This window comes from Rhineura floridana, chromosome 16 (genome assembly GCF_030035675.1).
Source record: "Rhineura floridana isolate rRhiFlo1 chromosome 16, rRhiFlo1.hap2, whole genome shotgun sequence".
Taxonomy (NCBI): domain Eukaryota; kingdom Metazoa; phylum Chordata; class Lepidosauria; order Squamata; family Rhineuridae; genus Rhineura; species Rhineura floridana.
Window position 1 is genome coordinate 33,507,495 of NC_084495.1, and position 121,896 is coordinate 33,629,390.

General features: G+C 44.1%; 1 protein-coding gene and 1 pseudogene across 5 annotated transcripts; one reads left to right on the forward strand and one right to left on the reverse strand.

Moving 5' to 3' along the window:
- Positions 1 to 30,843: 30,843 nt before the first annotated feature.
- On the forward strand, positions 30,844 to 121,675 carry ATP11C (ATPase phospholipid transporting 11C). Of its 5 annotated transcripts, none has more exons than XM_061599104.1 (30): positions 54,527 to 54,762; positions 64,201 to 64,320; positions 67,777 to 67,866; positions 71,353 to 71,433; positions 71,606 to 71,713; positions 73,395 to 73,523; positions 76,356 to 76,459; positions 77,986 to 78,036; positions 78,345 to 78,409; positions 80,227 to 80,308; positions 80,583 to 80,733; positions 80,834 to 81,031; positions 84,909 to 85,049; positions 86,782 to 86,939; positions 89,158 to 89,229; positions 89,984 to 90,057; positions 90,244 to 90,347; positions 92,845 to 93,026; positions 94,763 to 95,017; positions 96,816 to 96,990; positions 98,537 to 98,639; positions 98,860 to 99,005; positions 99,302 to 99,361; positions 102,234 to 102,361; positions 106,068 to 106,203; positions 108,395 to 108,460; positions 108,671 to 108,774; positions 109,186 to 109,339; positions 116,811 to 116,915; positions 120,876 to 120,960. In XM_061599104.1, exons 1-29 carry the CDS (start codon positions 54,712 to 54,714, stop codon positions 116,910 to 116,912), a joined length of 3,390 nt encoding a protein of 1,129 aa, XP_061455088.1. In that variant the 5' UTR covers positions 54,527 to 54,711; the 3' UTR covers positions 116,913 to 116,915; positions 120,876 to 120,960. The 5 variants fall into 5 exon arrangements, with proteins under 5 accessions (XP_061455087.1, XP_061455088.1, XP_061455089.1 ...); XM_061599105.1 differs by lacking the exon at positions 116,811 to 116,915 and adding an exon at positions 114,613 to 114,701 and having other exon boundaries at positions 120,876 to 120,955; XM_061599103.1 differs by lacking the exons at positions 54,527 to 54,762; positions 116,811 to 116,915 and adding an exon at positions 30,844 to 31,628 and having other exon boundaries at positions 120,876 to 121,675.
- On the reverse strand, positions 51,098 to 51,206 carry LOC133371582 (5S ribosomal RNA; annotated as a pseudogene).
- Positions 121,676 to 121,896: the final 221 nt, after the last annotated feature.

Sequence of the window (121,896 nt, forward strand, 5' to 3'; positions counted from 1 at the left end):
ATAGTTAGATGACTCCTATTCCAGAGCTACAATTCCAGAGTTTCCTGGGAAGAGGGACTGACTGTTAAACCAGTCTGAGAATTGTAGCTCTGTGAGGGGAAGAGGGCTCTCCTAACAACTCTTAGCATCTGTAACAAACTAACCGTTCCCAGGGTTCTTTGGGAGAAACCATGACTATTTAACGTGGCATGATACTGCTTTAAATGTGTAGTGCAGATGGGACCCTTATTTCAAAGCTCTGACCGTTCATTTCATATTCTCCCCCTTTAAAAAACAAAATATCTGCTACTATCCTCATCTGTATTAGGTCTAGGCCCTGCTAAAGCTATAAGAACCAGACATTATGCCAATGTGCATGTTATTCTGAGCCTACTTGCACATGGAGAAAAGTGAAAGAAGTTGAAAGTTAAACAAGCTGAAGGTCCCTGTTTTTTGGAAGGAGGGGTCAATGAAAGGGAGAACAAAACAAGACGTTCTTTCCACTTAATTTCAATGAAAAGGACAACTACCTTAGATATTGCATTGATAATGTAACAGGGCAGGAAAAAAACCAAAAAAGTCTTTGTCCGAGGGACATAGGTGTCCCGAAAAAACTTTCCCCTCTTTACGAATCTGCTCTGCTCCTCTAATTAATGGTGTGCATTCCAATGCTGCAGTTGCTTAATGCATAATAAGTGGGGGATGTGTGTGTGTGTGTTGGGGGGGACAAACAGGAGAGAGAGAAATCTTCAGTATTTGCAATTGCCCTGTTAGAGTTATGGGAGAGAAAGCTCGCCTTCCCCCTCTCCTTCAAAGCCCCCCCGCCTCCAACCTCCCCAACTTACTGTCTGTTAAAGCAAGCCTTTTGAAAAGAGAATGGCAACCTACAAAAGCTGTCAATCAAAGCTTGCCCTCCAAAGCTGGAGTTCACATGGATTCGAATGACAGCCCCCTCCGTCCCCCCCTTCTCCCCACCCGCAAAGCATCAATCTCTCTCCCCCCACATGCACCCACAGCCCATTGTGCGGGCCGCAGGTGTTAGTTACAGCACCCAAAAGCCGCCTCCCCGCAACTCCGCCTCTGAGAAGCAGGAACAGTGGACAATGTGGCCCTGTGGGAAGGCAGAGAGGGGTGTGGAGGAGGTTAACAGACAGATGGTAGAGGATGCCGGGGAGTAAAGTCATTCCAAAACAATTGCCCTTCTATTTTTAACTTTCTCTGATCGGACCAATTTGAAACAGAACAAAACAAAACCACACCATTGGGGTCACCTGATCACTCCAGCGGCGTCTCGGCCTAGCATCTTTGGGGAAATTAGAAGAAGTTTGATTGTTTTCATGGTCTCCCAAAAAGAGAAATATTAGCAAAAACTATTTATCTCTTTATTTCTTTATTTAAAAGCACTTATAAACCACTTTTTAAAAAAATCTCTAAGAGTGTATAAGATACAAACAATATCATTTTTTTTAAAAAATACAAGATAATACCTGTAATGCTGTAGTATAAAAGCATATAAAAACAAAAACAGGAATTCAGGGGATCCAAACAAATTAAAATGGGAGACATATGGCTCTTTTCATGAAAAAAGAAATATTTATTCAGTAAAATAAACATAATTGGGATGGGGAGATAACGTTTGGCCAAATATGTTGCTTTTAAAGTTGTGCTCTCTCCCTCTGTGTGTGTGTGCGTATGTGCATGCATGTGCATGCATGCGCTAGAATGTGGGGTGGCTGCATCCACTTTCTGACCACACCCATTTTTGGGCTATACCCACCACTGGCTTGTGGTCCCTGGAGGTGTTGCAAGGGGGCAATGAACCCCTGAGCTGAAAAAAAAGTAGCCGCTCTATTTTTGAACATCCTAAAGGCAACAGTCTAACAAGATGTTACAAAGTCTTTCATTTTCCACACACCACTTCCCGGTGGCTCAGTGTAGCATGCAAGTCACATTGGTTTGAAGGGTGGGGGGGAAAGCAATTTGGAAAGTGCCTGTAAACGCAGTGGAGAAAATCTTCTTGGAACGTCTGCTGCTCAAGTCCTCTTGAAAAGGAATAGGAGCTTCCTCAAGGACCCATATTGTATGTTTATAATGGGCCAATGTGCACAGTGCTTTGGGAACAAGAAGAGAGGTCCCTGCCCCAAGGAGTCTAAAATCTAAACAACTGAAAATCTGACATAGAGGAAGCCTTGGAGGAAGGCAATGATGTGAGAGCATCAGGTGGGGTGTCACAAAGTATGTGTCCAGCTCAAACTGCATGCAGTTAGGCCCAACCTGCACTGTATGTTTAAAGCAATATCATACTACTTTCAACAGACATGGCTTCTCCCAAGAATCCTAGAAACTGTAGTTTGTGAAGGGTGCTGAGAGTTGTTTAGAGACCCTCCATTCTCTTCACAGAGTGACAATTCCCACAGTTCCCTGAGAAGAGGGATTTACTGTTAAACTGTGGGAATTGCAGCTCTGTGAACGGACTAGGAGTCTCCTAACAACTCCCAGAGCCCTTAACAAACCCTTAAAAAGAATAAAGCAAATGTTGTTGCTGTGGTTATTACACCATCGTTATTCGTCATAAAATGTGCCTATGGCAACCCAGTCCTCTGGAAATAATAAGCACAATTTTCTTGTAGATAAGGATCATATCAGACAGATGGATCATATAACACCAATCCTGTTTCAGTTATGCTGGCTGCCTGTACACTTCCGAGCCCAGTTCAAAGCGCTGGTTTTGATCTATGCAGCTCTTTACGGCTCAGGACCCCAGTATCATCTGGGCTCTGTTGATATGAACCTACCCAGATTTTTCAATCTTCTTCTGTGGCCCTTCTCCAGGTGGTGACAAGGGAGAGGGGCTTTCCAGTTGTGGCTCTCCATCTGTGGAATGTGCTCCCCAGTGAGGTCCACCTGGCACCTTCATTGACATCTTTCCAGCGCCAGGTAAAGGCTTAATTTTCTCCCCAGACATTTGATTGACTGAGACGATGTTGTCTGTTATTAGTATCCTGCCAAAGCTTTCAGTGGCTACATTGGGTGGTGGTGGTGGTTTTAGTATTTTGTTTTATGGGGAGGGGAGCCTGGCTGGGAGTCCACAGTCTGTGAGTTCAAATCACCGCATTGTGTCTCCTGGGTGTCAAGGGCCAGCTAAAGATCACCCCACAGGGAGTGGCTCACGGGTTACATGCCCTGCCACCTGTGCAGCCGTGGGCAAGCTGCATAGTCCCAAGGAGCCCAGTTGCCCCCCAGCTGGCAGTCGCAGACAAGGAAGGGGCTGGCTTGTGCAGCTGTGGCAAGCTGAGCAGTCCCTAGCCAGCTGGGGAAGACTAGCCTCAGAGGGAGGCAATGGGAAACCCCCTCTGAATACCACTTACCATGAAAACCCTATTCATAGGGTTGCCATAAGGGATCGACTTGAAGGCAGTCCATTTCCATTTCCAACTCTGTAATGAAGACAACATACCAGAGTTATGGGCATGTGAGAAAAAGGGTCGCCATAAGTCAGGATCAATTTGAAGGCAGTCCATTTCCATTCATATTTATTTTAGTTGTTAACAATGTCAAAAGTTGCTTAGAGACCTTCAGGTAACAAGCAACTTTATTATTATTAATAATAATGCTGCTGCTGCTGCTGTCGTCAAAATAAGAAAATGAGCCTCTGTGGACATTCACATGCCTGGCCAACCACCCTCTGTATACAAAATATATATTTCAATAAAATAAATAAATAAAAAAGAAGGGCTGTGGCTCAGTGGCAGAGTATCTGCCTTGCCCGCAGAAGATCTGGGTTCAGTCCTTGGAATGTCCAGGTTGTAAAATGTAAATGTATTGCCTTCAAGTCGATTCCAACTTACGGTGACCCTACAAATAGGGTTTTCATGAGGCTGAGAGGCAGTGACTGGCCCAAGGTCACCCAGCGAGCTTCATGGCTGTGTGGGGATTCAAACCCTGGTCTTCCAGGTCATAGTCCAACACCTTAACCACTACACCATATTGGCCCAGTTTAGGCTGCAAAACTGCCTGCCTGAAACCCTGGAGAGTAGCTCCCAGTCAGCACAGATAGTCCTGAGCTAAATGGACCAACGGTCTGAGTCAGTATACTGCAACTTCCTGCGTTCCTAAGAAGAAAGAAAGGATTCTGCAGTGACCATCATCAGCCCCGATGAGCCCTGGTATGGCCCCCATCAGCACCTACTGCTCTCCTGGGGGCCCTGTGGGTTGTGGGGCCCTGGACTTTGAGCCTGTCCAGCTTTAGACTCATCACTGAGCCACTGCTCCTCCCATGCAATTGCATATATGTATACACCAGAGGCTCTGGCTGGGAGCAGCTGGCAACTAGTTGCACTCCAGATCCCATTAAAAAGCAATGGGGGGGAGTGTTGCCCTGGACTTGCATTAAGATGGTGGAGGTAGAGTGCACCCCCACTGGGTCACTTACAAACGCTTTTAAAGAGCTCAGAGACATTTAACGACAACCCCAACTGCACAAGGCAGGAAGAGCAGATATGGTGAGTTAGAACACGCTTACTGGGGCATCATTGTGACGATAACATCTCTCCGATGGCAGGAAGAAAAAGCAGAAGGGTCCTCTTCCCCTGAAGGGACTTAGCGAGTTCCGCTTTGCTAATCAAAACAACATGTTTTGGGTTTCACCTGAGACCGGCATTTGAGTGTGTGGGTGTGTGTAGGATGTTTGGACTTTGCAGCAAAAGCATCTTGTTTGCACCTTCCTTGGCGATCACTTCCTCCTTATGGTCCATTTCGGATCTGAAGTGAAGGGTGCTGCCAGACTACTGCTACTTTTAGATGGGATTCAATCACATACCAGCAAGTGTCCACAGAAATATTTCGAGGGGGAGGCAAGGTTATTGACTTGTTGCTACAGGTCATTGGCAACCCACTCCATCCACCAATACATTTAGAATTGGCGGGGGGAAGTGCCTCCCCCCACAGACACCCTTTGCATATCAGCAAATTTAGCTTGTGCAATTCAAGTTGATTTGGAGCTCTTGCACAACAAACCCTCACTCACCCTCCAAAAAAAAATCAGACCTTTTGCGATAAGGAAAGTGTTGTAGAAATGCATTGGAAACTGTGGCATATTTCCTTGATGCAACGTTGTCTAACTTTTCTGCAAACAAATCAGAATGAGTCCTCAAACTTCCCTGCAAACATTGTGTAAACAAATCCGGATGATTGCCCGATAAACAAGTGGTCTGGAAGTCATCGTAGACTCACATGGCTCTTTTGGGTAAGTCACAATGGACGGTAACAAATCTAGGGCTGCAGATTAGGCTTGCCACCCAAACATGGCATTCTCGGGCCCTGGCAAGACCCATTGCTGACACCTCTCCTGAGTCCTCCAATCAGCACTGGCCAGGGGACCACCACTGAAATTTCCCATGTGCCACCAGTATAGCATTGTTTCATGGCCCACCACCGATTGGGACACTGATGCTCATCCATGTCGGATAAACCTGCGTCAAGGGAGGGGTATTGAAATAGGAGATATCCATCAGAGGGCATTTTGCTGGCTGTCCTGCCATGGACTGGACATTCAGATCACCTCACATCTCCCCCAAAGTATCTCTTTTCTGTGGTGTCTCTTACATATTCAGCTGTGGTGGTCATCCAAGCATACAGGCATACCAGGTAGAGGAAACTCCTTTTGAAACAGAAAGGTATTTCGAAATCAGTTTGTGATGAGGCAGTGAGTGAGGTTGCTGATGTTTGAAGGGGGAAAAAAGAAATGAAAAATTAACATATCACAGCACGGAGTCCAGTGGCTCCATGTTAGTTACTGGTAACTCAAGGTGCTGGTACTTTAAAAACCTTTACAGCCAAAAAGAATGGCAGGCAGTGTGTAAATGTTCTAAACAAATAAATCAGTTAAACTAATAAGACATTCTGGTACGACCTTCACTCCCAAAGCCACTGATTAAACGGAGAACCTGGATGGTTAATCTGCTAAAATTTGAGTTGATTAATCTACCGAGGGAAAAAAATACAAGTTTGCAGCCCTATATTTTGCAGTTCCCTGTGATCCCCAAATGGCAGTCGAATTTGGGATCCCAGATCCCTGGTTAAGGCATGACAATTTGGGAAGCTCACAACTGCATACGATAAAGTAGGAAGTGGGAAATTGTGTGTGGTGGGACAGAGGAGAACTTTTGTTTGAATGTGGTTTCAACAATGAAACAAAAAAACCCTGATGTCAGCCACTTTGGACATCTCCATTTGCTTTAGCAGTCCCTCCAAAACAAGCCTCCGCTCAGAATAATGATGTTTTGTAGGTGATATAGAGGAGGTTTTCCTTAGGGGCTGGGGTGGTGGTGGTGAATGGGTACTTCTTCATTTGTTCTTAAAGATTGTTTTATTATGTTCATAATATTGAAAAGTTGTTTTTGCTTGCTGTTACATTTGTTGTTATGTTACTGTTTTATTATTTTTTGTTATTAGGAAATTGTTTTGGCAATTGTTTTTGAGATGTATTTCTGTTCACCTTGTTGCAAGCCGCCTTGAGCATAATTTTTTTGTGGCAAGGTGGCATACAAATATAATGATGATTTTGAGGGGAAAATCAGGGTTTAAACAAATTTCAAACAGGTGTGTGTGTGTGAAATATATTTGTTTAAACCAGAGTTTCCTGGAGATGCCAGGGATTGAACCTGGGACCTTCTGCATGCCAAACAGATTTGGTTCCACTGGGCTACTGCCCTTCCTACTGACATCATTGGCCACTCCAAAATGCGAGGGGGTAAATGCGGTGTCAAAAGTGGTCCTACGTCAAGATATTTTGCCTTATTTTCAATCAGCTTGGATTCCAAGCCAGTTTCAAGCAGGTGCCTCTTTGCCACCCCAAACTGTGAAAACTTCACCCTCTGGTGGTCTAGTTCTGCATTTCAACCTTTTGAAATTTCATCCCACTTTGACGGTTCCTGCAGAGCACATCATTTCAATGCTAAGCGTCAAATGAGATGTGAAGTGGGGAAATGTGCACATGGGAATTGCTTGTGTTTTTTTTTTTAAAAAAAGGCACCTACAGGCAGTAGTGTAGTGGCAAATTCAGAAGTGAAGGGTCCCTCCATGATAGTCACAGCCACACCCCTCCCTCTTTTTTTTGCTGCTGAGTTGAGAATGAGATCCACAACAACAGATGTCCCTATGAGCCAAAAAGCATGAAAGTGTTCGCTACTGAAGAGAGCCTTCTCAGTGGCTGACTCACCTCCTTTCACTCTGATTGGCTCCAATCAGCAGGAAAGGACAAGGAAGCATGTTAGAAGACTCTTCTCAGTGGCTAATACAGTCCCCTTTCATGCTGATTGGCTCACAGGATGTTGAAGACATAGGGACCCTGCTGGGACCCTGCTCCCCAAAAAGTAAAGGCTCTAAGACCTCCTGAGTCCCTGTACAACTACACCACTGGCTACAGGACATATTTATATGTCCAGACTGGGAAACCTGTGGCCTTCCAGATGTTGCTGGACTCCACCTCCCAACAGCTCCAGTGGCCAGCATGACCAATGATCACAATCAGGGATAACCAGGGTTGTAGGGTCAGTGGTAGACCTCAGTGGCAATGCATCTTCTTTGCACGCAGAAGGTCCCTAGTTCAATCTCCTGCATCGCCAGGTAGGGCTGGGAATTGCCTGAAACCTTGCAGAGCTGCTGCAAGTCAGTGTAGGCAATGCTGAGCTAGATGGACCAATGATCTGACTCAGCTTCCTATCTGAAAGATGACAGGTTTCCCACCCCTGATGTGTATTTTCCTGTGCGAAGGAAATTGCCTGCAGTGGGGTGCAGCAAATGCATTCAAGAAAACGGCATGGGAAGGAAGCCCCCCCCACACACACACACCATGGTCCCAACTCAATTTAGATCCATTGATATTATTGTTGTTGTTGTTGTTATTATTATTATTATTTAAAAGGTAGATCCTTTCCCCAGATCCCCTATATTACACTGAATTTGGCCCTAGGACTCTCAGCCCATCAACTTGTTCTGGGGCAATTTGTCATCTTGCTTTCAAGTGAACATGTAAACATAGGAAGCTGCCTTGAACTGAGGTCAAACCATTGGGCCATCTGGTATTGTCTGTGCTCAGCGGCAGAGGCTGCCCAGGGTTTCAGACACAGGTCTCTCTGAGCCCTACCTGGTGGTGCTGGAGATTGAACCTGGGACCTTCTGCATGCACAGCAGATGCCTACTGCTGAGCCACAGCCAGTGGCTGCCTGAGCAATTAATTTAGCGCATGCAGGTTCCTGTAAGCCAGTGGTTCTCATTTAAAATTGGAGGCACCTGATCAGACTGGAAGGGGAAATACTCAGGCCCCCGACTAACCAGTCACTCCCGATACAGAGACATAAATCATCATCGGCTTATGTTGCCAGCTCATTATCACACCCCAACATCCCTGGAAATTTGATTGGCTAAAATAGGAACATGGGAAGCCACATTATCCCAAGTCAGACCAGGTAGCTCTGTGATGTCTGCACCAGAGATGGGGGACCCTATGACCCTCCAGATATCGTTGGACTACATCTCCCAGAATCCCTGATTATCACCCATGCTGGCTGGGACTGATGGGGTCTGACGTCCAACAACATCTGGAGGGCCATAGCTTTCCCATCCCTGGCTGCGCTGACTAGCAACGGCTCTCCAAGGTTTCAGGCAAGGAATCTCTCACAGCCCTACCTGGAGATGCTGAGGATTGCACCTGGGACCTTCTGCATGCAAAGCAGATGCTCTAACCACTCAGCTATGGCCTTTCCTTTGTATTTCTTACAGAGTATCCAGCCAATCTCACCTTTATGACGTTATTTAATCAAGCGAGAATGTTATCAGCCCTGTGGAACATCACTGATACTAGGATGGCCTGCAGTTTTTTAGATTGCATTAGTGGGCCCACTTATTTCCACATTCAGTAGTGAATGACCTCAAGCCAGTCAATATCTCTCTGTCTAATCTACCTTGCAAGGCTGTCTGAGAGGAATAAAGGGGTGGGGTGGAGGTGGGGGTGAGGAAATTTATATTTGCCACCTTCATCTCTCTGGTGGACTGGTGGGTGGGGCATCCTCTTTTCTATCTCTCTTTCTGCCATGCTACTCTCTTCCATCGGTATCTCCATAATAATGAGGACTAGAATTTTTTCTTGAAGAGGAAAGCTGGAGTCCCTGATTACCCAGATTCTATGCAAGACACCACAGTGTTGCTGGATTTTCACACAGTTTGAGACAGCTGTTGATGGAAATGCACCCGTAAGGGAGCGCACACGCACGCACACACACACAACTTTCTTTTTTGACATTGCCACATCCCTGGTTGTTTTTTTCCCTCCACTCTTTTATTTATTTTATCTTAAAAAATATATCCCTCCAATAATCTCAAGGCTCAGTGATCAGTCCCTGTTTCATTCACTTTGTGGGGAGTTTTGTAGGTTGGGTTCTTGCAATGATTAGTTAACTTTTTCTTTTTAATAAACCAAACTGATGGGAAGTTCACTCCCAGTTCACTTTGATTCTTGGGAGGTGGTGGTGGTGGGGTTGGGGGGTTGGAACAGAGGTTGATGCAAGCCATTGGTTGTAGGGTGCGTTGATGTGGCATGCGGTGGCAGTGACACAGATGCTCAAGCACATCTGTGGCCAGGTGTGGAAGAAAGACCCTTGGCAATTCAGTCAAGGCACGACACAGCTGTCACATCTGGTGGATGGCGCACAGTATGATACTCCCGGAGTCGTTACTTCCGCCACCCTCTTCGTCCTGGGATCCCTTGCCCTCTAAAGATTCGGCAGAGTAGCACCTGAAGGGGCCGTACAGGCGCTGGAATTCCTCCACTGAGTAGACTCTGCCAGACTCATTGGAATGAATGCTCTCAGAGGAATGGCTTCCGTAAATGTGGCTGATGGACAAGGTACTTTTCTTCTGTTTTGGTGGCAAAGCGCTTCGGGACTTGGGCGCAGGTGCCACTGAGGATGAGGATTGCGGCTGGGATGGGGGCTGGGACGGGGACTGGGACAGGGACAGGGCTGGGGGCTGGGGTGGCGGCAGGGCTGGGATCCACCGAGAGGAAGCCAATTGTTCGGCTTGGGAAGGAGACAGGACGATCCTCGTTTCCACGCAGTGCGTCTGGATGACGCAAGACTTCAGCTCTTTTTTCAGGGTGCTTAAAAAAGGAAGAAGGAAAAGTTACAAGCCCAGCAACAAAGCCTGGACTGATTTTCTCCGTTTTATTTCTTTTGCAAATGTATAAACTGCTTCACAGCCTGAGGCCAGGAAAGGTCAGCAGGGCGAGGTGACAGCACTTAGCTGACCTCCTATCAACTGCATTCCTGCAGCCAGGGCCAGCACCACAGGGCAGACAGGTTGGGCCTTGGCTGAGGACCCCTGAGGTCCATTGGGGCCCCTGAAGGGCCCTTCCTTAGGGGGAAGAGTGGTGTTCCCATTTTGCATTCTGTGGCAGTGTTGACCCTGCTGCGGATTGCAGAGAGGGAGCTCCCACACACCTCCCCCAATACAGACAGTGTGGGCTTCAATAAGCCCACCTCCATGCCCCACCTACCTTTCCCATCAGTGTGAATGCCGTGTGCGCTGTGCACATATGCCTGCCATCACCCGAGATAGTGGTGGGGGTTTCCTAAAAAGGGCTGATGCCCCCGTCACCATCTTGGTTGATTGCAGGCATGCACGCTATGCGCACATGTCATTCACACGACATGAGAGGTAGGTGGGGTGCGGGCGGGCTTACTGAAACCTGCACTATCTGTATTGAGGGAGTACCTAGGAGCTCCCTCTCCACGATCTGCAGCAGGGCTAGTCCGATGCTGCCTGTATGGGGGGGTGTTGGGCTATGGCACTGCAGGCCCAGGGCAGGCTGGTGCCCAAGGGCCCAGTCATGCCTGGTGCTGGCCCTGGCTGCAGCTTACCAGTAGGGAGGGGGGCAAGGTGGTGGTGAGTTCAGTGCACTGCAGAAGTGCTGGATTGACTTTGCCAGTGCATTTACATTGCACTGATCTTGTCACTCTCTCACCCTTCCCTCTCTCACTAACTTGCAGTGATGCAGGTGCTGGGAGGTCAGCTCAGTCTGCTGTCTGCTACTGCCTGAGGCCATCAAAGCAGTGTTCAATAAGATAAAAATAAGATAAAATACAAAAAAAAAAGCAATTAAGACAATTTCTGCACATGCTAAAAACAAGAAAATAATTTCTACGGATGTACAGTCAGCATCCCACAAATGGCTGGGTCACATCTCAGGGAAAGCCCTCTTAAACAGAAATGCCGTCGGTAGGCACCTAAACATGACATTGGGCACCTGTCTGATTTCAGTTGGTAATTGATTCCAGAGGGTTGAAGCTACAGCACTAAAGACTCTGTTTCTAGCACTGTTAGTACTGTCTGTTGCTTATGAAAACAGTATCTCAGCCTAACTTACCTCAGAGGGCTGAGTTCACTGTTCTTCAACCATGGGGGCCTAGATGCTGTTGGACAACAACTCCCATCATCCTTGGACATTGGCTAAGCTGGCTGGGGTTGATGGGAGTTGTAGTCCGACAACGTCTAGGGACCCAATGTTGAAGAACAGCCAGTTAGATAGATGCTAAGCAATTGCATTACTGCAATACTGAAGCATCCACAATATCTTTGCGAGGAAGGAGGATGGGGAGAAAAACTAGAACAAATTGGCCTGGCCTCCAGTGACTCCCTTGACTGCCCCGCCAGGGCCTGTGGTTACCAGCCACCACTGCTGTTCATAGAATCATAGAATAGTAGAGTTGGAAGGGGCCTATAAGGCCATCAAGCCCAACCCCCTGCTCAATGCAGGAATCCAAATCAAAGCATTCACAACAGATGGCTGTCCAGCTACAGATGCCTTCTTGATTGTGCCACAGTGTGCAGATACCCATCTGCATCAACTGGAAAGAGTGGCTAATTCATTCCACGCTCGGGGATGGTCCTCCCACCCCCGAAATAAGGCATGTGCCAATAGTGATACATTTCCAGCACATGCAGAACACTTTTTAAAAAAAAAAATGCTAGTCAACGATGCCTTCCATTATGGAATTTTAAGGAGGTTTTTGCTATCTGTTTTTACTTTACTTCATTGAATTGTAATGAATTTGATTGTATTTGCATTGATTTTACGATTATCCATAAACAGTATGTAAATAACAATACTGTTGTAAACCGCTTCAAGTCGCCTGTGTAACAGGTGGTGTGTAAATCAAATTTAGTAACTTCATAAAATAGTGAATTTCATGGTTTCTGTTCCTCATCTGAGGTCCTGCTCCAGTAGCCTCTGGCAACTGAGGTTGGCTGGCTATCTTCCTGGAGCACAGCCTTCACAAGAGTGGCACTAACCCTTATGGGCATGTCCTTGACATAGAGGTCCACTTAACACCAGAAGTGTATGCTTTCAAAAGCCAGACTAAAACCTGGCTGTTTAAGCAGACCTTTGGGCTTAGCTGGCTTTGTTGAGCCTTGCCTTCTATAAGGACTGGTTTCTGTTTTGTTCAATTTTTTGAGTTCTTGCTGAAATTAGTACATTTACTTGTGCTTAGTGATAGATAGGGCTGGGAGATAACTTTGATTCAATTTGCATTTAAAGCCGAATCTATCAAATATGCACTTTCTGAAAAGATATGAGAATTGAAACACAGCCGTCCTTCAAAATTAGCACTTATCCAAATTTTGCAATGTAGTTTGCCAACCAATGTTAACTAAAATGCATATATTAGGGAAAACTGTGCACAAAAATGAATACCTTCATGAAAGTAACACACAAAATGCATTATATTAGGAGAAATTGATTGCAAAAACGTGTACATTAGTTGAAACTGAAGGCAAAAATGGGTTTGTTAGGAGAGCTTAGAACTAAAATGCTGAAGAATTTTCATAAGGATTTTTTTTTAAAAAAAAACCAAATTGCTGCAGAAATGTAGAGAATTGAATTCAAGATTGGCAAATTGAGAAACAGAGAAAACTGAAATTGACCCATTTCCACAGGCAGTGTCTCTCCAGTGGAAGTTTCTTCCTAACGCTCCCTAGAGATGGTGGGGATTGTACCTGGGTTCTCCTGCACGCAAAGCATGTGCTCCCCCACTGAGCTACAGTCCCTTCCAAACAACACCTCCACATGCTGATGCACGCACAGTTTGTGGTGTGTGCACGTGTGGTGGTAACAGGTCAAACTTACATGTCCTTTGTCATCAGCTTGTAGTGAAGGAAGGTACAGCCAAGAATGAGCATAATCAGGAGCACCAAGAATATGCACATCACGGTGATGAGCAGGTCTTGCTTCAATTTCTGCTTGTCCATGGAGTCTTCTTTGAAAAGAAAGTTTGTTTAAAGGAGAGGTGGTGCTTAATTCAAATCAAGAGCCCTTCGTTAATGGCATCTCCCTATACTTTTATCCACAATGAAGGCAGGGATGGGCATTAGTCTAAAGCAGGTGTGGGAGACGTTTGGCCCTCCAGATATTGCTGACCTACAACTCCCATCAGCCCCAGAAAGCATGGCCAATGGCAAGGGATGATGGGAGGTACAGTTCAACAACATCTTGAAGGCCAAAGATTCTCCAAAAATGGTCTAAAGCACTAGTTCCTGTCCCATCCAGAGCTGGAACCACGAGACGGAGATGCAGGTGCAATTGAATCTTGCTTTATTAGAGTAATGGATACATCTAGGACATTGTGCTTCATATAGAAACCTGCCTTACTCACTAGAAACCCCTAACTACACTCTAGACATGCTCTGCGGTGCGTGAAGGAAGTTGACTCAGCGACTCCCCTCTTTGAGAGGCCAGCTTATGTAGGGAATGTTTTCGATTGTAATCTCTGACTCCTTCGTAAGTCCTGTCTCTGCCCTGTCCGTTTCTCACGGCGGCGGGCACGAGGCGAGGGGGTGTGTGTTTCCAACGGCTTGTCGGAAGACACCTGCTCTTGGGCTGCAGGCTCGAGGTCAGGAGGTGGTGTCACGCTGGAAGCGTCCTGGGAACTGCTTGGCAAGGGAGGAGTTGGTACAACCTCTGGGGCGTCCCCTGACGGGCCCTCAGGAATGACTGGGGGCGGCACACTCTCCTCTACAGAGCTCGCGCCACCCATGGGAATTGGCTGGAGTTCAAGTTCACTGCCCCCCCAAGGCCCCGAGCAGACTCAGCAACTCCTGGGTCTTCCGTGCCTTCTGGCAGCTGAGGCACCTGAAACTCATGCCTCTCCCCTCCCTGCTCCTTCAGGGAGAGCCGAGGCTCAACAGTTCTCAAACTTTTGTCCCTACAGATCGCTTGAAAATGGCTGGTTGTCTTGGTGGACCATTTAATTGCTTGTTGCAGTAATTGTAATGCACTGTGCTAGAGGCTGTATGATCTTTAATATTGTCGGTATTGCTTCTTTTAATTCCTATATTGCATTATAATTTGCATTCCACAGAATTCAAACTGTAACACAAGAAAACACAATATAAGAAATATTGCTTCTTTAATTTCTTATCCAGTATTACTTTGAATTACCATTCCATAGAACTCACACCATAATACAAGAAAAAAAACAATATCGGAAAGAAAAGGAGCAATAAAAATACAATTAAAAATCAATATGAATATTTAGCGCAGGCACGTCACAGACTGCCTGAATGACGTTCATGGACCACTGGTGGTCCAGAGACCACAGTTTGGGAACCCCTGGTCTAAAGATCATTGCCCTTCAACTAGTGAGTCAGGAGCCACCAGCGCAGGGATTGAAAAGCTGTGCTGCTCCTCCAGACGATGCTGGACTATAACATCTCCTTGACCATTAGCCATGCTGGCTACTGCAGTTGCTGTTGGACTCCAGCATGTGGAGGTCCACTCCTTCCCCACCCCTTCAGTAGTGGACCACAGTTGGGGACAGGGGAGACATTAGATGCAGCTTGCACTTAAAGATCGAACCCTGTAAATGTTGTACAGTAATTATGGTAAGGGTCTTTTTTTAGGGTAAATGTGGTAAGTAGAGTGAGTGAGAAGGGGGAGTACATGTGTTGGAATGTTGAGGAATGCTGAGTTGTGATTGTCTGAGCGTCTGGGTGATTGAACGTATAAATGAGAGAATGACAGTTGCTAGTGGGTTGTTGTTGGTTCTGGGTTTTCGGGGGCGGATTTGTGTTTAGGCGGGTAATGAGGCAGGTTTTAGGACTAAGATATATAAAGAGAAAACTATTATATGTAACCACACACATGTTGACTGAACTTAACGTAATCTTGTTTATTCCTTGTGTTAATAAATAAATAGTTTTCGTTTAACAACACGCCTGATCCTTGGCTGGGATATTACAGACCTGAAGAGTGGGTAGAGCAAACACCAATGCAGGGAACAGTATCAATGGTGGCAGCGGTGAAGGGATAGCGTAACAGCAGCAGGTATCCAAAAGCAACCCAGGGCTGTAATCTTTAAAGGCAGAAAGATACAGGGGGGTTGTGGCCTGTAAGTGCACCCAGACACTACGTAGCAATAGGCCAGGAGGAGTCTAAAGCACAGTCTTAGGGCAGTATTGCATTACAGAGTGTCAGGTGGTGGTGCCTAGTAGTGGGATCGTGAGAGACCTGTGCTGGGGCCAGTGTGAAATATCCATTACGAGACCAGACTCTGAGTAGATCTGACAACGTGAACCGTCAACGTGAACACAGCTGCCCTTCCAAATTTGATCTTCTCCAAACTTTGTGATGGAGTTCTCCAACCAAACAACGTTTTTAGAAGAATGCACATTAGGGGAATATGTGCATAAAGATTAATATATTTGTGAAAATGGCATACAGAATTGCAGTATTTTGGCAAAATGTACTTGCAAAAATGTGTGTATTAGCCAAAATGCATCGAAATATGTGCTTATTAAGAGAAATTCACATTCAACTGCTGATCAGTTTCCATAAGGCTTTTTTAAAAAATGCAAATTGCTGCAGAAATGTGGAAAACTGAATTGAAGATGTGTACATTGAGAAAAGGAGAGGAACTGAAACTGGCAAATTGGTCCTAGGTCTGGAAAGGTTGATGGTGGTTGTTCCAGATCTGTTTGAGAGACAGTGGCTTCAGCATTGCCACTAAACGACATTCCAAGCTTTTGGAGGGTGGCAAATCTCCCTTTAACGAGTTTTAACTTCCTGCTATGTTGATACTTTTAGCAACTGACTCAGCTGTTTTATACACCTCTCATCAGGCTGTTGTTTCAATGACTGAATCAACATATTGTATCTGTTTGTTTCTCCTTATCTGTGCCTCTTTTTTCAATCTTGAGCAGGCCCTGCTGGAGGCTGAAAGGAGGTGTAGGAACTTTTCTAAAATAATATAAAATAAAGATAGTATCTTTACATGGGGTTCTCAGTGCATATCCCGCCTCCAAATATCAATTTTTTTGATTGCATCCATATTTCTCTAGCTGATTCAGTAACACTGCAATGTCAGGTGCCCCTGCACTGTTTAAGATTCCCAAGATTCTTTGGGGTGGAGGAAGCCATGACACCTTAAATTGGTGTCAAAATGGAATACGTTTGTAGGGTTAGATACTTGACACCTAAGTGCTACTGTACTTCACTTGAAGAGACCGAAATAAAGCTATCCCTTGAGGTGATGAATATAGTCTACTGGCTGGAGTTCCATTTAAAACTCATGCAACCCCTGTGTTAAAACAGCTGCACTGGTTGCCAATTCATTTCTGGGCCAAATTCAAGATACTCACAATAGTGTTTAAAGGCACTTTAAGTATCTATAGTATGACAAAGTAAAAGTTAATGTGGACTTTAATAATCATTTTATAAGACGTCCTTTGTTGAAAATATGGAATAGATATAAACCAAGGTTTTGTTCCAAAATACCATTATGTGTCTCAAGTCAAGAAGCGTTCTATAGAAGAGAAATGGCCGGAAAAGAGAACTATTAGAAAATGTGCATGGAGAATATATAATGAAACAGAGAGAACAACTAATAAAGGAAGGATATAGTTCTCAATGGTTTGCCTATTTACAATTGTTGGAAAGATATAAAATGGATAAGAAAATGTATGGTTTTGAAATAAGTAAATCTGATTTTGAAATATGTCTGTGTACAAATGATGAATGTATAATTGCAAAAATGTATAAACTTTTGTTAAAAATGGAAATGGAAGAAGAACAAGTAAAAGAGTGTATGATAAAATGGGCAAAAAATTTTGGTTATAACATACAAATAGATCAATGGGAAAATATGTGGAAAAAATGATTGAAATTTACACTATGTTACAATCTTAAAGAAAATTTTTATAAAATGATGTATCGTTGGTACATGACTCCAGAAAAGTTGTCAAAAATGTATAGCAATGTTCCTAATGTTTGTTGGAAATGTAAACACCAAGAAGGATCATTTTATCATATGTGGTGGTTGTGTAAACAGGCGAAATCATTTTGGGCACAGATAGGTAGGATGATGCAAAAAATTCTAAAGATAAATATTCAATTAAAGCCAGAATTTTTTTTATTGGGTTTTATGGATAAACAAATAGAAAAGAAATATGGAAGAATAATATTATATATGATTACGGCAGCAAGATTATTATATGCACAAAAGTGGAAAATGGAATCAACACCAACAACGGAAGAATGGTTATTGAAATTAATGGACTTAGTAGAGATGGATAAATTGACATGCTTACTTAGAGAAAAATCGACAGATACATTTCTTAAGGAATGGAAGCCTCTCTTAGACTTTTTGCTGAAAGATCAAAATGAAATGATGATAATGGGATTTGACGATTAATTAAGATAGCCTATGGAGAAAAGTGATCTTGTATGTATTAAGGGACAGGTTTGATATATATTATATACTTATAGCTGATCTACGACAAATCGGAAGTCAAGATTTTTATTGTACTATTATGTTTTTGTTTTTGACTTTGTTTTGTTTTGTTTTCTGAAACTTTGAATAAAAATCATTTAAAAAAAATAGTGTTTAAAGGCCTAAATTAGTTTTGATTGATTGATTGATTGATTGCATTTATATACCGCCCCATAGCCGAAGCTTTCTGGACGGTTTACAAAATTAAAAACATTAAAAACAAATATAGAAATTTTAAAAAACACATTTTTAAAAAGCCATTTAAAAACACATTCTAAAATGCCTGGAGAAGAGGCCACAAATGTCTGAAAGAGTACTCCTTTCTCTACAGATCGTCTCAAACGGGACCCTCTTGGTAGCTCTGCTGCCCCCAGAAATTCAGGGAGGTGGCAGCCTTTACACTGTGGAATTTCCTCCCCAGAGAGGTGTCTGGCACCTTCGTTGTACAGCTTTTGCCACATACTGAAGACACATCTCTTTTTTGCCTCTAGCCTTTGACAGTTACGGTATCTTGTTTTGTGGGATTCATATTTTTTTCCTGCTGAATTTATTATGTTCTGTTCCATTTCAAATGGTTTTATGTATTTTATCATTCTTAACGAGTTTATATGCTTTTATAACTGTATATATTCCATTGCTGTAACTCTCTCCAGTGGTCAAGGACAGGTAAGAAATCTTGTCAAATATATCAGGAAATAAACAAAACGACTGCATTTGTGCTTCATGGGCACCTTACCTTGACATAAGTGTCGCCTTATAAACATGGAGAACAGTAGCAACGTATTGGAAAAGATGCTCATTGTTTCTTCAGCTGTTGGCTTTCCCCATGCTGATTGCATACTATAGTGATGGGTCTTGGAACTGCGTGACACCCCTAGCATTCTTAACAACATTCTGACAGCATAATCTATTCCTGTGCCAAAGTGGAGCAAGGGACCAAGTGGGCGAGTCTCCATAAGGGCATAATAAGGGTCTTGCTGGATCCATCCAGGCCAATGTTGCTGGACCCAAAGGTTCATCTCGTCTGCTATTCTGCTTCCCAATGGCTAGGGAGATGCCTGCAGGAGGCCCGCAAGCGGCGGCAGATGGTGGCTCCATGTCAGTGGAGCAGTCTGAACTTTCAAGGAGATGTCCATGGTGCTGAAGTGGTGGCTGGTGACTCCATGTCAGTGGGGCATTGGAATCCACTCTGGGTTTTCGTCCAAACTTTCTGTTTGGGGAATAGGGCTCAGCAACTGGGGTAGCTCCTTGAAAGTTTGGACTAACCCCAGAGCAGATTCCACTATTTCACTGGCATGGAGTCACCAGCCACCACTGCCCAGAAGCCAAGGCTTGAAATCTATCACCCATTCCTGTTACTGTTTAGGGAAAGGGCCATAGTGCAGTGGCATTGCCCAAGCTTTGCATGCCAAAGACCCCAGATTCAATCCCCAGCATCTCCAGGCAGGGCTGGGAATGTCCCTTGCCTGAAATCTGAGGAGATGCTGCCAATCAGTCTTATCAAAGTTGAGATGGATGGATCTATGGTATGACCTAGTATAAGGCAGCGTCTACGCAATGGCATAATGGTGCCAAACATGGAAGGCCCATTTAGCCATCGCAGTTGATAGGCACTGAATGATCTCATCTGATCTTTCACAAATTTGCCAAATCCCACTTTTAAAGCCCTTCGCTAGTGACCATCACCATGTGTGTCTGTTGGTGGGTAGGAGTTTAGATTGTTGCAATGCATTGTATGTGGGTCTGCAATTGAAAATTATCTGGCAACTGCGGTTAGTACGGAACATGGCTGCAAGAGTGCTAATTGGGACCAGCATTATCATGATATGACACCAGTACTTTATCATCTTCACTGGCTCCTGGTCCATTTCCAGGTCAAATTCAAAGTGCTGGTTCAGACTTTCAAAGCTTATCATCATCATCATTATTGATCACAAGCTGAATATGAGAGAACAGTGTAATGTGGCTACAAAAGAGGCAAATGCTATTTTAGGCTGTGTTAACAGGAGTATAGTTTCCAAATCTCGTGAAGTACTAGTTCCCTGGTTCTGGACACTGCACTTAAGAAGGATGCAGACAAACTGGAACAGGTTCAGAGGAGGGCAATGAGGATGATCAGGGGAATGGAAACAAGGCCCCATGAGGAGAGACCGAAAGAACTGGGCATGTTTAGCCTTAAGGAGAGAAAAGTGAGGGGAGCTATGATAGCACTCTGCAAGTACTTGAAAGGTTGCCACACAGAGGAGGGCCAGGATTTCTTCTCAGTCATCCCAGAGTGAAGGACATGGAATAATGGGCTCAAGTTACCAATTTCGGCTGAACATCAGGAAAAACTTCCTAACTGGTAGAGCAGTACAACAATGAAACCAATGACCCAGGGAGGTGGTGGGCTTTCCAACACTGGCGGCATTTTGGAGGCAGCTGGACAGCCACCTGCTGTGCCGGGGATGCTTTAACTTGGATTCCTGCATTGAGCAGGGGGTTGGACTTGATGGCCTTATAGGCCCCTTCCAACTCTATGATTCTATGACTCATCATCATCATTATTTAGATTCATTAGTCACTTGATACCCGAAGGTCTCTAAGCAACTTACAATGTTAAAAACAAAAACAAATATCCTATAAAAACAAAACAGTAAAACAACCACCACCACCCTCCAATGCAGCCACAGGAAGCTTTGCAGCATGCTAAGATCAAACAACATCATCTTATTCTATCAAATGCTTGCGGCAAAAGGTAGGACTTTACTGAAATGTCAATGAAGATACCAGGTGGTCCTCACTGGGAAGAGCATTCCACAGATGGAGAGCCAGAAATGAAATTATCATCATCATCACCCTTAACACCTGCCAGATGTGCATGAATAAGATACACATTTCAGGTGCTGGAAATGTTCAGCCACGAATGTGAATCTACTGCATGTGCAGTGGAAGTGCCAGGCAGCATATAATTTCTGGGGACGAAAAATACTCATGATACCAGGGACAAGGTGGGGTTAAGCCCTATGCTGACTGTGTTTAACTGGATAAAGTCCGGCATCCCAGATGGTATGAAATCTTTAATAGCAAGTTAATCTCAGCGAGAAGCAAATTGGCACACAAGTGGGGAAATCCACAATCTCTGACCATGTGGGAATGGCTGCTGAAGTGCTTAGATCCCACAAAGGTGGACAGATTAACAAGATTTGATACTCCGGAGGAATGGTAGTTATCTATAATACTCTGTTCGCTGATAAATGCATGTGCTTTGTAAATTACTATAAACACCACTGCAAACATTTACAGCTTTCTAGGAATTACCTCTGCAATTTGTCGATATTTCTTGTTTTCTGAAAAACTGGATAATTTTGAAATTGTGTATGTGTTCTGTATATTTATGTGTGTACACACACACACCCTTTATATTTCCTTTGTCCATTTGTTAAAATAATCAAGTGGTTTCTTTCCCAATTCTCTTCAGTGCAATGAGGTCTCATAATGCCTTTGTCTGCATGTCACTTTAAACCAAGGGAAGCCAATCAGGTGCCCTCCAGATGTTGTTGGACTCCAACTCCCATCAGCCCCGTCCAGCATGGCCAGTGGTCAGGGATGATCAGAGCTTGGAAAAGTTACTTTTTTGAACTACAACTCCCATCAGCCCAATCCACTGGCCATGCTGGCTGGGGCTGATGGGAGTTGTAGTTCAAAACAAGTAACTTCCAAGCTCTGGGGATGATGGACTTGTAGTTCAACAACATCGATAGAGCAGCATGTTGGCTAGCCTGGCTTTAAACTATGGTTAACTAAACTATGGTTTCCAAGTGAACTTGCACTGTGCTGGTACAGGCTGATAAAATCGTGGGCACCTCGCTCCTCTCCCTCTCCTGTTTGTGCCAGGCTGCCAGAAGCTATATAATAGTTTGGCTTAGTGTTACATCCAAACCTGGCCTTGCTGAAAGTGGCAGAGCATTGAAAGCAGTAGTTCTCAGGTTCAATCCCCGGCATCTCTAATAGAAGGGACTCCTGCCTGAAACCCTGAAGAGGTGCTACCAGTCAGTGTAGACCAGGGTTCCACTTTTTTCCCCCCCACCATGGATCACGTGAAAATTGCTGAGGGTCTTGACGGACCACTTAATGGTTTTTCTGCCTGCTGTAGCATTTGTAATGCTCTGTGCTAGGTGCTGTATGATTTTAAATTGTATTTTAGTGCTTCTTTTATTTCTTATACATTGTATTTCATTGCCTTCCATAGAATCCAGATTGTGATACAATCAAACACGATTAAAATAAATAAATAAGAGAAGCAATTAAAATCGAATTAAAAATCAATAGGAACATTTGCTGTGACGGATGTGCAATTTGGCCATCTTCAATCACAGATTCAGTCACACCATGGACCACCTGAATAAAGCTTGTGGAGCACTGATGGTCCTGTAGACCACAGTTTGGGAGCCCTTGGTGTAGACAATACTAAGCAAGATGGACAAATGGTCTGATCTGGTACAAGATAGCTCCCTATGTTCCTATGTGTGAACCAGGCCATTGAAACATACAAAAGCTAGTTAAAATTAAAGCCCTTCATGGCTTAGGACTGTGGTACTGAAGGACCTCCTCTTTCCATATGTTTCTGCTCAAGACCTGCAATCATCAATGGATGCATCAATCCAAAGTCCCTCACAATGGTCAGGGGTGATGGGAGTAGTCAAAGTACAGCAGGCTTCCTACCCTCCTGCTGAATCATCTCCCCTCCTCCTCATAGGGGCAGGTGAGCCAACACCCAATAATTTGGGTTGCCCCCTTTTTCTATGGAGTAGGGAAAAAATCATTTTGAGATGTTATGAATGTAGTGTCTCAATCAATCAGTCAGTCAATAAACCAAAACATGCAGGGCCTTGTTCATGACATCTGCAGCTTAATTTACCCTTTCATTTTGCCTTGAGTACAGAAGGGAATTTTGGGTCCCTTTGACCGTTCTCAGTTCCAAACCTACTGCCTTTACGATTATTTTTTAAAATACCCAACCAGAGTTCTACACCTCCATGGACTATACAAACGTATTCTATTTTTTCGTTTTTAAATCCCAATGAAAACTTAGATCCTCAGGAATTTTCGCAGATGTCCTGAGAAGCTACGTCCTGCAATTCACACAGCGATTAGCATTCTCCCTCCTTAAGGATAAGATGATTTTGTGGACTCCTGTTTAAAACCCAATTAAACTTTTGACCTTCACAACATTCCATGCATCGGTTAATTGTGTGCTGTGTTAAAAAGAAAAAGAAAAAGGGGGGAGTTCTGCTTTTGTTTGCACCTGTGAATTTTCCAAGGGGGGTATCCCCCCACTAGATCCTATATAATGAGAAAGTGTCCTACTGCTTTCTCTGTCCCACTTAACCCAACCCCCTCCTCATCTCCTTTTCAATAGACACAAAAAGAGAAGACCTTTAATCCTTTTGGTTCTCATATGGTGGACTCCCTAGATCCAGCCTGGAATGGCTGCTTCACCGTGTGCTGATTTTCTAGCTATGCTCTGTCCAGGTGTGTAGTCGTGCAGGGTCTTGGGGGGGTCTTTTATTTATTTATTTTTCTACGTTAAATTTTACCTTTGTAGTCCCTTTAGTACCCCTGTATATATGTATATGAGTGTGTATGTGTATATATATTGTATTTTATGTATTTTAATTGTATTTTATGTATTTTAATTTATTTTTTGTGATTTAACTGTTTACAATTTTATTATGGACGTGTTTGATTTTATTTTTGTAAGCCGCTCTGAGTGCCCTATTATAGGGTAGAAGGGCAGGATGGAAATATTTTAAAATAAATTTTAAAAAATAAAATATTTGATTTATATCCCTCCCTTCCTCCCAGCAGGAGCCCAGGGTGGCAAACTAAAGCATGAAAAACACTTTAAAACATCATAAAAACAGACTTCAAAATACATTAAAACAAAACATCTTTAAAAACATTTTTTTAAAAGCTTTGAAGACATCTGTTTAAAAAAAGGTTAAAAAACATATTGTTAAAAAAAATTAAAAATATATTAAAAAGCGATTCCAACACAGACGCAGACTGGGATAGGTCTTAACTTAAAGGCTTGTTGAAAGATGAAGTTCTTCAATATGTGCCAAAAAGATAACAGAGATGGCGCCTGTCTAATATTTAAGGGGAGGGAGTTCCCCAGGGTCAGTGCCGCCACACTAAAGGCCCGTTTCCTATGTTGTGTGGAACGGACCTCTTGATAAGATGGTATCTGCAGGAGGCCTTCACCTGCACAGCACAGTGATCGACTGGGTATATAAGGGGTAAGATGGTCTTTTAGGTATCCTGCTCCCAAGCTGTATAGGGCCTTATACACCAAGACTAGAACCTTGAACTTGGCCCAGTAGCAAATGGGCAGCCAGTGCAATTCTTTCAGCAGCGGGTGACATGTTGGCGATACCCTGCCCAGTGAGCAGTCTTGCCGCTGCATTTTGCACCAGCTGCAGCTTCTGGACCAACCTCAAGGGCAGCCCAACACACAGCACATTACAGTAATCCAGCCTAGAGGTTACCAGTGTATGGACAACAGTGGTCAGGCTATCCCGGTTGAGAAACGGCCACAGCTGTCTTACCAGCTGAAGCTGGTAAAAGGCACTCCTAGCCACTGAGGTCACCTGGCCCTCTAGTGACAAAGATGGGTCCAGCAGCACCCCCAGACTACGAACCTGTTGTTTCAGAGGGAGTACAACCCCATCCAAAGCAGGCAACTGACCAATTAGACCCCTTACTTTTTTTGGAACAGGTTTCCAGCAGAGTCCCTATGTCTCCAGCATCCTATGAAGTAGTCAGCATGAAAAAGGAGTGTGTTAGCCACTGAGAAGAGTCTTTTCCTTTCTTTCTCGTCTTTTCCTGCTGATTGGAGCCAATCAGAGTGAAAGGAGGTGAGTCCACCACTAAGAAGACTCTTCTCAACAGCTAACACTCTCCCCCTTTCATGCTTATTGGCTCCTAGGGATGTCTGTTGTTGTGAGAGAAGGCACTAACAAGGATGTCATTCTCAACTCAGTAGAAAAAAACAGTATGGGAGGGGGCATGGCTGTGACTGTCATGAAGAGGCCCTGCACTTCTGAATTTGCCACCACACTGGCTCCGTCTTTTGAGATAGGGTGGCTATAATTGCTCACCATCCTCGGGATGATGCTCAGTGCCTAAGCATCCACTCTTTGGCCCAGAAGAAGGTTTTAACGTGGACCACCCTTTCCACCTGCACGCCAACACCCACAAAAGGCTTGATGTGTGTGTTATGTGCCTTCAGGTTGGTTAGGACTTGTGGAGACCCTATGAATCAGAGATCTCCAAGAGCATCTGTCATGAACCACCCTGTTCAGATCTTGTAGGTTCAGGTCTGTGGCTTCCTTTATGGAATCAATCCATCCCTTGTGTGGTCTTCCTCTTTTTCTACTCCCTTCTGTTTTTCCCAGCATCATTGTCATTTCTAGTGAATCATACCTTCTCATTATGTGTCCAAAGTATGATAAGCTCAGTTTCATCATTTTAGCTTCTAGGGACAGTTCTGGTTTAATTTGTTCTAACACCCAATTATTTGTCTTTTTTGCAGTCCATGATTTCCGCAAAGCTCTCCTCCAACACCACATTTCAAAGGAGTTGATTTTTCTCTTATCCACTTTTTTCACTGTCCAATTTTCACATCCATGCATAGGGATCGGGAATACCATGGTCTGAATGATCCTGACTTCAGTGTTGTGATACATCTTTGCATTTGAGGACCTTTTCTAGTTCTCTCATAGCTGTCCTCCCCAGTCCTAGCCTTCTTTGGATTTCTTGACTATTGTCTCCATTTTGGTTAAGGACCGTGCCAAGATATTGATAATCCTTGACAAGTTCAATGTCCTTGTTGTCAACGTTAAAGTGACATAAATCTTCTGTTGTCATTACTTTAGTCTTCTTGACATTCAGCTGTAGTCCTGCTTTTGTGCTTTCATCTTTAACTTTCATCAGCATTCAGTTCAAATCATTACTGGTTGCTGCTAGTAGTATGGTATCGTCTGCATCTCTTAAATCAGTGGTTCCCAACCTTTATGAGTACAGGACCCCCTTTACAAGCTCAAACAATTTTGTGACAACCCCCCACTAATTGTGATTTTAGCCTCTGTTAATTGAAAAAAATGATGCATGGCAAAATCACATCTCCAATATCCCTTTCTATAAAAAGCTTCCTGCAGGCAGGGAGGTGTTGCTTTCTTTTCTTAATGCAAAGGTTCAACAAATTGGTATCCCCTCCCCCCCACACACACATAATCTGAAGATGTACAGTCCTGTCTCCCAACACCAGTGGGTTACAGTGTTGGACTAAGATCCAGGTTCAAATCCCCACCCAGCCATGAAGCCCACTGGATGACCTTGGGCCAGACAGTCTCTCAGCCTGACCTATCTCACAAGGTTGGCGTACGGATAAAATGGATTGGGCTCGTGGGAGTTGTAGTTCAAAAAAGTAACTTTGCCAAGTGCTGGATTCACGTGGTGGTGATGAAATGCGTTGTGCTACCATTTTACTACAGTAAATGTGTTATTACTAGTTGATATACATTTGCCACTTATGAAGGAGTCGGAGTCGGACAGTAGAAAAATAGAGGAGTCGGAGTCAGAGTCGAAGGTCTGGCGTACCGACTCCACAGCCCTGGTGGGGACACTCAAGGGTGAAGACAAAAGGGTGAATAGATTGAATAGGGTGTTAGTGCTTTTAGGCCTTGGGGTGATCATCAGAACTGATGACTTGGTTACTGTGCTCTTGGGAATGAGAGTGGAGCAGAAGGCAGATCAGCACATGCGCACACACAAAAACACCTGCCCCTCGTGCAAACATCTGCAGGCATGCATGTATTTGGGCACGTGGGAGGCGGGAAGCTCTAAACTGCCGCAGCATCTTGGAGACAGAAATTGGAGGGGTGCATTGTAGGTGGAAGAAAGGGGAGATACTGGCACAGAGCAAGTCCTGAGCTTCCTCACTGCTCCTTGGCTCCATTTGGGTTGAAAGTGAGATCTGGGCGGCCTCGCAAATAAGAATAATTTTTAAAGGAGATGGCAGTGAATCAGGAGCCAAGAAAGGCAGGCAGGTCAGCTGCCGGGAAGGAAGGGGGAAAGCAGCCTTTCCTTGCAACCTTGCTTCTTTTTGCTCCACAAAAAGCAAGGCAAGAGTAAAAAAAGGCTAGTCACCTTCAGACTGTCAGTATTTTTCAGGAGCCATTCAAGTACATACGGGAAATTTAGGTTTGTGGAAAAGTGGATCAAAGCCCTCTGTCACTTTAGCACAACAAATCCACTTTAAAGAAACAACTGACTTTTTGAGGTTAGGAAAGGGAATGCATTGAAAAGTGTGGGATGAACAAATGAGTAACAGACAGCTGCATAAACACCATGCAAGCAAATCAGGATGAATGTTCATTGACATATAACCTTCCCACAAACAGACCAATTCTCGGTAAAGATTGGACAGAGTTTAACCTTCCCCAGGATCAACCATCTTGGGCCCTTAGGATCAGCAGGTGAGGCCTTGGTGGTGGTGGTGCTGCCCCCAGCAGTTGCCTGGTTGGCACTAACCTATGACAGGGCCTTCTCCATGGTGGCACCCTGTTTGTAGAATGCCTTCTCCAGTGAAGTGCAGCTGTCTCTATTGTTACTGACTTTCAGAAGGAAGTTGAAAACGTTCCGGTTTACCCAGGCATTTGATGGCTGAAGGGGACTGTTCCTGGAAACCCAGAGATCACTGGATGGACGAATGTTTTTAGGCTGTAACCGTGTTCTTGTTTTTAAACTCTAACTACATTTGTAGAATGCTTTTCACTGTTTTTAGACAGCTTTTCTTTTTGTTGCTGTTAAATTGTTTCGTCATGCTTGGTGCTCTGCGCTCCTTTGGGAGGAAGGGTGGGTAATAAATAAATAAATATGACCTGAGTCACATGTAAGCTTTGCACAAGCAAATCTGGATGAAAGCTCAATAAACAGGTCACCTGGTGGAGCTCCCAGTGAGGACTTCTGTCTCTGGAGCATGTTGAGGGAACACAAACCTCCTATTGCCCAAGGCAGCCACTAGGTGGAGGCAGCATCCATTGAATATTTGATGGCTTGAGGAAAAGTTGCATTTTTAAAAACAACTGAATTGGAAGCATCTGTAGTCAGATGAAGTTCACTGAGTTTTATTTGCTAGTTATTTTGTTTAGAGCTACATTTTCAGAATTGCTGGAAACTCACTGGTCCTGAATTAAACTTCCTGTCAGAGCAGTGAGACAATGGAACCTGTGACCAAGGGAGGTGGTGGCTCTCCAACACCAGAGGCATTCAAGAGGCAGCTGGACTTGAAAGGTTGCCACACAGAGGAGGGCTGGGATCTCAGTCGTCCGAGTGAAGGACACAGAATAATGGGCTCAAGTTGCAGGAAGCCAGATTTCAACTGAACGTCAGGAAAAACTTCCTAACTGTTCAAGCAGTACAATGGAACCAATGACCTAGGGAGGTGGTGGGCTCTCCAGCAATAGAGGCCTTCAAGAGGCAGCTGGACAGCCACCTGTAGGGATGCTTTAATTTGGATTCTTGCATTGAGTAGGGGGTTGGACTTATAGGCCAATTTCTATAATTCTATGAATGACTGTAAGAGAAAAGATCTACCTGGTCCAGCATTCTGCTTCTTACAGGGGCTAACCACAGGCTTACCAGGAAGTCTCCAAGTGAGCCATGGAGGCAATCAGCCTTCTCTGATGTTGCACCCACCAGGGACTGGTATTGACTAGTATACTACCTCTGAATGCAGAGGTTCAGTTCAGCCACTGACAGACCTCCTCTCCTCCATGAATTTGTCCATTTCCTCTCTTAAAGCCTTCTGAGGAAGTGACCATCACTCCATCTTGTGCCAGTGAGTTCCATAAGTTAATTGTATGAAGGATTTCCTTTTAGCCCTCTTGAATCTGCTGCCCCTCAGTTTTGCTGAGTGACCTCGAATTCTAATGTCATGGAGAAGGGAAGAAGTGTTGTCCATTTCCTGTTAACATAAGAACATGTGAAGAGCTTGTTGGATCAGGCCAGTGCCCCATCTAGTGCAGCAACCTGTTCTCACAGAGGCCAACCAGAAGCCTATGGGAAGCCCGTACGCAGGTTATCAGTGCAAGAGCAGTCACCCCTCTTGTGTTCATTGAGCATATAATGTGAGGAACATATGTTACAGGCATTTATGCAGTAGTGTCACGGCAAATTCACAAGTGCAAGGTCCCTTCATGATAGTCACACCACGCCCCCTCACAGCCACAACCCCCAGGATTCACTGTCTCTTCTGCATAGAACCAGAATTAAACTGCTGTGCGTACGGGCTTCCCCTCAATCAATCTCTCTTTCTGAGGGCTAAACATTGCCAGAAACGTTTTAAGAATTCTGAAAGGAAGCCTAGTGTGGAAATAGGATTTGGAAGACCAAAGTACTTTGCCATGAAGCTCACTTCTCACTTTCCCTAGAAGCCACCATCAGCATGAAAGGGGAAGCAGTGTTAACTACTGAGAAGAGTCTTCCCAGAGACTGGCTCACCTCCTTTCACTCTGACTCGTTCCAGTCAGCACAAAAGGACAAGGAAGCATGTCGTTAGCCAAGTGAGAAGACTTTTCTCAGTGGTTAACATGCTCTCCTTGCATGCTGATCGGCTTGTGCATAGGAACCCTGCAGGAACCCTGCTCCCAAAAAAGTAAGGGGGCTACAACCCCTCATGACCCTGGACAACGACACCCCTGCATTCATGTCATGAGCAAAAGAAGGGGTCCTTTCATTTGGAGCAAGGCTTTAATGTAGGATTGAGAAACCTGTGGCCCTTTCAATGTTGTTCTTCTGAATTCATCAGCCCAGGGACAATGGGAATTTGAGTCCAACATCTGGAGGGCCATAGGTGCTCCATCCCTGCAAGTTTAGTGTTTATGTGCACGTGGTAGCAAGTGCCTTTCCAGTTGTGGCTCCCTAGCCGTGGAAAATGCTCTCCAGTGAGGTCCACCTGGTGCCTTCATTGACATCTTTTCAGCACTAAAATGGGAGATGGATCTTAACCACTCCAGCTTTCCCCCAAGTGTGACCAGTCACACATGTTTAGTGTATGCTGATGGTCTGGGTAGCTTTTATGCATGCATGTTTTTTTTTTCCCATCTTCTTTTATGTAACTGTGATGTTGTTCACTGCTTAGGTAATTTCTTTTGATTAAGCAGTACAGACATTCGTTTTAAGTAAATAAGTAAAATATACACTGCCATGGGTTCCTCAGTAGAAATGCTGAAATCTAAATGCGATAATTACATGATACTCCTCCCCAAAAAGCCATGAGGGTATCATCAAACAGATTTAAGCGTTATATAAATCCAGTAAATAAATAAATATAGGGTGCCTTCGGTTCCTCGGTGGAATAATTACTAGGCAAAAACAATGCTGTGTATTTTAAGAGCATTCCTTGTGACGAGCTTCCGCCTTATAGAGAGGTGAGCTTATACGGTTGCCCTTTAATAGAGAATAGCCCACTATTATTTTTGCAAGGAAAGGGGTTTTAGGTTTTGAGAGGCGCGCTTATGAGGCCCGTGATAGACTACAAGCGGAAGTCACTCCGCTGTGCAGAAGAAGCCGAGAACTCAGCTTGCAGATAGTCTCAAAAGTTGATTCGGACAGTTCGGGGCTACCTTGGAGGTCGGCGAGAAGGGACTCGGCAAGCCTCTCCGCGGTGAAGCCCCCCCCCCAAGTGGCACAGCGCCTGCATTATATGCAGAAGGTCCTGGGCTTCTTTAGGTAGGGTGAAGGGGAGACCCCTGCCTGAAACGTGGGCGGGCCGCGGCGGCTCGGAGCAACAGCGGCTCTCGGTCCTGTGCCGCTCGGCTGTGCTCTAGAGGCCTACTCAGTCCGCAAGCCCGTTTCCTCCTCGCGCGGCGGCGGCGGGCCCATGAGCAGCAACAGGCTGGCGCTTGCGAGCCCTCCCCAGCCCGGACGTCGGAGCGAGCGTGCCAGGCCGGGCGACGATACTACACCTCCCAGGCTGCTCTCGGGACCTGAGGGGTGGAGAGAAGCGGCAGGTTCCGCCCCCGGCGCGCCTGCGAAAGGACAGCTGGCCGGAGGGGGGCTGAGAGGGAAAAGGCAAAAGAAGAAGTGCAGCTCTGAGGCGAGGGCGAGAAAGGAGCCGGCCGTCGGTCGGTCGGTGGGGGGGGCACGCCAGAGCGGTGGGCATCGCGCGCTTTGGAGAGGTGGGCGCGCTCCGCGCTTGGAGAGGTCGGGAGCGCCGCGCTGTCGGTCTGCCGCCGCGCTCGGGGGCGGGGCGGGCTGTTGCTGCCGCCGCTGCCGGGGGAGAGAGGGCTGACTCTCAGCGTTTCCCGGCGCAGCTTCCTCTCTCTCCCCCCCCCGCCTCTTTCATGCATTTCTTGGCTCGTGCTCCTCTGCCGCCTCCTTTCCTAAATTCTTCTCCGCGATGCCGCCCAGATCTCGCCTGCGGCCAGGCTGACGGGGCCGAGGAGCGGTAACGAAGCGCGGGACTCGCTCGCCATCTCCGAGGCTGCTGTCTGAGGGAGAGAGAGAGAGTGGAGAGCCCCGCCGTGGGCTGCTGCCGGTGCGGTGGCGCAACGGGGAGAGGCAGAGGCACGATGCAGCTGAGCCGGTGACCGCGGGGCTGGCGGACGGGGAGCGGAGGCTGGCTGGGTGCCTCCCCGCTCGCCGCAGCGTCCCCGCGGACTGCGAGGCTTGGGAACCAAGCGCGGGGGCCAGTCGGCTGTAGCGAAACCAGCCCACCCCTCGCCCTTTCCAAGACGCTGCGGCAGTTCAGCTATGCTTCGCCGGCAGATCAATCGCTTCGTAAGTACCTCCGTACCACCCGCATTTTTGGGGGGGGCAGTCTGTATGAGATGGGTATTCGCTGCTGCCCCCCATGCCTGAATGCATGCACGCCTACTGATGCTTTCAGGTGGGGTGGGGGGCTGTGGATCAGTCTCCTCTCATTCCCCAACGGCACCCAAGCCAAGCCATCCGTTCCAATGAACATCCCAAGGCCTAACACATTCTACGCACCCTGTTGTCTTCACAATCTATCACTACCCCTTTGCTGCTTCATCGTGATAACAATACTTGGGAGAAAAAAAAGAAAGCTCAGCAGGTTGGCTGAGGCTGGCAGGTAAATAAGCCATTTCCCCCGGGCATCCCCTGCACAAAGGGGGGGGCGGGCGCGCGGAAATATGGCGTTTGATTGGTTGCTTTGATCACTTTTTAAATCCTTTTGTTCTAACAGGCCAGGACAGCACGTGGGGAGGATTTGTAGATTGGCTGTAAATACCACAGAGTTTTTCTGCCTTCTTTTTTCTTTTTCTTTTTTAAACAGGATGCGCGTCAGGGTGGAGGAAAGGGGGGGGACATGTTCCAGTAATACGGCTGGGGGGGGGGGTCATCCAAGGAAGGGGAGCAGATTCAGGACAGACCAGAGAAAGGAGACTAATTTCTCTTGCCAAGGTTTATTCTAAGCTTTTTTTCCTACCGCAACAGCAGCCAGCACACTGCCTGCCCCTGAACTAGTCCAGAAATTTGTCCCATAATAGCAGGTCTTTTTTTTGTGCCTGTACTCACTGGTACTGAGCAGTGGCACCTCTTTTTTATTTTTTTTTTGCCCGTGCCAGCCATTTTGTGCTGGTGTCCACAGTACTTTCATTAAGATATGAGTACCAGCGCCTCATTTTTTACCAAAAAAGTGCTATTAATTTAAGGTTATGAAGATTTGAAAGGAACCAGCACTCATCTTCATTTTCTATTTCTTTATATCTTTTCTCATCTATTTAGTTTTTAGAAACTACCGCGCTCCTTATTAAATCCCATATGCTCAACTGCACAAAAACTTATTTCACACTGCACAATTTTTTTTGACACTGCACAAAATGTGTCGCCTCTTGCCACAAGCTGTGGTGATGACCACTGCCTAAGGTTGGGGGCCACAGTTGCCGCTCAAATTTATTTATTTATTATTGCATTTCTATCCCATCTTTCTTCTGAGAAGCTCAAAGTAGTGAAAATGATTCACCCCTTTTCCATTTTATCCTCACACCAGCCTTGTCAGGCTGAGAGACTGTGACTGGTCCAAAGTCACCCAGTGGGCTTCATGGCTGAGTGGGGATTTGAACCTGGGTCCTAGACTGACACTGTAGCCCACCATACATTAAAACAAAACATCTTTAAAACCATTTTTTTAAGAAAAGCTTTCAAGACATCTTTTAAAAAAAGGTTAAAAACATATTGTTTTTTAAAAAACGGTTTAAAAACGTATTCAAAAGCAATTCCAACAAAGATGCAGACTGGGATAAGGTCTGTACATCTTCAGACTGCATGTGTATGGGGGGGCAGGGGGATACCAATTTGATTGGACCCCTGCATTAAGGAAAGAAAGCAGCACCTTTCTGCAAATAGAAGATTCGCATATCTGGGAGAAATATTCTAACGCAGCTCACAATTCTGGGTGTCTATCCACAGGGAGTTATTAAGAGAAGGGGACATTTGGAGATGTGATTTTGCCACGTGCCATCCGAAGGGGCGCACTCCATTTTTGTCAGATCTGAACATAAAATCCCTGCAGATCAGGCCAAAGGGGGCCCATTTAGTCCAGCATCCTGTTCTCACGGTGGCCAACCAGATGCCCATGGGAAGCCCACAAGCAGGACCTGAGGGCCATAGCATCTCTCCCTGTTTGTGATTTCTAAAAATTGGTATTCAGTGGCATATTTCCTCTGACAGTCGTGGGAGAGTATAGCTCTCTTGCTTTCCTCATCCTGCACGCTTAGACCAGGCTTTAGATGGAGAGGTCTTCTGCCTGCTGCTAGCCATGATGCTTATATGCAACTTGCATGTACAGAGGCAGTCTGCCTTTGAATACCATGCCCTGCTTGTGGGTGTCCCTGAGGCATCTGTTGACCCCCTCATGGGAAACAGAATGCTGGACTAGATGGGCCTTTGAGTCTGATCTTATTGACAGGGGTGCTGTTAGAGCTGCCTTCGCCAACCTGGTGGTCTCTGCAGATGGTTTGGACTACACCTAGTGGTTGGGCCCGATGAGAGTCCAAAACATCTGGAGGGCATCAGGTTGATGTGAAGGCTGCTTGAGATGGTCGTATGTATAACTTCAGAATATGGCAAAGTAGCCCTGCTGCATTTTGGGGGTCCTCCTGCTTATTCTGTTGGGTGCAGAGCCCAGACTTCTACCCTGAAGTCCTTCCTTGCAGCACCACTGGATGGATGCTGGCCAGATATCTGGAGGGCACGAGGTTGGCAAAGCCTGATCTAAAGAGTCCATCAAGTCCCCAGCCTAAAACTATGTAACTGCACCACTGCATCCATGCAGGCAACCATTCTGTGGCCATCAGAGGCCAGCAGGGTGCTCACAAGCAGGGCATGGGCCCTCTCTTGTTTGTACCCAGTAGATGTACAGGTAGATGGTCTCTGTAGCTGGAGATCCCATTTAGCTGTAATTGCAAACAGGGGTGTAGTCATCCGGGGTCTCGGAAGGTCTTCGACCCTTTACTTTTTTGGGAACAGAGTTCCAGCAGGGTCCCTATGTCTTCAGCATCGTGCAAGGCAATCAGCATGGGAGCCACTGGGAAGAGCCTTCTAACATGCTTCCTTGTTCTTTCCTGATGATTGGAGCTCTATTATAAGTGCTTTCAGTCAACTATTCTCCATATAATCTATATAATCCTTTCTTTACAACTATCTGTAAGAACCTTGAAGCCTAAGCCGAAAAGAACACTCCTTTTTCTTTTTTTAAAGATAAAAGTTTATCTTAAAATAAGATTAAGTATGCAGTCCATTCAGTAACTAGATATTACAAATACAGAAATAATATCTATGAAAGAAAATTCTATAAGTTACTGAAAATGTATAAACCTTAATGTAGACGCCAGGTTGTTGTTTCCCCCCAAATAAAAAAAAGCTGACTGTTCCCAAACTTTTGTTGTCTTCCATCTCTTAATTTAACAATTTTGCTTAGTCAGCTTTAGTCTTTACCATGCTTCATTCACTCGGTCTTTAATTATAGGCAGTTTGGAATGACAGCAATTTCTTTCGCATTTAATGGGTTTTTTTGGAGGCATTCAATAACATCTGATGATAAAGAAAAAATGTATGTTTCCTGCGTAGTCATTCAAGAAAGCAAGAAGTGTTCAGGGGGGGAAAGTGTGTGTCATAATTTGTTCTGTGAATTTGTGTTTGCAGTTCTTTCTCAAAACAGCAGCCCAACTGTTTACTGAATCTATATGACTTCCTTGTTAGAGAAGTTCTCTGGGCACCTCTCTAAACAAATGCAAGGTTTGGTTGCAGCTAGGGATAGAAAGAACTGTCAATTTTGGTTCTCTTAGTTTCTCACTTTTCTAATGTTAAATGCAGCCCTCTACATTTCTGCAGCAATCTTTGAATTTTTTTTTAAAAACCCTCATGAAAATTCTCCGCTATATTAGTGCAAATTTCTCCAAATAAACACATTTTTGTAGGCAGTTTTGACAAAGGTTCATATTTTTCCAAGCCATTTCTGATCATATCATGCCGTTTTGCATGTTATTTTCACTCATATATTCATTTTCATGCACACTTTCCCCTAATATATGCATTTTGGTAGATATTGTTTAGTTGGCGAACTGCATTGCAAAATTCAGATAAGTGAGGATTTTTGAACGATGGCTGTGGTTCTATTGTTTTGGAAATTGCGAATTGGATAAATTCTGCTTGAAATGCAAACTGAATCGAAATTCTCACCCATCCCTAGTTGCAGCTGCAGCTAATGGCATTGTGTGCTCCACTCCGTTGCTTTGATTTAGATATTTGGATCCTGACTTGGATCCTCAGGGCAGCTCAGAACCATCAGAAATGTCAGTGAGACAGTTAGCCATCAGACGCCAAGCTGACACATCGCAAGCAGCAGCGATACTAAGTCAGCAAATCAAATCGGCGAGTGCCCATTTGGAATGTGAATTGTGAAAAGTACAGTTTTGGTCTGATGCCACAACGCTCAAAGGAAGAAGGTCAGCTGAGTCTTCTGGAGCAATGACTTCCGTAGCCTGGGTACCTCTAATGAAAAGGTCCTGTCTTGCATTCCCCCCCTCCACACCTTGGACGGCAGCAGACATTGAACCTCCAGATGTCAGTAGCTGCGTTCACCTGCAGCTATGAGCCAAGAACTTTGTCACAACGGAAGTTGTCTTATATTGAGCCAGACTGTTGGTCCATCTAGTTCAATATTGCCTACACTGACTGGCAGCGGCTTTCCAGGATTTCAGATGGGCGGACATTCCCAGCCCTACCTGGAGATGCCATTGGGGATTGAACCTGGGACCTTTGGCATGCAGAACAGATATTATTCTACCACTGAGCTATGGCTTTTCCCCAAATAACTGTACCATGCATTGCAGCCTAATCGCTCCCGGTTTGTGCATGCAGGTAAACAAACTGTAAAGGAGATAGCCTGGGACAGATTTAATCCCCCCCCCCCCGTGCCTTCAAGATGTTTTTGTCCTCCAGCTCATTCAGTCCAATCAAACATGGCTAATAGAGACGATGGGAGTTAGTTCAGCAACATCTGAAGTTGGGGAAGGCTGGGTTAGCTTTCTGTCTGAACTTGGGATTGTAGTTTGTTTCTCTCTAGAAAGTCAAGCTTCATAAGCCAGCACTAAAGCTTGGTTGAAGGCCAGCTAGTGACCCTGGGTTCAGATGTAATGCGAAGACTTCCCCTTCCTGTTGCATTCCTGTTTGTGCAGAGGGAGGAATGATATGAAAGTGACAGGGCTGGGAGCAACAGCATGCAAATCCTGCACAGGGGGTAGGGTGGGGGCTTACACTCAAGCGAGATGGATGTCTCATTCTTTTTGGCATTAGTCCACTGGTTTTAGTGTTTGAAGCCAGGGTGATTTATTGCTGATTTTCCTACATTGAGGTTAAAAATTGGGGGGAACGGGGCACAAAGCAAATTTGAGACAGACAGATTTCTCCAATCGCAGCAGAAGAACTTGGGTCTTGGGTCTTGGGCTGAAGAACCTGCACATCAGCTGCGGCAGCTCAGACAGGATCTTGCTCAAGATCGAGTGAAAGTTTTAAAGCCAATAGAGGCTTCTGTCAGAGACTTAAAATCACAACTCAAGGAAGTTGCTGTCGCAGCTAATTGAGGCTCTGGGTCTTGCAACAGAAAATTAGATCTGATAAAATGGCGAACGTCATAGCTAATCCTGCACAGGATGGTTTATTCAACCAAAGGTCTTGGCTTATCGTTGCATGCAAATGGAGCCAGTGTGGTGGTAAGCACACATAGGTGGAAGTGATCCTTCAGATGTCCAGATCCCAAGTCACTTAGGGATGTTGAAGGCCTTAAATTGGCCCCTGAAACAAATTGGGAGCTCGTGGAGTTGATAACTGGAGTTTTACGCTCAAACGTAACTCGCCAGCGGCACCGTTGGATGTGTCGGGACATTTTCCAACGCCAGCCTTGCGTGGAGCTTTTAACTGTAGTCTTCTTACTGTAGGAGTTACTCTTTAGAAGGGGCAGGGGTGTTAAATGTTCACTGCTGCTTGTAATTTTATGGATTGTCTTTTCAGATAAAGGAAAAAGAGGGTTTGCCTTTCCTTTTGTCCTCGTGATTGTCAGCTGAATCTGTAGTAAATCTTCTTACCAAAATAACCTTTTCCAAACTCTTCTGGGGATATACTAATTCCTTAGATACTAAGCTTGATAGAATGTTGCTTGGTTTTTATTGCCTGAAATTCCCTTTCCTTAGCCTGGTAATAAAAGATGAAAAGGTGTTTTTTAACACATCGGCTTGAAGGCAGTATTGATGAGGATCATCTGGAATGAGGATCTCCCCTCTCAAAAAAAAATTGCCTGAATGTGTCCATTTTTATAATGTAAATACAGTTTAATGGTATTCGTATAGGCACATATGAAGGTACCTTTATATTGGCCCAGTTTGAAAGTAATGCTAAACCATGAGCTGCGGCATGTGTTGGACTCTTCCCTTCTTGCCTCTAGGACGCTCATGAGAAAGTGATGAAACTTCTGATTCCATTTCAGATGGTGTGCAATTTTGGGTAAACTGCGGTTAATCTTCACTGTGGTTAGTGGAAACAAGCCAGCTTTCTGAACTGCAGTTTGGCGCTGGCTTGCTATTACCCATAGTTAAGATGAACTGCAGTTTGCCTGGGCTTGGGTGTCATGGCAAGCTGTGGTATGTTTAAAATGGATCAAAAAGTTTCCAAATGTCTCCTTTTGGCCACGCAGAAAGAGCAGATGGGAGCAGGGGAACTCAAGGCTTTAATAATGTTAAACCCTAGTTTAACACTGTGTGCAAACTCAGCTGTTGAGTCAGACCATTGGTCTACCTTGTCCAAAATGTTCACTGCAACTAGCGTTGCCTCTCACGACATCTAAGGCTGAGGAGCTGCTTGGACCTGAAACTGACTGAAGTGTTTCTTAACCAACAGAGAAATATCACCCATGGTGTCATCAGAACATTCTCACTAACTCATGCCTGCCTCCTCAAGCCTTGTTCACCTTCACCTACCCTTCCCTCAGCCTTTGTCTTTCTCCATCCGTTGCCTACTCTGTATCCTTCAGCCATTTCATGTTTGGACACCTTTCCCCATCTCCTGGGATGTCTTTTCCACTACTCAGTTTGCCCCGTGGAAGTTTTAATCCTTGCCAAACATTTCCTCTCTGTTAGAAGTTGGGCCGCAGACAGAGTCTGGCTGCTTTGTTCCATAAGTAGGTGGAATGTTCGTGAACCTTCCGTGCCGCCAAAGTAGGTGGAATGTTCTGTGACATGCCGCCAGCTCGGAGGCTTCACCACCAGAAGGGCAATGTAGTCGAGATGTCTGGGACTTTCTCCTTGCAAAATATGTGCTCCAACCACTGTTGAGCCGTGTCCCTTACCACAAAGCCTGAAGGTTTGGGAGGAAAGAGTACAGGCTAGTTTCCCAAAGGGTTATGGCCTTTGCTCTCCAGACCTCTGTCTGGCCATCAGTATGCTTCTCTTCCCCCGCCCCCTTGCCCACACCGCTCTGCACCCTTCTCGGGTGTTTTTGCCTGGCTGGAGTGCACCCTTGAGCTCTGATAAACGCCTCTTGCATGTCTGGCTGGAGGACAGAGAGGGATGTGATGTGTGTGTAAAAACTAGCCTACTGTACAATGGTGAAATTTGCATTTATTGCTCTGTCCACGTTTGCCTCTGGCCCTGTTCCCCACTGGCATGCGGCCCCCAGGAGGTTGCTCAAAAGGGAATGTGGCCCTTGTGCTGGAAAAGGTTCCCCACCCGTGCGCTGAGGAGCTCCACACCCTGCATGTTGCCAGAATAGGCTGCAGCTTCAACTCTCAAATTGCATGAAAACCACTTTAAAACAATGTGGATTTTGCAAGCAAGGATTTTCGTTGAACGCTGATTGCTTAACCTCTCTCCCGTCCCTGTCTCCCTCCCGTCCCACCTGGTCTTTGGATCGGATCGTTCTCAACTCCTCACTCTCTGCCAGTTCTTTCCTACTCCCTTCTGTTGCATAAATACACAGCAGATGGAAGCTTCCTGGAAACTCAGGGTGTAAAGCGTAGCTTGCCTCTACCAGCCTCCACACTCTGGCTTGGCCCGAGAAGATAAAGCTCTGCAGGGGTGAGGACATTCTTAAAGCGACAGAAAGTTTGAGGACGTATTTAGAGATGTGCTGTGATCTCGCTCCTTCGGCCACACAGACCATGCTTGGGATAAGGACGTTCCCTATTGGAGACCTTGGCCCGCAACACCGTGGTAGAGCTTCTGCCGTGCATGCAATCCCAGGTATGGCTGGGCAAGAGTCCTGCCTGAGACACTTGAGGAGGTGCTGCCAGTCAGTGTAGACAATGCTGAGCCACATGGACCAATGGTTTGATTCTGTGTAAGGCAGTTTTCCTATGTGCCTATGGAAGAATGAGAAACCAAAATTGATTCATTCATCCATCCCTACCTGGGAGTAAGTTCCATTGAAATCAATAGGACTTAGGGTTGGATTCAACTCACTTTTACCCAGAGTAAACCCATTAAAATTAATGGGCCTAAGTTAGTCATGGTCATTCATTTAAGTGGGTTTACACTGAGTAAAAATTAGTTGAGAACAACTGTTGGTAGACTTTCCTAGGATTGCATCGTTCAGGATCTTATATTGGCTTTTACGTTGCTTGACTTCTGATTTGCAAATCCCACCAAGTTCCAGACTTAAAGGGCAGAATATAAATGTTCCAAATTAAATAAACATTGTGTTAAGCAGCTTCCAGATGCAGCGCATGTGTGAATGCCGTTGATAGTGCTTTATAAATGCCCTCTCAGCCTTTGGCAGCTGTTGAATAGAATCTGACCTAGAGGAGCTATCTAGCTGATCTCAACTGGAAAGCCCTTTCTTAATACGTGGAGATTAGTCAAACCCCTGGATCTGATCCCAGTACAATATTAGGAGTCTGGTTGCATTAGGGAGGATTAGGTTGCTACGTAGCTCTGTTCGGAAGCCTGGATGTGAGCAGTTCCACGCTGTCTCTTGGGACGGGAACTGCTGGTGAGTGGGGCTGCGTTGTCTAATAGCTTGGTGAGAATGAGCAGCTAGAGTAGCGCCTGGTAGCAGAAATGAGATTCTCTCTCACCCCCACCAACCGAACCCTTTGTTGTGTTGTGTCTCTGCAGTTGCATCGCCTCTTTGCTTTTTCCTTCCACCTTAGCTTCCCTTTGAAATTAACCTTGAATATTAATGCTGAATGAGTATGGGTGGGCCAGAGGCAGCTTCTGCCGCCGTGTTGCTGCAGAGTCTGCAGGAATCCATTGAACGACAGCCGGGGCTGTGTGAGAGTGCAGATTGGATCCACGATGCATTTTATTCCCTCCACTGCAAGAGGCACAATCTGTTAACTCCCCATTTTCTTTAATGGGAAAGTGTGGGAAGTGCTGGTGTTGGGATAACATATTAAGTGAATATTGCGGTTTGCATCCTTGGAATGCCATTATAACAGGATGGCTCTGTGGGTGGGTTGGGTGTGGGTGCCTTTGTGTGTAGCCAGATCGTTCTGAAGTGTTTCGTCTCTGTAGCCGGGCATTTGAGGTCATCTGGCTTGGAAGGGACACCATTTGCTAAACAAGTTAGTGCAGTTCGAGTCCATCAGAAGTATTAGAACTGAATACAGTTAGGGCCGAGAGACATTATTTATTATTATTTATTAATTATATTTCTATACCGCCCCATAGCCGAAGCTCTCTGGGCGGTTCACAACATATAACATCCAATATACAATTTAAAAACATATATTAAACTTAAAATAATTATACCAAAAATACCTAAACATAATTAAACATTGGCAGATTAAGAATTTAAAACTCAAGTTCAAGTTGCTTTTCTTGTTTGTATTATATTAGTGTTTGATTTTAAGTAGTGTATACAATTTTGGGCAATTTTTCTGGAAAAGCTGGCAATGCGAGCCATTTTCTATCTTTCTCACATTTGAGTGTAGGATTGTCAGCTAGGCACTGTTAGCCATAGTGAATATTTGGGGGGGGAAAGGACAAAATGAACAAGTTCATGTTACCTACTCAAGATCTTGGAATGGGACAAATGGCTGCTAACTAGAAAAAAAATAATATTGGGGATTTGCATGGGTCATGGATTTGTGAAGCTCAAGAAGTTTTGAAAATTTAGACCAATCAGAATGTTTTTCTCCAAAAACTGAAACAAACGTATCATCAACAGATGCTCAAAAGGAGTCTTGTTTATGCCAGAAGAAAAATAAATGATACTCTATTATCAGAAATTGGAGATATCCAAGTCATACTCATAGTAGACCTACTGAAATCAATGAACAAGTTACTTAAGGCAATTATTTATTAGATTTATACGCTGCCCTTCCTCATGTTACTTTAGCCACACTTCTTTAAAATAGGGTACTTAAAGTGGCCCCTTTTGTTTGAGCTGGAAGCAGGCCATGGGCCCCCAAACTGGGAAATGTTCCAGATCTGGATTGGGGCCCTGCCAAAAAACACCCTGCACCCAAAGGGCTGCCTGTAAAGGGGGGAACACATTCCGTATTGCAGGCACTGCAGCTGTTTTCTCTTGAAAAGGGAAGTGTCCTGTTTATGCATGGGTTTTTTTAATTAAAAAGGTGTATTGTGACAGGTAGTTTGGCTATTTTCTGGAAATATGGGTTTTCTGGCAAGTTTTGTATAAGATTTTTTTAATGCCTTGAGGATCCCTGGCCTGGGATCCTTAATTTTGCACACTATATCAGATTTCCCCAGCCTCGTGTCCTCAAGATGTTGTGGGGCTCCAGCCATTGGCCGTGCTGGCTGAAGCTGATCGGAGTACAAGTCTGGCAACATCTGAAGAGCATTCCAGGTTGGGGAAGGCTGCATTATATCTGTATGCAGAAAGTTTATCTGTTAGCCAGATGTATTTGGACTTACCCTTATTAAATTATTTATTACCTCCCCCCCCCCCAAAAAAAAAGTTTAATGTCATTGTTTTACAGTTAGTTGGTTTGGATGTAATGTTAAACCAGAGTTTAGTGTTACAAGACTAAGGTGCAACAATCCTGGGGCATGTGCATCCCCTCCTCACCCACCCCCAATTTGGAGACTTTTTGCTTCTGTTATTGATTAACCACAACATGCCATGTTGTCTAAACCTGACCAGTCTGACCAGTTAATTAAGATTAGAGGAAATAACTTCAAACCACAGTTTATTAATCTGGCTTGTTTTAACTAACCATAGATTTAAGTAAACTGGATTAGTTACTACTGGGGGTTGCGTGACTGGCGGTGACCCGTAACAGGGCCTTTTTGGTGGTGGCCTCCTAGTGAGGAGTGTCAGTCTCCCTCATTATTAACTTCTAGGAGAAATTTGAAAACATTCCTGTTTACCTAGGCACTTGATGGCTGGAAGAGCTGTCCCTGGCCATCCGGAAGCTTTTATTTATTTATTAATTAAATATATATCCTGCCCTTCCTCCCAGTTTGAGAGTAGGTGATTGCTTTTAGGAGTTTTAATTATATTGTTTTGGTATCAACATGTTTGCTGCTGTGGGCCCCTTTGGAGGAAAGGCGGAATATAAAATAAGTAAATAACATGGGGTCAGGGAAGAGAATAAACTGGATTCAAATTGCAGCACTCTACACAAAATCACTGTCCAGCGTTGTTAGACTTAACAGAGAAAAACACAAAACCAAAAAAGGCAGGCCGTTTACAGCCTTCACAGATTTACACTCAGATTTAAAATCTGTCATTTTATTTCCAGCAAGAGATTATGGAGCAAGCTGAAGCAGACAACTGTTTATGGGATAGTGTTGTTCTTGATCCAAAGTTTATAAAATTACGTCAGTCCAGGAGCATTGAAGTAACAGCAGTGATCTATCCAAAGTAGTTTCCCCCCCCATATGGAGTTAGGCAAGGTCGTGTCTTGCTCCCACCTTATTTAACTTATATTTGTCTGATCTTCCCACAAATTTGGGCTCTGAATCTTCTCATCCTCCTAAACTAAAGACCGCTACAGTTTACATCTTACTACACACGGACAAATGCAATCTTGATCTTGCAAACCTGGTTAGGACTTAGATGATTGCTCACTCAGTTTGCAATTCTTCCTCACTCACTGGAGGAAAGAATGTCTAACTATTAAACAAAGGTTATGGAACAAAAGGAAGTTTTGTTGTTTTAACATCTTACTCTCCAGGATCCTAGCTGACAGATCTGCTCAAGTTCTCTTCAAGGATAGGTACCGTCCTTGGAATCATTTAGTGCTTCAAGCAATCTCTCTCTCTCGCTCTCTCTCTCTCTCGCTCTGTGTGTGTGTGTTTACTGGACAATCTATCAAGGGGTCAGAGAATGCAAAATTAAGCCCCCAATAAGGCAGTTTCCTGGTCGATCCTTAGATACTCTTTTGAGTATCTTCCTTCAGGGTCTAATAAATCCATGACTGAACTGGTGGCAATATAGCTGAAAGTTGTAATATCTCTTAGACCTATTATGATTGTTTAATTCCAGGGTTGTCACCTTTGTTCTTCTGAGGCTGCGATCATGCGTTTTTAAACATATTTTGTACTTTCTTTAACGGAGGGTGGACTGTAATAAATATTTAATTGTTTGATAACTAACCATGGAAATGTTTATCCATAGTTTTGGATTCAGACATCAAACTAAACTATGGTTAATCTAAAACAAACACCAGAGGGAGGAAGGAGGAGCATGTGAGCCTAAGAGGGGTAGGGTCATTCTCAAAATGCTAAGCTGTTGGTTTAACATTACTTCCAACTGCAGCCAATAACCACTAACTGATTTGTTTTTGTGGTTAACATAAGTATCAAACCTGTTGATGATTAAAATGTCTTTGTTGTTCTAATAAGTTAATTTTCTAAAAAAGACCACTATTTGACTGATCAATAACCAAATTCAGGACACTGCTTAGAAACATGAATAATTTTCTGGACCTCGTGTATATGGAAAGGAAACTCCAAACACCAAGCCCACAAAAAGTTGCCCCAACAATGTTTCTTTTTTTAAGATCTCTCTTATGTCTCTATGTTCTGAAATGTGTTTGTTTTGGCAGGGGGCAGCTGTTATAAAGCTATGCTTCATGATCACCTGGAGTTGATCCTTGATCGCCATAGTCAAGTAGCTATCACAGACCTTTCCTTACAATTCCCTTCCCTGTAAACCTTTTGTATCTGCCACCCCTGCTGATGTTTGTGGAACTTGGGTTTGAGCACAGCTGGTAGATCAGCCAGGGTCTTCAATAACTAATTTTGTTGTAGTATAAGAATTTTGCATTATTGCTCAAGCATGAAGCATCATTTAAAAAACATGAACTTTAATGAAGAAGCAAACAGCTGGAACTGACACTTAAAATCTTCTCAGACTAGCATGTTAGAATCTGATGCTAACAATTGTTAATGCTAAACTGCAGCAAACAGCTTTGTCCTGCAAATTGGGAAGAGGAACAATTCATCTTACAAGTCTGCTGCATCGGAATCATATCTTGAAAGTAATTAAAGAGGAAAGAGGAGATGTAAAACCTAGATTGGCATATGGGAGGCAGGGCATTTAGAGAAATGTCCCCCAAAGCTGCATCGAAGTCCAGACCTTTGGGCACATTCTCACTTTTGCAATAAAATAAAATAAAAAGCTGTGCCAAGGAAATCTAAGTATTTTCTGTGGTTGGTTTTGATAGGAACTTTTAAAATGTATGTGCTTTGTACTGATTTTTTTTTGAAGGAAAACTATAGAGTTTGGAAAAGATAGGCATGAAGTTATCCTTATGGAGGAATGTGAATGGAGATCATGGACTGGGAAGTATGGCTGATTCTTGTGACACTACCTGAATGTTTGGAATTTCTTCCTATCCCTGAGGACTAGATGCATGAACACACTTGCTACTTTTAGGACAGAAAGTTTGCTCCTGGGTGCCTGATCTCATAGGCAATGAATAACAAGTTTCCCTGATTGTACAGAAAGTTATATTGCTCGCTACATTGCGTATGATCCTGAACATACCAGGAATTGAGTCACAATGAACTCATTGGCACTCGCTTACTTATGTGGAAGTACTCTTCAAATTGCAGCTAATGATTTGTTTCACTCCTGACTTCAGGATTTTAAGCTAGTAAATTCAGGCAGTTTTACTTGAGGGTGTACGGCCTATAAAGGAAGAACAAACCTTTTTCTGGGTCAAAGAGTGGAAATAGTTATTTGTGTTGAAATGTGCCTAAACATCATGAAACCTGTTGAGCAAGCTGTTCAACTATTTGCACAGCGAACAATTAGATAAATAAAAGTCAAGATGATGATTGCTTTGATCCAAATCTACTTTCTTCAGAACAATTGATTGTCCAAGTGAGACCCTAGGGACGTTTTTTTTAAAAATTCCCATTTGCTTCTTTTAACACTGACAGCATTGTAGTGTGTTTGAAAGACTTGCAGGTAATCTGTACAATAACCCTGTGAGTTAGGTCAGTAATATTGGTCTCTTAAAATAGAGTTCAAGCCAAAGGCAAGATTTTAACAAGAATGACTTACTCCAGAGAAAGAATGGGATATGAATGGGGGAGTGGTTAGAGAGTTGGGCTGGGATGGGAGAGACCTTGGTTCAAATCCCCACTTGACCACAAAGACACCTGCTTAACTGTTTGTGAAATGCCTTTTCTTTGGCCCAACCTACCTCTCAGAGCTGTTGAGAGGACGAAGTAGGGTGGAGATGAACCATAGAGGCCAATCTCCTTGAAGGCAGGGTGTGATAAAAACGATAGATGGCTGTCAGGGTTTATCATCTTGGCCTCTTCTGGCTGTTGAGAGGGATGGAGTTGCTACTAGAGTATATTTATACGATCATGTTAAGCTACCTTATACTGAGTCAGACCATTGGGCCTGCTGGCTCAGGCTTGTCTATTCCAGCCTTCCTCAACCTGATGTCCTCCAGATGTCATTCAGTTGCTTCTCCCATCAGCGTCAGACAGCATGACAAATCGTCAGGGATGATGGGAGACCCAACAGCATGTAGAAGGCACTAGATTGAAGAAGGCTGGTCCAGTCTGACCAGCAGCAGCCATCTGGGGTTGTTGGGCAGAAGAAGTTCATTGCTACCACCTGCTAACAGAAGATAATGGGGATTGAACCTGGGGCCTTGTGCACATCAAAGGAGAGCTCTATCAAGAGCTACAGTGCTTTCCTCTCTTGCTGTTAGCTCCACCCCATGTCTATCAGGCTCCGCCTCCCCTGGCACTGGTGCTCATGGGATCTACGTCAAGTCTCATTGCTGCGAGAGTTGCAGTATACAGAGTCTTGGTTAAAAATCTCAAGCACAGGTGGTTCTTGGGAGCAACGACATTGAGCATCAAGTAGGATGGAAGGGATCTGTCAGTTTCAATTCTCTTAGCTTCTTATTTTTCCATTCTTAAATTCAGTTCTCCACATTTCTGCAACAATTCGCCATATAAATCCTAATGAGAATTCTTCAGCATTTTAGAGCGAATTTCTCCCAACAAAATACATTTTTTATGCAGTTTTGACTAATGGATGGATTTTTGCAAGCAATTTCCCCATATATAATGCATTTTTGTATGTCATTTTCACTAATATATTCACTTTTATGCGCACTTTCCCATACTATATGATTTTTTGTAAACATTGGTTGGAGAACTGCATCACAAAGTACAGACACGTGCAAATTTTTGAGGATGCCTGTGTTCTCATATTGTTTCGGAAAGTGAGAATTTGGTACATTCGCCCTTAAATGCGAACTGAATCAAATTTCTCCCCATCTATAGCATTGAGTTACTTTAAGTGCCCTTTCCAAAGCAATTTTTCATTTTTCAAGAGCTCATCCCTTCAATGCCCTCCAAAATGTTCTGATGAAATTCCAAAGGGCTATTTTTTTCACTGCTTTTGATGGCAAGCAATGCAGGCTCTTAACTGTGCCCCCTAAGAGAAGGGTTTGTTTTCCCAGTCCTACCAATGACAGGTCCTTTGGTTCCATTAGCTTGATGGTTTTCTTTAAAAAAAAGTGGTGCAGATTGAAGAGGAAACGAGCTGTGCCAAAAGCATAGTCAACCTTGAGGAGGCAAAAATAAATAAATCATAATACCTCTTACTGTCTTCAATGTGTCAAGAGATATATCCAGTTGGAAGAACTGTTCCTATTTCCTAAAATCTTTATTTCCACTGGCTTTTTTTGAAAACAGGTCAACAATATTTTAAAAAAAAGATTTTCTTAGTTTTGCCAGGAAGATGGGCGCTGAAAAGAGTTTTCCTTCCTCTGTTCTGTCCGTAAGACCAAAGCACAGAGATCAGAATATTTTCTCTCTCTCCCTCCCCCCCACTACCCCAGCGGTAAGGATTTCACCTCCCAACCCACTTCCAGCGCCTATCAACTTAAAAATATTTTCTCCTTTTGTCAACTTAAAAATATCTCTGTTAAATCCTTCCCTGCTTTGCCATTACTGTGATCATGCTGTCCTTCTTAGGGAAGCTCTTTCCTTATTAGCTTCAAGCTTCTAGTCCTCATGCTTAAGGGTGACTTCAGCCTTTTTTTTTTTTTAGAATCGGAGGGGACAGGAAGCACATGCGAATCCTGTGTTCTCTTTTTAGACTTGATGACGACTGCCTGGGAAGGACCTGATTGTACACTCACTGAATGTAATGTGTGAACACCCCTGTGGTTCCTATTTGGAGTACAGTAGGGCCCCACTTTTCAGCGGCCCACTCATACGGCTGCTTTCAATTAGAGTAAGGCCCCACTCATACGGCACTTGTTCCGCTTTTACGCCGTTTTTCAGGCATTGGGCACCATTTTATTGACAGAGTTCCGCTTTTAGGCAGGGGTCTGGAATGTAACATGTCGTATGAGTGGGGCCCTACTGTATGTGGAAAGAAAGAAGGAAATAAAAAGTTATTTTGGCTTTTCATTCAACAGTTGCATCTTTTTAGTGGCTTATGTGGTGTAGTGATTAGAGTGCTGGACTATGACCTGGGAGGCCAGGGTTCGAATCCCCACACAGCCATGAAGCTCACTGGGTGACCGTGGGCCAGTCACTGCCTCTCAGCCTCAGAAGAAGGCAATGGTAAACCACCTCTGAATACCGCTTACCATGAAAACCCTATTCAAAGGTTGTCATAAGTCGGGATCGACTTGAAGGCAGTCCATTTCCATTTCCATTTTGTGTGTAATATATATATGGGGGTGTGTGTGCATGTTTAGTCACTACAGCGCCGGTTGCTAGGGAGAACAAAGTAAATCTTAAGTGGCTGGTTTATTTTTATTTATTTACATGTATATCCCACTTTCCTCCAAAGAGCCCCAGATGACGTACAAACCTGGCTCTCCTTAAAATAAAGCTGTCCTGTGCTGTTGACTTTCCTCCTCCTGCAGCATTTCCAGTGCAATCCTGTACATGCTTACGCAGAAGTAAGTTCACCTGTGCCTCAGTGGGACTTACTCCCATGTAAGTGGTTAGGATTGCAACCTCAACGCCAGTAAGTCTTTTCTCATTGCCTTCCACCCCCAAACTCGGCTCTGAGGCTGGAGGCTGAAAAAGAGAAGTCAAATCAAAATAATTTGGCAGGCATCAAACGTCTCTCTTCCTGTTCATAAAAAATCCGAGGCCTCTTTCACTCTTGGGTTGTTCCATTATCTTGGAACCCTTCCCTTATCGCTTTCGAGCTCCTGGGAAATGTTTGTTTTTTAGGATGTGGGGCTGGCAAAGCAACTCCCAACAGAAAAATAGAGGAAGGTGCTTTATACTGAGTCAGATTTTTCCCTCCCCACTCCCAGCGCTGTGTGTTGTCTGCTCTGACCACCAGCGGCTCTCCAGGATTTCAGATAGGGCTGTTGTTCCCCAACAATCACAAGCAGATTTTCTGAATCCAAGCCACAAGCTAATGTCAGATCAGAATAAGATTTTTAGAATCTTGATGCCTTTTTGGATTTGTGTGATTCAAGGCTGCAATTTTGTAAATGCATACCTGGAAGTAAGCGCCGTTGATCTCAGCGGGGTTTACTTCAAAGCAGAAATACATAGACGTTCAGCTGTGTCAAACGCCCCAGAAGCAGTGATGTCACGATGTACTCCAGTTTCTCTTTAAATTGTAACAAAACCGAATTGCAAGCTTACTTGGAAATACGTCCCACTTTATTCAGTGGGGCTTTCTGCTAGAGGAGCATGCATAGGCCTGCTGTATATATTTTGGCGCTGACATTAGTGTGATTCAAACCCACATTTCCTGGCGATGAATAATCTATTGAATAAAATTCAGGAGCACATTTATATTTTTCGATAAAAAAGCAGATTATAGCTACAACCATTTCTCTGCTTTTCTCTTTGAGGATTTGGGAGGAATTATCTGAAGATATTTGTATGGTCAGGGCTCAAATAAATGCATAGAGGAGCGTCTGGGGACTGTTTCATAGGAGCTGAGAGGGGCAGTATTTATTTATTTTTAAAAAATCTGATGTTACAAGCCAAGAGCACATCTTAACACTTTTCAAAAATGCATTTTAAATTAAATCAAAACTGGTTTCTTCCTGATCAAAGGCAGTTTGTCTTTATCACCGACTGATAAAAAAAAACCCCACTACAGTATTTTATTTTATTTTTCAAGATACGACTATTGTTGATGTTGCTGATTTCATTTGTCTTTATTGCATCTTGATATTTGCTGCTGCTGCTAATTTGCTAATTGTTTTGTCTGTTAGATTTTAGACTGGTTTTGGATAGTTTTATGTTGATAATGTTTTTTGTCCGCTTTGTTCCGTGCAGACTCTTGCTTTATATATTGATTTATTGCTAATTTTCGATAGTCATTGTTTTTTAACAGTTTGTATCTTAACTTGATTGTAAGTTGCCTAGAGACTTCTCTGTGTCAGGTGACTAAAAAATAAATAAATAAATAATAGTTAGCTTCCTCTGCTTTAGCCCTTCCTCCCAGTTAACTTCTATGGTGTTTGATTCTGTCTGCATCCAAGTGTCTTGAACTGCAGACCTAACTTACCTGAGAGTAAGACCCACTGAATTCAGTAGGACTTGCTTCTGAGTAGACATGGTTAGAATTGCACTGTGACTTGTTCTATCACTCCTGGTGTGGAGAAAGATGACCAGCCTTTAGAGGAGAGGGCCTGTTGCCTCCAGTCAGAAAGTACACCAAGAATAGTCACTGCAGCAGGAGCACAGGAGGTGGACTTCTCTGAGGATGGGTACTTACTCCTCTAGTGCACACTAAAAAATGAAAGATGAGCCCTGCTAGGTTAGAACAAAGATCCATCTAGTCCAGGTATGGGGAACCTTTGACCCTCCAGATGTTGCTAAACTACAACTCGCATAATCCCTAGCCATTGGCTATGCTTCCTGGAGCTGGTGGGTGTTGTAATTCTGCAACATCTGGAGAGCCAAAGATTCCCCGTCCTTGATCTAGTTCACAATCCTACTTCCTAGTAAGCAACCAGATGTAGGCAGGAAGCCCTCAAGCAAGGTTTGAAGGCAACAGCAACTGATATTCAGAGGTAGATTGCTTGGAAATATTACCCAGCCATCATGACTAGTAGCTATCGATGGGCCTGTTGTCCATTGATCTGTTCTCTAGAGGCTTAGACATCAAGTAAAAACCTTTTGTGGTGTTAAGAATGAGATATGGGAAACATTGCTTTATATTTGTTGTTGTTCTATGCCTTCAAGTCGATTACGACTTATGGCTACCCTATGAAACTTTTTTGGATATATTCATAGGGTTTTCATGGTAAGAGGTATTCAGAGGTGGCTTACCATTGCCTTCTTCTAAGTCTACGGCACCCGGTATTCCCAGGCAGTCTCCCATCCAAGTACTAACCAGGCCTGACCCTGCTTAGCTTCCGAGATCGGACGTGTTCAGAATAGGATGGCCTTAGGCTGCTTTATATTAGGGAAGGCGTTTCCAAGACTGTCAATATTTATTTATTTATTTATTTATTTATTATTTGATTTATATCCCGCCCTTCCTCCCAGCAGGAGCTCAGGGCGGCAATACAGTTAGACATAAGTGCAGTGGGGCAAGGAATACTCAGATCTCCTGTGTTGCATTGATTGAAGGAAGAAATGACCAAGACATTCTAGGCCAGTTTTAAAAGAATAGATCGAGAATGGTCAACATTTCTTTGGAGAGGCACTTGTCATTATCCTAGGGTTGCCAGCTCACCAGGGTGAAAAGTCCAAATGGGCCTGTGCATTTTTCAGCTGCTTCAGCTAGAGACCTCAGGTGAAGCTATTTAATAGCATGGAGATTTAGCACTGCCATCTGCTAACACAAGTATGTGGAACTTATGGCTAGTGATGGGATCCGTTGGCCAGTGCCGGTTCGAAAGCATTCTGTTGACTTCACAGGCTGGCATCGTTTCAAGTTTGTTCTGTATCCACTAGCCACTCCTTTTACTGATCTGTGGTTTTTTTCTCTTGGAAAAAACACTGATATTAATATCAATATTTTTAAAGAAATATTGATAAATTATCATTCTTGCAATCAGTGTTTTAGAGGCAGATTTTTTTTAAAAAAATTAACCCATTATCACAAATAGCAGCGGAAATTTGCTACATAAAACCCCATCTTCAGCGATTGAGAATAAGCGAATTAATGGAAAATTCGGTACCAAATCCAAATTGGGCAGAATTCTAGCACATTCAGACATTTTTGGGCTACAGTACCTCTCATCGTTGGCTGCTTTGGGGCTGATGGAAGTTGGAGTCTAGTAGCAAATGGAGGCACACACTTGTTTCCCATTTTGCAAAACCCAGGAAAGAGGCTGGCAGGAGTTTGATTCTGCAGGCATTTTGCACCATGGCTGCTTATACATGTGGCTGAAAGGTCATTATAGCTTCTGGACAATGTGCAGCTGTTCATATAGCAGAGGAAGAGGATATCATGGTTTATCTTTTGGCTTCTTTTGTAAGCAGAGCTAGGTAACAAGAGCTTCATCAGACATTTGTCTTTCCTCCCACATGGGAAAACCAGGAACCGTTTAGTCAACGGCATCCGCAATAAACACCACAGAGATTAGAACATCTTTGCAAGTACACAGAACTTGCTAGCCGACAAAAACATTTTTAGTAACCAGTCTGTCTGCATGTGCTTGTTCTTATGCTGCAGGCCTATACCTGATTACCTGAGTGGCAGCCCCACTGAACTCAGCGGGGCTTACTTTTGAGCAGACATGTATAGGATTGCGATGTTTATTACTTCTGGCATAAAGAGGGTACGGTAGCAGTGGGGGAACACTGCTTTTGTAAAACTAGAGGTGACCAAGGCCAGGAGCTGCTTACAATCCCGATTTAGAAAAGTGGGAGAGTCGAGACGGAGAACTAATAATGAAAGAAAACACATGTACATGCATGCGCACGCACACAGCAAAGAACTGCTATGTTCCCAATGCATTCTAGGCACATCTTTATCAAAGGAAAGTTTTTGTATTTGCTCCTCCGTGATAACTGTGCAACAAAGCTTTGCAATGCCCTGAACTTCAGCAGATTGCTCAAGGATTTTCCCATGATAAAGGTATATGCAAAATGTTTACCAATCCGGTGTATTTTTGTGTGTGTGTGCAGACACACACACACAAAATAAATACAGTTTTCAATCAGTATTGACTGCATATAACATCTTTTAAAATGATTTTAGAAAGCACTGGTAACTACTAGCACAGCAGCACCTGTTGTATGAAACATGCTTCCCTCGGAAATCGGAAAGGCCCATAGGAAACCACTTTATATTTAGACCATTGGTCCATCTAAGTCAGTATATTCTACCCTGACTGGCAGCAGTCATCCAGGGTTTCAGGAAGGGATCTCTCCCAGCCCTACCTGGGACCTCCTGAATGCAAAGTAGATGCTCTGCCAATGAGCTATGGCTCCATCCTCACTTATAACCATGGCTTTTCTTTGTTAAATACTTTTTTCCCAGGCTCTCCCAGAAAGATGGCTCTGTTCACTGACAGTATTTGTTGATAGTATTTTATGAGAATTGTGTTTATTGTGTTTTATATGTTATTGTGTTTTACATGTTTTATTGTATTTGTTTTTACTTCTGTATACCACTTTAATGGTCTATAAATGTTCCAAATGAATATTTACTAATTTTGTAATTTCAACCAGAAGGAAAAATAGCAACAATACAAAATAAGGTCAGTAAATACAGCTTAGGGTTAAATACTTTCAGCCGTACAACCAAAGGTGGAAAAGTGCAAATTAATCTTATTATAACAAGGAAAAGCTTATATCTGTCAGTATCCAAATTACATCTGACCTCTGTAATATCAATAAAAGGATCCCAGAGACTGAATGTTGCTGCAATCTCGTCTGTTGCTTGCAATCGCTAAAGAGTGCATACTTTCTCAATATAGTCATCTCGGTGACCTTCCAAATGGTGCATAACCATTCGTTCAAAGAGAGCATTGGGCTGTTCTTCAACTTCCTATCTATCAGAATCCCAGCCACAATTGGCAAATTCCAGACAATTTCTATATGTCTGTAAGGCACATCCATGTAAAACTGTCAAAAGGCCACATGACACAGAAGAAAAATATAATCTCCAAAACTTCACGTGACACCCCCATAGTTACATTAATTTGCTATTACACACACACACAGAGAGAGAGAGAGAGATTATTTTGTGACAATACTGGTATGGAGCACTGGCATTATGTGCTGGCACCCACAGCACTTTTATCAATATATGAACAACAGCACCTCATTTTTTACAAAAAAAAAAAAGCACTGTGTGTGTGAGTGTGTTATGTTTAAATAATTTATCCAGGGCCTTCAAAGTCTTCTGAAGGTATTTCTGACTGCTGCACAGTCAGCAGCTAAAATGTGCCCTCTAACGCAGTGTGGTTAGAAATTGTACAACCATCTGCATGTTGCATAGCTCTGATGGGAGTACAGTAAAAACAACAAAGTCTTATGGCACCTTAAAAGCATTATGCCAGCATAATACCTGTTAGTATTTAAGGTGCCACAATTGCTTTTGCCACAACGGGTGTTGCAGTAAGTCATTTAAGGGTCACAGCCCATGCAGCCATAATCCTGTGCACGTTTACTTGGAAGTTAGTACAAGAGTTACTCCCAGGTAAATTAAGTGTGCAGAGGATTGCCGCCTTAAGGTTGACCAGGTTTACCGTAGAAGTTAAATTATTTTCAGAGGTTGCAGGCCCCTCCTTCTTGGACTGTGCTTGTTTAAATTGAATGCATTCCAGCCCAGTGTAATCTGATCTTTGCCCAACTTCTGTACGAAAGCTTGCTTTTCTTCTTATTATCTGCGTTGTTTTTTTTAAAAAAACCCATAACATTTTAGTTCCTTCAGTTCTTTATTTTGTGAAGTGCCGCCTCTGCATGGAATACTGTTGGTTAATTTGGTTGTCTTAGAAGAAATGGAATTCTCTTTAACCCCAGAAACCTTGCTGAAACTGTGGTCTACGTTGGTAAGCCCAAATGTATTTGCTAGCTTTTCTGCTTAGTAATTGCATTGCAAAAGAACTGGAATTACAGTGTTCGCTCTGGAAAGTATGTAGTTGAGAACAACCTTGTTTTAAAACTGGAAGCTTCTGGACAGGGGATGGGAATGAAAGCAAGAAGGAAGATAAAGTAGAATGATTGTTAGAAAAATCCAGGGTTTTCCTACTTAAGGGGATTTAGTAAAATAAGCTGGGTTAGTGGGTGAACTGGTTTGCAGTGGTCATTGACTAATATGTTGAAATTGATCCTGAGTAAGGCTGTATCCTAACCCACTTACCTGGGAGTAAGCCGCGTTGAATTCAGTAGGAGTTATGTCTGGGTAGCTACGGATAGCATTGAGCTGTAAGTAATGCATTGAATGTCATTTCTGCTTAGTGCAACTGTGGGGAACCTTTGGCTCTCCAAATATCGCTGGACTACAAGTCCCATCATCCCTGCCCATTAACCATGTTTGGTGGGGCTGATGGGAGTTATAGTTCAGCAACATCTGGCCAAAGGTTCCCCATGCCCCTGGGTGTTGGAATAAAAAGTATGAACTTGCTGTCTTCAGTACCATGAGGGTGTGTTCTGTGTGGCCACCAGATTTTTAAGCTAAGAAAGAGATTTATTGATATGTGCTTAGTATTAAAAAATATGTTTAATGACGTAAGAGCCTTGCTTGATCAGCCCAAAGGCTTATCTAGCCCAGCCCTCTGTTCTCACAGATGCTAGCAGGAAGCCTGCAAACAAGGCCTGAGAGCAACAGCCCTCTCCCCACTTCCAGCACCTGGTATTCAGAGGCATACTTGCTCTGACAGTGGAAGTAAAGCACAGCCATTGTGGGTAGTAGCTACTGAGTCTTATCCTCCATGAATTTTGCCCAATCTTCTGTTAATGTCATCGAAGTTGGTGGCCATCACTGCCTCTTGTGAATTTCAGAGTTTAACTATGGGCTGTGTAAAGAAGTACTTCCTTTTGTATGTTCTGAATCTCCTAACATTATCTTCATTGCATGCTCTGGGTTCCAGCATTTGTTTCTTTTCCCACTTTATTTTAAAAGTAATCATGCAAAGCTATGGGGTTTTGTTTTTTTGTTTGCATTTTGGAGTTAGGATAGTACCTTTAAAACTGCCATATTAAAAAGAAGAAGCTACACGATAGGTTGTGTATCACATTTGTGACTAGTATTCTAGTGTCTTGTCTGATCTTGCAATGCAAGGCCAAGATTGCAAACTCCTCTCTTTTTTTTCCCTGGTAGGGATTTGTGCCTTTAACGGTTGAATGTCTGACTGAAATTCAACAGATGCAGTATTTACTAGGTTGAATATGTCATAATGGGAGCAAAGCTGTACTGACTGAACCCTAGCCTTATGGATCAGTCACTGCATGCCTGGAACAGCCTGTGTTCAGAAAGTCAGAACTCGTAGTGTGTTAATAGACACACATAATATTATTGTAATATTATATGGCTTTATTAGGTGACAAGCATGCCAGTCCAAGTGTACACATGCACTTTTATTTGCGAATGGATTTCAAAAGTTATTCTGGATGCCCAAGTAAAGCCCACTTTTGCCTTAGGATAGCTTAAGCCGTTCTAGAAACTTTTTTTACCTTGGCACTGAATTCAATATGGACAGCCTTCAAGCATGTGCAGAGTGCACAGGAAGCTGTCTTATACTAGGCAGATTATTTGTCCCTCTAGCTCAGTATTGTCTACTCTGTCTGGCAGCATCTGTCCTGGGTCTTTACTATCACCTGGTTCCTCAGATTCTTTATATAGAAGGTCCTGGATTCTTCTGCATGGAAAAAATATCATTTGCTACTAAACTGTTTTTCCTCCCCGGCGTGTGTGTGTGTGCGATAACTTTCCACCTAAGTAATTTGGACCAGCATATCTAGGATGCGTGGAGGTAGAATTCTCAGACTTTCTCCATGGTCCTTTTTATTTTAATGATCTACTGCAGTTGTGTGCTGTCCCATGGCATGCTTTATTAATATTTTAATGTGAATCCTGCAAACCTCCAGGAGATCTTGATGGACGAGGACGATTTAAAAATACAATGAACGAATGAGCAAATAAATAAATAGCGCTCTCTGGGCTGTTTAGAATGTTTTAGACTTGAAAACAATTTAAATTCAAATGAGTCCTGAAAACGAAAGCAACATAGGGCACAACAACACCAGATTTAAAAATGGGGGGTGGGGGGTGGAGATGGGTCGAGATGAATAAGGAGGTCTTCACCTGTTGATGAAATGACCAGGCAGCTAACACCAGGTGTGATTGATACATGTGATGATGCTTGTGCAGTGTAGTGGTTGGGAATGTCGGACTAGGAAACCTGGGTTCAAATACCCCCTCTGCCATGTAGCTTGCTGGGTGACCTTGGGCTAGTCACCATTTCTCAGCCTAATCTACCTCAGAGTTGTTGTGAGGATAAAAGGAGGGGGGGAGAGAACTGTGCACACCACCTTCAACCCTTTGGAGTAGGAGAGGTGGCTATAAATGTAATTAAATCTTCGGGGGGAAGGGTACACTTTTTTCTGCTTGAAGACTTCACCTTCTTCCATGTACAGTAGGGCCCCACTCATACGATGGGTTACATTCCGGACATCCGCTGTGAAGCGGAACTAATTGATGCCTGAAAACCGCCGTAAAAGTGGAACAAGCGCCGTATGAGTGGGGCTTTAGTCTAATTACATCTAATTGAGACCGCTGTATTAGCGAAGCACCGTAAAGCGAAGCGTCTTAAAGCAGGGCCCTACTGTAGTGGTTTCTCCACCCCCCCTTGTGTTGTCAACTTTTCAAACAGCCCCTATCATTTTTTTAAAAAAAGTAGCAGCAGTATGCACAAATATCTAGCAGGCAATTCCAGTGCTTATCACTATCCTGAAGATAGAGTTTAAAAAAGTAGTCTGCAGGGAATTTTTTCTTTTCATTTTACATGCAGAAAATCATGTTAGTTTTTTTTGTCTTTTGGCCAGTTGGCAATTTCTGCCCCCTCACCCCCGGTTGCCCGCCCCCACGCTTCCAAATCACTGAATTATGGGCCATAATTTGCCTCTCCCTGCACCCCCCATCCTGGAATTCCATGACAGTTGGTCCCCAGGCCCAGTGGTTGCCGTGGCAATGCCTCTTGAGGCCTGGGCCTCTCTCCTCCTTTTTAGCCACATGGGGTTTTGAGGAGCCTTTACCCCAGGGGAGAGGGACCTCCCCTCCACGCTCAACCCCCCTTTTCCAAATCCTCTACATGGATGTGAAACCAGCAGCCCCAAATGTGTCGGCCCAGGGGCCAAAGAGAGAAGCCGGAAAGCATGCTGCTGTAAGTGGACGTTAGCATCTGAAAGCCCTGTTATGCCTGGCAATCGGGTTAATAATCTGCCTGCCCCCACAGATGTGACCTATGGAAGCACTGGTGTGTGTGTGTGTGTTTGTGTGTCTGTGTGAGTGAGAGAGAGGGGGGGGTTAGATCCCTCCTTTATGTGCCAAAACCGTATGTCTGGCATCCAGATTTAAAATAATAATTCTTGTCTTGTGCTTTCCTGCATTCAAAGTGCTTTTCATGCATATATTATATAGCCACGAGAGTGCCTGTATTCTACAGCTAGCATGGATTTTTTGCATTTTGCAATGTTAAATTGAAAATACCCTCCATCAGCTCATTTCAGAAAAAAAGTTACAAAACTTACAGTCCTGAGCTCAGAAACGCTTGCTTCACAACCAGAGCTTGGAAAAGTTACTTTTTTTGAACTACAACTCCCATCAGCCCCAGCCAGCATGGCAAGTGGATTGGGCTGATGGGAGTTGTAGTTCAAAAAATAACTTTTCCAAGCTCCGTTCACAACCCTCTCAATTTTCATGGCGATACACAAAACAATAAGAGAGAATAGATAATTGAAAGTGTAAAAAGAGAGAGAGAAAAAGCAGCCCTTTTGGACTTTTTTCTGTCAGTGTTCTTATAATTTGTTTTAATTAATTAAAAATCAGCCATGTTCACAGAGTACCTGTAATCCTATTACTGACCTTGCCCCATACTCTAACCTTCACCGTTTGCAATTTAAAAGTTAAAAAAAATGCCTGGCTGATTTTTAATTAAGTTAAGGAATTTAGCATTGGCATCAATGATATGCTCAGTAAGAACCAACTGTCAGACTCACAGCTGCTTGGGTTGGCTAATCAGGGGGCATACCCACGCCAGACCTTTATTTCACTTTTAGACAGTCCTGGCTTCCCCCAAAGAATGTTACCAAATTCTTCCAAGCTACACAGAAAGTGGATTGTACTGTGAAAGACCAACCCAAACTGTGTTTTCATTTTTACAAATTTGTAAAAGGTAAAGGTGTCCCTGCACTTGTAGTGCGAGTCGTTTCCGACTCTTAGGGTGACGTCTTGCGACGTTTACTAGGCAGACCGTATATATGGGGTGGGATTGCCAGTTCCTTCCCTGCCTTTCTTTACCCCCCAGCATATGCCGGGTACTCATTTTACCGACCACGGATGGATGGAAGGCTGAGTGGACCTCGACCCCTTTTACCGGAGATTCGACTTCCTCCTTCCATTGGAATCGAACTCCGGCTGTGAGCAGAGCTTTTGGCTGCGTTACTGCCGCTTACCAGGAGGTCAGGTCTCCTGCTCCCCTGGTGCATGCACATTTTTGCTTATTAGTGAATCTAATTGTAAGCCTTACAACAACCCTTTAAAGCAAGTTTGTGTTATTCCTTCTGTTGCAGATGGGGGGGGCAAGGCTGCAATCCTTACACCACTTAACTTGGGGGTAAGCCGCATTGAATTCAGTACTTCTTACTTTTGAGTAAAGATGGTTTGGATTGCACTGTAAAGCCAAGAAAGAGAGAGAGAGATTGGCTTGCCCATTTGTTTTTTGTTTGTTTTTTACATTGATGTGAGCCTTTTGGGAAATAATTGTCTGAAAAATGGGGTGAAACCAAATTTAGTAATTAAATAGTAAATAAGACCACCAAGTGAGTTCATAAGAGATGTGAGATTCAATTCCTAATTTGTATCTTAAAGTTGAATCCCTTGAATGCCTACTCAGAAGTAAGCCCCTTTGAGTTCAGTGGTACTTACTCCCAAATAAAAGTGCATGGGATTGTAACACAAAATTGGAGATGGATATATACAACAGGATGGTAGCCTTATTCGGACCTTGGATCCCAACCATGGTGCTCTTGGACACCCCTCTTCTTGCAGCACACCATGACCCCCTGTTCCCAGTTTCGTAATGTTTTTTAAAAAAATTAAATTGTGTGTGGTGTTTTATTTGTTTTGGAACGTGTAAATGTTTTGCTGGGGGGGTGAATTCTGACAATCATCAGTTTTTCTTCTGTAAAATGTGTATTTTGGTGGTGTCCATGACAATTTCTTAGATTTTCAGATGTGCTTCTGGGCCCATAAAGGCTCTGGGCCCCAGGATTAAGCTCTACCAGGTGCTTTGCAGGTTTCAGGCTGCACCCAGGACTGGTGGGTCAAATCAGCAAGAAATGGCTGATCCTCCATTTTTGAAAATATAAAACCTAGCAGTCACTCATATCTGTCTCTAGGTTTAGGCCAAACTCAGTGGATTCCTTGTGAGGTAGATAACATAAGTAAAAAGAAACATGACTGTTTTTATTTTAGCAAAGCTGGAAATGAATTTTAGATGGTGTACTCAGTAAAAAAAAAAAAGTAAATGGAAACTAACTTGGGTAGCATGACCTAGTTGTTTGAGGGAACTACACCTTTTCATGCTTCTAGCTGTCAGATCCTGGATTTTTTTAGATTATATATTTTGTTGTCTAATTCTTGTGGCATAGGCATGTGTTTGGGCCATATCATATGAGTCATTAGATTATTTTTTTTAATCTAAAGTAGTGGCAGAGGCTGCCTCCTGGAAGTGGTGGTGGTGGGGCTTAGATGACTCCCCCCCCCCGGTGGCTTTCCACATGCATTTTAACCTTGTGAACGCCTGCGAGGGAAAGGGCTTGGGGGATTTCTTTGGGAAATGGTTATCATAGGAAGCTGTCTTATACTAAGTCGAAACCCTTGGTCCATCTAGCTCAGTATTGTCTACACTGACTGGTAGCAGGTCTCCAGGGTCTGAGGCAGGGGTCTGCCCCAGCTGTACCTGAGATGCCAGGGATTGAACCTGGGACCATCTGCGTGCAAAACAGATCCTCTACCACTGAGCCCTTCCCAATCTTTCAGTTGAAATAAAAGCTTTGGGAGGCTGTTTCGTATTTTGTTTTTGTTTTTATTTGTTTTAAAAATACCGTTCTTGGGAGGACACAAGATAGGGGCGTGCCCTGCCCACAAGATTTGACTTTTATTTATAGTTTTAGGAAGCAGCCCAAGCTGTTTTGGAGCCTTTAACTTGTTCTTCAGGACCGAACAGATCTGTTCAAAACAAAGTTCTTTCCACTCCCCCATTCACTATAATGGGGAATCTAGAAAGTGCTAGAACTTTCTCCCCTCTTTTTCACAGGAGTGGTTGACATATAAAATCTACAAGCCCAGCCAGAGTTGATGATGTCAGACACAACCAGGGTTTTGGTGGGTGGGTGGGCGATTGCAGGGCACCTTTAAAGTTTGCTTTTAAATAACAAAGGGAAAATCTAACGCTTTTTCATTTTCTGCCTGAATTGGGTGCAGGATGAAGTCTGTCAAATGTTGGAATGGTAGCTGCAGTGATTCTCCTGCAAGGGCAGGCTTTTTCCATTTTGGGGTGGGTACACCAGGACTCATAGCTGGGCTGGTGATGGAAAAAAGAGCATGGGTCCCCAGAAAAGAGTGGTGTGAAAAAAATGTCACTCCTTCCAGCAACGACCCTGTTACCCCAAGGATTGTTGGTGGAGAGTGGACTTGTTCCACAGAGAGATATTTTTGGGGATTATGGCCTCTTCCCCCTGTGAGAAAGAGATCTCTCCTTTCATTTGCACAGGGAAAGAAAAATGTAAATGTACTGCCTTCAAGTCGATTCCGACTTATGGCGACCCTATGAATAGGGTTTTCATGAGGCTGAGAGGCAGTGACTGGCCCAAGGTCACCCAGTGAGCTTCATGGCTGTGTGGGGATTCGAACCCTGGTCTCCCAGGTCGTAGTCCAGCACCTTAAACACTACACCACACTGATCGTAGGAAAAGACCATGGATTCCCAGGAAAGACTGGGATAAGGGGAAATGTCAGCCTCTCAGGGCCAGCACCAGCTTGCAGGGGCCCTCAAAGGTGTCAGCACTACTGCTGCCACTGGGGTTTAAATAGGTCCAGCCGCATCAGTGGGTTAACATGCTGTGTGCACATGCCTGCCATTACCCAAGATGGCAAGCATGTGCATGCAGCCCACTGCTGTGGCGCTACAGCACCGTAGGAAGTTGTGCAGCCAGACGCTGGCAGGCATTGCCTGGGAGGGTAGTTCCCACACTGCAATTCTCACCAGCATCGGGACATGGGGGTCATGCTCTGCAACCCGATCCTAGTGCAGATTGTGGAGCAGGAGCTACACTTGCCCAGCACCAGGGGCCCCTCTCAGCACCAGGGACCCTTGGCCAGTGCCCAGCCTGGCTGCCCACTGGCACCAGGCCTGCAGCTGGTGACAAGGACCCTGTTACCTCAAGAGTCCCTGGTGAGGCTGGGCTTCTGCTCCCCTACTCATCCATATTTTGGGAGACATAATGGAGATATCACCATTGACTTGTATAGGCAAAGGCAAGGATCCATGCAAAAAACAAACTCAGGTTTTTAATCCCTCCCCCAAATCACTGGGAGTGCCCTGGGAAAATAACACCTTGTGATCAAAAGCTAGACCTGTCGGTCAAAATCAATGATTCCGCCGACCTCTCTGCCCCCTCCCCTCTTGAGCTGTGGGCTTCCCCCCCCCCAGTCAGCTTGGTTTCGTTTCTCAGGAGGAAAAAAAGAAAAACAGCTGTTCTTTTTATGGACAGCCGAGGTCGCTGAGCCACTCAGAAGCGTAGGGGAGTCCTAGATCAGGCTCAACATGCCTTGTTAATGGTGTGATCTGACGCTGAAACACAAGAGCCTTCCTCAAATCGTCTCGATTCATCATTCAGGGTACACACATCTGCATGCAACATATATTTGGCCTTTATGCTGCATTTGAAAACGTAGTTCATGGGCTCAACAAGCAGACTTTTGAACTGAATGGAAGGCCAAATTATTCTCTTTTTTGTTTTGTTGTTCAGTGCATAGCTGAAGAGATTTTGGTCAATAAATGTGCATACAGTAGCAAAACCTGTGTAGTGCGGAGGCCAGGAAATGAAGGAATGTGGATTCCAAATGGAGATATTTTGGAAGGCCTTTCCCTCAAGTGTGCCCACGCTTTTTTATTTTAACCTTTCTCTGTGTGCCCTTGAAAAGGGCTTGGGAGGAAGGAAAGAACAATGTCAACAACACAAGAAACATCTTGGTCCCAAACAATTTACGATGTCAAGGTCTTTGCGTAGAACGCACACATCCCGACCCAACATTTGATGCTCCTGGGATTTTCCAGTACAAAGTTTCAGGCGATGACAGATGTGTCCCTTCAGATGCATTAATACTATTTTTAACTATCGTCTGTGCTGCCTGTCCCCCTCTCCAGCAATAGGAGGAAAAACCCTTCCTAACTTCTTGGCCATAGTGAGCAACTTTTTCCACATTGGAGATGCAGAGAGGATGAGAGAAGTTGGGCGTGTGTCTGTCGGAGCTTGGCACATAAAATGCTCTGGAGTATTAGCCAGTCTCAAATTGGTTGATTATGTGTTTTTTGCTGTGACCTACTTTTATAAAAGTTCTTGCACGGTCTTTGAAATCCTCCTTTGTTTTCCCGTTGTTGGAGAAGGCAGGTTGGATGGGATGGACTGTGAATCAGATCCAGTAGGTTCTTACCAGGTTATCTTCTTTTGCTTCATTTGGAATATTTTGGAATTTTCTACCTTTTTTTAATGGAACTTTTTCCATGTCAACTTGTCTGCCACCAAACCTGCAGGTTGTGAAGGATTGTGGGATGTGCTTTTGGATCTTGCCATCTTGAGAGTATGCTCTGTGGAATGTGCTCAGTGTTTCCTTGTGGTTGTACTTTGCAGTGGAAGATTGGCTGCTTTTAAGGGAATGCATGTGCTCCTTGTGGCCTTCTCATTGGAGGAACCCCTAGAGCTCCACACCATCTGTAGGTGCTCCACGCGCGCATGGGACTTCCCAAGAGCACAGGTTTCCTCATTCACATACGTCAGGTGCAGCTTCTCAAATGCACAAACAAATTGTGCAAATAGAGCTGCCCCCACCATCCAGTGGACGCCATAAATCTTTGTGTGCATAGTAACTCCATGTTAAGGAAGAGTACAAATTTGGGGCAGAAGTGTGCAGAATTCCGCAAACGATTGCAGTGCATTTTGCAGCATGTTTCAAAGCTTGTGCCTTAATTCTCTTCCTCTTGCAGCTTGTCGGGGAAGAGAAGCGTGTTGGGACCCGGACTGTCCTTGTCGGCCACCACCCAATTTCTGTGACAGAGGCGTACATTTCGCAGAAGTTCTGCAGTAACCAAATAGTCTCTTCCAAGGTACGTTTACTCCATCAAGGTAGTAGTAGGAATAGCGTGCAAGCTTTTGATAATTCATGTGAACACAGTAGCCATGTTCTAATTGCTGCATGGTTTCCTCTTACCTTTCTTATTTTCACAACAACCCTGTGGGGCAACTTAGGCTGAGAGGAAGCAACTGTCCCAAGATCACCCAGTGAGCATCATGGCAGAGTGGAGCAGGTTTTCCTAGTCCTAGTTCTCTCTTCACACCACGCGGTGTGTCTAGAGCAATGGTTCCCAAACTCCCCCCCCCCACAGGCCACTTGAAAATAGCTGAGGATCTTGACAGACCATTTAATGATTTTTCTGGCTTGTTGCAGCAGTTGTACATTTTGCTAGATGGTACATAGTTTTTAACTCTTATTTTTATCGCTTATTCTGTTTTATTGTATTAACATTGGAATTCCGTAGAATTCAAACTGTGATACAATAAAGTGCCATAGAAATAAACGAAGCAATAAGAGTACAATTAAAAATCAATATGAGTATTTAATGCAGTGGCTGTGCCATCGCCCGTCCTCAGTCATAACGCCTCAGACATGCCGTGGACCACCTGACTGAGGTTTGTGGACAGCTATTGGTCCACCGACCACAGTTTGGGAACCCCTGGTCTTCCATAGCTAATAGACAATCTGTGCTCTGTTACTTTTTTCCAGACCTGTTTTGAACTTGGGACGGCACTCTGCTCGTCCATTAACTTCGTGACGTGATAATGAAGATCACTTGCAAGCTGTACTCATTTCATTTTAAACAAAGCTTACTGTTTGCTACTTGTCTTGTACTTTTATATCCTAAACATTTTACTGAAGGCTTATTAGGATATTAATAGCTATGAATCCTCCTCACCCTTCCCCATAGTTTATCAATCTGGTTTAATTAATTTACAGCTGTTTAGTTAGGCTGGTTGTTTTAGTTAACTGAGCATAAAGCCTATACATAAATGAACTCTTTGTCCAATCTGACTGGGTGACTTCCACTTTTAGAACTGCATGAATCACAAAACACCCATAGTTCCTTTTTTAAAATGTTCTTCCTTTTGGCACAAATAGCTGATGTAATGCTTTTACGAGTGGGGCCTGCAATAAATTGTGCCAGAGTTCTTGTTCCAGCTAGCCAGCCGTATCACCTTCAGTATACCCCATTCTATTCCCTCTCTTACACACACAGAGCTTTCGGGGGTGGAGGTCTCCTCTCCACTAGACACCATTATGGAGCCACTGAACATGATTAGTCTTTCCTCATTGAACTGTTTTGTGATTGTTACTTTGCCTTCTTAATGTTTTCTTTCATCCTTTCAACTTCTGCACATCTTGGGGGTTCTGCTGCTACTGTCTACCTTGTCGCCTCAGCTGCAGCCCTGTTGACACTCTCTACCTGAGCTTGCTGTTGGAGGGAGTGATATCCTGCACCATTTCAAAATGTTGGAATCGGTGACCTTTCCAGATAATTAGAAAATGGAAAGCAATTGTAAATTAGGGCTTGCCGATGAAAACAGATCTTGAGTTCTTTCTCTTGTTTGCAGAGGAGGATCCTCTCTCCACACTTTAGGGCAACAGAATTTACTTGGCTCACTGCCGATCCACTGGCTGAGAGCCACAGGCCGAGAGCCCTTTAGCGCTCACCCTGTGGCTCGCACCAAAAGCTTGTGCCTCTGGGCAGGGAGCTTCCAGCTAGGGGTGCTAGGAGCAAGCTCAGGCTGCAGGCTGAAGTCTTCCAGGTTCCACTTTTTGTAACAGGGCAACTCTTTTAGCTGTGGCAAGATTTGCTTTGCAAGCTGCCAAAGCTTGTTCATAATGTGATAAGTAAATAAGATTTTATGTTGTTATTATTTTTTTGGTAATTATTGTTGAATGTTTTCTTCGGTTGTAACCTATGGTTAGAACATTCAGGATTGACTCTCTGAATTACAAGGAGAACTTGGATAAAATACTTCACTGATAATCACATAATTTTAATATACCTGAATATTCATCTCTTCTGTCTGGCGATATTTGAAAATCAACCTGAAAGGATAAATTGCACCCAGTTTGTTTAAACTAATGTGCACCAGGCAAGCCACAGTTTTAAGCTGTCCCTCTTGAATCTTTCGTTATATTTACTACTGCTGTGACTGGGAAGCCCCAGTTTCATTGTGTTGAGCAGTGAATGCAGAACAAAAGGCTATAGTTTTTCCAAGGCAGGGAAACAGGTGGCTGCTATGAACTGGCAAAAGGGGAATTGTGTGAAACATCATGACAACCTCTCTTAGTAGTTGACATTCAACAGATTCTGTATGTCAAGTACTGTACATTTCATGTGCCTTTGTGTGCTGGAAAAGGTCAGGTTCCCATAGCCACTTCCTGTGCTCTGCATTTGCGATTGTCGCATGGTCTTGTGAAGTGGCTCCATGCAAGCTGAGTTTCTATCCTTGCCATTTAGCTGACAAACCTGATTTTGGTGGGCTTGCCAGGAATGCGCATGCTGGACCTGTTCAGAAGCTTGTCCTTTGAGTGGTGAGTGTCTGGGCTGAGTGGTAGGCAGCCAAAAGGGGTGATCTTGGAGTCCGAGCAACCTGGAACAGGATAGATTATTGTTACCAAGGCCATGTCTCAGCCTAAGTAGGAAGCCCTTCCTGTTGAGGAGAGCCAGTGGCCAGCCTCGATGGGCAAAGTCACTCAGACACTTGGAAACTATTTACTAAGAGATGCTCCAGTCGATAGTCTTGGTGGTTCAATACACAAGATAGCAGGTCATGGAGCCCTCGGTTCTGGGTTCTTGCTGCAGCAGCACCTGACATTAGTACAAGAAGGTTACAAAAGGCCTGTGTTAGAACAACATGTCTGGCCAATTTGTTTTTTGGACCAAGTGCCTGAAGATGCTGCATACTGTGTAATTATTTTTGGAAGCACTTTACAACGTTTAAGTCATAAGAGTGTTGCTTGTCCAGTAATGCAAATGCAGTAGCTTTTTCTCAATGCTTCCAGTTTTTTTTCCCCATTTCAAGCTGGGGGGGGGGCAGAAGCAACAGGAAAAATCCCCCCCTTTATACCTTCACATCTCTGTCTCTGGCAATAGAGCATTGAATGGGGTTATGTGCTAAACATTTGGCAAATGCTGACCTGTAGGGCGTATTTATAGAAATAGGAAACGGAAAATGCATATTTTTGAATGGGGATTGGTAGCACTCTTCACCGAGCAAGACACTTCTTTGTTCCCTTGTGAAATGACACTAAGGGTGTATGTGTGCACATGTGTGCCCATTGTAACTGCTTGGCCTTTTGACCTTTTACAAGCCAAAGAAATATCTATATATATATTTGCTTTGTGAACTGGATGGACATATGAATGGATGCATCAAAGGTATCCTAATTTTGGTATGGTTGTACAGTCTTCAGAGGATGACACTGTTGGTTGTATGCTTGGTTCATACTTTCTTCTTTTGCTTCTGTCCTGCAGTACACGGTCTGGAATTTTCTCCCAAAGAATCTCTTTGAACAGTTCCGAAGAATTGCCAACTTTTACTTCCTTATCATTTTCCTTGTACAGGTAAGACTGCCTTAGAAGAGGAAATGCAGAAGGTGTATGTTACTGTTCTGTTTTTTTGAAAAAATACCAGCCATTGACATTTTTCAAGGCCATCCTGCTAAAATTTAGGCTCTTATTCATTCTCAAGTCTGTGGGCATGCATTTTCAAAACACAGTGGCTGTTGCGTCACTGGACCCAATCTAAAGACTTGTGTGTTAATGACTGATGATGTGCCATTAATGATCCAGTTATGCTTATCTTAAATGAACATAGATGAGTTCCCCCCCCCCAGCTTGTGATGAAGCCCTGTTCTGGATAAGAGTCATACAAACACAGAAGTAAGCTACTGAGTGTGCATTTCTTGGTGATTAGGAAAATGGCATACGCAAATGGGTGCTGTGTGTTCTTTGCTTTCGCTTCTTGATTAAGTTGCCAGATCTGAATCAGGATCCTCTTTTTTTTAAAAAACGAACTGAAATAATCTCTTTCCGAAAGGAAAATTAGGGGGCTGAATTTAGCTCACATTCTTGATGGTTTTCAGCATTTTATTTTTGAAAAAGGGCTCTCGACAGACAGCCTTGGTCATTCTGGATGTACCCTGTTGTATCAGAGCTCATTTGGCAGCAGTAGAGGCTGGTCTAGTCACCCTCCATCAATCCCTGCCTGTCTACTTTCTTTCTTACGACCAGTCTAGGGATGGCGCTGGCTGTCAGCTTCCTCCTCCTTTGTCTCTTGTTTCCCTTGCAGAACTCAGCAGGCAGGTGGATGGGGGCAAAACAACAGTGAGTTGGCTCTGCTGCCTCTGGCTCCACCTACTGTTTGGGCTGCCTGCCTTCTGCGCCACCAGTCCCAATGGGCACCAGCTGCCACTGTTGGGCAGCGTATCTGCAATGAAATTTGTAGCTGACAGTGGGGTTTTATCAAAAGCACTGATTGTTGTAGACAGCAGAGAACATCTTGGCCCATTCCATGCAGATCTGAGCCTTCCTCAGACTTTGCTATATGGAGTATGTTGGCTTTACTGCAGCTGTGCTCATGGCAACTGCATCTTGCCTCCTTTGAAGATGGGATGCTTTGCCAATTTGCTGGTCATCCTTGCACCAGGATAAGACATTAATAATCTCTGAGGAAGTAGCTCCAGCCAATTAACATGACAATGCTAAGACAGCATCATCGGTTAGACCCATGTTCCAGAGATTGCAAAATCCTGTGCTGAGCAATCTGAGCTGGTTATGAAATGGATAACTTTGCCATGCAATGAGAGAACCGACTGTTACTTCCTATTGTGGGATGGTTCAGCTTGCCAGGAGCAACAATTACAACAGGAATCTCCCAAATGCCTGTGGGGCTTTAACTTGGAACAGGTTGAAAGGAAGGCTATATTTAACTTGAAACAAATCAGAAGAGTGCCACTAACCACGGATGCAGTTTTCTCTCACTTCTGGTGTTGTGCGACCAGTATTGGAAGATATTTCATGTTTCTTTGATAGCTTAATAAGCATGCCCAGAAAACCTTGGCAATGATAAAGGCTAGTGTTTGTTTGCAAGGTGCATTGGGTGTGTGTGTCTGAATCACTGCCATGTAAAAAAAACCCAGTTCATTATATACATTCTGCACTTGCAAGGAATTGATCCTTCAGTGCGACAGCACCTACACTTTGGAACTCCATGCCCATTGATATTAGACAGGCACTACCATGAAAAACGATCTTATGTGTACCAATTTGTGCCAAGATATCTGCCTCCCCCCTCCCTAAAAAAAAAGCTTTGACCACCATTGGAAAGAAACACTCATTCATATTATAATTAAATGCTTAGCACTGCATTACAAAAAGACTGTACCTGTACTATGTATGTATGTATGTATGTGCTGCCTTCAAGTCGATTCCGACTTACGGCAACCCTATAAATAGGGTTTTCATGAGATTGAGAGGCAGTGACTGGCCCAAGGTCACCCAGTGAGCTTCATGGCTATGTGGGGATTCAAACCCTGGTCTCCCAGGTCATAGTAAATTGCAGCCTTAGTCTTTTAAGGTGCCATTGTATATCTACATCTATATCTATCTAATAATAATAATAATAATAAAATTTTATTTGTTAGTCGCCCATCTGTCTGACTTAACAGACACTCTGGGTGACTTACACAATATAAAACACAATTTAAAACATATTCATACAACAGTAAACCACCTGTTAGTAATAGCCTAACCCACCCCAGAAATCCCATAGGCCTGCCTGAATAACAAGGTCTTTAAGGCTCGACGAAAAGCCTTCAGGGAGGACGCATGTCGAAGGTCAAAAGGAAGCAAGTTCCAGAGGGTGGGGGCCACGACCGAGAAGGCCCTCTCTCTGGTCCGCACCAGCCTAGCTGTTTTCACTGGTGGGACCGAGAGAAGGTCTTGTGAGGCCGATCTTGTTTGGCGGCATATTTGGTGATACTGGAGGCATTCCTTCAGATAAACTGGGCCGAAACCGTTTAGGGATTTAAAGGTTAATACCAACACCTTGAATTGGGCCCGGTATACAACTGGCAACCTATCTATTTACATCTGTCTGTTGTCGTAACACAGTTCCACACTCACATACAGAGAGAGAATTTGTACATCTTTGTATCTTCCTGAGTGCCAAATGCCCAAATAGCCTTTCAGCACTAGAAAAGTTTGGACCTTTGGAATAACTGTGTTCTAGTGAACAGACTTCTTGGAACATTTGCTGAACTCTTGAGATGCTCTTCTACTAGCGTGTGTGTGAGACAGACATTCTGTGTTCCACAAACCTCTGTCTGCAGTGCAAGCCTAGCACACACATTGAATGCATGTTAAGTGTTTTGTAGCAATAGGCTTACATGTGTTCTGCAATCTTGGGTCTACAGATGTTGATGGATTACAACTACCATCATTCCCAGTTTAGCCAAAGGTCAGGGATGAAGGCAGTTGTAGTCCAACAACATCAGTTGTAGTCCAACAACATCAGCTTAGAGGGGATGTGGTCTGTACCAAAATAACTTCACACCCATTGTTCCAAATGTCAGGACATGTACTGGTGCATTTAGACACTACTTTTTTCTGTTCTGATACCCAGAAAGATCCCTTCACAAACTCTTGATGTCCAACAGGAAAATGACAATGAGGAATGTACAAGGATGCTTCTCCCCCCCCCTCTATTCTTCTGGAAGACATGTCTTCCATTTGAATGGCTTGAAATCTTTGCAGAGTTATTATTTAAACTGGTTAGTAGCTTGCTACATAAAAAAAGCTCCAAGTGAATTACAGCATATTTTAAAACATAAGTAAAAATACATTATAGTTTAGGTACATTCACTCATAAAAGCATGCAATTCATTAAAAAAAGGTGTGGACTTGGAATTTTTCTGTGCTTTCCACATATGTCAACTTAAGTTTATTGCTTATACAAGTTGAGGACATCAAACAAACAAATCTCTCATCAGTTAATACCCATTTCTTTAATTTCCCTCCCAATAACATAGGTTTCTCCTTCCTCTGTAGGTCATAGTAGACACACCAACAAGCCCTGTCACAAGCGGACTTCCTCTTTTCTTTGTTATTACCGTTACAGCTATTAAACAGGTACTTTCCTTTTTTTGTTCCTTCTCTTCCCCCCTTCCCCCCATGAAAGCAAGAAGATGATTAATATAGAGCTCTCCTAAGTGGTAGAGGAGCAAATCTCTCCCACCTCTTCCATGTTTTGTTTTTCTGCCTCTGTTACCCGGTCACGCCAATTCCCTCTTCATCCCTTCAGGGTTATGAGGACTGGCTGCGGCACAGGGCCGACCAGGAAGTGAACAAAAGCACGGTCTTGGTGATCGAAGATGCAAAGCATGTGAAGAAAGAGTGTGAAGGAATTGAGGTGAAAGAGGGAAATGAGCCTTTGGTGCATCACGAAGCCTTGGAAGCCTTTAAATCTAGGGGGCTTCCGGCAAAAACCAGAGGGTGGGGGGTATGCAAGAGTGGGGCCGAAGAAGCATGAAAAACCCTGGATTTGTGGCTGATAATGACCTTCTCCCCCCCCTCAAGCTGTTGCCATAGTTAGGGGGTGGATTAGATGAAATATCAGTCAATGTTTTTTGGAGTGATGGTGAGCATTTCCAAATGTTTGAAATTTGTGTCAGCCTTATATTTAACGGCTGGTGGCAATAGGTGACAAGGAATTCCATGTAGGTGAACAATCAAGTGGGTGGAGGAGGGACAGATCTCTCCATCTCTTTTCTGCCACTCCACTTAGCAGAAGGCTCAAAAAACCCTAGGCTGTTAAGACTCATTTTCTTCTTCTTTGATACTTGTAAAGTATCTAATGTTTTCTAAGTTCTGTACACATTAAAATACAGCTCCTGCCTGCTGGTTCAGAACCTAATAGATATGATACACAAGGAAAAAGGAATGGGGAGGGAAGAGGAAAGCAAGTATTTGTCCACTGGCCAATGGAAGGGGCCAGGCTGGTCTCATGATCTTTCTGGGAGGCAGGTGAGGAAGCCTCCCAGTGGCCTTTGATTTCCAGGCTAGTAACTTTTGTGGATATATTTACTAGGTTGTTTTTATTATTATTTATATCAGGGTAAGAGCAAGTTATGGTTTTAAGCAGGTTTCAAATTCTGATGTGGAGGCAAAGGATTTTGTGCATGCACCATAGTGTGCTTGGTCTCGGTGCAGGGCAGTTGGGTAGTTTGTCCCACCAAGAAGCATAGGAGAAAATTGAAGCAGACAAGGTGGAAGTGGGGAGGAAGTGCATGATCCCAAGGGATGGCTGTGATGGCCAAATGGGAGAATCGAGTTAAAAACAACAGCAGCAAGAACAGAGTTTAACAAATCCACCAAAGACATCTTTTGGAAGTAAAAATACTTTGCCTGTCAGCAGAAGTTAGGGAAGGGGGTTGCCAGGTGGGCTTGCCTGGGCCTTAAACCTGGGAACCTGAAGCAAAGCTGTCCTCCGCCCTTTCACCGCCTTGCTTTTTTTTTCTTTTAGCAATGGTTTGGGAGGAATATCTGCTTCACCATTACTCTGCACCCAGCTGCTCCAGAGCGAGAGAGATGAGAAGCAGGACCACCCCACTGGCTCTGCTGAGAGACCAACTCCTTTTTGCTCCTCCACTTCCTAAACGGTTTCTATCCCAGCTGGTCCTTTTATAAGAACATGGAAACTTTTTAAGCTTAAGCCTGCAAAGATGGCAACCATGTCTTCCTGCTTGTGATTCCCAGTAACAGGCATTCAGAGGCTTGCTGTCTCTGACACTGAAGGTGCCAGAGTTGCTTTCTCCCTCTGCCCTCCCCATCGCAAGTTTTTAAACGCGTTTGTAACTGCCCTGTGCTAGGGGACTAACAAAATAAATTACCTCTTTTTCCTTATTGTATCATGTCTTTTAGATTTAGAAGCCCGAGGGCAGGGGCTGTCTTGTTCTCTGTTGTTGATGGTGATGATCTGTATCAATAAAGCCTTTTCAGCTGAAGCATGGGGTAAAAATGCTTTAAGTAAATACATTAAATATAGAGAGATTTTTATGGCATGAGAGCATTTCTTTGTTCTGGCTTTAAAGGTTGGCGACATAGTAGAAGTGTCAGCGGATCAAACCTTTCCTTGCGATCTGATCTTCCTCGCATCGAGTAGCAAGGACGGGTCGTGTTATGTCACTACAGCTAGCCTGGATGGAGAATCGAATGTCAAGGTAACACAATGGGTAAATGCTACCAACCCAGCCTGGAGCCCTTTTGCCTTTCCTAAGCTCTGAAGTGATAAATCTGCGTCTTGGCTGTTGGAGATTCACGTGACCGTACAAAGAAAAATGAAATAAATCCCTTTTAGCCCAGCTCTCTCAATTGGTTAATTTTATACAACAGAATATTTTTGTATAGAGGAGCATATAGCCATGTGAGGCTCCACTAAAAGACCGTAGTGGTATGGCCCTCACAGACCTAGACCGCGGTCCTTCTCTTATGAATTAAAGGCTCTTACCTGGTCCACAGCCCGTATAGGATTATAAAAGCAGGCCTACTGGATCAGACCAAAGGTTTAGTATCCTGTTTCCCATAATGGTAAATCAGATGCCTCTGGGAAGACCCCCAAGCAGGGCATGAAACCAGTAGCCCTCCCCTGGTGTGTGTCCACTCACTCACTCACCCCACGGCAACTGGTTTTCTGCATTGTCCTATCTCTGAATGTGGATTTCTCTCATAGCCACTGATTGAGCTCCTCTTCCATTTAATGCACAAGTGGACCAGCTGTGGGCTGCGTGCGGCCCTCGCAGGCCTTCCATGCGGCCTGGCATAGGTACCTAAGCCACCTGCTGTTGCTGAATTCACCCACCTGCTACCACATGTTGCTGCCGGGCCGGGGAGTGCCATATAAGCAGCTGTTTGGTGGGCTGAGAGAAGGAAAGAACTCCAGGGGAGTCATCCTCTTAATAGAAATTGCACTTCTCTCAGCCCACAATACAGCTCTTTTGCAGCCTGGGAGGAATGTGATCTCTTGCTCTTGGAAGTTGGAAGGCGATGAGGGGTCTGCCCTTCTAAGTCATCTAAGTTAGGGTTAGATGACTCTCTCTCTCTCTCCTCTCTCTCTCTCTCTCTCTCTCTCTCTCACACACACACACACACACACACTCTGCATTGTCATGCAAAATAGGAATGAACTTGCAGGGGGGATTGACACCAACATAGGAACATGCCTTTTACTGAATCAAATCTTTGGTCCATCTAGCTCAGTATTGTCTGCATTGACTGGCAGCAGCTCTGCAGGGTTTCAGGCAGGGGGCCTCTCCTGGCCCTACATGGAGTTGCCGGGTAGTAAACCTGGGACCTTCTGCATGCAAAGCAGGTGCTTTGCGGTTAAGCATAGAGCATTGATGTTGTCTTGCAAGTAAGTCACATTGACTTTTCACTTGAACTTTCCCCCAAAACCGTGCCCAGCATCTTGTTTTGCAAGGATGAGATGCAACAGGATGTGTAGTGAAGGGATGTGTTTTAAAATGTTGAATGAGCTCTTTTTTTATTAGTCTCCGGCACGGTAGCTCAAGACCACTGAGCTTTTACCCTGAGTTGCAAAATGTCTGTGTTTCACACGCTATTCATCATCTCCCACCATTGATGCAATAGAGCTGTTTGTCATCCAGTTTGAAACGAGGAGAATTTAGAGATAATGAGCTCAGGAAGCATTCGGGCGAGTTTTGTTTATGAAGATGGATTACGGCGATATCTCCTGCTGACAGAAGTGATTTACAATGCCCGAGTAGTGTCTAGAAATAAAACCTCTTAAAATAATGAATTTTGCTTCTAATTTAATCAGGAAATAGCCAATCTACGCAACTGAGAATATCCTTCCATCCCCGCTGTTAATTAATTCTCTCCCTTGATTACCTTTAAGAAATCCTGGGCCAGCTCTCTGGAGAAGAACACCTGTTGAAACATCCACAGCTTTTCATATTATCTGGAGAACCTGATGGATTATTCTTCAACAGGTCTCTGGGACCATCCATCCATTAGGACATGGATGGGGAAGCTGTAGCCCTCCAGATGTTGCTGTATTACAGCTCCCATCATCCCTGACTCAGTAGCCATGTTGGGCTATCACTGATGGGAGCTGTACTCGAGCAACATTTCGAGGGCCACAGATTCCACATCCCCGCATTAGAACAATAGTTCTCTGACTATGCTCAATATGGATAGTAAATAATTAGCAGTGTGGCTCTAAGCATGTTAACTCAAAATTAAGCTTCTCAGAGTTCAGTTGGGATTGTAGCCCTGTGAGGAGGAAACAAGGGTCTGTTTTGCACAGAGAGCTATCTGTTAAATTCTAGCTTATTTTTGTACTGTAGCAGCAAATAACTAGCTTGCCGTGCATTTTTATTTTGTACATTATTTATTTACTGAAGTGCTTCTATCTTGCTTTTAAGCACTCTTGATGTGGATTAAAAATAAAGTTATCTATATTTAGTTACAAAATTTATGTACCGCCAGTTCATACAATATAACATGGTGAGGTACAGCAGGGTATACAAAAATATAAAGCATCATAAAAACAGTAAAATGATTAAAATGGCTGGCTGATCAAAAAATGTACACAGTTGTGTAGACCTAAAAGGTTTTCAAGAGATGCCTGAAAATCAAAAGTGAAGACGTGCCAGATCTGTGCTGGAAGTGTGCTCCATAGCATGGGACCGGTGGCACTAAATGTCCAACCTTTGGTTGAGGCCGGCTGAGCCTCTAACGTGGGGGACAGCTAGCAGCACTCCTCCAGATGATCACCGTGATCGAGCTAGGATGTAAGGACTTTAAAAGCCAAGCAATAAAGCTGCAGCTAATGCAGTAGCATCAGCAATAATAATAAATTAATAATAATCCTAGATGAACTAAAACCAGTTCCTAGCAGCGTTTCCAGCAATCAAAGCGGCACATGAGCTCTGTAGCTTATTAGAATCGCATACTGTCTGTGCCAAATGCTCCATGTATTCTGGGGACGGTAAAGAACTGCTTACCCATTTTGTCTTGCTGTCTCCATCCAGACTCACTACACTGTGCAGGATACTGCCAATCTCCATACATGCCAAGCCATAGATTGCCTTGCTGCCACAATAGAATGTGAACAGCCTCAGCCAGACCTCTACAAGTAAGTTTGGCGACTTTTGCTCCTTGTTTGTTTCCCCTGAGCTGTGCATCACTTTGTGTCTTGTCCTGATACTGGCAAACATTTGACTGCCGAGTTGCTGATTTGCTGCGCTGATAACCAGCTATGAGTTGGATTTGTACCATATCCTGAGAGATGAGGCAGCCAGGATCAAATGGGGCATCTTCTGGCTAGGGCTGAGGGCCAAAGGGATGTTGTCTTATCCCAAATCAAACCATTAGTCCATCTTGCTCACTGTTGCCTACATTGGTTTGCAACGTCTGGCCAAGACTTTGGACGAGGATCTTTCCCATCTCTACCTGGAGATGCTGGGGACTGAACCTGGGCCCTTCTGCATGCAAAGCAGATGCTCTGCCACTGAACTACGGCCCTTCCTAAGTGATATTATCCTCTCTTTATCGACACATTCCTACATTTAGAGTTGTTGATCTCCTTTCCCTGCATGGGAAAGTGGACTGTGCTTCATTATATTCTGAAATTGATCCTGGATCAGTTGCCCATAGGCAAATGTTGACGCAGTCCCTTTCCACCAGCCTACCTGACTCAGCTGCCACCCTGCCCCCTACCCTTTTGGATCACACTGCCTGAGTGGGACAGATGGAGGGAAAAACCTTCCCTCCTCCTAAATGTGACACACATTTGACATAATCTAAAACAGGTAAAGGAAGGTCTGGTCTACCTAATTTTTGTGCAGCACCTAACAGTTGTAGGCACTTGATAGATTTGTGTTTTTACCAAATGCTAAGGAGGATGGTGGGTTGGCGACTGACAAGAGATTGCTTGAGGAATAAATGCCTTAAACACAGTGGTCACAAATTTGGCTTTAGGAACTCCTGCACTGGACCAATCTCTTGTCACTTTTTGTTCCTTTTTTAAAAAAAAATTAAATCGTCTGTTGGTGAATACCTTGCTGGATCTGGATTGCACCTAAAGGACAAACATTTAGAGCAGCAGTGGAGACCCTTTTTGCAGCCCAAGAGCTGCATTCCATCAGGGCAACCTTCAGGGGGCCACCTGCAGTCGTGGGTGAGCCCATGGGCGAAAGTGGCTGGAGCGACAGGTGTGACTTTAACCTTTCAACAGTAGGTTACGTTCCAGCCACACACAAGTCAACAGATTTTTTCACACACACCACACAGATCTCTCCATCCAGGGAAGCAAGGGGCCTTGTGGCATTATCAGGGGCACATTCCAGCCAGGCAAAAACACTGAAAAAGAGGATGCCAAGGAGGCAGGTGAGGGCTGTGGCTTAGAAAAGGGTGTGTCCTAGGGAGTTTCCAGAAGGCCATATAAAAAGTCTTGGAGGGCTGCATTCGGCTTCCGGGGCTGAGATTCCCTACTCCTGCTCTAGAGATCTGATCTCTCTGAGAACTCAGCAGTCCCTGTCCACTGCACTGCTTGCCTTGCTTTCTCCCTCTTCCACTTTGTTTGTTTGTATTTGCAGTGCCTGCCATGCAAATACAAGCAGGACTTAACAAACAACAGCTTGTGTCCATCTCTGATTGCAGGTTTGTGGGCAGAATTAACATCTACAAGGACGGTCAAGAGCCAGTAGCCAGGTTAGTCAGCTGTTTGTTAGTTTATTTTGTTAGCTCCTTATTACTGGGCTTTTATTGGTTTTGGGGGCTTGTGTTTTGCAATTAATTTGGCCTCTTGTTGCCTAAAGGATATTGCTGACGTTAGTCAGGCTGGTGTTAGTCCTCTTTCCCTGCCATAATTTTTACACTTTCCCTGCACATTAGTAAAACTCTCCATTTTCTTGCCTTGTTTTAAAGGAACTTCCCCCTTGCCATTTGTCTGTATTAGCTGGCATTTTTGTTTTGTTTTCGTTTTATGTAAGTAGCCTTACACTCTGACTTCTTTCTAGGGCCCTGGGCCCTGAGAACCTGTTGTTGAAAGGAGCAACGTTAAAAAACACCCCTAAGATCTACGGTGAGCAACTCTTCTGATGTTTCTGTCTTTCCCGGTTTATTTCAACTATTCTTAAAGCAGACCAAAACCTCAAATTTGTGTGTGTGCTTTTTTTCCTGCCCTGAGAAACTACATGTTGGCTACATTCCCATGCACGCTTACAAGTAAATTCTATTTTAAATTAGTGGGATTTACTTCTGACTAAGGGCTCTTCCAGATGACCTCTTTATTGAACATTCACTCTGATGTTCCTGCACAAACCTTACTTGAAGGTTAGATGATGTCTGGTCTTGATTAAGTCTGTGTTCTGGTTTGTTTGCAGGGTGGTTATACAACAATGAACATCCTGATTTGCTTGTGGGTGCTTATACATCTTGTTGTCAGTCATTTGTTAATCCCACACTTTTCAGTGCTTTTCCCTATCACTTTCCTAACTGCAAAAAAGTAAATAAAGTGGATGTATTGTGCTAGGGCAATGGAGGGCTTTAATTCACTGTAATTGCTTGAATCTCTCCTGCAAAATAACTGGCAGTTTGGAGATGTGACTTAAGTATGCATAGGATTATGCTGTTGTAAGCCCACGCCGCTCCCTCTTCTTTTTTGGGGCCCTTATGGCTGTTCCTTATTAATCACGATTATGTTTGCAGTAAAGTGAGATTAATTTTTTCCAAGCAGTGCTAACTATGATATTTTTATCCACCTACCTCCAGTGCAGTAGGTAGTATGCCTCTGAAAACCTCTTGGGATTACAAGTCCTGCTTGCAGGCTTCCCATTAGGCCATCTGGCTGGCCACTATGAGAACAGGATGCTGGACTAGATGGGCTATTGGCCTGAACCAGCAACCAGGCTCTTCTTATGTCTATGTTTGTTATGTTGCTGTTGCTGTTGTTGTTGTTGTTAATTGCATTTGTATACCGCCCCATAGCCGAAGCTCTCTGGGCGGTTGACAACAGTTTGGGCGGTTTATGTTCCAATTGCTTGGGGTGGCATTCATGTTTTTTTTCCTCCCACTTCATTTTATCCGTATAATAACTTTGTGGAATACGTTAGGATGAGAGGGGAGTGTTGTTTTTGCTGAGAAGGATTTAGAGCACATGGTCTCCCAGTCTAAGCCCAACACTTTAACCACAATCAATATTTGTGTCTATGTAAAAATGCACTCTGCTGTTGTAGATTAAGAATGTGAGAGTGCAAGTTCATCACATGTGGCATCAGGTGATGACTTTCCTTGGCCTAATGGCCAACACAGGAAAACACTTTGAATATAGTATTGAATCATTTTAGGACCACTGATTTTTGACCTGAGAACATAAGAAGAGCCCTGATGGATCAAAGGTGCATCAAGTTCAGTGGTCTGGCCACACAGTGGCCTCCAGATACCTATGGGAACCCTGCAGTAACTGTGTCTTCCTTCTTGTGATGCCCAGTAACAGGCATTGATAGGCTTACTATCTCTGACATTGGAGGTGCTGCATAGCCTTCATGGCTAGTAGCCACAAACAGCCTTAAACTTCCCTGAATTTGCCTAATCCCCTTTTGAAGCCATAACCATCACTAGGGCATCTAGTTGGCTACTGAGGGGGACAGGATGGTGGTCTTGATAGGTCTTTGGCCTGATCCAGCAGGGCTTTTCTTACAATATATTCATCTTACATCATGTCATACACAATGCTTTGTAAAGTAGGCTGTTTCCACATTTAGTGGCACGCTATCCAGAGTTCAGCTATTGAGCCATATGCACGCGTGTGTGGACTGTTCACTGTAAAACTTCCTCCCTAGAAAGGAGCAGATGGATGAGGTTTTGCAAACTAATTACTGGTTGCTTTGATTTTTGTAGGAGTTGCTGTTTATACCGGAATGGAAACCAAAATGGCTTTGAACTACCAAGGAAAAAGTCAGAAACGCTCTGCAGTTGAAAAGTAGGTTGTCAGGAATGTTCTCATATTACTGTAAATCTCTTTTGATTCTGCTGGTCGTTTTTTAAATTGGATAGTGTATATATACCAGTTTTACTAATGCATGTTTAACTCCCTTGAAACAAGAGATTGGACAACTGTGTAATCTTGAGGGCTATTATATCCGAAGTCTGGGAATCTATCTTGTGCCTCTGTATCAGTGCAGCATTTTCCCATGTTCAGAAAATGTTAGAAACCACTTAACTTTTTTTCCCTTTCAAACACTTTGACTTTTCAGATCAATCAATATTTTCTTGATTGTCTATTTATGCATTCTTCTGAGCAAGGCTACAATATGCACCACCCTGAAGTACATCTGGCAAAGTATTCCATTTAACGATGAACCTTGGTACAACCAAAAAACCCAAAAGGACAGAGAAACCTTCAAGGTAATTGGATTTGCTTCAGGCTGGTTGCCATTGTGGTCATATTTACTTCTCTTGCCCTTTTAAAAATAACAGTCCAGTGAATCTTTCTGTTCTCTTTTAGCTATTAAAAATGTTCACCGATTTCCTGTCCTTCATGGTTCTCTTCAACTTCATCATCCCCGTATCCATGTATGTGACCGTCGAAATGCAGAAATTCCTGGGCTCTTTCTTCATCTCATGGGACAAAGAGATGTATGATGAGACCCGCAATGAAGGAGCCTTGGTGAACACCTCTGACCTCAATGAAGAGCTGGGCCAGGTCAGAAATGTCTCCTGTTTCTGTCTTCCCTTTCTTGCCATCCGTTGGTCCTGGTTAAGGATGCTTGAGGAACTAGATTTCTGTGAATTTTGGTGAGAACTGACCTCATGTGTCCACAGTGATGTGGGTTTTCCAGAAAAAACAATTCAGATTGGAAATTTTCCCATGGCAAATCCTGATTAGAATAATTTGCATGGTATGATTTTTCAGTTTGCATTGGAAAATTTGCTGATGCCCTAGGGAGCAATCTGCTTTAGCATGTTTATTTTACTTGTAATTTGATTCAGTGTGGGGTATTGGTTAAGGTGCTGGACTATGACCTGAGATACCAGGGTTCAAATCCCCACACGACCATGAAGCTCACTGGGTGACCTTGGGCCAGTCACTGCCTCTACCGCTTACCATGAAAACCCTACTCATAGGGTTGCCATAAGTCAGAATCGACTTGAGGGCAGTATATTTACATTTTAGTAAGCAATGCGAAAAACCTTAAAGCTTCTGGGCTTGCTTAATATTATATTTGGAGTTTGCATCCATTCATTTGTACTAATGTACATATGGAACAGATTTTTTTCCAGAGAAAAATAAAAGCACTGGATCAAATTTAACCCCACATCACTGTATGTAGATCGGGATGTAATTTTCCTTTGAATTTCTCACCAAAATATCAAAATGCATTTAGAAATTAGTATTTTAGGATAAAATATGTTTAGAAATGTATGTATTAATGCACACACACACACACAATTTTGTGCACTTTTTAAAAAATTGTTCAACTTCATTGCAGAATTGAAATACTTAATATACTGTAACTACTATTGGGTCAGTACCCACAAATAGGCCACTTTGAGAGACAGTGGAAACAGAGAAACTAAACAGTGTTACTATGTGGCTAGATATCTGCAATTAAATATGTTTTCATTTGGCAAGCATTCAGTTGCTACCCAGCACCACAAAGGAGAACTATCATCTCAATCCTAACCATGTCTACTTAGAAGTAAGCCCTATTGAATTTCATGAGGCCTCCTCCCAGATAAGTACAGTTAGGATTACAGGCTAAATCATCTTATAAATGCTTCCAAGGTCCAAAAATATGGAGGACCAGAAATGTGACCATTGATCCAAATAGAAGATCGCACAGGTTGTGATACTGCATTCGCCTGGTGAATTGTATTCTCTTCTCACTTGGACAGTGTTTCATTTCTAGTCCCCCCCCCCCCCCCGAGAACAATGCAGCTATAGAAATGCGTATTTTAACAAAGAAACAAAGGGAAGCATAGTTTGGCTGTGAAACAAGCAGAGCACACATGACAGGGAACAGACAGTAGCTTTTCTTACCAATAATGTGGCTTTAAAAGGCCATTAAGCCAGCCACAGGAGTTGATCATCGAGCCTTAACAAAACCTGAGACTTCTGGGTTCTCCTGTTCCTTCCAACACAGGATTTCTTTTTAGAGCATTTAAATATGTATTAGCACTAAAGATGGGTTCTTTTTGGCTACGGAGTGCTCCATGCTATAATTAGCCCTTGCTAAGCAGGATTTGCATGCTTGTTACCATGCGGGGAAATGTCAGGCTTTGAAGCCCATGCTGTGTGCATCAGCCTATCCTCTTGGTCATGCTGCTTTTAATTTTTAAAATCTTTTTTTTTTTTTTGCAATGGCTGCCTTGGAAGATTATGCAGGCTAGCAAAACCCTGCAAGTGTACTTGATTGTTTCTCTTGCAAACATAAACTTGATTTGATTTAAAAAAAAAATTAATTTCCCCTCTCTTGGTCTGTTGCGCTTCACTGCTTGCCACCATGTGAAGTATGCAGCTAGAAGATCTAAGCCAAACCCTTCCTTCTAAGGGCCCACCTTCTCCCATCTGCAGGCGGGGATGCAGAGTGAATGGGGTCTTTGACAAGAGGGGTTGACAGTAGGACATTTGGAGGGATGATAGTTTTCCATTCTTTACTCTAGGGGTGGGCAACCTGTGGCCCTCCAGATATCTGGACTCCCAACTCCCATCAGCCTCTGCCAACATGGCCAGCGGTCAGGGATGATGGGGGTTGTAGTTCATCTCGGCCTTTCTCCATTCTCTAAGCAGCCCTGCAAGAACATTAGTTGCTGACCAGGAATGTGAGATGAAGCTAAATTCATTGCTGACCAAAAATGTGAGATTAATTAAATTAGTTGCTGACCGGGAAAGGGAGGCAAAACTAAATCATCACGTTCCTGCCCTCAGACAACTTAGATTTCTGCATTGGCATTGGTATAAAACCCCTTTAATCTTAAATCATTTACTCCTCACTCAAGCAGATACTGTAATAGCTCTTTATATTGTACTGCTACATGAAGTGCAAACAACCATTATCTCTCCAATTTGCCCGTCATGACATCTTTTTAATTTGCTGGAAAACAGCCTTGGTAGTGGACAGCTTTAGCTTCTGTTTTTGATTTTTTTTTCCTTTTTAAAATTAGCATGCATCTTCCAGTCATGCAGTTTCCAAAACAAGAGTTCCAAAAAAGGAGAATGTTTTAAACTAAATGCAAAAAAAAAAAAAGTTAGCTGTGCTGGCCAATAAGAGCAATTCAAAAATCTTATTTCAGTTGGTTTAATAAAGGTAATGCCCTAATACGGTTTTTAAATGAAATGGTATCTGTTTCTGTTTGCTCTTGTGATACACGTAACACTAAAGCACACATTTTGTGGTATTTCAAGTGCCTCGGTGCCTACTTGGAAATGCAATCCATTAATATTACACAGACTTGACAATAATCACCCTTTCATGGAGCAAACAGAAACATTTGATTTGAGCATGCCAAGAAAGACACTGACTTGATTCAGATGATCTCGTAAACCTTTAGGTTCCTTCCTCTTTTCTCCTTCAAGCATGAGAGGAAAATAAGTTTCAGCTTCCTCTTCAGAACTAACCATGGTTCTGTGTTACACATGAACTTGGAGAGATGGTGGTTTTGTTCTAAACCGAATTAGTTAACAAATCAGAATCTAAAACCACTATTTGTTTTTAAGCTGGCTTTCATTCTCTTCCTCTTGCATGCAAGGCATCATTCGAACAGAGCCATTCTGTTGTCTTGCTCAATTTAGGCAGTGACCTAATGTTTCAGTTGGCTAGCTTCAGAACATTGGAAGTGATGCGGTAACAACTTGAAAGCACATTGCTCATAAATTGTGTGAAACGAGCAATTGCACACTTGTTCCAGCATAATCACTTCTTCGTTCTCAGACGTCCAGGAAACGGAGGGATAGTAACTGAATTTCACTCTCCTTCACAGTCCACCTCTTAGCTTTGGTTATAGGCACCACAAGGTTAACTTTTAAGCGGTACTCTGTTGCTCCCAGTTTTCTGAACCTCATTCTTATATCATCTGTTGGGGGACCACGAGTTTGCCTCCTTTGCTTCATGGAGCTACGCTTGAAAGCTCTTTGAGAAGGCCTTGTAAAATAAAGAGGCAATGTTTAGTGGTTTTGAATGGACAGTGGAAACCCACATTCAGTTACCCACTGAGTCACAAGATCCCTGGGTGACTGCCCAAACCTACCCCACAGGGTTGTTGTGAGGATGGAAGGGAGAAGCCATTGTATCTCTCTCTTTGAAGAATGGGCCGGATAAAAATGAAACAATGTAAGGAACCAAGGATCCAGGTGACAGCCTCGAGGAGCCATTGTTGCAGGAAAGGTGAGGCAGAAATCAGAATATAAATTGTCATGTTTCATTTTAGCATCAAGCACTCCCTAAAGGGTTTTAAGTCTTAACACAAATATAATAGCAAAGTGGATCTTCTTTTTGTACACATGTTACTCATCCATTGGGGAAAAATAGGAAAGGATTTTCTCTCTCTTTAACCAATGACCATTTCCCCTTTGCTTCTAGGTTGAATATGTGTTCTCGGATAAAACGGGGACTTTAACGGAAAACACCATGGAATTCATTGAGTGTAGCATTGATGGCCACAAGTACAGCAGCTCCATGTCAGAAGTTGATGGATTGAAGCATTCTGGAAAAGCAGAGAGGGTAAGAGTTTGTTGAGTGCAAATAGGACCTGCTACAGCAGGGCTGAGCAGCCTGGCTCTCTAGATGTTGTTGCAACTTCCCATCATCCTTGACCATGGCCCATGCTAGCTGGGGCTGATGGGAGATGGACTCCTGGTGGTTATGGTGAGATTGTTTCGGAGCACTGATTTTATGGGTTTTTTAAATAGATACTGTTGATATGGGTTTATATTGTGGTTTTATTACTGATACTGATGTTTGCTGATATGTAATTATGTTAATTGTAATTTGATTTGTAACTTGCAATGATGTGACTTATTTATTTGTATGCTTTGAGGTCATCCATGACAACAGCGGTATGTGGAGGCCCACAGCTTCCTCACCCCTGACCTAACAATCCCGTCATTAAAACGGCACTTGCTACAGCCAGTGCCTGATTTATCACAAGAGACTTGCTGGATCAGATGTCAGGGCATCTTACCCTGATCCATCAGGGCTCTTTGGATGATTCAGGTGTCTATTGCAAGGAGGCACTGTCTGCCTCCTATATGAGAGAGGGGGAGGAAAGCCTCTTTTCTGTAGTGGCCTTGTGGTGGAGTGAACCCACAGGGCCACTTTCCTGACACTGGCGTCACTGCAGCTTACCTGGATGGTGACAAGGTTGGACACACTGGCAAATGCACCAGATTGGCTCCACTGGTGTGTCTGCACAGCCCCAACCTCATTGTCCCTCAGCCCTGTCCAGGCAAGCTGCAGCAACATTGGCCTTGGAGGGCGGTTCCACCCTACTGCATGGGCCCCTAATGCAGAAAGATCCTGCCACCCGTGGATTTGTATTGGCTTGCATTAAAAACCATTTGATTTTTTTAAAAAATGCTGCTCAGTTTGGAGCACTTTTGAAGGCCAATTTTAATCTAACTGATCAATTGATAAACCTTGAAGACCTAAGCTTTGTTTGTTTATTTGCTGCACACCTAAGCCGCCTTTCATTCAGACGAATCCCAGGGCAGCATACAAACAAGCAATGCAACAGATGTGAAAATAGAAACTACTGTCAGTTTGGTTGTACTGCCTTCCTCCTCCCCAGCTCAATGGGCTGGAAGACCCTGTCTCCTGCGTGTACAGTGTAGTAGTGTTTCCTCATCTAGACTTGCCAGAAAGATGGCCTGCCACTGTGTTAAAGCAATTGGGCTGGCCTTTTCCTACTGGGAAATTGCAGGCTGAGGAGTCTCCTCAAACGTGGTAGTCGTCTGCTCCCTGCCATGCTGGAAGTAGCTGGTCATGTAAACTGGCCTGGAATGTCTTGACTTTTCCCCCTTGGTCGCCAGAACAGGAAGTCCGCCTGCAAAAGTATTTTTTGCTTTCCTTCCTTCCACAGTTTTAACAAAGAAGGGGGAAGAAGAGAGAAAAGTAATAAAATAAAGAAAAATGTTAACGATAGAAAATATAATAAAATAAAGAGAAAGAAATAATATGTGAACAGTAATAATAAACCACCATCAGTTTACACTGTGGATACAGTACGCATGAGCACATGCAGCTTAAGTTAAACATATAAGTTAATATAAGCCCTCCAGTTGTCGAAAATATGTATCCATATGAAATTGACATCTGTATGAAATATGATCAAATGCAGCCAGGGCAGTGAGGTCCTCAGACCTTTTCATAACAGACAGTCGGTGTTTATCCTTCCAGGCTCAAAGTATAAGCCTCTTGTGTTAGCTCATTTCCTTTTCTAACATTCTTTTCCCAGAGTCGAGAAGAGCTGTTCCTGTGTGCTTTGTGTCTCTGCCACACGGTTCAGGTCCAGCGGACAGATGAAACGGATGCGGTGGGGTTGCAACCCGGAAGTTCGAGCAAGTATGTCGCGGCTTCCCCAGATGAAATCGCTTTGCTGCAAGGAGCTCAAAAGTAAGGGTGGCTTCAGAAGCAACACTGTTAACCTCCCTGCACATACATCCTCTCCCCATTCCCTCTCAGTTGTATAGAATGGTATAAAGTATATGGCTATTATGCACACAGATGGGCACTCTCCAACTTTGGATGCTGAGAACAGTAATGGAAAATATGGTGAAACTGTCTGTTAAAATTTGACTCAAAGGTGTTTGCTGTTGTTGAGAGGTCCAGCTGTTGGTTTCAGTAAGTTTTGAGTGAGGCCTGTACTGTGACTCTTTGCTCGTGAACAATGCTGGAAATCAGCATAGCTGGGCATCTGCTGAAGCCCAGACTTGCAAAGTAGCCCACTTGCCAAGAACAAATGCTGCCATTTTGGTCACCCTCTGGGCCGGCCTTGTCAAAGTTACTCTCCCTCCCTCTCTCTGGCTTTGCCAAGACTCCAGCTCTGCTAGCTTTACCACTTTGCTGCAACCCCTGCAGTGGAAAAGATGGGATATAAATATTTATAACAAATCATTAAAGTGATGTAGATGTGTCAAGACGCTGAATCACTTGGATGCAAGTCTTTATGCCAATTCAGATCTTTGTAGGAGCAACTGTGGAGGCAATGGCAAGCATCTGGGGAAGCTGCATGCCTTTAATATTTCTGTTGGGGATAGCCAGCGTCTTCCCTCCCTTGGCCATGGCATGACAGCTGACCTCCATTCATTTTGGCTTTGTACTGCACGGGTTCCCCAACCTAAAGAACCTGGCAGGCATCCTTTTCATACTAAACAAGGCCATTTCAGAAGCTTTTGGGGTACTGAACTCTATGAAATGTGCTAGCTAGTTGGAGAGTAAATCATCAGCTTCCAAAATTAGAATGGAGAGAGGAGGGGCAGTGAGAAAAATTGGGCTTGGGGTTGCCTATCCTGGCCTAAAAGTGGTTTCTGGATAGTGTATTGATTTTTATAAACAAGCAGAAACATCACTCTTGTCTTCTCATTTGAGGAGGGTTCCAACAACCAGCTTGATCTTTTCCCATTTATTGAACAAGAGTATCCTTTTTTGTCTTGGTTTTAGGTTGCCTGGGATGCTTATAATTTCAGCATATGCTGTACCAGAGTCCTTCAGCCTTTTCCCCTGTGTTGCAACTGTAACAAAAATAAGATCCTTCTGTACAGCAGAAATAAATTCCTGATGGTGAAGCAACCTCTGATTGGTTACTACCAGAATTTTAAAGTCTTTCCTAAAACATTTTTATCAAGTTTGTTTTTGCAAGCAAAACAAGAACAGCAGCAAAATGGTACACACATGTACCTAATTTAAACCCAGTTATTTGCCAAGAGAGCTTCTTTCTGGGATGCAATTGCACTGTCTGCAAGTTCAAAAATTGGGGAAATTGGGAAAACTCATGCATAGCAACCTCTGAACACCCACCATGGATATGGTCTGTAGGCTGCTGTATTCCATGGCTTAAAAACAAGCAAAAATTGTGCAGGCAGTTAAAATCCTGCATCCACAGAAGTTTAGTTCTGCAACTTGCATAAATTTGTTTAATAAAAATATTTATAGACCACCTCATATAAAATATGCAAGTACGATAACACATAAAATACCATAAAAACTATACAAAATAATCATAAAAATGGCTGAATAGGCCTGTCAGCATAAAAAGGTCTCCAAGAGACACCTGAAGGTTAGCAGTGAGGCTGCCTTACGAATCTCTGTTTGGAAGAGAATTGCACAGCACGGGACCAGCAACACTTAATGCGCAACTTCTAGTTGAAGCTAGCTGGACTTCTGTAACATGGGGGATGACTAAGACTGAGCAAATTTGTCTAACTCTTAGGTTGTTCACTGATCTAGGGAGGGGCAAGGAACATTGAAGTCCTGTCCCCAGCTATTGGAAATCTTACTTGGCTACTTCTCTGGATTCTGAGATTTCAGTAGCTCATATATTTTCATCTTTAAGGACTAGAAATGTACTTTAAAGGAAAAAAGAAACCTGAAAGATTCTCAGGAAGTTGAACTCTGTCCAGTACCATTTTTATGGGTTTCTATGCTTTCAAGGAGTTGTAGTATATATGCACACATAGAGACAGAGCCCTACCTGTATCACATTCTTAGTCAACGCTTCTCTTGTGTGGCTTGTGTTTTATTTTTATTTTTGACAATTTTTTAAATCTGAAGAGTGTGTGTGTTGTTTTTTTTTTTTTTTCAACGCCATTCTGTCCTTTTTGTTCATTGACAGGTATGGTTTCACTTTTCTAGGACAAGAAAAAAACATCATGAAGGTACAGAACCGAAAAAGGGAAATTGAAAGGTAGGCATTATTGCAGCATGAGAATCTTGATATTGCACCTGGAATCCAAAACTATTTTTAGGGAAACCTTCATGGATGAAAGCGGCTGGCTTATTGTGTGGCCTGCTTTTAATTTTAACTTCTCCTGATGAGAGGGTTGGGCTGCCACCTGTGAGATCCATCTCTATTTGAGCAGCACAGAAATCAGCGAATGTACATAGGCTGGATTTTATTCCTCTTATATGGGTTAATCCAGTGCAGAGTGATTTCATGTGTGGCTTCTTTTTAGAATTCCAGAAATACTAACTTTTTTAGAAAGTATATTTTAATGGACTCAAACCATTATTATACTGGTCAGCAACTAGTGGTCTTTTTTTGGGGGGGGGGCATTCGCTGGCGGGGATGGTGGCCCAAGGCTATATCAGAAACACCCAAGGGCAAATGCTGGCTGTTTCTGTGGCCACACAGCTACTGCTGTTGCTTTTAGACAAGCCCCCTTTCTTCGCAGGAACTAGATAAGGCCCCTCAGGAGGGTGGATTTGACCTTGGGGTGGTGAGGTTCAGATCCTTTCCCCTTATCACTTACACAAGTTGAAACCCCTAAATTTCTTCTTACTAGGAAATAGAGCATTTTCTCTCAATCCAGAGCTTACTTAGGACTCTTATTCATACTGATTTGCTTGTGCAGAGTTTTGAGGTGGGGTCAGGATGTGGCTTGAGTTTTCCAAACACCTTCAGTGACTCTAAATGCTCTTTGTCCCTCTTGTCTTAAAAGCTTTGAACTTCTAAACGTTCTGGATTTTGATTATGTCCGTCGCCGAATGAGTGTGCTCGTGAAGGCAAATGAGGGTTAGTTGAAGCTCCTTCTCTCTCTCTCTCTCTCTCCCTCCCTCCCTGCCTCCCTCCCTCTCTCTCTCTCCATAAAAGTTGGTTTTGGGGTTTGTTTAGCATTTCCAGCAAGGGTTTGTTGATTTTAACATCCCCACAGTTTTTGCTTTAAAAATTTAATCTGTCCCTTTTCAAATGTTGTTTTAGGAACGATATACCTGTTCTGCAAGGGAGCAGACTCTGCTGTTTTCCCAAGGGTCCCACAAGCTGAAGCCCAGAGAACAAAAATACATGTGGAGCATAATGCGTTGGTAAGTACATTGGACACACTTGGACTGCTTGGTTTGTTTGTGTGTGTGTTTTTAAAGAGAATTCGTAGTCTAAAATCTTGGTGTTTGAGACCGTAAATGTAGATAAGTATGAATTTTTGAGTTTTGCACCGATTGGCTACTAATTTTTCACAGGGGCTGCGGTTGGACTAAAGTCCAAAAGGCTAGTGACGTTGGCTGTCCCTGCTGGTTCACCCTTACACAAATCAAGACATAGGCAGAGTCTCCCTTGCTCCTGTCTTCAGCATGAGCAGCCGAGAACATGCAAGATGTAGTAATGGCCACCAGCTTGGATGGCTTTAAAAGAGGACTGGAGAAATGAATGGAGGAAGAGGCTATCAGTGGCTGCTAGTCATGATGACTGTGTTCTCCCTCCACTATCAGAGGCAGTATAGCTCTAAATACCAGTTGCTGGGAATCGCAAGTGGGGGAAGTGTTTTTGCACTCAGGTCCTGCTTGCAGACGTTCCACAGGCATCTAAGTGGCCCCTGTGAAAACAGGAAGCGGGATTAAATGGGCCTTTGGCCTGATCCAGCAGGGCTCTACGTTCCTAGAGGCTTTGAGCATTTTGCTTCAAGCCATCGGCAAAAGGCTCTCTTTGCTACTTTACCAGACTTTGCACGCAGTTTCCAAAAAGGCAGCATAGAATCATAGAATAGTAGAGTTGGAAGGGGCCTATAAGGCCATCAAGTCCAACCCTCTGCTCAGTGTAGTTGTCATTCAAACTTTAGAGAATCTGAAATCTGTCAGATGTTCTTTCCACATCCAGCTCTGTATTTACAAATGTATGCCCATGACTTTAGTTTTTTCAAAAGATGCCGGTTGCTTCTGAGATGTGGTTTGGGAGAATCTGAGATCAGTCGGTTGTTCCTAGTGTTTCGGTGCAGCTGAAAAAAATCCATCCAAGTTGGTGGCCATCAGCACATTTTATCGGAGCAGATTCCTTAGTGATGCAGCATGAACTCTGGTTGTATCACTGTTGCTGTTTGCTAGAGGTGTGGGGTTTGTCTTAAAAAGCCCTTGACTTGCATGGTGGAAAACGGCTTATAGGAAGGGAGATGTCAAAGAGTTAATGACTACAGCGTGACCAGACTGAGCTCCCAGTTGCCACCTCATCAGGTGTTTTCATTGGTTTTATATCAGTGGCCCCGTCTTAGAAATTTTAAACTTTGTGCAGTCAAATGGGAATGCTCAGCATTCCCTTATGCCCTGCATTTGCCTGGCCACTGGGGGAAACAGGAATTGGACTGTTTATTTGCCTTGTTTGTTACACTTTTATGATTACCCTTTTTTTCTGTTGTGGAACTCAAGCTGGTGCGCATATGATCCCTAGGTAGTCTCCCATCCAGACACTGACCAGACCTCTACTTGCTTAACTTCAGCAAGGTGGCTGCTTTCAGACCATGACCCAGGACTCAATGGATCTTTTGGTCTGATCCCACAGGACTCTGAGGTCCTTGTACAGGTGAAGGGTCACTTTGCTACAGCCAACTGAACTTGCCCTGTTGGCCACAATCAGCAGTCGACTTACCTGTCTTGTGTCTTGCTTGCACTGAACATCAATGGATCTATAGCAAGGATGGCTCTGAGGACTGTAGCCATCAACAGTGGTCCAGCTAGCTTTTCTAGGCAGCTGCGGGGGACTATGTGACGCCCTTCCCTGGCTCTCCCTGTCAGGTTCCTACCTGCGCGTGGCTACTGCCTGTCACTAGGCACCACCAGGGACTCCACCAGTCCGGACTGTCCTTTTTTATTGTTTCTCTCCCCGCTCTAGCACAGATCTCAACAGATCCCCCTGCTAGGCAACCACCAGTCACGTCCTAATACTAGTATTCCCAGAGACTCTGAATACTGGTATTGTTATTCTCTTCACCGCTGCCACCATTTGTTACAGTTTCCCTTCAGCCTTGGTCATTACCTTACCCTCCCTTCTGGTCTGTAAAATCCCAGCCAAGGATCAGGCCTTTGGTAAACCAAATTAAGTATTTATTAAAGATAACAAAGCTAACAAGATTAACAAGATTTCTTCTTAAGGCACATAAGCATATGGTTTTACTCAATACTAATCCGAACTCCACCCCCCTCCTTCTTCACTCTCTCCTGGCAAACAACTCTCTAAACTCCACCAAGCAACCCACTCAGTTTCACCTCCTCCACCCCCACTCTCACTCTTCTTTTTATACGTTCAGCCATTTTAAACACTCAGCCAATCATCTAGCATTCTACTGCCCATTCACTCCCCCTCCTCTTTCACTCCACTTACCATGTATCTTCTAAACAACCAACACTTACCATATATACATTAATATAGGAACATCACAGCCTACATATGACCACCAGTACTACTAATTGTGTCTGCTTTTTAAACTGCATGCTAATAATGGGCCAGATGAGAGCAACTGAATTCTGCTCTTATAGAGGAACATTGGGTTAGAAACCGAGCTTTAGAAAATATCTTTGCTTGCTTGCTTCCCTCCAGGATGGGTATCGGACTCTCTGTGTGGCCTACAAAGAAATATCTGTAAATGAATATAAGAAAATTGATGGCCTGGTTAAAGAAGCTACGATGGCGCTGCAGGATCGGGAAGCAAAGATGGCCAAGGTGTTTGACCAGATTGAGAAGGACATGCATTTGATTGGGTCCACTGCTGTGGAAGACAAGTAAGTGACTGCAGGAAAATAAATGTGACCTCAGCAACTTAAGAAATTGGGCTCCACTTGTGTCATCCACATGCACTCTTTTGTGTGGGTGTGGTGGTGGTAGCAGTAGTAATAATAGTAATAAATAAATAATTTTATTGGATTTCTTGGCCACCCTTCACCATAAGGTCCAAGGTGGGTCACAAGTATATAAAATTACAATATTGCAATCAGTAAACAAAAGAAAGTGCAGTCAGAAGATTAGGGTGGGTCCTAAATGTCTCTGGTGTGCAAAAGCCAGGGTGAAGAGGTGTGTCTTCAGCTTATTATGAAAGCTATGCAGCAGAGGTGCCAGACACATCTCTGTGGGGAGGGAGTTCTGCAGCTTAGAGGCTGCCATAGAGAATATTCCTGGGCTGCCATCCCTTGAACTTATGAAGATGGCGAAAGTACCAAGAGGGCCCCCTCGGCCAATCTTGACACCCAAAGGGTCCGTAAGGAAGGCGGCTGTCTTTCAGATATTTGGGATGTGCTCAGATTGCACGAGCAGGGCCACCTTGAGTGGAGAGTAGAATGAAAGGGGAAGGCCTTGTGTGGATATATGCAGATCCTCCCCAGACGCAGGAGCCCTGATTGGTCAGCAATGTCACGGCCCTGTGCACACGCATCTCTGTGTGTGGCCAACATGTACGATCCCCCCTTGGGTTTCAGGTGTTCATTGGGTCTCCTGCATACCCCTCTTGTGTTGTTGCTAACCAGTTTGGAATGTTAGCCCAAAGACAGCGTTTCACTTGAGAGCATCGGCAAATGCCACTGTGTGGAAAATGCCACATGGAAAGAACGCCCAGCTTCTCCAAAGGGAGAAAACTGCGAGTGAGAAAGCTTGCAGTGAGCGTTGAATCTAGTGATCTGAGGGATTTGGCCCTTGTGCCACCATCCAGCTTTGGCCCAAGCAGGGAGACGAGGCAAGGCACTGCAGCAAAGAGGCATCTGTGTGCTCTGATAGGACACAGTGGGCCAGGTGACACCTAGAGACGCCTGGATCAGTTTGCCTGTCTGGGCATCTAGGAATACTTTTTCGTCTTCTAGTTCTCTCTGCCTTTTCCCATCTCAGCTGTCCAGGGTCCAGTTTCTCTCTCTTGGACACTTCCCATCAGGCTTTTGTGGCGGGGTCAGAACTCACAGGTACTGCATGTAGTTTGCATGCAGAAGGTCCCAGGTTCAATCCGTGGCATCTCCATGTGAAAGGATTAGGGAGCAAGTGACAGGGAAGACCCTTCTGTGCCCCAGATCCCAGAGAGCTGCTGCCGGTCACAGTAGACAGTGCTGTTAGAATGATGACTAGTCTTGACTTGGAATAAGGCAGGTTCATACCTTCCTACTGCCCTCCTAGGTAGTAGGTAAAATTGGAAATCTGCCTCCTAACTAGTGGAACGGACAGGAGAGAGGATTCTTCTGAAAAATGTGTGTTTGCCAATTTTGTTTTTGTAAAAGAGGAATTGTTGACTATAGAATTGGTTCCCTTATCTTCTCTCTCCCATCCCCACCATTTTTCCTGTGTTTCAGTTCATTCCTTGATGGGTGTGTGGGTGTAATTATATCTCATCTGTATTCTTTGTACACATTTTGAATTCTAAATTGCCTTAAAAGATTTGTCTCTTTAAAAAAAAAAAAAAAGCGGGAAGGGGGGGAAGATGAAAGATCTTTTTGGTACATCAGCCATTTTGTCTGCTAAGTAAAAGTGTCTCTCTCCATAGACTCCAAGACTTTGCAGCGGAAACCATTGAGGCCCTGCACGCTGCAGGCATGAAGATCTGGGTGCTGACGGGGGACAAGCTGGAGACGGCTCAGGCCACATGCTACGCCTGCAGGCTCTTCCAGACCAACACAGAATTGCTGCAGCTGACGACAAAACTCATAGAAGAGGGAGACCGGAAATTGGACCGGCTGCATGAGCTGCTGCTGGAGTATCACAAGAAGCTGGTGGGCGATGTGCCCCAAGGCAAGAAGAGGTAAGCATGAAACATGCAGCTTCTCAGGCTTAGCGGGTAGGTGCCCTTGAGATGCCTTGTAGTAAAAAATGAGAGCTTGTACTTTATTCAGCCCAGTACATTCTGTCTTCAGATATTTCCTCGGGATGTTCTTAAATGCAGCTCATCTTAATCTTGAGCGCTTCTCTGCAACAGGAATCGCTGGCGACCACAGGTGAAGTTTGGTTTGGTTTTTAAGAGTGCCTGATTTTGAAATAAAGGTCACTTCTGTGCACTCCGAGGCATCCTGCTTTCCCGGTATAGATTCCTTCCTGCCTCCCCCCCCCTTTTTTTTGTTCCCATATTGCAGCAACCCCCAACAATCTCTGTTGGTCAGATCAATGCAGGCAGAAATTGGAGTGTACTGCCGGGAGGCAGTAGCTTGATTTTCCCCCTAAATATTTGGACCTTTCATTCCATGGATCCTGTACTTGGGTGGTCTGCCCAAGCTCAAGTGTCTTCTCTGACTCCCCCTTCCCTCCCCTGACACGCACGCGCACACTCCACACACAAAAAAACAAATTATTCAAATGTTTAGAGAACCTTTCTGGTTTCTTCTGACTGTCTTATTTTATCATTGGAGCAATTTTGCTAAGGGCTGGTGGTAGAGGACATAGAAAGAAGTGGGGAGATTGGGAAGAGGCAGCAGGGATGCGATTGCACAGGACAGCGGTAGGGAAGACAAAAAATACTGATGGTACACATTTCCTCCCCCTCCTAAGACCGAGGTCTTTCCAGATCCAAAGCGTTTAAACAGACCTGAGAGTACAAAGGCTAGATTTCACACCAAAACCGTCCTTTTCCATCTCCTCCCAGTTAATAAATACCTAGAAAGTAACTATGAGCAATTGGAGGAGGAGCAGTTTAACAACTGCACCCAGTGGAAGGGCCGTCGCTCAGTGGCAGAGTAGAAGGTGCCCAGATTCTATCCTTGGGATCTCCAGATAAGACGGGGAAAACACCAAGCAAGGAAAACTGGACACAAGACCTTCTGCAGCTAGAAGCCCACGAGGAAGTTCTGCTCTGTAAACTACATCTTTAAAACTCAGACTTCCAAAAGATTTGGAGTGCATTTCTGGAACTCTTCACCAAATAAAACCCACAAGTAGAAGAGGTGGGAGACACAAGGCAATGCAGGGGTGGAAACTTCTCCAACTCAACGGTCATTACTCTGAAACCCCAGCAGAACATTGGCATTCATTTGTCTGAACCCTTATCTGGGCATGTGAACCCGAACACTGCATCACACGCCAAACAATTGAACATGTACATGTAAATATTGTGGCTCCACCCCAAAAAGGGCATGAGAGCAGGGGAGGGGGGGTCGCTGGGACAGACGGGTGGAGAAGGAAATAGGGGGTTGTACTATTTTATGTGATAATGTGAAAGCCCTCGTAAACTATACATTAAAACAAAACCCAGCCTGAAATCCTAGAGAGCTGCTGCCAGCCAGTGTACGTTTTGAGCTGGAAAGACTGATGCAGTATAAGGCAGCTTCCTTTGTTTCCAAAGTTCATAACGAAAGCACAGGTCACCCCAGCCCAGCTGTGCATCGACCACTATTGAGACACAAAGGTCACATCCATACTATACACTTAAAGTCCACATTTTTTGTACCAGTTTGTATACTTATGTAAAGTATGCAATGGTTAAAACAGACAATATAACCAAATGGATGTAGTTTTCCAGTTCAATTACTGTTCATTTTGGTATTCTGATTATTTAGCTCAGTGATAGCTTCTGCCAAAGAAGCTGTTAAGCGTCTTGTCTTTTGTTTTAGAACCTGGACATTAAGTCATGAATATGGGCTGGTTATTGATGGTGCCACCCTGGCCCTGATATTGAACCCTTCCCAAGATTCGCGTTTCAGTCATTACAAAAGCATCTTCCTCCAGATCTGCCTGAAGTGCACTGCAGTCCTATGTTGTCGGATGGCTCCTTTGCAGAAAGCGCAGGTGCGTGATGCAGGCCTTTTGAGCGACATGTATTTCCTAGTGTAGAGAACCACTCAGTTGTACCGTTATGTTGTCATCCAACTCATTCATGAGGCAAGTGACTTCCAGTAGCATCTTGGGTTTTTTTCTGGCTTTAACTCAAGGTGTTGGATCTTACCTTAAGAAAACAAAAAAGCCCTAAATGACTTGGGATCTTGGGATGCCTTGGGTACCATAAGGACTGCCTTCTCCCATACACTTTGTTTGACGTCTGAGATCCTAGTTCAAGTCATCTGCTGCCAGCTGAGTTACAGTGGATGGACAGCAATGAGCGAAGCCTTTTTGGCTGTGGTGCTGCTTCTCTGGAAGGCCATCCCTAGAGAGGCCCATTTTGCCCCATTAGTATTCTCCGTTCAGTCCCTGGGGAAGACCTGGGTGAAGCAATAATAGGTTCTACCCGCTGATTTGATTATTTTAGCTTTTTATTCATTACTAGGGGCTGCCGTCTCTGCATACTCTGCACCAACCCCACCACCTAACCCCAGGCACAGCAAGCCCAGCTACCCCCCACCCCCTTCCCTTAGGCATGGGTGTGCAGCCACTGGTGCCTCACTCACCTGACACCAACCCACTTTGTGTCTACTCTTACTGTGTGGTCGGTCTCTTGCATGGCTACCTGCCTGCCTTGCCACCATCCAGTCAATTAAGATGAGGAGATGGTCTAGGCAGAGGAGCAGAATGGGAAGCCGGAAGCTGGTGAGAAGCAGGGGACAGCCGGCAAGGTAATCTGCTGTTGCTGCTTCATCCGCTGATCCCAAGGCCGGCCACCGCTTCTGGCCACCTTTCTCCTTCCGGCGCATCTCCTTTTATCAGATCATCTCCTCATGCTAATTGGCTGGGGTGGTGGCAGCCAGATGTAGTTAGATAATATGTTTGTTGTTGCTTCAGTTATTTTCATTTTCTGTGTTAGCTGTTTTCAACTTCTTTCAGTGCAGCGGTAGGGAGGCAACCTGCAGCCCTTCAGATCTTGCTGAATACCAACTCCCATCATCCTTGAACATTGGCCACGCTGGCTGGGACTGATGGGAGTTGGAGTTTAGCAACATCTGGTGGGCCACAAGTTTCCCCACTCCTGGACTAGTGAAAGAAAATCAGATCAAAATATGTGAAATTACCATCTTTCCTGAGGAGATTTAGATCAAATCTGAATCCATTCTTCTTTTTGCATTCCACTAAACTTAATGCATGTGAGTGACACAGGGAAGGGAGAGGAGATTAGCGGACCTTACTCAGTTGTTATTATTTATTGAATTTATTAGTAGCCCATCTGGCTGGCTGTCCTGTCACTCTGGGCAACGTACAAAATAGGCATACAATACCTAGACATTAAAAATCTAAAAACAATGAAGATAAAATCTAGCCAACCCCAAAGGCCTGGCAGAAACTCATCATGGAAGGGGCATGGTGGAGATCATTTGGGAGGGAGTTCCACAGGGTGGGGGCCACAACTGAAAAAGCCCCGTTCAGTCTGCCTTTATTGGGTGTGTCTTCTGTTTTGCCTATTTAGATTGTTCGAATGGTTAAGTGTTCAAAGGGCAGCCCAATAACACTGGCAGTAGGAGATGGGGCCAACGACGTAAGCATGATCTTGGAAGCTCATGTGGGCATAGGTAAGAAATGTCTTAAAGCATGTACCAGTGACAGGCTGTTTGGAGTATTTTTGTCTAGGGAGGGAAAGAAAACTGAAGAGTGTGGAAGATGCTAGAGACTTATAAAAGTATGCATGATGTGGATGAAGTGAACCCTGACCACTTGGGATTTTAATACATTGTGTACCGGCCAGGAAACTCTGATTTTTAACTGCCATTTTTTTTAAACCTGCGTTTTCAGGTATCAAAGGTAAAGAGGGCCGCCAAGCCTCCCGAAACAGTGACTACGCAATCCCAAAGTTTAAAGACTTGAAAAAATTGCTGTTGGTGCATGGGCATTTGTACTATGTGAGAATCTCACACCTTGTACAGTATTTCTTCTACAAGGTAATGGACTTGGCTGGTCCATGTTAACTACTGGAGGTGCGGGTGGCTTCATCTTCTGCAAAGCATTGGTTAATGCCAAGCTGAACATTGGCAGGCTGCGGGGAAGGTGAAAAATCCAAAGCACTGATTCTAAATGAGTGGCCCATGGTGCTCATGCTGGCTTAAGATGCAATGGTCCTTCCTTGCCTCTTTCTGTCCTTCAGTCCTTCAACCAATCTCTTGGTTGTCAAAGTTTAAAAATAAGTTACTGAAGTTTCCCTAGTAACATGGCTTTTGTTTTTGTGTTTTGTTTTCAGAACCTTTGCTTCATTTTTCCACAGTTTTTGTACCAGTTCTTCTGTGGCTTTTCACAACAGGTATGTTGCTGCTATCGGTAATGACTATGTGATCCAAAGGAAATTATGGATCACAGATTTTAAGTTTGGACTGAAGTTCTAGGACTGCTAATTCTTAGAGTAGTGTTCCTTCCAACTTAAGGATATAGTACAAGGAAGACATGTTTTGCACACCAAGTTTTAATAAAGGGGTCACTTATTAAAGTCTCTAGTCCTGGCTGTACATGATTTGGTAACAAGTCCTATTGAAGCAATTGACCCCTGTTTACAGGTCAAGCTCATTGAGTATTTGGGACTTTCCAGAATGCCTGTCATTGATTGTGATGATAAATGATAGAAGTTGTAGCTTAGCAACATCAGGAGTGCCATCCCCCCTCCCCATTCCTGCCTTGAACCTCTCTTCTCTCCAGGTTAGGTTGCTAAGTGTCCCCTCCTGCACAGTCCAGGCAAGATCCGTGTCCTGTTAGTGATCTAGTAAGCTGCTGGTCCTTAACAGCCTCGCTAGTCCTGCCCTTGCCTTGCATGCCCATTGTCTCCCTGAGAACCCAGTGCAATTGGGGAGGGTCTGCACCCCTCTGGTGTTCTGAACGCTGAGATATCTTGAAATGAAAGAGTCCTCTCTCAGCCAAAAACACTCCTGCATTGTTGTTCTTAAACAAAGAATCTTGCAAGGGGCAGGTGCACATTGGGAATCCCATTGTACAAAAAAAAAGCTGTTGAAGCCATCTGGGTGATTGCCACTTTTTTTATTAATCAGAAGTGCAACTGTTTGGCAGCTGTCTCAGTCATTGCAGAAGTCTGCAACTGCTTGTATTGCCTTGGTTTCCTGCCCTTTTCACCTTAAAAGGTTGTCCACAGCTTATGTAAAATCCTTGAATCCCACTTGTAACCCCAATGCACGCAAATTGCCTTCTCAGGCAAACCTAGACTGAGCTGGCTCATTAGCAGAGGCTCACAAACTCCCCAGTGTTCCATGAAAGTGGACTTTAGGATATAATGAATGAGCATGATGTGCAGTTTCTCAAGAGTTCCATTCAATCACTGTTTTTGCCAAACTTTGTTAATGAGCTGAATTTCTCCTGCTTAGAATGCAGCTGTTTCTCAGAAGCACACTTCCTGTGACTGTCTATTCTTTTTGTTTGTTTGTGGTTCCTTTTTTTACAGTTCATTTCTGTGTCTCCTTCTGTAAAAGTTCAGAGTGAGGTTATGCTTTCTTTCATTGTTAAGACGTGAGACCTCTCCTTGAATTTAGCGTTCCAGCACTTGCAGGATTGGTTCTTGGTGTCCATGTGCCATCTGGCTGAGTAGGGTTCAGCTCTCTTCTTGAAACCGTAACATTGTACAAAATGGCAGCAATCTCTGCACAGCAGATTAACTAGTAATTCACCACTAGAGCTAACATGTTAGTGAGAAAAGTGTGTGTGTTGGGCACTTAGGGTTGTATTCAACTAAGTCCTACTCTGAGTAGACTAATTGAAATGAACCTAAAATTACTCATGACTGTTAACTTCAGTGGGTGTACTCTTCACTGAATATCACTCTTAAACGGTGCCATCCTACACATGGTTTACTCAGAAATAAGCTTCTCTCTCTTCAAATCAACGTACTCCCAGGAAAGTGTGCAAAGGTGGCTTTCAGGAAGAGGCGTATACCGGCCCTATGATGACCTTTGCATTGTTTCAATAGCTGACCCTTTCTCCAACACTCCGATAAAACCTTAAGTCAGTAAAAGTTGTATCCAATGCTATTCCTGCTCAGAGTAGACCCATTGAAATGAATGCACCATAGCCATGTCCATTAACTTCAGTAGATCTGCTCTGAACAGGAGCTTAGAGGGGCAACAGAGAGTAAGTGTGAGAAGACCATGCCTTTTAGCGCAGTTGAGCTCTTGGGCCTAGTGAGCAGGGGATGAGGCCTGATGGGTTGTGCTAGAAGCTTAATGGGAAAATGTGGCTTTTGAGGAGAAACCTGAAAGAAGGCAGGGAGGTGAAAAACCCCTTGTGTAGTTTGGATCCAGACCAGAAGTTCGGTTTCCTTCTCAGCAGTGAGGATCACTGATGAGGCACCCAACCTCCGTGGCCGAGCATAGGCCTTACTCGCCCAGATTCAGCCCTTGATGTCTCCAGCTAAATGGATTCAAAGTTTCAGGTGCCAGGAGAGGCCTCAGCCTAAGACCCCAGAAAGCCACTGCCAGTCACAGCAGATAATCCTGAGCTAGGCAGACTAATACCCAGTATAAAGCATCTTCTTATGTTGTAAGCTCATGGGCAGGTAGGGCAGTCGCCATCTCTTCGCTGGGATCCTCAGCATTCTTGCTCAAAAGCAAATCCTGTTGAGATCCAGGTAGTTTAACATCTGAGTAACGCCCTTAGGCTCTCCCTGTCCATCTCTTTAACCCAGCTGTGGGGAACCTTTTGACCTGATGTTGCTGAACTACAACTCCCATCAGCTGTAGCAAGCATGGGATGGTGAGAGTTGCAGCTCAGCAACATCTGGAGGGCCAGAGGTTTCCCGCATCTGCTTCAACCTATCCAGGGTTAGATTAAGTTATAGTCAGCCTTGCCAGTAAATCTCCGGAAAACGAACTTCTACAAGGCCAGTGTGGCATATTGACAGTCCAAAAGGGGGGTGGGTGGGGATGGGAAGAGTGCCCCCTAACTCCACAAAGGTTTTCCCTACCTTGTTTTCCAGTCGCCATAGGTGACCGAGCACACCACTATTTCTAAACCTGAGATTGAATTGTCTGTGGTAACCTTGAAACCAAGGGGGAGCGAAATTTTAAACAATGTAGAGGAGGGGGCAGCAGGCAGCATCAGGAGTATTTTGGAGAGGGGAGGAGCAAGCGATTGGCCTGCTTTCCCCCCTGACTCCTCCTCCTCATTTGTTTTTTAAGCCTCTGTATGACGCCGCTTACCTGACCATGTTCAACATTTGCTTTACGTCTCTGCCGATCGTGGCCTACAGTCTGCTGGAGCAACATGTCCCTATCAACGCCCTGATGACCTTCCCAAAATTATATCTGTAAGTACTAATTGGTGTTTTCGTTGTTTTCCTTTGCCTCTGAGCGCCAGTGACCGTCATTCAGCTCTTAACAGCTGCTGATGCAGAAGGTGAGCTGGTGTGGTGATGGAGAATCTCACGGCCTTAGGCAGGCCACTCCTTCTTGGCCACAGTCATCTCCCCCCCCCATCTGCAATATTTTCATCTATTTACAGCATTTATACCCCACCTTTTGTTGGCAGCGACAGCAAGCCTGCAGGGGTCAGCTGTTCTACTGGGCTCTCCGTGAGGATCTCCATAGCCCAGCCAACCCCTGGCAAAAGCCGGGCTTGAAGTGGGTGTTGATCGGCAGTGACCTCATGCCCGGCTTGCATTTTTGTTTGCAGCGCAGCTTGAACCTGAGTCATGCTACAAAGGAAAAAAATGAGTCCTCCGGTGATCGACAGGTGGGGGCACCTGTCAAAGTGGCTTACCAGGGATGGGGGGGAAGCCTAGGATGTGGCCTGCCAGGTGGAAAAGGTTCCCCACCCCTGCTTTGGAGGAATAGGAAATAGCAGTTTAAAAACAACAACTAGGAATTAAGGGTGCAAAGGATGGTTACTGGAGAGAGCTGATAGTTGTTAAACTAGTGATGATGACTGCTCATTATTATGGTTCACTCCCTTCCCCTCCCTCCCCCATCTTGCTGTTTTCTGCTACATGGAGTAGTGCAAATCACTGCTCACTTCCTGTGACTGTCTATTCTTTTTGTTTGTTTGTTTGTGGTTCCTTTTTTTACAGTTCATTTCTGTGTCTCCTTCTGTAAAAGTTCAGAGCGAGGTTATGCTTTCTTTCATTGTTAAGACGTGAAACCTCTCCTTGAATTTAGCGTTCCAGCACTTGCAGGATTGGTTCTTGGTGTCCATGTGCCATCTGGCTGAGTAGGGTTCAGCTCTCTTCTTGAAACCGTAACATTGTACATTGAGCCGTGTAGCAACAGATGCTTGGCCTTGCATTGCATCCGTGGAGCGAGCCGCTAACCTGCTCCAGCAAGCCAAAATCCTCCCTTGGCCCTGCTCCAGCCAGCCAGCTGCTGTTGTCAGTATCTAGTGCTTGATGTGGTGTAAACATCCTTCTTTGCATCCAAAGGATTTATGTCTGCAATAAAAGGGCTGGGGCTGGGCAGAAGTGGGGCTGCTCCAGAGTGGGGCTGGCCGCCACTGCTCCCCTCCCCTCCCTCTTACCTCTGCCAAGCGCAGCGGCAGCTCTCTTTGGTGCTATTTATAGCTTGATGGGAGCTTAGTGAGCTCATCTGCTTGCCCAGTGAGTATAATTGCATGAGCAGAGTAAGAGAAACAAGCTAATTGTAAAAATAAGATGGTCTCAATTTGCATATGTGTCCCTGAATACAAAAGGCTTGGACAGGCCTGCAGCCGTTTTAAGCTTTCCAGTTTGCTGCTCTGCAGTTATCCAGTTTAGAGTTGTTTTTTGCGGGGCAGGGAAAGGATACCACAGGGTTTAACAGCATAATGCCAAATGAGGCTTACTCCAGAGAGCTCAGTATGGTTTCTTAACTGGATTGTTAGCCCTGCAGTTGTATGGTCTGTCCTGAGATGCACACTGCAGCTCCATCTGTCCTGGCTTTGTATGTGAAATTTTACTATTGCAGGCGGGAGGAGCTATAATAGGCCTTCTGTTATTGAAATAACGGACGGGGAGGGAAGCCAGTTTTGTCCTTCTTTGCGTCATATACGTTCCAAAAGTAAAAAAAAAAAAAATCTGATCACAAGCCTGTCAAAGCTAAACACTTTTTTTGCTCATTTATTTCTTTCAGTGAGAGATACTTAAGCAGGTGCTTAATTAAATCTAACCTTCCCAATTGTGGGAAGACTTTCTTTAGAAAAATATGAAGATTAAGCATCAGAACTTGCATGAACGACACTCACAAAGCTTATAGTCAGTAGTATATTTGCTACTTAAATTTTTTTTGTAAAATGCTTAGGGGTTTTCTATGATCAAGCGGTATATTAGTTTTGATAAATGTGCTTAATTTCATACCATATCCAATACATTCTTATTTCATGTATCTTTAAGTATCTTATTTCATGCATTTACTTTTTATATCACCCTCTCCTTCCATAAAGGGGCCCCATTTGAAAATATATCAAGACCTATGCTACCCATGTTTCTCAGAAGTTATAATTTATTCATGAAAGCATGCAGGTGGAAGAGAAGAGATCCTCCTAGATTTAGGAGAAAAATAACCAAGGATGCAATCTGTATCCTTGTTTTGGTCTCTTCCAAATTAGGCCAAATGAGGTTTCGGACAGGATTGCGTCCTAAAGTGTGGGTGACCAGATTTTGCTCCTACAGCTTTTTTTCCTTTGTAGAAGAGATTTGTATACAGAAATTCCCAAGTTCAGTCCCTGGCACCTCCAGTTAAAAGGAGGTAATAGGAAGCACCCTTCCTCTGCCTGAGATCCTGGAGAGCTGTTGTCAGCAAGAGTAGACAACGCTGGCCTGGGTGGCCCATGTAAGACGGCTACCCAGTGGAGACTGCCTCATTAGGGAGAACGGGGTTCTGTCCCACCAACCTCAGTCTGCTCTCATCCAGCCCCCACCTGCCTCCCTCCTTACTTACAACCAGTCCTGAGGGTGTCACTGCTGCTCTTGTAGAACTCAGCAGAGCGGAGGAGGGAGGCAAAGCTAGAATGAGTTGGCTCTGCCTGTCATTGGCTCCACCTACTGTTGGGCTCCCTGCCTTTCACCCTCTCAGTCCTACTGGGCACCAGCCACCAGTGCTGCTATCTATGACAAATCCTGCCGATATCTCGCTGCATTCCTTGCATTCCCTTAACAATCTTCTCTGGAAGTCTCTTTCTGCCAAGAGAGTGCAGCTGAAGCCAGCAGAGGGAGCCCATGCCTTAACATTCCACGTAGGTTTGTTAAGGCAGAGCCTTCTTCAAAAGCATCACAGAGCTGGTTTCGAGGATCAGATCTATTTAAAAAAAAAAAAAAAGCCACCAGAGTGACGCAGCCAGAATAGGTTGGACGTTCTCCTGATCTGGCTTTTTCAGAACATGTGGGTGGCCAGAAGTTGGGCCGAACAAAGCAACAGTAAGAGACTGGGCACAAAAGAAGCGCGGGAACAGAATGTCAACCTGCAAACAGGAATGTCTGGAAGTGAATGAATGAATGGTTTATTACAGTCACAGACCAATAACAGTGTTTGAAAGCACAAAGTGGCATTGTTGATGTATTTTGAAATTGACATGTCTTGTTTTTGTTCATGTCATGATTGTCTTACGCAGCTTTCTTTTTCCACTCTTGGGGTCACATGGGAAGTGATATTCATTCCACCTTTCCTCTTAGGAGCTCATGGTTCTCTCTCACCCACCCACCCCGTGAGCGTCATGGTTTTCTAGGAATTTGAATTCTTGATCTCCTCAGTCTTAGCCTAACACTCTAACCACTTTCGCTACACTGGCTCTCCTCTGTGCGCAGATCCAAGTGCTCTAGAAGCCATCCAGCTGTCCTTGTGGAAGAGATCTGTGAGCTCCGGGTCCTAGAGTGGGAGGGGAAATAGCAAATACTGCACATGTTGCTGTTGTAAACCTATAAGCCAGCTTTCGTTCTCTTTCCTGGCTTGCCCTGAAGGTCCTTGAGAGCTGGCATTGTAGTTTTCCCCCTCCCGTTCCTTGCACACAAGTCTTAAAGCCTTTCTTTTTTGTTACATTTTCCTTGGCAGGAACATTTCCGACAATGCCATGTTGCAGCTGAAGCCTTTCTTGTATTGGACCTTGCTGGGCCTTTTTGATGGCTGTGTGTTTTTCTTTGGGGTTTATTTTCTTTTCCAGAATGCTTCTATAGAGGACAACGGAAAGGTAAGAGGAACGAAGCACTTTCAACCAAAAAAACCAAGTTGGGTCTGGAGTCACTAAACAATGTGGCTCATTCTATGCCCCCATTGGCTCTTTGACTGTGTCCTCTGCCACACAGCAAAACACGTTTGAAACTTGGGGCGGTGTGATGGGGGGGAATGGAAATGGACTGCCTTCAAGTCGAGTCCAACTTATGGCGACCTTATGAATAGGGTTTTTATGGTAAGCAGTATTCAGAGGGAGTTTACCATTGCCTTCCTCTGAGGCTGAGAGGCAGTGACTGGCCCAAGGCCACCCAGTGCGCTTCATGGCTGTGTGGGGATTCAAACCCAGGTCGTAGTCAAACAGCCCATGGGATGTAAGCACGCTTTGGGGGACAGTGGAGTCAGCTCCTTGGGTTCCAACCTCATTCCATTAAGTGTTTGTTTCTTTCATTATTATTAAGAGCCTAAACATGTGTGAGATGGAAAATCACATTTACAGATCACCTAAACTTGTATTTTTTAATAGTAGCCTTGTACCCGGCATGCTCGGGAATTCTAAGAAGCCAACAAAATCAGTGCAGGTTTGAGATCAGGGGTTAAAATCAATGCAGGTTTGAAAGGTTCAGTCTGCCATCTTGATTCAAAATGGCGTCCAGCTGTATATTGACAAACATAGACAAAAAAACCCTCCTCAATCTCAGAAACTATCATGCAAAATATGGTTATGATATCTTAATAGGTGTCCAAGTGCATAGAGAACAGACAAATAACTTTCCAAAATATACAGTAGAAGCACTTAATAGTTGAGAGGTGAAATAGAGGATTAGTATTGCAGGAGGGTTTTTTTAACCCTTTCTCTCCATGCTATTTTTTTCGGTTAACACACTGGGGTGTGTGTGAGGAGTGTACTAGTCTTTGTTTTTCCTTGTGTGAGTTAATTGGGGAAAATGGCATGGGAAGGAAAGGTTAGAGAAAACTCTACCTGTGTGCTGTGGTCTTGATCTAAATGTCCACCCCCAGCAGGTGCAATTATCACTTTCAAGACCTGTGGGGGTTCCCATGCACATCCTAGTTTGCCCATATGGGATCTGCGTAAATGTGAATTGCAAATTATGTTTTAGACTGCAATGATGCACCTTCAGCTCTTCCACCAAACAGAAGTTTATTTGGGCCTCTGCGCAAAAATTGTTCTTATTGCTCATGGATGAAAGCCTTTTTCAGATTTTCCTTCTGAAAGGGAGAGCTGCATAAATCCACTTGGCTGCATCTTTGCAAAGCTGTTTCATGTTGGCAATTTTGTCACAACCCCTGCCTCTTGGCACATTGATTTTGTGCCTGTTTGCCATTATGCCAAAAAAGCGACAACAACAACAACAAAACACCACCCAAAATATACCTTTTACATGTCACTTTCTGTTTTAATGTATGCATTCAGATTTTGACAGAATTTGGTAAGCAAATTGTCCCATTCGTTGCCATTGTTCTGACTTTGAAATGCAGCCTATTGCTTTTTCTTTGGTGCGTGTATGGAAATTGACTGCCTTCAAGTTGCGTGTAGAGCCATAGAAAAGAGAGTGTGTGAAAAAGGGGGGGATAGCAGTTGTTACATAAAGGCTTGTCCACATGGGTGTTTTCCCAGGCTCCTGTTTAGCACTAAACCAGATATTTGGGAATTAGACCTTAGGAAGGCAGGGGAGATGCAGACTATGTTCCTTATTCAGCCAATGTAGATCAGTTGGTTCTAATTCGACCTATGCTGAACTGAGTGCGTGTGTAAGAATATTACCCAGAATCCTCTGCCGGGATCTTCCCTTCCTTGCAGTACCAATGTAGGGCTCGCTCTACTGTTGTACAATTAAAAGAGTTTCGTTATCTGGGTCCTCGCCATCCGACATCAACCTTCATGTAAAGGAATGCTAACCCTGCTTCCTCGCATCCATTTTTTTAAAAATAAAAGCAGGAGATCACTGTGATTGCATTTTCTTTTTTAAAAAATCACCATTGTACAAATTGCAGTAGATAGCCATAAATGTTGCTTGTTTTGTTTTATTGTGCCCTGCGAGATGTTTCACTGTTAGGGGGAAATGTTCTAATTAGGGTTGCAATATCTTCCTCCTGTGAAAAAATAGTTCCATTGTAATCATTTTCTCCCCCGCCCCCATCCAAAAATCTTGACAAGACAAATACCTGAACCGACGTATGTTTTTCAGATGTCAGGGAACTGGAGTTTTGGAACTATGATTTTTACAGTATTGGTGTTCACCGTCACATTAAAGGTTAGTGTTCTCTGTCTTCTGTCCTTCAGTAAATTCAACTTTGTTTCACTTGTACAGAGGAGTGCTTGATTTTGCACATAGTGTATTGATCATACTGATGTTGATTTTCCTACAGTTCAGTTGCTGTAGTAATCAATAGCAATTATACCCTATAATATGTTTGATTTGTTTCTAAGGTGGCTTTTTCTGTCTCTTTCTCAAACCGTCTAGCTGGCATTAGACACTCGGTTCTGGACATGGGTGAACCACTTCGTCATTTGGGGTTCCTTGGTCTTCTATGTGTTTTTCTCATTCTTCTGGGGAGGAATCATTTGGTAAGTGTTTCATTTAAGTGTATATTATGGTGCCTGGGCATAACCTGCACAGATTTCACCTGAAGTTTAAGGACATTTGCATGTTACCAAAACTTCAGTGAAGGTTCTTTTTTGGGAAATGTTAACTGAGTGAGAGAGAACCAATGAAAAACCAGGTAGTTAGGAGGGAGAATGTATTGGAGTGTCCTGGGCGTGTCTGGCTGGCTGGCATCCTAAACTGGGGTACTCCAACCTACATTTTCTTGCTGGTCTCACTTGTAATATGAATATGGAACTTACTACGATTGACATACGTTATTTAAATGTTTATTCTTCGTAATAACTAAAGAAGATGAGGCAAACCTATTTTTGTTGTTGTTCAAACATATAATATGTGTGTTTCTTTTTCTCTCCTTGTGTTGTTCTGTCCAGGCCTTTCTTGAAGCAACAAAGAATGTATCACGTATTTGCCCAGGTGCTGACTTCTGCATCAACCTGGCTGGCAATATTTTGCCTAATCTTCCTTTCTCTTCTCCCTGAGGTCCTTGCCCTGGTTTTTAGAAGTATGAAAAGAAAACCCCACCAGGTAAGATGCGGACGGGACAAGGCCAACATTGCTGAAGTTGAAGAGTGGCTCCCTCTCTTCTAAGCGATTGACTAATATCTTTTTGATGTGACAGACAAGCGCCTCCCCAATTTCATTGCATTGTTCAGAACATTTGAAAAAGTCCTGCCCAGATTAGCTAGCAGTGCCTCATAGTCAGTGTTTGTTGCACCAACTGCTCCTTGTAGAGATCAGCAAGGAGGATATCTCTGGTATGCGGAAGGGCAACTGAGCAGACATGGCTGCGTCTATCTAGCCTGTCTAGAACTGAACTCGTAAAGGCTGGACCAAGTTAAGCGAGAATACAGGAAGGGATTTCCAAGAAAAACATTTTCCAAATCCAGACTTTTGAGGAATTCGCCTGGACCCTTGTTTTAGGGGTTACTGCTTCTATTGCAGGAGCTGTGCATGTTTCTTTAATTAAAAAAAAAAAGAGTTGAGGAGATGTTTGATCCTTCATGTCCCAACCAGATAGTCACTGGATTCCAGTTAGGGCCGAATACCTGTGTGGAGATGATACTGCGAGGAACCATTTGCACTGGAACCAAATCCTGTAGCAGACCTGTTGGGACCAGACCAGCGCTAAGGGAGCTTGATTTTTCTTTGTGGTGCTTTTCAAGCACTGGATCCCAGTCTTTGAGATGCCTCACTTAGGCCAGTTGAACAGTAATTTCTTTTTGAAAACATATACAAGAATCTGCTGCTCTGAGTAATGTCTTTGATTCACTCTGTTTCCTTGCCCGTCCCACCCCCCTACCAACCATGCTCCTTCACAGATTGGGGCTGCTAATTGGATCTTTACTTGTGCCAAGTGAGATGATGGCAGCGATGGCCTGGTGAAAACATACCACCCGAGATCTCCGAACCATAGCTGAGAATGCCTGTGGCCTGTGAGCTCGCAGCCTCCCTCCTTCTTTCTTGAGCACAAATTTCTCCCTTCCTTCCCTTCTGGCCTTAAAACCTGGGCGAACAGTATGTGTGTGCTGATGCTAATCAGGGTTTGCTTTGAAACTGGTTAACAAACTCTGGAGGGAATCCTGGATAACATTGCCCACAGTTAGTGCCAGTGCAGACCAAATGGTAAACCAAGATTACAGGCGGGCAGGGAATGGAGGGGTGGTGGTGGGGGGGGTCATGTCAGGGCAGAGAGGCATGCACGAAACAGGAAACCTGTAGCTGATGTCTTAAACCACGGTTACGAGATCAGCTGTGTTACACGCACATCAGCCCCACATATAATATTTGTGTTGTAATTGGCACTAAGGTTCTAGCCAACAAGCCATTTCATGAATGCTGGCCTCTGTTTTTCATTTGTCTTTTCCAAGAAGTGGAGTTGGGACTGTTACACAAGGATCTGATAAGTTTAAGTGACGTGTTAAGGGATCTTTATGTTTGCTTTTATACAGAAAGTTGCAAAAATGCAAGTGTATACATTATGTTAGATTGTACGTTTATGTGGTTTTACAGTAAACTTTATACCCAATCAACATGTCGAAGAGTTGTCTTTGCTAGAGTATAAAAATAAAAGATTATGGAGAATGTAGACCCTTTTGATGGACAGCTGTTGATCGATGGAATAATATGCAAAGTAGAGTTGTTAGCTTAGCATGGTGGCTGAAAGTGAGCTGTGAACACAAATGTTTCCAGTTCAGTCTTCCCCTCTGCTGTGAACTCATGAGACAGCCGTAGGCTCCTCAACTCCCCATCTGTATTTTATTGGGTAGTTAATAACATTGGCTTACCTTCCAAGAGAGTAATATGAAGCGTTTTGAACACTCGGCAGCACTTTATAAATGGTGGGGGTGTTACTGTTGTTGTTATTAAGCTTCAAGCTGGACACATTGGAGTCCTCCATTAACCCTGTCTATCATTTAACTAGCATCAAGCATCCACCCCCCCAAGTTATATTATCAGCTTGTTAAGGGTCAAAGTGTATGCTATATAATCAAGTCACCTGACATTCTTGTAAAGAATTTAAAAGGGAAGTGGGGCATTGGATCAGGGTTCTAAGTCACATGGGCAGCTGACCCATATGCCGCACATGCTCCTTGCTTCAGACCATCCCCTCCAACCTGTGGAAGGGGCCAGGGCCAGGCAAGATGGATGAGGTCAGGCTGGTGAGTGTGGCAGCCGCTCTCCCTTCTCATGTGAAATAGTTATGCAGCAAAGTCTCTGCACCCCATAAAGTGGAGATGGGGAAAAATGTGACCCTCCAGATGTTGTCAGACTCCATCTCCCATCAGCCCCCACCAGCATGGCCAACAGTCAGGGTTGATGGGAGTTGTAGTCTGGCAACATCTGGAGGGCCACAGGTTGCCCAGCCCTGCCCTAGCTGGATTTTCACCTTTGCCTAACAGTCCGTCCACACATACACACCAAGTATGCCACTGCCTCTTCATACTCATCCCAGCCAAATACAGTTGCCGGCTTTTACCAACCTCTGTTTCTTGCCCTTTAATGCCAGATTGATCCAAACATATTTGCTCCATCCTGTGAAAAAAATCATACCTCCTGATCTCTGCAGACCAGGCTGTTATTAAAAGCATGAGAGCAAGTAAAATGACTCTTCTAATCAGTTGGCAACCCTAGAAAAGGAAAGATGCAAACTTGTAAAACCCAATATTTGGCAGTCATGATTAGTTTCTCATCATGAAAACATGCTTAATTTCATTGAGAGGTGGAGGGTGGGGAATGTCCTTTTTTCTGTGGTGCTTTATTTTATTTTATTTTATTTTTTAGTTACAAGGACAATAAAAAAAAAGCTGGAACTGCCACAACAGAGTTGAATAAAAATGTATACTTACTTCAGTTAGGGGCATTTGAAAGGCTTACGGGGAACCATTTAAGTGAGAGGTACCTTTGGAAATCTAAGAAACTCATGGGCACCACAAAGTATCCATTTCACAGAAGATAAACTAGTGATGCTGTGAAACTCCTCCAAAAAAGGCAAAGCACCTACATCCTGAAACAAATACATGCAAACAGAAAAGAAAAGAAAAGGGGAAAAAAGCAGGCAACACCCCAACCAAACAACCCCCCCCCCAAAAAAAAAGAAAAGAAAGGAAAATAGGAGGGGCAGGAGGCCTTGGCAGGGAATTCCAGCATTAAACTGTGATGTAGAAATGTCCCTGAATGGCAGGGCTGTTTGTGTTGTGTGCTCGTTCTCTCTTGGGGTAGTCCAGCTTCTTCACCCCGTTTCAGCCAGACAGTCCACCTCTCTCTTTAAAAACTGCTCACTTGTCCGTTTTATCAAAATTGGCATAACGTCAGCCCCCTTTATTTTTATTTTTTTTAAGAGCACGGTTATTTTGTTTTGTTTTTAAACTTGAAAAAACTACTTTGGGCAGGTGTTCATAATGTTACAGGTTCCAGCCAGTCAGTGCTGTGCACAGCCGATGTCTGTAAACCCCATTTCCTTTAAACTAGATCCTAATTAGAAGATTATACATCCAAACAAAATCCAATGAGGGTCCCTTGTAGAGGCCCACCGCAGTGCTCCCCTCCTGCCCTACAAAAAACAGCCATATATAATAATTCTACTTCAGCACAGTGTTTTTCAAGCTGTAAAATGAGAATAGGATTTCCTGTTTTGTCTCTTAATCCTCAAATTTATACACAGTCCATCCAAGAGAAACTTATCGGCACGTTTGAAGAGATGAGAAGGTTTTAACTGGGAAAGAGACATCAGAGAAAAATGAATCACACAGTATGTCAGTATTGTATGGTATGGCTCATTTGGAATACTGCATACAATTCTGGTTGGCCAATCTCAAAAAAGGCAAAGGGGCAAGAAATGGCAACCAAAGTGAGGGTGGGAAGGTAGAGCCCTTTCTCTCTGAAGAAAGGCTAAAGCAAGGATAGGCAACCTGGTGCCACTCCAGTGGTTGTTGGATGACAGCTCCCATCATCCTTGACTGTTGGCCATGCTGGCCGAGGGTGATGGGAATTGGAGACCAACAACTGCACCAGGTTCCCCACCCAATGGTTTTGGGGTTTCTTGGCTTAAAACAAGACTTTGTTGTTGCTATGTGCCTTCAAGTCAATTACGACTTATGGCAACCCTATGAATCAGCGACCTCCAATAGCATCTGTTGTAAACCACCCTGTTCAGATCTTGTAAGTTCAGGTCTGTGGCTTCTGAATGTGGTATTGTTTTATAAAATTGCAAGCAGAATGGAAAGCAAGAGAAGTTTTTTTTCCCATTTCATCAAACCAGAAAGCAATGGTCACCTAGTGACATTTACTTGATGGTAGACAAAAAGAGTTTATTTACGTGACACTTAATTAACTTGCCTTGTGGCAACACATTCCATATGAGAGGGGTAGCCAACATACTTCTAGGTGTTTCTGGACAACAGTTCCCATCATCCCTGACTTTTGGCCATCCTGCTGGGGATGATGGGAGTTGGAGTCCAGCAACCTCTAGAGGGCATCAGGTTGCCATATTGTGATTGTTGCGATCTTTGATGGCTTTAAAAGAAGGTTAGACAAAATCACAGTGGAGGAGACATCAATTTTTTGTGCTAATTTGTTCTCTTATGTTTATATCCCACTTTTCTTCTATTGTGGAACCCAAAATGGTGTCTGTGTGGTTTCCAAGTGGTTGCCCATCCAGACACTGGCTGGGCCCAAACCCATGAGATGAGGCAATGGCCTCATGTGCCTTCAGGCCATACTTTGGCTGCTGGCCATGAGGATTGAATGAAGCCTTCATATTGAGGCACACTCTACCACTACAGTGTTACCTCCACAGCAGGGCATGGAAACAATCCAGAAGCATCTGGCTGACCATCCTTGGGAGAAAGATGCCAGAAACTAGATGGACCTTGCATTTGAGCCAGCAGGGGTAATTCTTCAGTGTTACAGATCTAAGCACGCTAAAACCTTTTTTTTTTTTTTTTTTTGGTAGTACAGACCTTCCTATAATTTGCCCACTCTGGATACACTTTTTTTTTAAGCCCCAATTTCAGGACAAATCAGCTTCAATAGCTGCACCTGCCCTCTCAAAGTCTTCCTTTCTTAAACTGCTGTGCTCTCGTTGCTAACCCTTTGGTGCTTTTCTCTCAACATATTCTGTGCTCTCTGCTTTTATTATCAGCATCTTACTCCCCCTCCCCCCATGAGGATGCGTTGGAGTGGAAAGCTTGTTTGTAATTTTCTCTCTCGCCTTTCCCTCCCTTGCATTTCTCTCTTTCTCTTCCCCCCCCGCCCCTTTCTACAATCTCCCCTTTTTCTTTTGTGTCGTTCTCAACCAGGTAATGAGGCTCCTTCCTTCCTCGGGAACATCTACTATCTTTGTGCTCTCTCAAACCTCCAGCAATCACAGCTTCTCTGAATGAATAAGGTGACCTTTCTCCTCTTAATCAGAAGCCCTTGAGCCGCTTAGCTGGTTTCCTTTCTCTCCGTGTGTATAACCTTTTTGATAACTTGCGTGTCTTTTTCTTTCAAAGATGTGTCTCCTCGCACTTCCGCCTTTCATTGCATGTTCCTTCTCATGTTGCTCATCGCCCACTTTTTGGAAGGCCTCCTCTTCCTGAATCCCTGCCGCCTTTGTAGTAGACGATGCTCTGAAGCCGAGGGGTGGGTTCAGGCAGCCATGTTGATTTTGTGGGGATTGAAGCGTCCAGTGTTAATGGGCTTGTGGGACTCAGCCATCTGTAGGCCAAATACACTGTAACACACATAGGACCTTTTTTTTTTATCCAATGGTTCCTTGCTGCCCCCCTCCCCCGGTGGAATCAGTTCACACAGGTAGGCTGCCAGTTTACCCTTGCAACAAGATGAGATGCTGGAGTCCTGAGGTGGTATATAACAGAAGGTACTATTTCAGACAGAAGGTGAGGAGGACACATTTTTAATTTGCATGAGTAGTATTACTTTTATTCCTAGACCCCTGTTCCTCAGATGATTGCAGGGCAGTATACAACAATATGTAAAATCTGGACAAAAATAAAGAAATACGCGCACAAAATATTAAAACCTCATCAATATCTAAATGTCATTAAAGTCTGGTCCGGAGGCTGCAGCTAGTGGAAAATCCAGCCGTTACTGGGCAGCCAGTCATACACGTAGGACACCGCTCTTAACGGAGTTCTACTGACCGATAGAGCCTGAAACGACTTGGGACCACAGCAGCTCAAGGAGCACCATTCTCCCTCTTGCCCTACATCAGGGATGGGAAACCTCCCCATCTGACCTGCCCAGGCTGTTTTCCTGAAACCACATCCATCTGCTCCCCACTTGACGTCGTAGGTGACATGAGGTGTGGGTCGGGTGGAGACATGGCTGAAGGAAGCAGGATTGCACCTTCCGCACATCAACTGCTGGGTTCAGGCAGGCCAGCCACTTAATACTGGAAACTGGCTGGCATGTCTTGAAACGTGCAGACAAGAGGGTTGACTTCTCCATGTTTCAGTTGATTCACGGGGAGGTCTGTCCTCCTTTGGGCAGCATCTCTCCCCCACCCAAGGGCCAACTTTGACAGATGATAGAACCCACCTGTCAGTCACCCGATGTCAGTATGATGCCAGATTATTGACAGGTGCTGTCACTTCGGCTTACCAGGATGGGGGAGATAAAGAGCAAGCCCTCTTGGCGAAGAAGGTTCCTCCACCTCTACCTTCCATGATCATCACAATCATTTGATGAGGCCTTCCGGGTCATGCCGCAGCCCATGGAGCTATGGTTAGCAACCACCACACGGAGGGCCTTTTCTGTGATGGTGCCCATACTATGGAACTACCTTCCCTCCGAGCTTAGGCTAGTGCACACATTAATGATGCATAGGTGTCTTATAAAAGCACACTTGGGCAGGAGCAAAGTGCAATATATAGAGTAGATACTGCTTTGTTGACCTAGAATGGGCAGGTGACCAAGCTCCTAGACTGTATAACAGGTGTGGCCAATCCAGAGGCTTCATGTCTAGCCAGTCCTGGGGGCCAGTGTTCTTTTCTATGCCTGAAGGGGGCTGCGAGTCCAATGCACAGACAACCCCAGTTAACTTACTAGGCAAGCCTGACTGCTTCTGGACAAGAGTGAACTCAGGACTAGTATGGTGGCAAGAATATGGCTTTTCTGGTTAGCACTGGAGGCAGTCGGTGATGAAGGTATATAAGCTGTATCTCTCCACCTCCTCCTTGCAGCAAGCTCCGCCCATCCCTCTACGACTAAAGTTAAATACAAAGTGGGTGGAGCTTTTACTAGAATGGGTGAGCTATGCAAATGAACCACATGGATCCAGGTTGATGCCTCCAAAAGGAAGGTGGCTTTTACAGCGCTTGACATGTTGGTCCACTTCTCATAACATTGTGTGGTGCTTTTTTTAACAAAAAAAATGTTAGCTTTTGTTTTAGCTTCTCTTAAGTCGTTCAGTTTGTTGCATTGTTAACCTCACTTGCTTAGATCAGCTGCATTTTTCATGTGCTTTGTGCTGTGTTTGCCTCACCATTTTCAGAAAAGAGTGCGCAGTAGGATTGCATCCGATTCAAAGCTGGCCAGACCGTCGGTTAAACCTCTCCTTTTAAGGACATTCTCAGACGAATCTAATGTATTGTGACAGGTATCCCATTCTCGAGAATTAGGGCCTTGGACAGCACGGATTAACCAAGTGATCCCTGAAAACAATTAAAATGTGATTCTTGTAATCTCAGCTGTTGGGGGCGGCAACTTTCCTTGCCGAGCAATGCCAGGTACAATGCCTGCTATACGGGCTTTTTTTAATTATTTTTAAAGTGGACCTGTTTTATTAAAAGCAAGATAGCCAGAAGTGTGTGGGGACTTTTTCCTTTTCTTTTTTTAACCTATTCTCTAGCGCAGGCTACACCATTAAAAGCTTTTATTTCAGTAAAAGCTTTGCAGCCCTCTTGGTTGACGTTTTGAAGGTGTCTGAAAATGCATGGGCCTCTTCTACTGAAAGACTCGGAAGAAGGGAACAGCTTCCTTCGCCGCTTCTGCAAGCTTCTTTGTGCCTTGCTACACAACAGGTCCCCAGGCTCATTGCCTCCCCCCCAAAAAAACCCCACCACCACCCAAACATTCTCAGTTCTCTGAACCTTTTGCTATCAAAATTGAATTATGTAAACGAAGGAATGCCAAATGCTATCACGTTTGGACAAAAAATGTTTGGAGTAATTATTTTTTATTGCACTTGGGATTTTTCCCCCCGTCTTGACTACGCCTGTTCACAAAATGCTCACAACAATGTGCCACAAAATTAGTTATTGGGTTGTATCCGGTGCTAGCCCTACTCAGAGTAGGCTCAGTAGAGTTAATGGACATGATTAACTGAGGCTCATTAATTTCAGTGGGTCTACTCTTGAGTAGGGTTTTGCTGAATACAGCCCCATTGTGTGCAGGGTAACTATAGATGATCGTTTTAGAAAGAACTTCGGCAGGGTCCCTTAGCAGAAAGACTGCTTTTTGAGGATCATCTCAGAGACCTTTTTTGGGGGGGAGGGGGCTTTTCCACTCGGGTTCATTGGCATAGGTTTTGCAACAGACACCACTTGTATTGCTTGCCTCAGGTACCAGTGTCTCAGTGGATTCAGTAATACAGATGGCCATGCAGGGGGGTGGAATAGATGGTCAGAATCCATTTGGAGCCCCATAGCTGTTACTGTTTTCACAGAAGCAGAGGTGATTCCCATCGCATAAAAAAAACGGGGGGGAGGGAAGGGGATTTTCCCAGCCTTGGCACAAGTTTCTTTGAAAAGGAATAATTAAACCTTTAATAGGTGCGAGCTTTCCAAAACCATGCTGATGCACTTGAGCACTTTTTGTTGGAGCAAGAGGTTCTCAGTGAATTGTGCCCAATTATACTGGCTCCCATTTACTCCCAAGTATTCTGGCATTGCACTTGCGAGGTGTTGAATGATTTGATTGTCTTTATCCTCTTTCTGCATGCTACTCCTGTCTGAATTAAACGTGCAAAATCTCTGTAGGAACAGAACTTGAAGCTACAAGACTTTGATTGCTTTGACTGATTAATAGAAGACAACCATACAGTGTGTTTGCATGTGGGCGTATGCCTTGGTGTGCGTTCTTCATACATTGCGCACAACACCTCCCTACAGGGGTTTAATTCTAAATGTGTGTCCATTGCTCCATGAAACAAACTAGAAAGAATGCCAAATTGCCTTCCTCCTCTCAGTTAAAAGCTTACCCTGTGGATGTGAACAGTCCGTTTCATGCCCATAACTGTCATCTCAGTTTATAGGGCTGGGGGCTTTTTTTTTTTTTTTTTAAGAAAAGTTTTTCCTTCTTTATTTTTGGCTTCTTTAAGTTTTTGGCTTCTATCCAAAATAACGCTCGTTCCATTCGTGCAAGGATTTATTCTTGTGCAATGGAACCTTCCTGCACATCCCCTAAATCTGTTGTGGGTTTCCCTCCCAACCCTCCGAAGCATATTTGGGGAGGGCACAAGGGTGGAGCAGAGGGGGGAAAGTTCAGTTGGGCAAACCCTAACAGAAGAGTGTTTTCAATGCTGCCCATTAAGGCTGGGAAGAGGAAGCACCAAGTCAGTGGGTTTTTAAAATTTTTATTATTATATATATCCCTGCCTCACTTCCACATAGCTAACAAATCAAAAAAGCTAAACACAGCTATAAAAAAAATCACCTTAATAGCCTAAGAACTGCAGTCTAGGGATGGCAGTCCAAAAACCCCACCACTTTAACAGTGCACTTAGAAATACATTCAGTCGGGGAAATACTGAACCCCTTTTGAAGAACCAAGGTTTCATCAGATTCCTAAAATAAAGAGACTAGACCTGGTGAAGTTCAATTGGTATTGGGTAGCACCAGTACAGAGAGTGCTCTGGAACACAGGAACGTGCCTTATACAGTCAGACCTTTCGTCCATCTAGCTTAGTATTGTCTACACTGACTGGCAGCGGCTCTCCAAGATTTCAGACGGGGGGTGTCTTTCCCAGCCCTCCCTGGAGATGCTGGGGATTGAACCTGGGCCTTCTGCATGCACAGCTGATTCCCCACCACTGAGCTAAGGCCCTTCCCAGAAACATGGGATGGTGCCTTAGACAGAGTCAGGCCACTGGTCCATCTAGCTCAGGAGTCTATGCAATGCAGCAGCTCTCTGGGGTTTCAGGCAGGAGTCTCTCTCCCAGTCCTACCTGGAGATGCCAGAGTTTGAACCTGGGACCTTTTGCCTGCACCGCAACTGAGCTATGGCCGTTCTTCAACTTTGTGCTCTGTTTTCAGAGCTTCTACAAATGACGCTGGAAGCTGATGGCAGGGAAGAGCATGTCTCAGTGGGAACATGCGACTTGAGCCTTTTGGTGTTTATATGTAGGCAGCTTTGTTAAATTGGCCGGGTGGAAAGCGACATTTGTTTGCAGAAGGGTCACTTACAATTAGGTGATGTTTTAAGAGTTTCCCTGTGATCCTACTAAACAAGCCAACAAGCCTGCCGTCAACAATAGATGGTGCCTATTCTTTTTCCTTCTTCCTGGCAGCCTCTGTTAGTAGTCCCTCTTCACTCTTCTCAACGTTCCCCAGGACACGAGCCTTGTTGGTGAGCTAAAGAATCCTATCGCCTTATCACATGAAAAGGATGTTTCTGTTTACAATGGCCCTGGTTAGTACAAAACGTCCTCTGATGGTGAAGCAAAATGAAAAGCACGGGCATGCAAAGTCTGAGTTGCAGTTCTTAGTCGCTTGGGGAAGCTCAGTGGCAGAGCAGCTGCTTTGCATGCAGAAGGTCCCAGGTTCAATCCCTGGCATCTTCAGGTAGAGCTGGGAATATCCCGTCTGAAATCCTGGAGAGCCGCTGCCAATCAGTGTAGACAATATTGAGTTAGATGGACCTATGGTTTTGACTCGGTATAAAGCAGCTTCCTGTGTTTCTAGGTCACATCCACACCATACATTTAATGCACATTTAAAGCACATGGGTTCCCCCCAAAGACTCCTGGGAACTGTACTTTACCCCTCACAGAGCTACAATTCCCAGCACCCTTAACTGTTTACAGTTTTATTATGTACATTTTTGATTTTGTAAGCCGCCCTGAGTGCCCTATTATAGGGTAGAAGGGCAGGATAGAAATATTTTAAAGTAAATAACAAATGGCAGTTCCCAGGATTCTTTGGGGGAAGCAGTGTGCTTGAAATGTATGTTGTGGATGTGACCTTCCTCTAAAGACTGTGGTGCACAGTTAACCTACTGAACTTCTATGATGCTCCCTTAACATTGAGTCAGCCTTGACAGCCCACCCCTGCCCAGTGTCAATGAGCATTTTTATAGAACCCAAGCAAATCCAGCTGGCTTCCACAAATTTCTCTGCCAAATTGCTAATTTGGTTTGGTGTTTCTTCTGCTTTTCCTCTTTACAATCATGTCTTTCTTTCCCACCTAACAAATTCTAAGCCTTGATTTCTGGCATGGCACCATGGTGCCGAGTCTGTTTCTTCCCCCTCCTCTTCTACGTTGATAGCAACTACTTAATACGGAATATCTCTCTCTTCTCCTCTCTGCCCCCTCCTCCTGTTTTTTGTTTTTTTTTACAGCCTAACAACCCTCTGGAGCTGCCGATGCTGGTGTCCTACAAACCACGGGAGAATGGCTATACCGCTGCAGCGAAGGCAGAGAATGCTGTGACTGACTTTGCAGATCATTGCCATCTCAGGATACTTCAGATGCAAAGATGGGTCTAAACAAACAGCGCTTTTTGAGTCAAAATGAGCATTAAAGAAGCAGTTGGGCCCACCACAAAGGCAGAAGACACAAGCTCTCTGTTCTCTGTTTTGGTTTCTTTCCTCTTCTGAAGAAGACTTTTGGTTTACATTGCCATTTTTAAAATCAATGTAAAGGGCGGGAGGAAGGGTCGTCCTCATCACCTTTTTTCCTTCCTAATGCAAGTTTTAAGAAAGCGACCTTGCTATTTTGATGACAAAAGTCGTGAGAGACTGTTGGCCACCGCGATAGATTATTCTGTCCTCTGTTGAGCCACGATTCCTCCTCATCCAAGGAGCATGAAGAGTTATGCATGAGTGTATTTTCTGTGCCCCCCTTCAACCAAAGAAATAGCACAAGTTGTATGTTTCACTTCCCACAGACAGCACTAAGAACTTTTCATATATATTCATTGCAAAACCTGTGGTTAAGGTAGCGAACAATCTCGCCTTGGGTTGAGCACGGGTGGCAAAATTCCAAAAGCTAATGACTCATACAGGAGCCTCACCTTTTTGAAACGTGCCCTTTCTTGCTCCTCTCCACTCAAAACAGGTGTCATGGAGTCCAAATGGACAGGTATCTGTTTTTCCAAACTCTGCAATGGCCGTGTAAAAATATCAGAGCCACATTTTCAGACCTGTCTTGCCTTGAGCTTTTGTGAGGTTACCCACATGTCTTCGGACACAGGTTGCCACATTGTCTGGGATGTATTAATTGTTCACAAGGCCAGGTAAGTGTCCCTGGTGTCAGTGAAGGATGCAAGCCGGGGGTCACTTGCCATCCTAACCTTGTTCCCTGTCCTCCCATTTCAAACCCCATGGGCTTCTGTTGGGCAGGGGGGAAGATCCACCCCAT

Excerpts from the sequence above, each read along its gene's own strand:
- ATP11C (XM_061599102.1), top strand. The coding sequence starts at position 54,712 with ATGGAATTCTCTTTAACCCCAGAAACCTTGCTGAAACTGTGGTCTACG. Across the intron at positions 86,940-89,157 it reads TTGCTGCAAGGAGCTCAAAA|GTATGGTTTCACTTTTCTAG; the intron begins GTAAGGGTGGCT and ends GTTCATTGACAG. Across the intron at positions 108,775-109,185 it reads TTCTGGGGAGGAATCATTTG|GCCTTTCTTGAAGCAACAAA; the intron begins GTAAGTGTTTCA and ends TGTTCTGTCCAG.